The following is a 144,179-nucleotide window of genomic DNA, read 5'->3' as shown; positions in this document are numbered from 1 at the left end:
TCCCAGTCTCAGGTCTTTTGCAGACTTCATCAGGTTTTCTTACAGAATGGTCCTGTATTTGGCTCCATCCATCTTCCCATCAATTTTAACCATCTTCCCTGTCCCTGCTGAAGAAAAGCAGGCCCAAACCATGATGCTGCCACCACCATGTTTGACAGTGGGGATGGTGTGTTCAGGGTGATGAGCTGTGTTGCTTTTACGCCGAACATAACGTAAAGGCCAGATTTGTGCAATATACGACTGATTGTTGTCCTATGGACAGAGTCTCCCACCTCAGCTGTAGATCTCTGCAGTTCATCCAGAGTGATCATGGGCCTCTTGGCTGCATCTCTGATCAGTCTTCTCCTTGTATGAATTGAACGTTTAGAGGGACGGCCAGGTCTTGGTAGATTTGCAGTGGTCTGATACTCCTTCCATTTCAATATTATCGCTTGCACAGTGCTCCTTGGGATGTTTAAAGCTTGGGAAATCTTTTTGTATCCAAATCCGGCTTTAAACTTCTTCACAACAGTATCTCGGACCTGCCTGGTGTGTTCCTTGTTCTTCATGATGCTCTCTGCGCTTTTAACGGACCTCTGAGACTATCACAGTGCAGGTGCATTTATACGGAGACACACAGGTGGATTGTATTTACCATCATTAGTCATTTAGGTCAACATTGGATCATTCAGAGATCCTCACTGAACATCTGGAGAGAGTTTGCAGCACTGAAAGTAAAGGGGCTGAATAATTTTTTACGCCCAATTTTTCAGTTTTTGATTTGTTAAAAAAGTTTGAAATATCCAATAAATGTCGTTCCACTTCATGATTGTGTCCCACTTGTTGTTGATTCTTCACAAAAAAATACAGTTTTATATCTTTATGTTTGAAGCCTGAAATGTGGCAAAAGGTCGCAAAGTTCAAGGGGGCCGAATACTTTCGCAAGGCACTGTAGCTACAGTAGATGTAGTAGGCTAATGTTAACTAGCTAGTCTGCCGCATTGTTGCCCATAAAAGGAAATTAGGCTAGCAAGCAAGCATTTTAGCCAGGTAGCCTAGGACAACAAAAACTAAAAGTGTGTACTGTGTGACAGAGTCAAAGACCATTTAGGCAACATGAAAGAGGCAGATGGCATTGGCGTTTCTCTAAAAGTAGGGTGTTAAAATGTTTTTTATACTTGCTCGTGCGCATACACACACACGCACACACAAAGTCTTGTGCAACTAACCTTGTGGGGACACACAATTCAGTCCTATTCAAAATCCTATTTTCCCTAACCCCTAACCCATACCCTAACCTTAACCCTTAACATGAAAACCTAACCTTAACCCCAACTCTAAACCTAACCCCTAGCACCTAAACCTAAAACTTACCCTAGCTCCTAACCCAAACCTTTAACATAACTCTAACCATAACACTAATTCTAACCTTAACCCTAAATCCCCTAGAAATAGCATCTGACCTTGTGTGGACAAACAAAATGTCCGTAGTTGGTCAAATGTTGGTTTGTTTACTATTCGCAACAATAGTTATACATGTCCACGCACACACACACAGAAATCCGTACCATGGACAGCCACATTATATTTAACTTACATTGACTGGACTAAATCGTTTTTTGTACCTTTTAATTTCACTGGTTTTGGCTAAACATAGGTGATTAGATGTTGAAGTTGAAATGGTGCTGGAATAGTGGAGGCAGTGCCTGTTTTCTTTGCGACTTGCGGAATCTCCGTGGTTCTAAATCAGTAGTTGTTTAGTTGTCTGAAAATATCAGAAACATTAACTTGCTTGACCATGCTGTAGGTCATGTCACTGTTTGTTACATGCAATATGTTTTGTGGACTCCACCAGACAGATGTTGCGCTCCGGTTTTGTGATGAATTTATTCAGCCACTGTGTCTTCTTATTGTCTCGGCCTCAGACCTATATATCACAGTCGCAAGACATGTGAACTAACAGGTTATAAAGGAAACAACGCAATTATCACAACACATACTGTAATGAACACGATGGGAGACAGAGAGCTGATTTCAAGCACAGGGCGCAGCAGGTGTTCATTGTAAAGGACCACAGGAGGAGGCAGGTAGCTCGGTCCAGGGGCAGGCAGAAGGTCATACACAGGGGGTCCGAAAAGGTAACTGTACAGGCAGGGAAAAGGCTAGTAACGTCATCCGGGAGATCAGGAAATAGGTTGATAACAAGAAATCCGATAGGCTAAAGTACAGGCAGGGAATAGGCAAAAGGCGTCGTTAGTGAGGCAGGCAAAAACTATCATGCACGGGAGGAGTAAATTACAGGGAAACCAGAGCTCTGAATAGAAGTGCATCACAAAACAAACAATACCTCACAATGATGGATGCAAAGAACTGAACTAAATAGTGTGTGATAATGACATACAGGTGTGTGAACAGGTTATCAGAATTCAAGTGATTGGGATCTGGGGAGTGAGCTGCGTTCAGGGGATCTACGTGTTTGAGAGTGTGAGCTGGAAAGGGGTCTGGAAAGTGAGCTGCGTTCAGGCGATCTACGTGTTTGAGAGTGTGAGTTGGAAGCAGACGTTACATGCAGTTGAAGTTGGAAGTTTACATACACTTACAGTAGGTTGGAGTCATTAAAACTTGTTTTTCAACCACTTCACAAATTTGTTGTTAGCAAACTATAGTTTTGGTAAGTCGATTAGTACATCTACTTTGTGCATGACACAAGTAACATTTCCAGCAATTGTTTACACAATTCCAATGGGTCAGAAGTTTGCAAAGACTAAGTTGACTGTGCCTGTAAACAGTATGGAAAATTCTAAAAAATGATGTCATGACTTTAGAAGCTTCTGATAGGCTAATTGACATAATTTGAGTCAGTTGGAGGTGTACCTGTGGATGTATTTCAAGGCCTACCTTCAAACTCAGTGCCTCTTTGCTTGACATCATGGGAAAATCAAAAGAAATCAGATAATACCTCAGAAAAAAATTATAGACCTCCACAAGTCTGATTCATCCTTGGGAGCAATTTCCAAACTCCTGAAGGTATCATGTTCAGCTGTTCAAACAATAGTACACAAGTCTCTAGAGTAATGCAAGGTCTCTTTCATGATCATGTGAAATGTCAATTGCTATGGAAATGCTGGGATGTGTTTTTCAATTATGTTAAAGGTCATTATGATGCAACTATGATGGTGATACGATATGGATTACAATTATGAATATTAAGGCTATACGCACTACATGTTACACACATAGACACTCAAACATGCAAATTGGCCGAGTTATTATTTATTTGGACATCACACATTATAGTCTTACTCTTATACAGACATCATACACACACTCATTATATCATATCCAATATCATACACATCAACCTACTCAGATTTGTTACACACACAATTGGTCTCAATCTTCTAACATCTGTGGCATTGGCTCACAGGCAAACAGGCAAGGGAATAAAAAGTTATTTCTGGAACCTATTTCTTGAATTGTAAATATCAGACATTTGAAAGCTCTAGTTTTGACCTTCATAATACCTCTGATGGCAGTAACTTTACAAGCACTAATTATGGTCAATTTAGCCTGAGAATAGTATCTAGTTATGGTAAGGGGTGAAATAAGTATAGCTAGTTATAATTGTAACGGTTTGGCAGATTATAAAAAAAGAAGATCCGTTCTTACATGGCTAAAAGAAAAGGAATATAACATATACTGTTTACAGGAAACTCACACTACATCCTTAGATGAAGTTATGTGGAAAAAGGAACGGGATGGTGAAATAATTTTCTATCATGGACAAAGGAACTCAAAGGGTGTGATGATATTAATTAACAAAAATTTCGATCTGAATGTGCAAATAATCAGGAATGATTCGCAAGGAAGGTGGATGCTATTGAATATGAAAGTGGACGAAAAAGAGATTTGGCTCATTAATCTATATCAAATCAAATCAAATTTATTTATATAGCCCTTCATACATCAGCTGATATCTCAAAGTGCTGTACAGAAACCCAGCCTAAAACCCCAAACAGCAAGCAATGCAGGTGTAGAAGCACGGTGGCTAGGAAAAACTCCCTAGAAAGGCCAAAACCTAGGAAGAAACCTAGAGAGGAACCAGGCTATGAGGGGTGGCCAGTCCTCTTCTGGCTGTGCCGGGTGGAGATAACAGAACATGGCCAAGATGTTCAAATGTTCATAAATGACCAGCATGGTTGTATAATAATAAGGCAGAACAGTTGAAACTGGAGCAGCAGCACGGTCAGATGGACTGGGGACAGCAAGGAGTCATCATGTCAGGTAGTCCTGGGGCATGGTCCTAGGGCTCAGGTCCTCCGAGAGAGAGAAAGAAAGAGAGAAGGAGAGAATTAGAGAACGCACACTTAGATTCACACAGGACACCGAATAGGACAGGAGAAGTACTCCAGATATAACAAACTGACCCTAGCCCCCGACACAAACTACTGCAGCATAATTACTGGAGGCTGAGACAGGAGGGGTCAGGAGACACTGTGGCCCCATCCGAGGACACCCCCGGACAGGGCCAAACAGGAAGGATATAACCCCACCCACTTTGCCAAAGCACAGCCCCCACACCACTAGAGGGATATCTTCAACCACCAACTTACCAACCTTATCCTGAGACAAGGCTGAGTATAGCCCACAAAGATCTCCGCCATGGCACAACCCAAGGGGGGGCGCCAACCCAGATAGGATGACCACATCAGTGAATCAACCACTCAGGTGACGCACCCCTGGTTCAAATCAGGATGACCAACACTTCTTCGAAAACATTTATACCAATTTATTGAACTTACAGGCAACAAATGTTCTAATCATTATGGTAGGAGACTATAACCGTGTTAAGTACCTCAATGGACCGTAAAGGTAATCACTCTACAAACTATCACCGTGCCCTTAAGGAAATCACAAATATTATGGACACATTAGAAATAGTGAATATTTGGAGACTAAAAAAAACCCGACCTAGTGAGATATACATGGAGGAGACTTAATCAAGCTAGTCGTCTTGACTACTTTCTTGTCTCTTTCTCTCTTGCATCAAAGGTTAAAAAATTTAATAGGAGACAGAATGCGATCGGATCATCTAATTGGCATTCACATAACTCTTATAGATTTTCCACGTGGACATTTTATCAAAAGTTAGTGGAGGACAACTTATTTTTAACTAAGACAAAATAATTCAAACTGAAATTTTCCAGGATATAGGTTCAGCAAATCCCCTTATTGTTTGGGATACCTTTAAATGTACCTTCAGCGGTCATTCAATTCAATATTCATCAATAATAAAAAAGCAGGGAAATCCATGAACTAATAGTACAGGTAGATAGCAATAAAAACAATATTACAGGGATACAAAATAAGGTAAAGGAAAAACAAAAAGAACTTGAGGAACTTATTTACGAACGATCTGATGTAATCTATTACAAAAATAAAGCAAACTGGGTGGAATATGGAGAAAAATGCACAAAATTCTTCCTGAATCTGTAACGGTTTTCTTGAGTCGAAGGAGAGGCGGACCAAAACGCAGCGTGGTTATTATTCATGGTTCTTTAATAAAGAAACTATACATTAATAGACTAACAAAAAAGAAATGTGAAAAACCAAAACAGCCCTCTGGTGCCAACAGAGACAGGAACAATCACCCACAAACCCCAACACCAAACAGGCTACCTAAATATGGTTCCCAATCAGAGACAATGACTAACACCTGCCTCTGATTGAGAACCATATCAGGCCAAACACAGAAACAGACAAACTAGACACACAACATAGAATGCCCACTCAGATCACACCCTGACCAAACAAAACATAGAAACATACAAAGCAAACTATGGTCAGGGTGTGACAGAATCTCCAATACAGGAACAGTAACAAAAATAACTTGCAGAAACTTGTTACTGAAGACGGAGTCATCTATCATTCTCCGAATGATATTTTAAAAGAGGAAGCTAATTATTTTGGCAGATTTTCTCTGTTCCGTCTCATCCTCTCCCACTGAATGAAGATTACGGTTAGGAATTCTTTCCAAATAATATAGAAAATGGAAAATTAACAAATCTACAGAAAGATCAGGGCGAAGGCCAAATTACAGAAGAATAACTTTTTGAGGCTATTAAATCCTTTCAGTCTGATAAACCCCCAGGGCTTGATGGCATAATGGTAGAGGTATATCATATTTTTTGATATACTAAAAGCTCCATTGTTAGATTGTTTTAACTACTCGTAAAGAAATGGTAGTATGTCAGGTACTCAGCAGGAAGGTCTGATTTCTCTATTATTAAAACAAGACCCAGATGGCAAATATAAAGACCCGGTCTATCTAAAAAAAACCTTACACTTCAATGTTGTGATGCACAAATACTAGCAAAATGCATAGCACTCAGAATTAAAAGGGTTTTACCAGGTATTGTTCATCCTGATCAGACAGGTTTTTTACACGGACGATACATTGGAGATAATATACGACAACTACTAGAAATAATAGAACATCATGAAACATATAAGAAGCCAGGAATGGTATTTATAGCGGATTTTGAAAAGGCATTTGATAAAGTAAGACTGGATTTTATTTATAAATGCCTGGATTTTTTTCAATTTCAGGGCGGCAGGGTAGCCTAGTGGTTAGAGCGTTGGACTAGTAACCCGGAAGGTTGCAAGTTCAAACCCCGGAGCTGACAAGGTACAAATCTGTCGCTCTGCCCCTGGACAGGCAGTTAACCCACTGTTCCTAGGCCGTCATTGAAAATAAGAAATTGGTCTTAACTGACTTGCCTAGTTAAATAAAGGTGGGTAAAAAATAATGTATAGCAACCCCAGGTGTAAAATAGTAAATAACAGCTACTTCTCAGAGAGTTTTGAATTGTCAAGAGGAGTTAAACAAGGGTGTCTGCTGTCACCATATCTATTCGTTATGGCCATCGAAATGCTAGCTACTAAAATCAGATCCAATAACAACATTAGAGGATTAGAAATCCAAGGCTTAAAAACAGAGGTGTCCATGTATGCTGATGACTCAAGTTTTATATTAAGTCCGCAAGCTAGATCCCTGCAATGTCTCATTAAAGATAACTTTTCTGAACTCTCTGAACTAAAACCTAAAAAAACCCTCTCTGGACTAAAGTGTGCAATATTACATATTGGATCCTTAAAAAATACAACTTTTACATTACCTTGTAGCTTACCTATAAAATGGGCTGATGGTGAAGTAGACATACTCGGTATTCATATCACAAAATATATAAATAAGCTCTGCACAATGAATTTCAATAGAAAACTTGTAAAAATAGACAAGATCCTGCAACCATGGAGAGGTCTATTTATGGAAAAATATCTCAGTTTACTCACTTACCTATGGCGCTGCCTACTCCTGATTCGATTTTCAAATCATATGAAAAAAAAATATATATATATATTTTGCTTTATCTGGGACGCTAAACCAGACAAAATAAAACGAGCCTATCTATATAATGAATATGAATTGGGTGGGTTGAGATTATTAAATATAAAAGCACAAACCCTCTCTCTAAAAGCTTCACTCATTCAAAAGTTTTATTTGAACCCTAAATGGTTCTCAAGTGGATTAACAAGAAATGCTAATCTGTTGTTTAAAAATGGCCTTTTTGCCTTTTTATGCAGATTTCCATGTCTCATTTTTGATTAATTGAAAATGATACTTTTTTCAAAGTATCTGTCTTTTTCAAACAAGCATTGCAGAGCTGGCTACAATTTCAATTTCATCCCCCTGAAAAGATAGAACAAATATTATGGCTGAACTCAAATGTGCTGGTTGATAAAATACCTGTATTTATGGGAAAGATGTTTGAAAAGGGTATTTTGCTCTTAAATTATATGGTAAAGTGTAATGGTAGAGTTATGTCCTTGGAGTTGTCATGGAGTTACCAAAATTGTACGGGAAGGTCTGCTTATTCCAAGAGTACAACCAATTGATTACAGCATTGCCCCAAAAATGGAGGAGGCGGGTGGCAGCGGGGGAGGTAGGGAACTGGTCTGTCTGCCCAATATACAGGTTCAAAACTGGTGGAGGAATAAAAATAGCATAAATAGGAAAGTATACCAGTTTAATTTGAGGACCAGGATGTTGACAACTGTGCCATACAGATTGCAAAATAGTTGGGAAGAGATTTTTGATGTATCGATTCCATGGTACAGGGTGTTGAAGTTGATATATAAAACAACGCAAGATTCAAGACTTCGTGCTTTTCAGCTAAAATTATTATATAGAATTCTTGCCACCAACAAAATGTTCAATATTTGGGGCATAAAATCATCGAAGCTTTGCAGATTTTGTTGTGAGGATACAGAATCAATAGACCATTTATTTTGGTATTGCCCTCAGGTAGCCTGTTTCTGGTCTCAGGTTCAGGAATGTCTACAATGCATAGCATTGATCTAAAATTGACCCTAGAAATAGTACTGTTAGGAGATCTGGAGATAAAGTGAAAATAAAGTGGTGATCCTAACTGACCTAAGACAGGGAATTTTGACCAGGATTAATTGTCAGGAATTGTGAAAAACTGACATCGTGGACATCATGGACATCGGGAAACCACTTGCTCACATGACGCCGTACATGCTGTCTGCAATCTGCCCAATACAGTTGAACTCGGGATTAATCTGTAAAGAGCACACTCATCCAGAGTGCCAGTGGCCATCAAAGGTGAGTATTTTTCCACTGAAGTCAGCTACGACGCCAAATTGCAGTCAGGTAAAGACCCTGGTGAAGACGACGAGCACGCAGATGAGCTTCCCTGAGATGTTTCTGACAGTTTGTACAGAATTTCTTCAGATGTTCAAACCCACAGTTTTGTCAGATAACCTGGTGGCTGGTCTCAGACGATCCTGCAGGTGAAGATGCCGGATGTGGAGGTTCTGCACTGGCATGGTTACATGTGATCTGCTGTTGTGAGGCCGGTTGAACGTACTGTCAAAATCTCGAAAATGACTTTATGCAAGAGGCTTATGGTAGAGAAATGAACATTATCTGGCAACAGCTCTGGTGGAGATTCCTGCAGTTAGAATGCCAATTGCACACTCCCTCAAACCTTGAGACATCTGTGGCATTGCGTTGTGTGACAAAACTGCACATTTTAGAGTGGCCTTTTATTGTACCCAGCACAAGGTGCGTCTGTGTAATGATCGTGCTCTTACATTTTTTAACGATGCAAGTCAGTTATTAAGAACACATTCTTATTTACGATGATGGCCTACACCAGCCAAACCCTAACCCGGATGACACTGGGCCAATTGTACGTCGCCCTTGGGACTCCCAATCAGAGCCGGTTGTGATACAGCCTGGAATCAAACTAGGGTCTGTAGTGACGCCTCTAGCACTGAGATGCAGTGCCTTAGTCCGCTGCGCCACTCAGGAGCCCAATCAGCTGTCAGGTGGATGGATTATGTTGTCAAAGGAGAAATGCTCACTAACATGGATGTAAGCAAATTTGTGTACAAAATGTGAGAGAAGTAAGCTTTTTGTGCATATGGAAAATGTTGGGGATCTTTGGTTTCAGCTCATGAAACATGGGACCAATGTTTTACATGTTGCGTTTATATTTTTGTTCGGTACAAGTTATGGGTCAAAAAATATTTTACATTTTTTATTGTATCTCATGAGATTCAATGGTTGAACAGAGGTTGAAAAACAAAGATCAAAGGATGTTTGGCATGTAAGTCCCCTGCTGATGTAGCATATATCTACCCTCTCTGGGATCTGATAAACTACTTACAACAGTACTCTGTACCACCCAAGTCAACCATAACGCAAGCCGGCCTGTTCACCCGCTATCATCCAGAAGGTGAGGTCAGTACAGGTGCATCAAAGCTTGGACCGAAATAATTAAAAACAGCTTCTATCTTAAGGCCATCAGACTGTTAAATAGCCATCACTAGCCAGCTTCAACCCGGTTACGCAACCTTGCACTTTAGAGGCTGCTACCATATATACATAGACTTGGAATCACTGGTCACTTTAATAATGGAACACTAATAAAGTTTACATACTGCTTTACTCATCTCATATGTATATACTGTATTCTATTCAACTTAATTTTAGTCAATGCCACTCTGACATTGATCAACCTAATATTTCTTAATTCCATTCTTTTACTTTTAGATTTGTGTGTATTGTTGATAATTGTTTTTAGATACTACTGCACTGTTAGAGCTAAGAACACAAGCATTTTGCTACACCTGCAATAACATCTGCTAAATATGTGTATGTGATCAATAACATTTGATATGATTTGATTTGGACAGGCTGTGCAGTAGTTCAGAAATGACACAGGTTGAACTGACAGTGACGTGCAATTCTAGGCTAGCTGTGACTAACTGCCATCTGCTACACCAAGATGGTTCAGTTCATTCTGTGTAATTGGAATGTAATAAGACTATTATGATAGTGTGATGAGCGTGTAAGGGTGTAACAAGGGTAGAACGATAGTTTGGTCTGATGTCCACTATATTGAGAAATAGGGAGGGAATCAGTGATAACTGTAATGGGATTCTTCTGTTGAAGGAGAGGCGGACCAAAACGCAGCGTGGTTATTGTGATACATCTTTAATAAAGATGAAAATAGAACAATATACAAAAAAACAAGAAAACGTGAAAAACTGAAAACAGCCCTATCTGGTGTAACAAACACAAAGACAGGAACAATCACCCACAAACCCCAACACCAAACAGGCTACCTAAATATGGTTCCCAATCAGAGACAATGACTAACACCTGCCTCTGATTGAGAACCATATCAGGCCAAACACAGAAACAGACAAACTAGACACACAACATAGAATGCCCACTCAGATCACACCCTGACCAAACAAAACATAGAAACATACAAAGCAAACTATGGTCAGGGTGTGACAGTACCCCCACCCAAGGTGCGGACTCCGGCCGCAAAACCTGAACCTATTGGGGAGGGTCTGGGTGGGCATCTGTCCGCGGTGGCGGCTCTGGTGCTGGACGTGGTCCCCACTTCACCATAGTCTTAGTCCGCCCCATTGTCTGCTTCTGTGGCCTCCTAACCACGGCGACCCTTCTAAATGAACCCACTGGCCTGAGGGGCAGCTCGGGACAGAGGGGCAGCTCGGGACAGAGGGGCAGCTCCGTACTGGCTGACGACTCTGGCAGATCCTGGCTGACTGGCGGCTCTGGCAGAACCTGGCTGACTGGCTGCTCTGGCAGATCCTGGCTGACTGGCTGCTCTGGCAGATCCTGGCTGAATGGCGGCTCTGGCAGATCCTGGCTGACTGGCGGCTCTGGCAGATCCTGGCAGACTGGCGGCTCCTTGCAGACTGGCGGCTCCTTGCAGACTGGCGGCACTGGCGGCTCCTTGCAGACTGGCGACACTGGCGGCTCCTTGCAGACTGGCGGCACTGGCGGCTCCTTGCAGACTGGCGGCACTGGCGGCTCCTTGCAGACTGGCGGCACTGGCGGCTCCTTGCAGACTGGCGGCACTGGGCAGACGGGTGGCTCTGATGGCGCTGGGCAGGCTGGCGACTCTGATGGCGCTGGGCAGACGGGTAGCTCAGGCGGCGCTGGGCAGACTGGCGACTCTGATGGCACTGGACAGGCGGGAGACTCCGGCAGTGCTGGCGAGGAGAAAATCTCTGGCAGCGCTGGACAGGCGGGAGCACCTGTAAGGATGAGACGGAGAGACAGCCTGGTGTGGGGGGCTGCCACTGGAGGGCTGGTGCGTGGAGGTGGTACCGGATAGACCGGACCATGCAGGCGCACTGGAGCTCTTGAGCACCGAGCCTGCCCAACCTTACCAGGATGAATGCTCCCGGTCGCCCTGCCAGTGCGGCGAGGTGAAATAGCCCTCAATGGGCTATGCAGGCGAACCGGGGACACCATGCGCAAGGCTGGTGCCATGTAAGCCGGCCCAAGGAGACGCACTGGAGACCAGATGCGTAGAGCCGGCTTCATGGCACTTGGCTCGATGCCAACTCTAGCCCGGCCGATACGCGGAGCTGGTATGTACCGCACCGGGCTATGCACCCACACTGGGGACACCGTGCGCTCCACAGCATAACACGGTGCCTGCCCGGTCTCTCTCGCCCTCCGGTAAGCACAGGAAGTTGGCTCAGGTCTCCTACCTGGCTTCGCCATACTTCCTGTGTGCCGCCCCCCAAGAAGTTCTTGGGGCTGCCTCTCGGGCTTCCTTGCCAGCCGTGTTCCCTCATATCGCCGGCTCCTCTCTCCGGCTGCCTCTGCTCTCCCAGCTGCCTCCACCTGTTCCCATGGAAGGCGATCCTTTCCCTCCAGGATCTCCTCCCATGTGTAGCAACCCTTGCCGTCCAATACATCGTCCCATGTCCATTCCTCTTTGCGCCGCTGTTGCTGTTACCCGTTACCACGCCGCTTGGTCCTGTTGTGGTGGGTGATTCTGTAACGGGATTCTTCTGTTGAAGGAGAGGCGGACCAAAACGCAGCGTGGTTATTGTGATACATCTTTAATAAAGATGAAAATAGAACAATATACAAAAAACAAGAAAACGTGAAAAACCGAAAACAGCCCTATCTGGTGTAACAAACACAAAGACAGGAACAATCACCCACAAACCCCAACACTACTACCTAAATATGGTTCCCAATCAGAGACAATGACCAACACCTGCCTCTGATTGAGAACCATATCAGGCCAAACACAGAAACAGACAAACTAGACACACAACATAGAATGCCCACTCAGATCACACCCTCACCAAACAAAACATAGAACATACAAAGCAAACTATGGTCAGGGTGTGACAATAACTCACTAAAACATTGCCTCTCTCGATTTTCCTTTCCCATCAATGGACACTCAGAGGCAGAGATGCTTTCAAACTGACATTAATAAATGCTTGGTTTTATTGATATTGTCCTGCCCATGCTCGATCTGTGTGTGTGACTACCCTTCTGGCTCTCTCTCCTCCTTCTCTCTTAATATAGCATCAGGGGAGCTATTGCATGCTGGGAACACCAACCATTTGTACAATCTACGGTGAAACTGAGACATTCCATGAACACACGCACGCAAACACACTGCAAGTTCCCTGACATATACCATCTCGAGGAAACAGATCGGATTCTTCCAGGGTGATTTTTCTCTTTCTTTGCTTTGATTACGTCTGCCAAAATGTACCAGTTTTCACGTAAACGGGTTTCTAGATAGATAAAGTAGAATGTTTTTTTCCCACTCACCACTGATTCCAATGTGTCTTAGATCCAGACAGGAAGTTATTCACGTTTCCTCTTTATGCTCTCTGACGTACAGTTTTCTTCAAGTTATGGAGGTGGAAGTCAGATATTTGTTGCTTGTTGTCAACAATCGCCTACACAATACACTTGTATACCGTTTTTATTGGATTCCACCTCCTGTCCCCTCCTTCCTTCATCTTTAAGGGCCCGATTCCGACCTCTGTTAAACACAAGTAAATGGAACGGAATTCCCTTTTTAATGCACTTTTCTCTCAATGCGTATTCTGACCTTGAACTTAAGCATGAGAATAGCATACTATTCACCTACTATTTGTTTTAGGTGAGATCGAGTAAATGAAGGTGTGGCGGATGTGTCTACAGATACCCGTATTCTGACCTTTACTTAATTCTCTAATATTGCCACTAAGGTCTAGTGAACCTACCAGTGCCAAGTGGGAAAAGTATCTACTTTATTTTCCGATAGAAATAACACCATTATCCATGCACTGTAATTTACAACTTGATAAGAGCTATTGAAAAGAGCAAGGTAAATGAGTAATCCATTTGAATAAGGGAATTGAAATGATAAATTAACCTTGTGTTAGATCTATTTTACCTTATAATCACTGGAGATAAATGTGAAACAAGTCATATGGCAGCAAACTGAAGTATATCAACATATCAACGTTCCCACAGTAAAGTTCATGAAATGCTGTGCCATTATCAAATTTGATTGGTCACATACACATGGTTAGCAGATGTTTGTGCAAATATAGTGAAATGCTTGTGCTTCTAGTTCTGACAGTGGAGTAATATCTAACAAGTAATCTAACAAATTCACAACGACTACCTTATACACACAAATGTAAAGGGATGTTTAAGAATATGTACATATAAATATATGGATCAATGATGGCTGTGCGACATAGGCAAGATGCAGTACATGGTATAGAATACAGTATATACATATGAGATGAGTAATGTAGGATATGTAGACATTATTAAATTGTGTTTTTTTAAAGTGACTAGTGATACCTTTATTAAATCCATTTATTAAATGTACTGTATTAAAGTGGCCAGAGATTTGAGTCTGTATGTTGGCAGCAGCTACTCTATGCTAGTGATGGCTGTTTAACAGTCTGATGGCCTTGAGATAGAAGCTGTTTTTCAGTCTCTCGGTCCCAGCTTTGATGCACCTGTACTGACCTCGCCTTCTAGATGATAGCGGGGTGAACAGACAGTGGCTTGGGTGGTTGTTGTCGTTAATGATCTTTTCTTTTTCCTGTGACATCGGGTGCTGTAGGGGTCCTGGAGGGCAGGTAGTTTGCCCCCGGTAATGCTTTGTGCAAACCGCACTACTGTCACGCCCTGACCATAGAGATCCTTTATTCTCTATTTTGGTCAGGTCGGGATGTGACTACGGTGGGCATTCTAGTTTCTTTATTTCAAGGTTGGCTTGGTATGGTTCCCAATCATATTTAGGCAGCCTTTTCCCACCTGTTTGTTGTGGGATCTTGTTTTTGTATTGTTGCCTTTGAGCATGACAAATCTGTACATTCGTTTCTTTGCTCTTTATTGTTTATGTGCCGGTTCTCATAATAAAAGATGATGAACCCAAACCACGCTGCATTTTGGTCCGATTCTTATAACAACGTTTGTGACAGAACATCCCACCACAACAAGACCAAGCAGCGTGCCCAGGTGGAGAAAGTATCATGGACTTGGGAGGAGATTTTGGATTTGAAGGGATCCTGGACTTGGGCCCAAATTCTTTTTTGGGGGGTGGGGCACACGGGGTGGTCGGCGGAGCCGAGGAATGAGCCAGAGACCGTCAGAGAGTCGAAGGAGGAACTCTACGAAAGATTCCGGAGAGAGGTGGTGGCGATGAGAATGCTGCAGAGCGGGCGCGCTGAGGAGCATGACACCTGTCCGGTGTCATCTGCACCAGTTTCACGCATCTGGCCCTCCAGTGTGCTTCCCCAGTCTGGTACGTCCTGTGTCTCCTCCATGCCCTCACCCTGAAGTGTGTGTCACCGTCCCAGTACGTCCTGTGCCAGCTCCCCCCGTGCGAAATGTGTCATTGTTCCGGTACAATTTGTGCCGGTTCTACGCACCAGGTCTCCAGTACGCCTCCACAGCCCAGTACGTCCTGTGCCAGCTCCCCACACTCACCGTGCGGAGTAGGTCATTGTTCCGGCACCATCGGCACCACTGTCACGCCCTGACCTTAGAGATCCTTTATTCTCTATTTTGGTTAGGTCGGGATGTGACTACGGTGGGCATTCTAGTTTCTTTATTTCTAGGTTGGCTTGGTACGGTTCCCAATCAGAGGCTGCTGTCTATTGTTGTCTCTGATTGGGAATCATCCCACCTGTTTGTTGTGGGATCTTGTTTTCTTTGAGCACGACAAAGCTGCATGTTTGTTTCTTTGCTCTTTATTGTTTTTGTTTCGATTCTCATAATAAAAGATGATGAACCCAAACCACGCTGCATTTTGGTCCGATTCTTATAACAATGTTCGTGACAACTACCCTCTGGAGAGCCTTGCAGTTGTGGGTGGAGCAGTTGCCCTACTAGTTGCTGTACCAGGCGGTGATACAGCCCGACAGGATGCTCTCGATTGTGCATCTGTAAAAGTTTGTGAGTGTTTTAAGTGACAAGACAAATTTCTTCAGCCTTCTGAGGTTGAAGAGGCGCTGTCTGTGTGGGTGGGCCATTTCAGTTTGTCTGTGATGTGTATGCCGAGGAACTTAAAACTTTCCACCTTCTCAACTACTGTCCCGTCGATGTGGATGGGGGGGATGCTCCCTCTGTTGTTTCCTGAAGTCCACAATCATCTCCTTTGTTTTGTTGACGTTGAGGAGAGGTTATTTTCCCGAAACCATATCCCGAGGGCCTTCATCTCCTCCCTGTAGGCTGTCTCGTTGTTGTTGGTAATCAAGCCTATCACTGTAGTGTCGTCTGCAAACTTGAGGATTGAGTTGGAGGTGTGCATGGCCATGCACTCATGGGTGAACAGGGAGTACAGAAGAGGGCTGAGGTCGCACCCTTGTGGGGCCCCAGTGTTGAGGATCAGCGGGGTGGAGATGTTGTTTTCCTACTCTCACCACCTGGGGGCGGCCCATCAGAATGTCCAGGACCCAGTTGCACAGGGCGGGTTTGGAGGGTACTATGGTGTTAAATGCTGAGCTGTAGTCAATGAACAGCATTCTTACATATGTATTCCTCTTGTCCAGATGGGACAGGATATTGTGAAGTGTGATGGCGATTGCGTCATCTGTGGACTTACTGGGGCGGTAAGCAAATTGGAGTGGGTCTAGGGTGACAGGTAGGGTGGAGGTGATATTATCTTTGACTAATCTCTCAAAGCACTTCATGATGACAGAAGTGAGTGCTCCGGGATGATAGTCATTTAGTTCAGTTACTTTAGCTTTCTTGGGAACAGGAACAATGGTGGCCATCTTGAAGCATGTGGAGACAGCAAACTGGGATAGGGATTGATTGAATATGTCCGTAAACACACCAGCCAGCTGGTCTGCGCATGTTTTGAGGACGTAGCTAGGGATGCCGTCTGGGCCGGCAGCCTTGCGAGGGTTAACACGCTTAAATGTTTTACTCACGTTGGCCACGGTGAAGGAGAGCCCACAAGCTTTGGTAGCGGGCTGTGTCAGTGGCACTGTATTGTAGTCAAAGCGAGCAAAGAAGTTGTTTAATTTGTCTGAGAGCAAGACGGCGATGGGACTGGTTTCTTTTTGTAATCTGTGATTGACTGTAGGCCCTGCCACATACATCACGTGTTTGAGCCGTTGAATTGTGACTCTACCTCGTCTCTATACTGACGCTTTGCTTGCTTGATTGCCTTGCGGAGGGAATAGCTACACTGTTTGCATTTGGTCATGTTTCCAGTCACCTGGCCATGATTCCACTGCCAATGTTGGTCTATAGAGATTGCATGGCTGTGTGCTTGATTTTATACACCTGTCAGCAACGGGTGTGGCTGAAATAGCCAAATCCACTCATTTGGAAGGGTGTCCACATACCTTTGGCCATGTAGTGTATTCAACTGGCAGTTTACTGTTGGTTCCATTCAGTTGGTATAGCTGACGTTGTAATTCCATTTAATTATATTGTTTCGTTTACCTTCATTTGCTTCCTCTGTAAAAGCTGTCACAGCCGTGTGGTTGTTGCTGAGGAACATTACTAACAGTTGAAAATATATAAGAAACATGTAGGCTAATTAAATTGTTATGGAGTGGCGCACAGACCAAGCCTTAACAGTTTGAAACTGACGCATGGAGCAATACTTGGCAGTGTCATCACACAGTTCCTTGGTTAGTATAGGCAATAGATGAGGGTATAGTCTACTCCCTATTATAATTCTATGCATAATCTTCATTACCACGGGTTGAAGAACTGAAGAACTGAATGTGGCAATTTTCAGAGTGAATCAAACCACCATTTGACTTATTTCGTGTGTAAAGGCTCTCCAAACCTGTTTTTTTAAAAATGATTCATACATACTATCCTAAACCTAAATAATCTATAGGAATAGTATTTTAAAATCGACCAATTGGTGCTGAAACGGAGAAGAAAATGCATATATTTAGATGGTTTTCTTTAATTGATCCCTAATATTCTGAACCTGTTCTTTAGGGTCTGTTGACAAAACAAAACCATATTAAACAAACCTCCAGAAGAAAACATTTTGGCCAGCAAATGTGAGGATTTCCAGCTGTTGAATGAATGTATTCAGAGTGCGCAAATGATCCACACCTGAAGATCGCGTTACGCAACTGAATAAGGTAACACCCATTCACATTAACCAGAAGCACTTTGTTACGTTGCGCCGAATGTCATTCATTTGAATGGGGACCGTCCACATCTGAGTGGCCTCCTGGGGTTGAAGACTTCGTTGAGAGACAGACACTGCATACTTAGAATACTTCCAACCTCAAGAAGTTACCAAACCAAAGAAGATGAAAATATCAAAGTTGGGTTTATGGTATAGCTAGTAACTTGTAAACAAGTAACATTACCCTTTCATAAGTAAGTACTATTTTAATAGTATATTAATATATAATACACATGTATACTTTGACTGTTGCTTCCCGATTTAGTTTATTGTGATGGTAATGACATTTGTTTTTGATGATACTTGTTAGGTGGAGGCCGCTAGCTACAGTATAGCCTAGCTTTTAGCTAGCTAGATAGCTGCTCCGTAAGCTAGCTTGACTTGCTAGAAAGTTATAGAAACAAGTTGAGTTTAAAGTAACTAAATGAAACATGTTTTATCCTCAACTGAAACAGTGTTTATCCTGTCTTGGAACAAAAATGTCATATTTTACTATCTCATAAATAAATGCGATCACCAGACACTAGGCGGCCCTCCTTCTTGTCTCGTGAAACCCTCCCCATGCTCTCCGTCCAGTAGTGGAACGAGATTGCATGAAGATGACATACAGCTAAAAAAAATACGTCTGAATACCAGATACTGAGATGTGGTAGGAACGTCTTAAATTCCTAAATTGGTATTGGCCTCTAGCTGCCATGCAGCAACACTATTCAGTTCCAATGAAGATTCCCTACCTTTTACAGTACATTCAGTAAGGGATAAATCCTAACTCTAAATCTGCAGTTTATTGAATGTGAAAATCTGAGTTAGGAGCACATACTTAAAGTTTCAAGAGGAGAGAGCTGAAGAGAAGAGGAGGGAGAGGATGGAGGGAAGGTAAAACAAGTCCAAAAAGCTTCTACCTCCCCCTTCTCACCCGTCTCTCTGAGCCCGTTAGGGCGACATGCCCACGCTGCTGAAAGAGAATCGGGTTTCTGATTAAGCCCCGTGAAGTTTAATCTGCGGTCAGGGTCTGTTTGTGTGTGATGAACATAGTAATCCACAAAAAGGAGCCTTTTCTTTTCCATGTTCCCTTCTCATCCCCACCTCTCCACCCTGCCCCTCCCCTTCTCATCCCCACCTCTCCATCCTGCCCCTCCCCTTCTCATCCCCACCTCTCCACCCTGCCCCTCTCCTTCTCATCCCCACCTCTCCATCCTTCCCCTCCCCTTCTCATCCCCACCTCTCCACCCTGCCCCTCCCCTTCTCATCCCCACCTCTCCATCCTGCCCCTCCCCTTCTCATCCCCACCTCTCCACCCTGCCCCTCTCCTTCTCATCCCCACCTCTCCATCCTTCCCCTCCCCTTCTCATCCCCACCTCTCCATCCTGCCCCTCCCCTTCTCATCCCCACCTCTCCACCCTGCCCCTCTCCTTCTCATCCCCACCTCTCCATCCTGCCCCTCCCCTTCTCATCCCCACCTCTCCACCCTGCCCCTCCCCTTCTCATCCCCACCTCTCCATCCTGCCCCTCCCCTTCTCATCCCAACTCTCCATCCTGCCCCTCCTAGTCACCCAATTGTCTCACCCCTCCTCCCTATTCCTCTATTCCATCACCTTTTTACAGCCAATGACCTCCTCTTCTCGCTCCTTCATTCCCACTCACCCCCTACCTCCTATCCATCCTCCCAATCTCTCCTCCCCCTCTTTCTCTGATTCAGCATTGCCCCTTGGCTGGTTTATCCTCCTTATTATCATCATGTTCACTTTAGACTCTTATCTCCTTAAAGAGTGTGTTTTGGTTTTGTGTGCTCATAACCCTGGGGTGTGATCAATGTAACACTGAGTAGAGCGACGCTAGCTTGTGTTTAGCGTTTGCTTGCGTCAGCCCTGTGCTGCACTGAACTATGCTGAGTGTAGGATAGCATAGCTTGCATCAGCCCAGTGTTGCTCCGAACTATGCTGAGTGAGGGGTGGCTTAGCATAGCTTGCATCAGCCAAGTGCTAGCTAATAAGGGCGTCGGTTGCAGGCTGCAAGGGGGAACATCAAAGCGATCGTCCCCGTCCCCCAGAATGGAAAGTGAATGGAAAGTTGGGTGCACACAGCGGACACACACACACACACACAAACTGAACACGTGCTGAGTGCATACAGCGGGCACACGGGGAGAGGTGGCTGCTCACAACCACACAGCATTTACATTTATGGAAATGATTCCTGATTAAACTAGAGAAACAGACGGTGTTGTTATTAAGTCATGAGGTATGGTTGCAGGCTCAGAGAGAAATGGGGAGATCCACACTGGAGAGGGGCAGGGAAATGGGTCACCCTCAGAGGAACACACGCAGGCAGAGTGATTGCTGAATCTTCTTTAAGTCATTGATTTACACGTCCCAACCTGCATGAATGTACATAATGTAGGCACACATGCACATACACTCACACACACACAATTGATTTTCTGCTAGTGCCCGTGTTTACACTGATATGAATGATGGCTTTGATATGTTAGGATCTTGGTCGGTTCTTTGATGTGTGTGAAAGCACATGATTACCCTGTGAACATCTTATTAATGTGATGTCTCTTCTTAAACCTTGGCAAATGCGACATGAATTATGAGATGTTCAAAGAGTCACACTCAAGTTGGATTAATAGTTTATTTGAAACAATGCCGCTTTTGACCAGATATTGATCTCCTTTAGTGTCTGTGAAGAATCATTTGTCTTGCCTATGGCGTGCTGTGACAAAAACAGCACATTTATGCTATCAAAGCAATCACATTTTGGGAGATATTTGCTCTGAACAAGGACATGGAGGAGAGAGAGAAACGGTACAGCTTATTGACATGTTAATAATTCATAATGCAGTGCTGCTTTGGTAATATGTTTGATAAGGGACTTAGAAACCATGATTCCTCTCCAGGGGGTTCATTCAGCACAAATACTTATTTAAATGGATCAATAAATAAGTAAGCAAATAAAAGGAGAAAAGTGTCTTGTGCCATACTCTTGTCTTATCTTATTTAGAGCATTATTGAAAGTCATACTAAAGGTCTTACTGATGGACCTCCTGGTCTAAAGCAGCCGTTATGGTGCCTCAAATAGAGGAAAGAAAGCGGTCAACAAGGTTAACACCATTTCAATCTCATGCGCATGAATACAGAAGGCTACGGCTAGAATAGAATGGAGTAAAATAGATGACTTTAAAGCAATTTAGCAATTTCCCTTTTAGACACAATCCCTTACTGCTAGAGACGGCAGCTGACAGAATGACGAAGCCCATTCGTTTTTAATGGAAGAAAAGGGTCTCACGCCGAACTGAGCAAATCATCAGTGGCATTTGACCAACTGAGAAAACAACGTAGAGTGTCGTAATAAACTTAAAGGTAATCTGAATGAGTTCATGCGATTTTGTTCTGCACAAATATTAGAATGATTGGACATGGCCAACTGGTTAGCGCTTCAGTCGCTTATCATAGAGTAAATATTTAGAGAGCAATTGCTATTTATTTCAGGGCAAGCATCATGTACTAGGTAGACACAGTAACCTACAGCTTACATCCTAGCCGTCAAGAGCGTGTTTACAGTATAGGCTGTTACAGAGAGGATGAGTGACAGAACGTCTTTGTGTATGGAACTTGGTGCTAAAAAGACATCTGCTTTTGAATGAAGCTTGTCTTGAGAAAGTCCTTGCAGCTCTAACAATGACAGTATAAAGTCTCCTTTCAATCTCCTTGCTATTTGATATTCTATATGGTATTGACTGATACTGTACTACAACCCTGATCACACCTCATCTCCTGTACCTAGGCCACTGTCAGGAAATACAAAGGCCTCACCACTGTGTACATACAAATGTTTATGTATTCATTTTTATATTTAAATGTAAATTTATATATGTATATTTACACTGTCAGGCTCTGTGTACCTCATGCATATACCATTAGGTCATGAATCCATCATATTTCTGTTTGTGTATAATGGTGCATATCTGTTTTCCTTCTGTCCTGTGAAGACTGTTAGTCCTGTTAGTGGGTAGAAGTTGTCTATAGGCACAGATCTAGGATCAGTTTATCTTTCCAGATCGCTAAACTTAACCATTATGCCTGGAGATTCGCAAAACTGATTTTAGTTTATTATTTTAGGGCAACTACTTCTTCTGAGAGAGAGAAATCGAGCGAGTGAGAGAAACAAGCGGAGAGAGGAGAGAGAGAGAGCAGACTTCTCCTTGATGGGCGTCCCTTCTAACAGTGAGTCATTGGGTTGTTTACTATGCAGAGAAAACAGCTTTAAAAAACTATTTTGAAGAGGAGAGGGAGATATGAGGAACTAAAACTGAACTGGTGGAGGGCTTTAACAATATGTGAGTTATTTTTACATCTCCCCTTTGCTCTGTTTGTGTATCAATCCCATTCTGAATGTGGTGACTATTCAGTTCAATCTAGCATTGCAGTTTTTTAACAGTGCCACTGATGAAGCCAGCAAAGTCTCTCTCTCGTAGTCATTTAGGTATTTAAAAGTAGAAGGTATACAGTATTCTTTCAATTTTCAAAATAAGACTGATGGAGGAGCATCCCGAGTGGCGCAGCGGTCTTAGGCACTGCATCGCTGTGCTTGAGACGTCACTGCAGACCGGGGTTCGATCCCGGGCTCTGTCGCAGCCGGCCGCGACTTGGAGACCCATCAGGCGGCGCACAATTGGCCCAGCGTTGTCCGGGTTAGGGAAGGGTTTGGCCGGGCGGGATGTCCTTATTCCATCACGTTCTAATGACTCCTTGTGGTGGGCTGGGCGCATGCACGCTGTACGTGTTTTCCCTGATACATTGGTGCGTCTGGTTAAGGTTAAGCGAGCAGTGTGTCAAGAAGCAGTGCGGCTTGGCAGGGTCGTGTGTCGGGGGACGCACAGCTCTCGACCTTCGCCTCTCCCGAGTCCGCACTGGAGTTACAGCAATGGGACAAGACTAACTACCAATTGGATACCACAAAGTTGGGGAGAAATGGAGTGAAAAAAATAAAATAAAGACTGAGATGGAGGCATCAGTAGGAGATGAGCGCAGTTATTGAAGTGGTAGGAGATTCACACCCTGACCATGTACATTTCTAAGCCTCCCAGCACTCTATCATGTACTGAACTGTCTCAATCTCCCCATTTGTCTTCAGATGTCAGACGAGGCTAGTGCAGCAGCCAATTAACACAACAGCTAACCCACAATCACACCCTGCTGCCAAAGATACATACCTTGACAATAACATCTGAAACAACCAGCTAACAATACACAGTATTGTACAGTCCCTTCTGACTCTGTGTCTTGGCAAACATAATTGTTTCTTGATGCATTGACAGCAGCGCATTAGGATACACGGTAATCTATATTTAGAGTTGCATTGTTCCAAGGTTGTTCACAAAGACTTCATTATATAGTGGATTAAATTTACATTGAATGCTTGCGCATTTTAATGAATCTGCATTGTTGATGGGCAGTTTTACATTAAATGCTTGAGGATTATAATGAATCTCTATTGTTGGCGGTTTCGTTTGCGATGAGAACCTGGGTATTAGCGATAACAAACAGCAAACACTCCCGTCATGACTCATGGCCCACTCTGTGTGTCGCCCCTCCGAGAAGTCAACCAGGGGACAGTGTAGAACACTCACAGTCATAATGAGTGGGAGGGGCACTGCGTCGCCATGGGGATGGGTCAGCGACTGATAATTGGGCGTGGGACTCCATGGTAACAAAGCACATGGCCGTATTAATAAGATTAATAGTGTTCTGTTCAGTCTCGTTTCACCAATGAGAGGATTAGCTCCATACAGCTCTCCCGAAGGTAAACGAGAGGACAATTACTCAGACACCCTGACCAAGATTCAACACTGATTTTTAAAAAACATTTTCTGTGGTTGAAATTAAGTTTAAGGGCAAAAGGAAGCACAGACACACTAAGCAACAACAAGTCAAGCAGTATTGTTTCCGACCTGCAAAAAGGCAGAGTTTTGTTCCAGCAGTCCCAGTCAGATCAAAGCATTTAGAACCACAATGTTGTGATTTTGCCACAGTGTAGAGGCTCAATTCAATCTGTATCACAGTTCCAAATTATACTGTAGTGCAATTGAAATGTAAAGGTAATTTCCAATAGAGCCGATCTAAGCAGTGTGTAAAGGGAATGCAGTCTCGGCCATCGTGGGAACATTACCTTTTATATTTATACCACGCTATAAGGCGGAACTTTGGTGATAGGTATTGAATCGAGCCCTAAGATATGCCAGACCTCTAATTAGTGTCAATGTTGACATTTACCCTAGGCCTAGGTTCAAGTGAAATGGTTTTAAATGTACCTCAATCCAAGGATGGAAGGTGTAACTTCAAGGCCACATCCTGGATCAACCCTAACCCTATTCATTACCCTAACCCTATTCATTACCCTAACCCTATTCATTACCCTAACCCTATTCATTACCCTAACCCTATTCATTACCCTAACCATATTCATTACCCTAACACTATTCATTACTCTAACCCTATTCATTACCCTAACCCTATTCATTACCCTAGCCATTACTGTAACCCTAACCCTATTCATTACCCTAACACTATTCATTACCCCAACCCTATTCATTACCCTAACCCTATTCATGACCCTAACCCTACACATTACCCTAACCCTATTCACTACCCTAACCCTATTCATGATCCTAACCCTATTCATTACCCTAACCCTATTCATTACCCTAACCCTATTCATTACCCTAACCCTATTCATTACCCTAACCCTATTCATTACCCTAACCCTATTCATGACCCTAACCCTATTCATTACCCTAACCCTATTCATTACCCTAACCCTATTCATTACCCTAACCCTATTCATTACCCTAGCCATTACTGTAACCCTAACCCTATTCATTACCCTAACCATATTCACTACCCTAACCCTATTCATGATCCTAACCCTATTCATTACCCTAACCCTATTCATTACCCTAACCCTATTCATTACCCTAACCCTATTCATTACCCTAACCCTATTCATTACCCTAACCCTATTCATGACCCTAACCCTATTCATTACCCTAACCCTATTCATTACCCTAACCCTATTCATTACCCTAACCCTATTCATTACCCTAACCCTATTCATTACCCTAGCCATTACTGTAACCCTAACCCTATTCATTACCCTAACCCTATTCATTACCCTAACCCTATTCATTACCCTAACTCTATTCATTACCCTAACCCTATTCATTACCCTAACTCTATTCATTACCCTAACCCTATTCATTACCCTAACCCTATTCATTACCCTAACCCTATTCATTACCCTAACCCTATTCATTACCCTAACCCTATTCATTACCCTAACCCTATTCATTACCCTAACCCTATTCATGACCCTAACCCTATTCATTACACTAACCCTATTCATTACCCTAACCCTATTCATTACCCTAACCCTATTCATTACCCTAACCCTATTCATTACCCTAACCCTATTCATTACCCTAGCCATTACTGTAACCCTAACCCTATTCATTACCCTAACCCTATTCATTACCCTAACCCTATTCATTACCCTAACTCTATTCACTACCCTAACCCTATTCATTACCCTAACTCTATTCATTACCCTAACTCTATTCATTACCCTAACTCTATTCATTACCCTAACTCTATTCATTACCCTAACCCTATTCATTACCCTAACCCTATTCATTACCCTAACCCTATTCATTACCCTAACCCTAATCATTACCCTAACTCTATTCATTACCCTAACTCTATTCATTACCCTAACTCTATTCATTACCCTAACCCTATTCATTACCCTATCCCTATTCATTACCCTAACTCTATTCATTACCCTAACTCTATTCATTACCCTAACTCTATTCATTACCCTAACTCTATTCATTACCCTAACTCTATTCATTACCCTAACTCTAATCATTACCCTAACTCTATTCATTACCCTAACTCTATTCATTACCCTAACCCTATTCATTACCCTATCCCTATTCATTACCCTAACTCCATTCATTACCCTAACTCCATTCATTACCCTAACTCTATTCATTACCCTAACTCTATTCATTACCCTAACCCTATTCATTACCCTAACTCTATTCATTACCCTAACCCTATTCATTACCCTAACCCTATTCATTACCCTAACTCTATTCATTACCCTAACTCTATTCATTACCCTAACTCTATTCATTACCCTATCCCTATTAATTACCCTAACTCCATTCATTACCCTAACTCCATTCATTACCCTAACCCTATTCATTACCCTAACCCTATTCATTACCCTAACTCTATTCATTACCCTAACCCTATTCATTACCCTAACCCTATTCATTACCCTAACTCTATTCATTACCCTAACCCTATTCATTACCCTAACCCTATTCATTACCCTAACTCCATTCATTACCCTAACTCTATTCATTACCCTATCCCTATTCATTACCCTAACTCCATTCATTACCCTAACTCCATTCATTACCCTAACCCTATTCATTACCCTAACCCTATTCATTACCCTAACTCTATTCATTACCCTAACCCTATTCATTACCCTAACCCTATTCATTACCCTAACTCTAATCATTACCCTAACTCTATTCATTACCCTATCCCTATTCATTACCCTAACTCCATTCATTACCCTAACTCTAATCATTACCCTAACTCTATTCATTACCCTATCCCTATTCATTACCCTAACTCTAATCATTACCCTAACTCTATTCATTACCCTATCCCTATTCATTACCCTAACTCTATTCATTACCCTATCCCTATTCATTACCCTAACTCTATTCATTACCCTAACCCTATTCATTACCCTATCTCTATTCATTACCCTATCCCTATTCATTACCCTAACTCTATTCATTATCCTAACCCTATTCATTACCCTATCTCTATTCATTACCCTAACTCTATTCATTACCCTAACTCTATTCATTACCCTATCCCTATTCATTACCCTAACTCTATTCATTACCCTAACTCTATTCATTACCCTAACCCTATTCATTACCCTAACCCTATTCATTACCCTAACTCTATTCATTACCCTAACCCCATTCATTACCCTAACCCTAATCATTACCCTAACTCTAATCATTACCCTAACTCTATTCATTACCCTATCCCTATTCATTACCCTAACTCCATTCATTACCCTAACTCTAATCATTACCCTAACTCTATTCATTACCCTATCCCTATTCATTACCCTAACTCTAATCATTACCCTAACTCTATTCATTACCCTAACTCTATTCATTACCCTATCCCTATTCATTACCCTAACTCTATTCATTACCTTAACCCTATTCATTACCCTAACTCTATTCATTACCCTAACTCTATTCATTACCCTAACCCTATTCATTACCCTATCCCTATTCATTACCCTAACTCTATTCATTACCCTATCCCTATTCATTACCCTAACTCTAATCATTACCCTAACTCTATTCATTACCTTAACTCTATTCATTACCCTATCCCTATTCATTACCCTAACTCTATTCATTACCTTAACCCTATTCATTACCCTAACTCTATTCATTACCCTAACTCTATTCATTACCCTATCCCTATTCATTACCCTAACTCTATTCATTACCCTAACCCTAAGGCCGTGATTCAATACGATCGCAGGTTATAGTCATTGCAGCTTTTAAAGGCAATGTTGGGGAGATCCCTTTCAAAGTAAACGCTGCATATGTCAGATCAATTGGAAATTGCCCTTAAAAGCTGCAATAACCCATGATCGGATTTAATCTTGGCCTAACCGCTTCATGTCTACATCGTGGATATACCCTAACCCTAACCCTATCCATTACCGTAACTCCAACCCTGTTGTGTTAAATCAATTCTATTAATTCCTAGATTAGTCATGGTGTTGTGTTCTGAATCGCAATGTGTCAAATTCTGCAACATCCCAGGCGAGACAGGTCAGTTGTTGTGTTAAACCCGTTTTATTCATTCCCAGATCAGTCATGGTAGTGGACTCTATCAGCATTGAGCTATGTATACAGAAGTGTACCGCTGTTTCAGTCACACACACACACACACACACACACACACACACACACACACACACACACACAATTGTTTTTCTTTATTGTGTTATCATGGACTATTTGCACATTTTATTATTCAACATTAGAAACAAGGATGATCCATCAATCTTTGCAAAAAGCCTGTGTCTTTTGAATTTAGTTTGACAGCAAATAGACCTAATTACAGACAGAGGTGAGTAAATCCAGTTGTATTGCTGTGACTGTAGGTATGTAATGGTATAGACAAACTGAAGGATGTTTGTCAATTAATTCATCTAATAAAACATACTTTTATAAAATATGGAATTCAATATATTTTTTAAGCATCTCGATAAAGATCTGGAAACATTATTAAAATGACACCATAGTTATGCAATGCATATTCAGGGAATATGAGGTTCTTCTCTAATAAAAAGAGACACAACCACCTATTAAGTCCTACAGAGTTGTACAAGAAAAGCATTCTCTTGATTGCACAGAGAAACTAGGACCATAAATTATATTGTTTTCAGGGTATTTAGATAAAAACAATCCACACACAGAACTTTTCCTATTCTTAGTTTCCCCCTTCTAACCACCACAGAGTCAAAACAGTGACACATCACATTAAGTCATCATCCATACATCTTCTCTACAGTAGTTGTGCGCTATGCAGCTGTAACAGGGAGAGAACACAATGCTTCTCTCCCATGGTCATTCAAAGGTTTACTGTGTGAGTTTGTCTCTCTTGTTGAAACTGGTCTCCTCCTCGATGGAGGAGACTTGGGACTTCTGAGTTTTTTGCTGTTTGTCCATTGTCAGGTGCAGGGTCTTCTTGTGCCATGTCAGTTTTGGAGTCGGGGGCCGGTTCTCAGGGGAACCATAAGAGAAGCTGTGTGTTCGGGGACACAGCTGAATGCTCCAGCCCCTGTCAGTTTCTCTCTTACTGTATGCTAGGCTATCACTCAGATCCATTATAACATATTCTTCTAATAAATTCATATTCATAAAATCTCTCTTTGTATACAACAAAATTAAAATTGTCTGTGGAGATTAAGGCAGTCCATCCATTTTTACAAACAAGACACAGAACTCACAAAACATATCTGAATAGGAAAAACAATGATGAAAATGTCCCATGGACTTGATAGGCTACTGTACTCGAGTCCCTTCATATCCGTCCTCTGGAAGTTTCAACCTCTCAAAGAAGAAGTCTTGAAAAGTTCACCAAAATGTCACCCAGACAATCTTATAGTAGTCATAGATCTATTCCCATGAAGTTCCACTAGGCCTCAGAAGCCTGGGGCTAGATTTGACATTCGGCTGGCTGGAGAAGCCTGGAGGCTGAAGTTACACATGCACTGAGGGCACACTCCTGTTGAGCACCTGAACACGCATCAGCTGTACACTGGTCATGATCTTCTTCTGGTGGCCCATCAGTGTCACCCCCAGTCTGTGTATATCCCTGTAGGACACAGAGATGGAACAGTCACACACACATCAGTGATCACATGCAGTAACACACATTAGATATGATAGAACAAGTTACTGTTAAGCACATTATGGCAACTGCATCCATGATATTTGGATAATGTGATTAGAGTGTGATGTTGTGAGAGTAGGACTGTAGTGTGGTGTCAGCGTGGAGCTGTAGCCTAGCCCCTTACCCTTGGTTCATGCTTATGACGTGGCCCAAGGTCTGGTAGCCTCCTACAGCAAAGTGGTCCTTGTATCGGCCCATCTTGATGGTATCCAGCCACTCATCCACGGAACTACAGCTGCTGAAGTCTGGGATACTTCTGTCCATCATGGGAGGTGTGCCTAACCTGGGGGATAGAGAGAGACAGAGAGAAAAGAGGGCGAGAGAGAGCGAGAGACAGCGAGAGACAGCGAGAGACAAAATGGAGGGAAAAAAAGTGTGTGAGAGAGAGAGAGGAGGAAGAAAAGGTGGTAGGAAAAAGATAGAGAAAAGGGAGAGCGGAGGCATGAGGAAAGAGAGAGATGAAAAAAAGGGTCTTGAAATGCAATAGCAGCTAAGGCAGAAAATCAATAGCAGTTAAAATGATAGAGAAGAGGTGGCTGCTCTGATTGCAGGATGGCTGGTTTGGCTAGATTAATACAGGGAGAAATCCTTAACACCCCCCCTTCCCTCCTCATTCCTCCATCTCCCCTTCTTCCACCTGACATGCACCAGGGATCCGGGACCCGGGATCTGAACGGAGCGATTTAACACGGGTCCAACTCTAGCTTCAGCCGCTATTCTCTCTGCTCTCTGATTCCCAAACGATCAATGTCAATATCACAGGCTCTTATTTAACCGAGAGCGCGTCAATCAGAGATGAGCTTATTGGAAAACGAACACGGCCGTTCCTTGCTCCCCTAAGGCAACCCGTCTCCCTCGCGTCAGCCGGGGAAGTTTGGGGGAAACTTTAGGCTGTAACTTTATCCCACAGCTTATGTATGACAGATGAGCTGAGAGTGGATTTGCAGCCCTTTGTCCAGACAATGGGTCCCAAGCAATCTATATTGCCCAGGCGATGGTGGCCTAGCAGCCTGCTCACCTGCACAGTGTGTCCATGGACTTAAGGTTCTCCGGGTTCCGGATAAGCTTGTCTAGAACCGTAACAATCTGACAGAAGCGAGGCCTCTCGTTCCGGTCCTTCTGCCAGCAGTCCAGCATGAGAGTGTGTAGAGCACCTGGACAGCTCATTGGAGCAGGCAGCCTGTAGCCCTCCTCTACTGACTTGATCACCTACACACACACACACACACACACACACACACAGATATGCAGGTATCATTACACACACATACAGTACATGTGTTTTTTTGCGTGTGTGTGTCCACTCTACTCACATCTCGGTTGGTGAGGTTCCAGTATGGCCTCTCCCCGTATGACATCACCTCCCACATGACCACGCCGTAGCTCCACACGTCACTGGATGAGGAGAACTTCCTGTAGGCGATGGCCTCCGGTGCTGTCCAGCGGATCGGAATCTTACCACCCTGAAGGGAACAGCACCAGACTAGAGCCGACACTGGCATTTCACCACGGAATAGAAAACAGAACCTGAACTAGAGAACTAGGGCTACAACAGTATTAGAACCTAGTGTATATTAGAGTTTTAGAATGTAGCTATCATGAGAGTGTGAACTCACGCTGGTGGTGTATGCTGCATCAGGATCGTCCTCCAGGACTCTAGACAGGCCGAAGTCAGACACCTTACACACCAAGTTGCTGTTGACCAGGATGTTACGAGCTGCCAGGTCGCGGTGGATGTAGCCCAGGTCTGCCAGGTAGGTCATACCCGCAGCGATGCCACGCAGCACGCCCACCAACTGGATTATAGTGAACTGACCATCATGTCTCTGAGAGGAGGAAGGGGAGAGAGGAGAAGAACGGGGTTGAGATGTAGAGAAAGATTGTAGTATTCGTTACAGGCATATGGATTGAGATCTCTGATGTCAAGTCTTTCAAAAACAATTTAAATGTGTTAACAAGAGAAAGAAAGTGAGGGAATCTGATAGAAAGAGGGAAACTGTTTGTGAAAAAGAGATGAAATCCAAACAAAGCGTAGTTTTATTTATACAGCACATTTCAGACATGGAATGCAACGCAATGTGCTTCACAGGAAAATATACTGAACAAAAATATAAACGCTACATGCAACAATTTCAAAGATTTTACTGAGTTACAGCTCATTTGAGGAAATCAGTCAATTGAAATGAATTCATTTGGCCTTAATCTATGGATTTCACATGACTGGGAATACAGATATGCATCTGTTGGTCACAGATACCTTAAAAAAATGGGCTTCAGGATTTCGTCATGGAATTTTTGTGCATTCAAATCGATAAAATGCAATTGTGCTCATTGTCTCTAGTTTATGCCTGCCCATACCATAATCCCACCGCCACCATGGGGCACTCTGTTCACAACGTTGACATCAGAAAACCTCTCGCCCACATGAGGCCATACACATGGTCTGCATTTGTGAGGCCGGTGGGACGTACTGCCAAATTCTCTAAAACAATGTTGGAGACGTCTTATGTTAGAGAAATTAACATTCAATTCTCTGGCAACAGCTCTGGTGGACATTCCTGCAGTCAGCATGCCAATTGCATGCCAACTTGAGACCTCTGTGGCATTGTATTGTGTGACAAAACTGCACATTTTAGAGTGGCCTTTTATTGTCCCCAACACAAGGTGCACCTGTGTAATGATCATGCTGTTTAATCAGCTTCTTGATATGCCACACCTGTCAGGTGAATTGATGATTATCTTAGCAAAGGAGAAATGTTCACTAATGGATGTAAATACACGTGTGCGCAACATTTTAGAGAAATAAGCTTTTTGTGCGTAAGGAACATTTTGGGGATCTTTTATTTCAGCTCATGAGACATGGGACCAACACTTTACATGTTGCATTTAGATTTTTGTTCAGTATATATAAAAACAGAAAATCAACAAACCCTCAGGAAAGAGTCCAGAGATCCATTCTCCATGTACTCAGTGATGATCATGACTGGTTTACCTGGAGGAATGGAGGGATGGGAGTAAGGGAGTGTGGGGGAGGGAGTGAGGCAGGAGCCACAGTAACTAAACAGGAGTAACTTACACCAGATAACTTACTTATTGCATTTAATTGAATTTAGCTGAAAAGAAATGTAATTGCACCAAACTGAAAATGGAGTTGAATCAAATCAAAACAAATGGAATCTTACTGCGTGTTACCACTCCCTCCAGGTGGATGATGTTAGGGTGGTCAAACTGGGCCATGATTGATGCCTCAGCCAGAAATTCTCTCCTCTGCTTGTCACTGTATCCTGCCTTCAGCGTCTTCAGAGCCACCGGGATGTCTCTCTTGCCTGGGAGACGCATCCGCCCGTAACACACCTCCCCAAACTCACCTGGAGACACACACAGACACACACACACACACACAATTCAGGATGAGATATAGTATATGCCTCCCTGACAACACTATAGACAGATGTATCCATTGATTGAAAAATGTATTCAAACAAAAAATATATATATACACTACTGTTCAAAAGTTTGGGGTCACTTAGAAATGTCCTTGTTTTTGAATGAAAGCATTTTTTTTGTCCATTAAAATAACATAACATTTATCAGAAATACAGTGTAGACGTTGTTAATGTGGTAAATGACTGTTGTAGCTGGAAACGGCTGATTTTTAATGGAATATCTACATAGGCGTACAGAGGCCCATTATCAGTAACCATCACTTCTGTGTTCCAATGGCACGTTGTGTTAGCTAATCCAAGTTTAGCATTTTAAAAGGCTAATTGATCATTAGAAAACCCTTTTGCAATTATGTTAGCACAGCTGAAAACTGTTGTTCTGATTTAAAGAAGCAACAAAACTGGACTTCTTTAGACTAGTTGAATATCTGGAGCATCAGGTTTTGTGGGTTCAATTACAGGCTCAAAATGGCCAGAAACAAAGAACTTTCTTCTGAAACTCGTCAGTCTATTCTTGTTCTGAGAAATGAAGAAACTGAAGATCTCGTTCAATGCTGTGTACTACGAAATACTGTCTACACTGTATTTCGGATCAATTTCATGTTATTTTAATGGACAAAAAATTAGCTTTTCTTTCAAAATCAAGGACATTTCTAAGTGACCCCAAACTTTTGAATGGTAGTGTATGTACGGTATATTTGTCCTTTGTGATCTGAAAAGTCCTGGAACATGTCATTACATGTTTTCCCCTTTCCTCTTCTGTGTCTTATCAACAACTGCCATTCTAAAGGTCATTGTTAACAGACGTGATTATGACGCCTGTGTGTTGCCATTTCCTGCTGTGCCAATATGATGTTAGTATTCCCTGTGTGTTTGATTGATAGCCCCATGCGACGCTCTGATTCCACTGTGCCATCCCTCTCCACTGCACACCTCAGCATTTACGTCAGTCAATGATTTTCAGTTTACCTGAGCCAATGATTTTCTCCAGTTTGATCCTGGAAGCTTCAATTTCTCTGGCAAACTCATGGACGGCCTGGCAGGGGTCCTCGTAGGTGTGTGGGTCGATGTAGAAACGTGCGTCGGGGAATGACACTAAAATAAACAACATTAGCATCTGGTCACATACCACTGGATGGAAACAATATGCTTCACGTGAGTGAGTGAGAGAGAGAGAGAGAGAGAGGGGGAGAGGGAGAGAGAGCGAGAGAGAGAAAAGAGAGAGAGGGGGGGGAGGGAGAGAGAGAGGGGGAGAGGGAGAGAGAGAGAGAGGGGGGAGAGAGAGAGGGAGAGGGAGAGAGAGGCGGGGGGGGAGAGAGAGAGAGAATATGCCATTTAAAAGTATGAACTTGGATACCCACATAAGCTTTGCAAGCATCTCTCAGAGAGAGAGAGAGAGAGAGAGAGATAATTTCTACCTGAACAAATCTGAATCAAAAGGAAAGTGAACTGTGTACATTGAGGATGAACATTATTACCACTTGAGTGAAGACTAGGAAGGGAAATATAATAATAGACTAGTAATAATAATACAAACGCACCATGGCCATTCTGGTAGTGCATCTTCTCCTCATCAGAGTCCTGGAAGGCCTTGCTATAGCCACAGTGTCTGTATCACAAACACACAGAAACATGTAAATGTCACTATGTTGTGATGCTGTTTTCTACTTTGTATTTCCAAGTCTTCGGGTGTATGGTTTATATAGAGCATCACGTTGTATGTTAAAACTCTTCAGTCTCGTCATAGCAGTTAATTCACTCTAAAAGGCCTTTTTCACATGTAAGTCTTCAGAATAGTTCAGAGTCTAGACACTTCTCACTGTTTTCCTCTCTTTCTGTCTTCCAGCTCCAAACGAACTCGGCTTGAAAATGTTAACAAGTTGGAAATAGTTAAACACAATTAAATCAATTATTTGTGGAAGAGTTGTAGAACTCAGAAGAGGGAATTGAAGGAGAGGGATATATACGTAAAACACATTTGCATGGTTACTTAACCAAAATGAATTGCCATTATAATTAAACTCACTGTTTAGAACACTGAGGTAAAATAAGAACTGGAGACTGTGTCCAAAATGTCTGCCCGTTGTTTTCAAGGTAATCTACTCACTTTCACATATGCCGATTCACGCACCGTCTACTGTAAATCCGAGTTGCTTCCTGTTTCTACGTACCAACATCACATGTGCACTAGCGCACAGGGAGCAGCATGAGCAGCGACAACATCATTACGTCATCCACAAATATGGCAGACATTGGATGAATTAAGTATCTTCGGCTGTGAGTGATGATTTTTTTTTTCCTCAATTATTATGTTAATAATTAAATGGATATTTGGTGCACAAAGGTGATGACGAAAGTGACTTACTAGGAATTTTCTAATCTGACTTCTTTCTCTATGTGGCCGTGTATGGAAATGGTCTTTCTGGGCGGGCGTCAGTTAAACTGCAGTACTGAGGCAAAACTGTAGGTGCAGTCGAAACCTTGCTTCTCGACAGGAACCCTGGCCCCTTGGTTTAGAATTACAAAACTCAACTGGGTCTGATCATTTCCTGCGCAGAAACTCTGTGAGATGACTTGACTTTCCACTGTAAACGCAGGCTGTAATCTAGAGTGAGAACTACTCTGTACTAATTAAAACCATTAGTGGAACAACGTTAGAGAGATTATCTCCTTACGTTTCCTGTTTGATGGACATATCACAGTGCTGTTGGGGTTTGAGGTTGCAGACAGACACACCATGGAAACAGTTACCGTAGCATAAGAGCCTATGGGGTTTAGAGTTGATCATATGGATTTCAATGCATAAGGTTAGTGGACATCACAGGCAGATAAAGAACAACAAAGTAATGCTAATATAAACATTTACCCTACTATAAATAAATCCTATGGAGATGATGGTAACATTTACTTGAACCCTCCTTGAGGTAGTGTAAAAAGATATCCCACATACATATGTGAATGACGTAGAGTCAGAGAGGACTCGTCCACATCACGGGGAGTGGTGTAGTGTAAGAAAGGGTTGCCTTGCCGTTTCCTGCAGATGACGATGGCCAGGAAGGTGACGAGGCCAGAGACCAGGACCATACAGATCCAGATGATGGTCATAGTGTCGTAGCGCAGAGGAACTGGACACACAACAACACAACCAGTTAGTGTCAGAGTGAGAGACAAAGACAGTGTGTGTGAGTGTGTGTTAAAATGTGTAATGTGTGTGTGTGAGACTGCATGCGTGTGTGTGTGTGTGTTCTATGCTCTTTGAGGCTTGGATCAGCAGCAGGTTTCCTGACAGGGGTGACCCTCACACAAATCACAGATCAATAACATTAAGGGATTGTCTGAAGACTTCCTGGTCCCACTGACACTGACAGCTCTTTAACCAGTAGCATGCTGTGCTGTCTGGGTTAACATACACTAACTCCCCTGTGGCTGACAGGTTTACACAGTAGTCCACATATCTACCAACAGACACTTCTATCAAGCCTCTCTATAGTTACTAGGAATGTGTACAAATACTTGTGCATCGCTGGGTGGGCCCAGGTGGGTCGTGCATCGCTGGGTGGGTCTAGGTGGGTCGTGCACCGCTGGGTGGATCCAGGTGTGTCGTGCATTACTCAAATAGGTGGTGTTGGGTGAGGTGCGTTTTCACCCATAGAAAACAATGTACTTTGAAACCTCAGTGTTTTGTTGTTTTATTGATGGTCACTGCTCTATGGCTCCTTCTCTGATTATCTTACTTGCTTTCCCGGTCTGGATCTCCACGTTCTGGCTGAAGCGTCCGCAGCCTGCCGAGGTTCTGGCCCGGACCTGGAAGATGTACCTGGTACCGGGCTTCAGACCAGACACCCGGGCCGTAGTCCCCTTGGCCTTCAGGGTGGAGTAACTCTGCTGCTCCTTATCCTGGTGGAGGAGAGAGGTTAGAGAGGAGGAGAGGAGGGTCGGAAGGGTTGGAGCACAGGAGAGATGATAAAGGCTGTCTATACAAAGCTGTGTTTACATTTCTGACTAACATCCACCTTAGCAGTAAACCCGGGAGTTTGGCCAAATTAAGACATTAACACAGCAGCCACACTAATCTGTCTGTACTATCAAGATGTGTGTTCATGACATTATTACTTCACTCTATACACACTCCCCTGTCTCCAGGGACCACTCCACTGTGGGGTGTGATGTGGTATTTACATATGCCCTGGTCTGGTGTGTGTGCCTCCTGTGCTGGTCAGATCACTCATACCCCATTAGCTGTGTGTCAGAGCTTGCAGAACAACACAGCAATTAGCTTGTCTCCCTCCGCTTTCAGGCTTACCCACACGCTCACTGTCACTTTCACCTATCAGCCCAGATCAGCCCCACCCACACACAGTATTTATCTACTGTACCTTCTCGTAGTATTTGACGTCATACTCCAGTATGACTCCGTTGGGCTGGTCTGGTTCGTGCCACAGCAGAGTGACACTATTCTGACTTGCGTTCTCTTGACGAATCGCAATTACCTGGGATGGGGCTGAACAGGAAGCAAGAAAAATGAAGTACACAACACATAAATTAATAGAGAACCAGAACAGACAGGGCAGCCCTACATGCAAACAGCAATACAATCCAAAAGAGATCATACAGGAAAATGTAACCTACTGTAGCTGTTGAGATGTTGTTTTTAATTCTAGGTAAACTGTATTTCTTTTCTATGTAAATTGACCTTCATGAGTAAAATGTTATGTAATAAATCCATACAGGTATCCCCTACCTGCCTGGTTCGTAGTGATGTTGACAGAGGCGAAGGGCGGCGGCTCATTGCTCAGATGAGTCACTGCATTCATTGCTAGGATGCGGAAGGTGTAGTTGGCGTGGGCAACCAGGTTTAGAACAGTCACCCAGGGTTCGGTCAGAGAGCTCTGTCGGGGAACGAACCGCACCGGTACCACACCGGCACGGTCCACTGTCCCTCCACCCCCTCCTCCCATCCCCCCTCCACCACTGGTTGTCCCTGCTGTACAGTCCTCACACTGCCCGCCCTCCCCAGAACACTTCTGACAGAGCACACTGTACAGCAGGTCACTGCGACCCCCAGAGTCCAGCGGTCGGCCCCACTCCAGATTCACTGACGTCCCATTAACTGATGATATCACGTTTACTGGAGCTGTTGGGGGGCCTGGGGAGAGGAGAGATAGAAAAAGAGAGGGAAGAGAAGAATTAGAAGGGAGGAGAGAAAGTTACGTTTCCATATGTTTTTTTCTTGCCTATCACCTGAAAAAGTTGGAGGTGCTTCTATTATCTCGTTCAGAAATCAAAATAGTTATTACAGATAATTATGTCTAAATCACCCAGAGCATTCAGAGAGATAGGTGCAGGATGCAGCATGTAGGGGTGTTGTGTGTGTGTGTGTGTGTGACGTACGTGTGCAGGGTGCAGCAAGGGTGTCGGTGGGGGCTCTGTAATGACTGGAGTCACAGGGGCAGGAGAGGGCAGCTCTGGTCTCTGAGTGGCTTTGTAGAGGACACTTCCCACACAACCCATCACCTGCTACTGGCTTATAGAAACCCACCTCACACGCTGCATGGGGAGAGAGGAGGAGGGGAGAGGGGTGGAAAGAGAGAGAGAGGATATGCCATTTTAAAATATGCTTTGAAAATATCAGCTTTGGTCTACCACACTATTTCTAGAGCAACCCCAACAGTCAATATGTAATTGGAACCCTGCATAAAAGCACTGACTTGAGAGGAGGGGGAGAAGAAAGTTACGACTTTTTCACACACGCATTTGGGCCAAAGAGGCTGTGCACTGTTGATACTCCCGTAGGGAACATTAGAATCTAGACCACGTTTCAACCTTATTCAGCACACGTACTACATATTCACTTTCAACTCTGCACTGATGAATAATACAGGCTCCTCTGATAAATATATTCTCTTTAGAATGCAGAAACAGGGTGTATGGAGCTGTGGAAACAGAAACTTTCTAATATATCTGGCAACATCATGGGTTCATCTTAACTGCCTCAGTAAAAATTTAAAAAGGTTTGGCAAAATGTCTCTTATAGGTTAAGGACGACCTTCGTATAACCTTATTTTGACCATTGGCTCCAATAAATAAATAGATCAAAACATGTGTATTACACATCAAAAACAAAACTTTGCTAGTGTAGTTGTATTGTTCAGCACTCAATGTTATTGATGATATTTCTTTATGCCTTTCCATAATTTATGAGTCTCTAAATACGTCTTCAATTTCCAATGAACCCTGACATGTAAGAGTGTCAGTAGCATATTGATAGTGTATACCATCTGGATTACACACACACATACACACACGGACGCACACACACACACACACACACACACACATGGACGCACGCACATACACATTCAGACACACATACAGAGACACACACACTGTCTGGATCACAACCAGATTAAAAGGCAGGGGCTGATATCGCACCTCTCTTTCACCGTCAGTGTCCCCCAAGGAACCAGAAACTACTTCTATTTGCAATATTTATCCCAGACTGCTTTCTCTCCTCCCTTTTATCCCGTTAATCCCACCATCCCTTGATGTTTTTTGTGAAGCTCCTGAGTTGAAAAGCAGGTCAGGATAAACATCGGAACAGCTCGCTCATCAAGGAGGGAGGCTGCTGACACTTTGAAGTCTCTGACAGATTTACCAGCTAGCACACTCAGCAACACACACACACACACACTCACTCTCACACACACACACACACACACACACACACACACACACACACACACACACACACACACACACACACACACACACACACACACTCACACACATGCATACACAGTTAGCAAAAACGATAATGCTATACGCATGACACACATCACATGCACCCAATAACACAAATAATTCATCAAGTACAATTATAAACTTGGTAACACACACACAGAAAAAGTAGAATTGAAAGGAGGGCTGGTGTGGATGACCCCTGATGACCTTTCAAACCTGACTCACATTGGTCTGGCACTCTGAATAAAGTGAGGAAATGAGAGAGAGAAGAGAAAGAGAACGAGAATGGAGAGACTAGAGACAGCGCACTGTGTGTGTGTGTGTGTGTGTGTGTGTGTGTGTGTGTGTGTGTGTGTGTGTGCGTGCGCACGCGCGTGTGTGTGTGTATTGTGTGTGTGTATTGTTTGGCACATCAGAGCCTGTCAGCCCAGTGCTGCCGATGCAGGAGTATTTGCATTACAATGAATCTTAATGGCTGTGTGCTGGCTTTGTGTGCTGACCTTGATTTATTCTCAGTATAAGTGGGTAAATAAACAACACGGTATAGAAAGAGGAGTTGGGAAAGAAAATCACAGACTTGAGGAGACTGAGGGGGAACGGGACTTGAGGAGAGTCTTCAGTGCCACCTGGTCTTCTGGCAAATGGTCATAAAGTGCTTACTGACATACTGTACATAGCTTTAAACAACATTGAGTTAGTCAAAAGCTGGTGTGGCCAAACTCAAACAATTTAGCCAGGCACATGTACATGCACGCTTTCTAGTTCTCTTCTGGGAACAAACAGCGGTAACTAATAAGCAGGTAATACTGCCATGCTGGTAGGAGTGATGGATGATTGTGTCAGTAAAGTCATGTGGAAATGGGCCACTGGTGTCTGGTGTGAATCTCTCCACACTCCAAACTCCTAGATGAGGCCTGTGTCCCACTCTCTGAGTTACTAATCTGACCCCATACTGGAGGCTTTAGAATGATACACTACACCCTCTACGGCTCTGGCCACAAGTACTGTATTGCACTATATAGAATGGAGAGTCATTTTAAATACAGACATAGTCTCAAATGAGATGTCCCACTTTCAATTTAGATAAGCCTTATTGATTCAATGACTGAATCTGTCTAGGTACTGCTCAGAGCCAAATGACTGTGGACAGCGGAATGGATGGAGGGATGGATGGATTGTTGGGGAGTGATAGAGAATGGATGGAGGGATGGATGGATTGTTGGGGAGTGATAGAGAATGGATGGATGGGATTGTTTTCCCTCAATGGGGGTCAGTAAAGGACAAAGAAGCTGTGATCATATCATTAAAACACAACCATTTCACTCATACATTAATATAACAGGCGGCAGCACAAAAACATTCTGAAGATATTATATTTGAAGGTAGACTGGACCATAAAAAATAAATTGGGAGTCTTATTGAACTGGGGTGGCAGGTAGCCTAGTGGTTAGAGTGTTGGGCCAGTAACCGAAAGGTTGCTAGATCAAATCCCTGAGCTGACAATGTAAAAATCTGCCATTTTGCCCCTGAACAAGGCAGTTAACAGACTGTGCCTAGACCGTCATTGTAAATAAGAATTTGTTCTTATCTGACTTTCCTAGTTGAATAAAGGTCAAAAATAAGATAATCTCTGTCAATTTGATCAGTATTTAAATGCTTTATCATTTTGGAATAAACATTAGATCAGGTAGAATTACAGTATATACTGAACATGCAGGTGTTAAAATTGCATTCTGGGTGGAAAACAAAACCAACACTATTCAAACAGTCCATTAATAACGTATACTATACGCTGGTGTTAGAAGCAATCGTGGCAGCAGTACTCTGACATCAGAGCATGACTTCATTTCACCAAGAGCTTTGCATTCCCTTGAAGAGAAATGACACATCTGAAATTGTCCAAGTGGAAAATATTTGTTTATCCCAGAGGCTGAAATATGACCAGAATATATCTGTAGAATCATTTTCCCAGCTAATTAAATGTCCTAAGTATAATAAACAGAAACACAATAAAACCAACAACTTGGAAAAAGGAGGAAAGAGAGAAACCTTTTTCTTTAAATGGCAACACAATTTTCAAAGAGTGAGAAAATGTACAGACATAATCTGATGCACAAGCCAGGAGAGAAGGCTACAGTAATTGCTGATAATAACTCATCCGATAACTCCTGCTTTCCCAGTAGGTTTAAATCAATGGCATTGATGAAGTCATCACAAAAAGAGTGCTACACAGATCTAAACGTGTTTTCCTTTGAAAACGCCTCGTAATTACAAATCAAACTAGACCGATGCATGGTGGGTAATGAGCATTAAACTGGTGTTAATTATCCGATTGAATGGCTGTCACCATTCAACCGTGCCTGATGGAACAGAGTGGAGAGAGAGATGGGAGAGGGGTAACAGGAGAGGAAGAGAGAGAGAAAGGGGTAGAAGACCGAGAGAGTGATACAAAGAGAGAGGTGAGGACAGTCAGAAAGAAAGGAGCGAGAGAGGTGCACAAGGAAGAGGAGGTTGAGGCGGAGAAAGAGAGAGACAAACTGGCTAGTTTCAATACCTCACAAACAAAAGGAGACTTTCAAAGAAATGTAGGGAGAGAGAGTAGACTAATGCCTGAGGCACACAGCAGGCAAATAAGTGAGGGAGAAAGAGAGAAGAAGTGAGAGAGAAGCCTTTGTCTCCTCTTTTGAGTCTGTTTCATGACTCGCTGTGAAGCATCAGAGAGGAAATTAATCAAGTGTTTTTGATTATGAATTTAATTCAAAAGGACAAAGTGGGCTGTGAGAGATGGAACAAAGACAAGAAGCATTTACGTGTCACAGCTGCCTCTACTGAGCATAAAAACGTATATTCTATATATTAAGTCATATTCATTCAACATGACAGTCTTTGATAAACAGTCTGAGTCCAGAGCAGTCCAGTCTAAATAGAAATTCAGGGTGAAATGGATGCTGTGTCGCATTGTCTAGCTATTATCTATCTATTGCACACAGCTACTCCCCGTATAGTAGTTTGACAGCCTCAAAAGTGAGCGTAGTACAGGAGTGGATGCAGTACAGCACAACCATGTACAGTTGAAGTCGGAAGTTTACATACACTTAGGTTGGAGTCATTAAAACTCATTTTCAGCCACTCCACTCATTTCTTGTTAACAAACTATAGTTTTGGCAAGTCGGTTAGGACATCTACTTTGTGCATGACACAAGTAATTTTTACAGCAATTGTTTACAGACAGATTATTTAACTTATAATTCACTGTATCACAATTCCAGTGGGTCAGAAGTTTACATACAGTGAGTTGACGGTGCCATTAAACAGCTTGGAACATTCCAGAAAATTATGTCATGGCTTTAGAAGCTTCTGATAGGCTAATTGACATCATTTGAGACAATTGGAGGTCTACCTGTGGATGTATTTCAAGGCCTACCTTCAAAATCAGTGCCTCTTTGCATGACATCATGGTAAAATCAAAAGCAATCAGACAAGACCCCAGAAAAAAAATTGTAGACCTCTACAAGTCTGGTTCATCCTTGGGAGCAATTTCCAAACACCTGAAGGTACCACTATCAACACCATGGGACCACGCAGCCGTCATACTGCTCAGGAAGGAGACGCGTTCTGTCTCCTAGAGATGAACGTACTTTGGTGCGAAAAGTGCAAATCAATCCCAGAACAACAGCAAAGGACCTTGTGAAGATGCTGGAGAAAACAGGTACAAAGCATCTATATCCACAGTAAAACAAGTCCTCTATCGACATACCCTGATAGGCCGCTCAGCAAGGTAGAAGCCACTGCTCCAAAATCGCCATAAAAAAGCCTGACTACAGTTTGCAACTGCATATGGGGACAAAGATCGTACTTTTTGGAGAAATGTCCTCTGGTCTGATCAAACAAAAATAGAACTGTTTGGCCATAATGACCATCGTTATGTTTGGAGGAAAAAGGGGGACGCTTGCAAGCTGAAAAACACCATCCCAACCGTGAAGCACGAGGGTGGCAGCATCAGGTTGTGGGGGTGCTTTGCTGCAGGAGGGGCTGGTGCACTTCACAAAATAGATGGCTTCATGAGGTAGGAAAATGATGTGGATATATTGAAGCAACATCTCAAGACATCAGTCAGGAAGTGAAAGCTTGGTCGCAAATGGGTCTTCCAAATGGACAATGACCCCAAGCATACTTCCAAAGTTGTGGCAAAATGGCTTAAGGACAACAAAGTCAAGGTATTGGAGTGGCCATCAGAAAGCCAAGTGTGTGCGATCAAGGAGGCCTACAAACCTGACTCAGTTACACCAGTTCTGTCAGGAGGAATGGGCCAGAATTCACCCAACTTACTGTGGGAAGCTTTTGGAAGGCTACCTGAAACGTTTGACCCAAGTTAAACAATTTAAAGGCAATGCTACCAAATACTAATTGAGTGTATGTAAACTTCTGACCCTCCGGGAATGTGATGAAAGAAATAAAAGCTGAAATAAATCTTTCTGTCTACTATTATTCTGACATTTCACATTCTTAAAATAAAGTGGTGATCCTAACTGACCTAAGACAGGGTATTGTTACTAGGCTTAAATGTCAGGAATTGTGAAAAACTGAGTTTGAATGTATTTGGCTAAGGTGTATAATCTTCCGACTTCAACTGTATCTCAAAACCTCTCAGTACACGGCATCCTTGGTGAACTGTAATTATTCATGCAGGTTTGAAATCATTAATTCCACTCAACACATATTTCAATGTCCATAAAGGGCAATGTGTACCTGTTGCAACCCAACTTTGTTTTGAAATAGAGATACAGAGAATATTCAAGGTGATATAGTGACAGTGACTGTCAAAATGTCACCCTCTATTTCTGTGATGATAGTGGGTGACTCACTTGTCCCCTGCCCTCCAAGTGTGATACAAATACAGCTCCATCGATCACATTTCAGCACACGCTCACACAGGCCATTTCAGCAGGCAGGGGTCTGAAAGAGGAGACAGCTCCTGTGCTCCCATCAGTTTAACTCAACACAGTAAAGTCAGGGCAGGAAATCATTTCATAAAGTTCTCTAACTCCCCCTAGACCCAGGCTGGCTGGCAGTGCCTCAGTGATGTCTTGTATCATGTTTTTGTACTGTCATCTTTAATAGCTGTTAGATTCAGGGCTGGACTTGGGTGGGCAGTATTGTTTAGGCCAGAGGTAGCACACACTCCATTAATAATTGACCCACTACCAACCACTCTTTATGACCAGTGTGTGCATGTCCATCCTTTAATACGAGATATATTGAATCCAGACAGACAGAGACCTAGACCGACAGAGTATTAAACATTAATAACATGGACTTCACTGTCAGAGAACAACGGGGCTTTGTGTGTGTGTGTGTGTCTGCGCTCTGAGTAAGCCCTGTTGCTTTGTGCCATGATCTGAAAGCCTATAGCTGTCCGTACCTGCTGTGGAGATACGTGCCTGACCAATCAGAATGGAAATTGGGGGGAAGTTTAAGTGACACGACGTTGGCTCCTCTGGTCCAGTTATGATTAATTGTGTTATTGCTGCTCTCTCTCTCTCTCTCTCTCTCTCTCTCTCTCTCTCTCTCTCTCTCTCTCTCTCTCTCTCACCCACTCTCCCTCTCTCCTCTCTCTCTCTCACCCACTCTCCCTCTCTCTCTCTCTCTCTCTCACCCACTCTCCCTCTCTCTCTCTCTCTCTCTCACCCACTCTCCCTCTCTCTCTCTCTCTCTCTCACCCTCTCTCTCTCTCTCTCTCTCTCTCTCACCCACTCTCTCTCTCTCTCTCTCACCCACTCTCTCTCTCTCCATCTCCCTCTCTCCCTCTCTTCCCCCTCTCCCCCTCTCTCTCTCTCTTTCTATCTCTCTCTCTCTCTCCCCCTATCTCTCTCTCTCTCTCCCTCCCTATCTCTCTCTCTCTCTCTCTCTCTCTCTCCCTCCCTCTTCCTCCCTCTCTCTCTCTCTCTCTCTCTCCCTCTCTCCCTCTCTCCCTCTCCATCTCTCTCCCTCTCTCCCTCTCCCTCTCTTCTCCTCCTCACTCACTGCTTATGTCACAGTGGCCCAGCAGTGAGAATCTTTTAATCTCCTCATCCCAGTTTAAAATGTTGGCCATAAAATAAGCGTCACACTTCTAACAATGAGGACCAGACTAACAAACAAAGACGGCTAATTAGTCCTGGCAAAATAACAACATTCCCAACCATGACACACACAAGCACACACACAAACACACAGACACACACCCTCCCAATGCCCCCTTCTCTCCTCTCGCTGCTAGCAGCTGCTGTGGTTATCAGTGAGAATGGTGATTGTTGTTGCTGTTTTTGTTTTCTTGTTGTTTTGTTTTGCACAACCCAATCTGTCTAATGGGGGACTGCACAAATTGCTATTGGCATGTCTGTGATATGTGTTCCTGTGTGTGTGTGTATTTGAGAGTGTATTTGAGAGAGGGTGAGAGGGTGTGTTTGTTTGGGTGTTTGTTTGCATGAGTGAGTTTAGAGTTGAGGGTTGAATAATTCCAACCGAACTAATGGTATTTGATAGGTTTATGATTAAATAATGACAATTAATTGATGAAATAATAATTTCCTTCCTGGGAGTTCACATGGAGGCGGAACACAGTTTGTATCGTGATGAAAGACTCTCTCCAAGGAGATGTTGACAGCTACTTGAGATAATGAGATCATACTGTATGTGTGTGTGTTTGTGTGTACTCCCCTCCATGTGCATTAGAGAGTGATTTCCTGCCCCAAGGGTATCACTGTGTGTGTGGGAGTTTACGTGGCCATGTGTCAGCTAACTCAAAACAGAAGCACTGTTGATGATCACCAGTTGTTTACACGCTCACAGAAGGACACATCTAATTTGACAAGTTCATATTCCATTTCTCAGGAGATTTTTTTCAATTTGGGCTCGTATCATCGCAACTCTGCATTCCCCCTCCAGTTAATTTCGACAGTGATTATAACTATATGATACACTCAAGTGGACCTGAGCCAGAGAGTAATGAAGTTCTCACCTAATTATCTTTCGCTCTATCTATTACCTCATTTTAATGATCAGGTTTTAGGCCCTGGAAATACGACAACCATGATTATATCAGCCATTTATCTAATGTCCTCGTTTAGATTTTAGGGTAAAGTGAAGATCATAACAGATCGAACTAGCTTCCCAGTCTGGTCTCACAGCAAGACATGATATTCAACAGAAATCTGTGCCACTCCATTTAGTATATGTTACTTTACGATACGCTACATTACATTGAACAGACGTTACATATTACACGTAAATCCGGGACACTCAAATTAGTATGATACGTTACGTTTGGTATGGACAGTAGTTCACTTAAGGTAAAAAGAAAAGAAGGCGGGTTGGTTGTGGATGGGTGGGCGTATAATGTGAATGTCTAGCAACCCAAAGGCTGAGTGTTTGAATCTCATCATGGACAACTTTAGCATTTTAGCTAATTAACAACATAGCATATCATACTTAAGCAATTGAATGTGGCATATCATACTAAAGCAGTCAAACGTAGGTTATCATACTAAAAGGGTAAATTGCAATCAAGATGTTGTAGGACTTATAGGATACCGCTATTACATTGGTAGGCCAATGTAATGTATCCTAACTTAAAGTAAGATATCATACCAAATGGAGTGGCATGAAGTTTTGTAAAATATAATACACTTTCAACTGAGACCAAGTACAATTTAAAGTCCAATTTATCAAAAAAATCAGATCTCAAATCAGATCATCAGATCTGAAGATATTGCCACAATTGTCCGCTCTATCCTTTCTGTCAAGTATCAAGCGACTACTTATACAACAATAGTGCCCCTCTGATGTCCCACTCCCAGCTGACTGTCAGGTGTTCCCCTCTGGAAGGACCCCAGGGACCCAGAGGTGCTTCAGGTGCTCCACCTTGACTCCCTGTCAGAGCAGGGCACACACAGCTCTTTGCCTGCTGTCTGACAGACTTGAATGTGTGAGCATGTGTGTGTGTGTGCTTTTGTGCATGCGTGAGTGTGCGTGAGAGAGAGAGAGAGAAAGAGACACAGAGGGAGGAAGGGAAATGTTGACAGGCCAGTGAAAGGACAGGCAATATGAAAGGCCCCCTCCAGGGGGATTCGATCGTCTTTATTTGATGAATTTAATAAATAATAAATGCATATTAAATTCTCGTTGTTGACTCGCAGGGCCTTTCTGTGATATTTTCTACAGAGGCACATTGACAGATAACGATCACAATATGTGGCCAAGTGTCATACTGTCTCCCTCTTTCTCTCCTTTCTCTTTCCCTTTTCTTTCCACCACACCCTCGCTCTCTCCCTCTTTCTCCCTCTCTACCCTACAAGATCTCACGGTTTTATCAATTTGACTTCAGATTCCAACGTTTGTCTACGTTTCTCCAAAATGTAAAATGTTGAAGTTTCAACAGTTTAGTTTGAGATAGGGTTACGTTTACAACAGAAACAACTTGACTGTTAAGTTTAGGCATTAATTCCAAAATGGTTAAGGTTTGGGATAGCGTAAAAAAAACAAAAAACAAGAGCCGGAGCTCGTGGTTTAGTGCTCACCAGTGCCCCTAGTGGCTGGTTTTAATGTCATCTCCCAACGTCCTGGGTACCTGGACAGACGTCGCATTTCATTTTGGATCTTGAGCGTTCTCTCTCCCTCTCCCTCTCCCTCTCCCTCCCTCTCTCTCTCTCTGTGACAGGGATGAAATTGTGCTGACAGGAGAGTCAAACAATCCCTCAGTGTCTGAAGGAGACAATAATTGTTGTCTGCTTAAGAGGGAAAAGTGACAAATTACAAGAGCTGCCAGCCGCTGTGGCAAGCACACACACACACACACACACACACACACACACACACACACACACACACACACACACACACACACACACACACACACACACACACACACACACACACACACACACACACACACACACACACACACACACACACAGAGAGAGAGAGAGGACTGAAAATGCAGTTCAGTCTGAGAGGAGCTGTCGGAATTGCCTGACAATTTATGTAAATATGAAAAATGAAATCTTTCACTATTATATTTGTAGGTCCCTTGGAAAGGGTAACCACATAAAGCATTACCAAAAAAAGGCATACAGTGCCTTCGGAACGTATACAGACCCCTTGACTTTTCCCACATTTTGTTACGTTACAGTCTTTTTCTAAAATGGATTCAATCTACACTCAATATCACATAATGACAAATTGAAAACAAGTTTTTAGAATTTTTAGCAAATATATTAAACCTAAAAAACTGAAATACCTTATAATCATAAGAATTCAGACCCTTTGCTATGAGACTCGAAATTGAGATCAGGTGCATCCTGTTAACGTTGATCATCCTTGAGATGCTTCTACAACTTGTTGGAGTCCAGCTGTGGTAAATTTAATTGATTAAACATGATTTGGAAAGGCACCTACAGGTATAAGGAAGACGGTGCATGTCAGAGCAAAAAACTAAAACACGAGGAAGTAGTAAATGTCCTTAGAGCTCCGAGAGAGGATTGTGTCAAGGAAGAGATGTGGGAACGAGTACCAAAACATTTCTGCAGTATTGAAGGTCCCCAAAAACACACTGGCCTCTATCACTCTTAAATGGAAGAAGTTTGGCACCACCAAGACTCTTCCTAGACTAAGCAATCAGGGGAGAAGGCCCTTAGTCAAGGAGATGACCAAGAACCCGATGGTAACTCTGACAGAACTCCAGAGTTCCTCTGTGGAGATGGGAGAACCAGACAGAAGCCACTCCTCAGTTAAAGGCACATGATAGCCTGCTTGGAATATGCCAAAGGGCAGCTAAAGGACTTTCAGACCATGAGAAACAAGATTCTCTGATCAAAGATTGAGCTCTTTGGCCTGAATACCAAGCGTCACGCCTGGAGGAAACCTAGCACCATTCGTGAAGCATGGTGGTGGCAGCATCATGTTGTGGGGATGTCTTTCAGCGGCAGGGACTGGGAAACTAGTCAGGATCGAGGGAAAAATGAACAAAGCAAAGTACAGAGAGATCATTGATGAAATCCTGCTCCAGAGCACTCAGGACTGGGGCAAAGGTTCACCTTTTAACAGGGCAACGACTCTGAATGGCTTCGGGGCAAGACTCTGAATGTCCTTGAGGGGCACAGCCAGAGCCTGGACTTGTACCCGATCAAACATCTCTGGAGGGACCTGAAAATAGCTGTGCAGCGATGCTCCCCAACCTGATAGAGCTTGAGAGGATCTGCAGAGAAAATGGGAGAAACTCCCCAAATACAGGTGTGAAGCTTGTAGTGTTATACCCAAGTAGACTCGAGGCTGTAATCTGCCAAAGGTGCTTCAACAAAGTACTGAGTAAAGGGTTTGAATACTTACGTAAATGTGATATACTGTATATATATATTTTTTTTTTAACAAAAATGTAAAGAAATCTGTTTTTGCTTTGTCATTATGGCGTATTGTGTGTCAATTTTAGAGTAAGGCTGTAATGTAACGTAACAAAAGGTGGAAAAAGTCAAGGGGTTTGAATACTTTCTGAATGAACTGTATATAGAGTCCCAGTCAAAGGTTCGGACACACCTACTCATTCTAGGGCTTTTCTTTATTTTTACTATTTTCTACATTGTAGCGTAATAGTGGCGACATCAAAACTATGAAATAACACATATGGAATCATGTAGAAACCCAAAAAGTGTTAAACAAATCAAAATATATTTTATGTTTGAGATTATTCAAAGTAGCCACCCTTTGCCTTGATGACAGCTTTGCACACTCTTGACCTTGTCTCAACCAGCTTCATGAGGTAGTCACCTGGAATGCATTTCAATTAACAGGTGTGCCTTGTTAAAAGTTCATTTGTGGAATTTATTTCCTTCTTAAGGCATTTAAGCCAATCAGTTGTGTTGTGACAGGGTAGGAGTAGTATACAGTAGAGAGCCCTATTTGGTAAAATACCAAGTCCATATTATGGCAAGAACAACTCAAACAAGCAAAGAGAAACAACAGTCCATCATTACTTCAAGGCATGAAGGTCAGTCAATCTGGAAAATTTCAAGAACTTTGAATGTTTCTTCAAGTACAGTCACAAAAACCATCAAGGGCTCTGATGAAACTGGCTCTCATGAGGACCACCACAGGAAAGGAAAATCCAGAGTTACTTCTGCTGCAGAGGACAAGTTCATTAGAGTTAACTGCACCTCAAATTTCAGACTAAATAAATGCTTCACAGAGTTCAAGTAACAGACACATCTCAACATCAACTGTTCAGAGGAGAATGCGTGAATCAGGCCTTCATGGTCGAATTGCTGAATAAAAAATCTCGACTAAAGTACACCAATAAGAAGAAGAGTATTGCTTGGGCCAAGAAACACGAGCAATGGACATTAGACCAGTGGAAATCTGTCCTTTGGTCTGATGATGTCTTTGTGAGTTGCAGAGTAAGTGAACAGATGATCTCTGCATGTGTGGTTCCCACCGTGAAGCATGGAGGAGGAGGTGTAATGGTGTGAAGGTCAGTCATGATGGGCTATTTGTAAGGGCTATTTGACCAAGAAGGAGATTGGTGGAGTGCTGCTTCAGATGACCTGGCCTCCACAATCATCCAACCTCAACCTAATTGAGATGGTTTGGGATGAGTTGGACCACAGAGTGAAGGAAAAGCAGCCAACAAGTGTTCAGCATATTTGGGTACTCCTTCAAGACTTTTGGAAAAGCATTTCTCATGAAGCTGGTTGAGAGAATGACAAGAGTGTGCAAAGACATCATCAAGGCAAAGGGTGGCTTTATGGTTGTGTATATTTTTATTTGTTTTTAACAGTTTTTTGGTTACTACATGATTCCATATGTGTTATTTCATAGTTTTGATGCCTTCACTATTATTCTACAATGTAGAAAATAGTAAAAAATAAAGATAAAACCCTTAAGTGATTAGGTGTGTCCAAACCTTTCACTGGGACTGTATATATTTATATTAAAAAGATAAAAAATGAATAAGAAAATTCAGACACTTAAACTTCAAGGGCCAGTTTTCCAGATACATATTAAGCCTAGTCATGGACTAAAAAGCACTTTCAATGGAGATTTTCTATTGAGCTTGCTTTTTAGTCCAGCACTAGGTTTAATCTGTGTCTGAGAAACTGGCCCTAAATCAATGATGTATTGCCCTTATTTGGCAGTTATTTTAAACTCACATTGAAGGGATGCAGTCTGTAATGTTTTAAGCATTTAGCTCATTATCTGAATAGGCAATTGTTCTCCATAATCAATAGTTGAATTGTTTGGCCAGGCAAGTCTAGACAGGATTGTTATTCTATATGCTAAATATTTCATTCAGCGAAGGGTCAATTGTACAGTATGTCCCTGTGTTCTGTTTCCTTATTAAATAAAGTTTTCCTAACTACAGTACTAACCCTCAGGGAAACCAGTATCCTTAGAAAAAAGGAAACTAGATGAAATTCCACAACACAGGAATTTTAAACAGATGGTGATCCACTAAAATAAGACCTCAGCAATTAGATTCACTTAAAATATGTAAAAATATGTTTGTCTGAAATAGAAGATCATATCACTGTTGCAGACATCATGTATTTTTTCACCATGTTTTCTGTCCAGCATGGAAATCAGTGATGTGTGTACTTGATCTCTTTCATAGATTCATAGATCTAATGCCATGCCTGTCTGAGACAAACAAAAACACTCTCACAATGTGTTTACTATTGCAGTGAGCTAAACCACTGAGGTGGGCCGGTGGGAGGATAAGGATCTCTTGCTTTCTCTCACTCTGCCCCTTTCTTTCCCTCTCTCTCTCATTATCTTGTTCTCTCTTCCTCAGCTTTTTTTGTTTGTCTCTCTCTCTCTCTCTCTCTCTCTCTCTGTCTGTTTCACTTTCTCTCTGTCTCTGTCTCTCTGTCGCTCTGTTTGTGTCTGTGTGTCTCCCCCCACCCTCTGTAACAAGGTCAGATAGGCTGGTTGACTTGAGTGAATGTAATCAGGCTAAGTGTGTGTGTCCCGTATCAGTGTGTCCTCAGTCGCTCTCTCTGTATCTCTCTCTATCTCTCTGTATGGGATTGAACCACTTTACTTCATTCTCCCCTAGCAGTCAAAAGCCCTGGGGCGGGCTTACACACACACACACACACACACACACACACACACACACACACACACACACACACACACACACACACTGCAGTGACATGCTCTATTTTGAATGTCACTTTTAGCGTGACAAGGGAGCTGTCGACCAGCCTTCTATATCGAAGTGAGGGATCTGTCTCTTCTCTCCTCTTCCATTCTCCTCTTTCTTCTCCCTCTATCTTTCTCTTCACCCTCTTCTATTTCCTCCCTGACACTTTTTTAGTGACATCACACAATCCTTCACGTAGAAGATCTCATGCACACACACATACATGGTGCATACAAACATACACACAGTTCATACTTTTCTCTTGTGCACGCACACATACTGCTTAACCACTTAACCCATCTCTCTCTCTGTCTCTCTGTCTCTGTCAATTCATGTAAGGCCTTTATTGGTATGGGAAACGTATGTTTACATTGGCAAAGCAAGTGAAATAGATAATAAACAAAAGTCAAATAAACAAGAATAAATGTACCGTAAACATTACACTCACAACATTTTTAAAAGAATAAAGACATTTCAAATGTCATATTATGGATTTATACAGTGGTTTAATGATGTGCAAATAGTTAAAGTACAACAGGGAAAATAAATAAACATAAATATAGGTGGTATTTACACTGGTGTATGTTCTTCACTGGTTGCCCTTTTCTTGTGGCAACAGGTCACAGATTTGCTGCCGTGATGGCACACTGTGGTATTTCACCTAATAGATATGGGATTTTTTATCAAATTTGGATTTGTTTTGGAATTCTTTGTGGGTCTGTCTAATCTGTGCGAAATATGTGTCTCTAATACGGTCATACATTTGGCAGGAGGTTAGGAAGTGCAGCTCTGTTTCCACCTCATTTTGTGGGCAGTGAGCACACAGCCTGTCTTCTCTTGAGAGCCATGTCTGCCTTCGACGGCCTTTCTCAATAGCAAGGCTATGCTCACTGAGTCTGTACATAGTCAAAGCTTTCCCAAATTCTGCCACTGTGTACTCTCTGTTTATGGCCAAATACAATTCTAATTTGCTCTGTTTTTATGTAAAATTGTTTCCAATGTGTCAAGAAAATTATATTTTGTTTTTCTCATTTGGTTGGTGTCACGCCCTGATCTGTTTCACCTGTCCTTGTGCTTGTCTCCACCTCCTCCAGGTGTCGCTTATTTCCCCAGTGTATTTATCCCTGTGTTTCCTGTCTCTCTGTGCCAGTTCGTCCTGTATGTTTCCAAGTCAACCAGCGTGTTTTCCCGTGCGCCTGCTTTTCTATTCTCTTTTACTAGTGTTCCCGGTTTTAACCTTTGCCTGTTTGTCTGGACTCTATTCCCGCCTGCCTGACCATTCTGCCTGCCCTGACCTCGAGCCTGCCTGCCATTCTGTACCTCTGGAACTCTGGTTTTGACCTTTTGCCTGTCCACGACTATTCTCTTGCCTACCCCTTTTGGATTGTTAATAAACATCTTGGACTCTAACCGTCTGCATCTGGGTCTAGCCTTGTGCCTTAATAGTTGGGTCTAATTGTTTTGCTGTCCTGGGGCTCTGTGGGGTCTGTTTGTGAACAGAGCCCCAGGACTAGCTTGCTTAGGGGACTCTTCTCCAGGTTCATCTCTCTGTAGGTGATGCCTTTGTTATGAAAGGTTTGGGAATCGCTTCATTTTAGGTGGTTGTAGAATTTAACACCTCTTTTCTGGATTTTGATAATTAGCGGGTATCTGATTAATTCTGCTCTGCATGCATTATTTTGTGTTTAACGTTGTACACTGAGGATTTTTTGCAGAATTCTGAATGCAGTCTCAATTTGGTGTTTGTCGCAATTTGTGAATTCTTGGTTGGTGAGCGGACCCCAGACTTCACAATCGTAAAGGGCAATGGGTTCTAAAACTGATGGCAACTGGACCTTTTTTGGAACACCATTATTTTTGTCTTACTGAGATTTAATGTCATGGCCCAGGTCTGACAGAATCTGTGCAGAAGATCTAGGTGCTGCTGTAGGCCTTCTTTGGTTTGGGACAGCAGCACTAGATCATCAGCCAACAGTAGACTTTTGACTTGAGATTCTAGTAGGATGAGGCCGAGTGCTGCAGACTGTTCTAGTGCCCTTGCCAATTAATTTATATGTTGAAGAGGGTGGGGCTTAAGCTGCATCCCGGTCTCACCCCATGGCCATGTGGAAAGAAATGTTTTTTTTTTGCCGTTGCAACGATGTGCCCTGAGAGTCGGGAAACAAGTTCAGGGAGTGAGTGTTTAAAAAAAATACATGGAACATAATACAAAACAAGAAACTCGAACAACGCACAGACAGGAAACAGAAACAGAAACAATGACACCTGGTGAAGGAACCAGTGGGAGTGACATATATAGGGCAGGTAATCAAAGAAGTGATGGAGTCCAGGTGAGTCTGATGACGTGCAGATGTGCGTAACGATAGTGACAAGTGTGCGCCATAACGATCAGCCTGGTGACCTAGAGGGCCGGAGAGGGAGCACACGTGACAACCGCATACTTGTTTGTGTACATGGATTTTTATAATGTTGTATATTTTTCTCCCAACACCACTTTCCATTAATTTGTATAGCTGGCCCTCATTCCAAATTGAGTCGAAAGCTTTTTTGAAATCAACAAAGCATGAGAAGACTTTGCCTTTGTTTTGGTTTGTTTGTTTGTTAATTGGGTTTGCAGGGTGAATACGTGGTCTGTCGCACGGTAATTTGGTAAAAAGCCAATTTGACATTTGCTCAGTACATTGTTCTCGCTGAGGAAATGTACGAGTCTGCTGTTAATGGTAACACAGAGTATTTTCCCAAGGTTGATGTTGACGCATATCCCATGGTTGTTACTGGGGTAAAATTTGTCTCCACTTTTGTGGATTGTGTTAATCAGTCTTTGGTTACAAATATTGAGGAATATGCCAGAGCTGAGGATGATGTTAAAAAGTTTAAGTGTAGCCAATTGGAATTTGTGGTCTGTATATTTTTCACTTACAGTGTCTTGTGAAAGTATTCGGCCCCCTTGAACTTTGCGACCTTTTGCCACATTTCAGGCTTCAAACATAAAGATATAAAACTGTATTTTTTTGTGAAGAATCAACAACAAGTGGGACACAATCATGAAGTGGAACGACATTTATTGGATATTTCAAACTTTTTTAACAAATCAAAAACTGAAAAATTGGGCGTGCAAAATTATTCAGCCCCTTTACTTTCAGTGTAGCAAACTCTCTCCAGAAGTTCAGTGAGGATCTCTGAATGATCCAATGTTGACTTAAATGACTAATGATGATAAATACAATCCACCTGTGTGTAATCAAGTCTCCGTATAAATGCACCTGCACTGTGATAGTCTCAGAGGTCCGTTAAAAGCGCAGAGAGCATCACGAAGAACAAGGAACACACCAGGCAGGTCCGAGATACTGTTGTGAAGGAGTTTAAAGCCGGATTTGGATACAAAAAGATTTCCCAAGCTTTAAACATCCCAAGGAGCACTGTGCAAGCGATAATATTGAAATGGAAGGAGTATCAGACCACTGCAAATCTACCAAGACCTGGCCGTCCCTCTAAACTTTCAGCTCATACAAGGAGAAGACTGATCAGAGATGCAGCCAAGAGGCCCATGATCACTCTGGATGAACTGCAGAGATCTACAGCTGAGGTGGGAGACTCTGTCCATAGGACAACAATCAGTCGTATATTGCACAAATCTGGCCTTTATGGAAGAGTGGCAAGAAGAAAGCCATTTCTTAAAGATATCCATAAAAAGTGTCGTTTAAAGTTTGCCACACACCAAACATGTGGAAGAAGGTGCTCTGGTCAGATGAAACCAAAATTGAACTTTTTGGCAACAATGCAAAATGTTATGTTTGGCGTAAAAGCAACACAGCTCATCACCCTGAACACCATCCCCACTGTCAAACATGGTGGTGGCAGCATCATGGTTTGGGCCTGCTTTTCTTCAGCAGGGACAGGGAAGATGGTTAAAATTGATGGGAAGATGGATGGAGCCAAATACAGGACCATTCTGGAAGAAAACCTGATGGAGTCTGCAAAAGACCTGAGACTGGGACGGAAATTTGTCTTCCAACAAGACAATGATCCAAAACATAAAGCAAAATCTACAATGGAATGGTTCAAAAATAAACATATCCAGGTGTTAGAATGGCCAAGTCAAAGTCCAGACATGAATCCAATCGAGAATCTGTGGAAAGAACTGAAAACTGCTGTTCACAAATGCTCTCCATCCAACCTCACTGAGCTCGAGCTGTTTTGCAAGGAGGAATGGGAAAAAATTTCGCTCTCTCGATGTGCAAAACTGATAGAGACATACCCCAAGCGACTTACAGCTGTAATCGCAGCAAAAGGTGGAGCTACAAAGTATTAACTTAATAATAACTTAATAATTTTGCACGCCCAATTTTTCAGTTTTTGATTTGTTAAAAAAGTTTGAAATATCCAATAAATGTCGTTCCACTTCATGATTGTGTCCCACTTGTTGTTGATTCTTCACAAAAAAATACAGTTTTATATCTTTATGTTTGAAGCCTGAAATGTGGCAAAAGGTCGCAAAGTTCAAGAGGGCCGAATACTTTCGCAAGGCACTGTAATTTAGGATACCACCAACCCCACAGGTCTTTCGGGTTGGAGTGGGTTTGTATTTTGTCCTGTAGTTCATTCAATGTAATTGGATAATCCAGTGGATTCTGGTACTCTTTAATAGTTGATTCTAAGATTTGATTTTGATCATGTACAGTACCAGTCAAATGTTTGGACACAGATAATCATTCAAGAGTTTTTCTTAATTTGTACTATTTTCTACATTATAGAATAATAGTGAAGACATCAACTCAATGAAATAACACATATGGAATCATGTAGTGACCAAAATAGTGTTAAACAAATCAAAATATATTTTATATTAGAGATTCTTCAAAGTAATCATCATTTGTCTTTGACAGCTTTGCACACTCTCTTCGACCAGCTTCACCTGGAATGCTTTTCCAACAGTTTCGAAGGAGTTCCCACATATGCTGAGCACTTGTTGGTTGCTTTTCCTTCACTCTGCGGTCCAACTCATCCGAAACCATCTCAATTGGGTTGAGGTCGGGTGATTGTGGAGGCCAGGTCATCTGAAGCAGCACTTCATCACTCTCCTTCTTAGTAAAATAGCCCGTACACAGCCTGAAGGTGTGTTGTGTCATTGTCCTGTTGAAAAACACATGATAGTCCCACTAAGCGCTAACCAGATGGGATGGCGTATCGCTGCAGAATGCTGTGGTAGCCATACTGGTTAAGTGTGCCTTGAATTATAAATAAATCACAGACAGTGTCACCAGTAAAGCACCCCCACACCATCACACCTCCTCCTCCTCCATGCTTTACAGTGGGAACCACACATGCAGAGATCATGTGTTCACCTACTCTGCATTTCACAAAGACACAGTGGTTGGAACCAAAAATCTTACATTTGGACAAAATCAGACCAAAGGACAGATATCCACTGGTCTAATTCTTCTTATTAGTGTCCTTTAGTGGTGTTTTCTTTGCAGCAATTTGACCATGAAGGCCTGATTCACGCAGGCTCCTCTGAACAGTTGATGTTGAGATGTGTCTGTTACTTGAACTCTGTGAAGCATTTATTTGGGCTGCAATTTCTGAGGCTGAACTTATCCTCTGTAGCAGAGATAACTCTGGGTCTTCCTTTCCTGTGGTGGTCCTCATGAGAGCCAGTTTCATCATAGCACTTGATGGTTATTGTGACTGTACTTGAAGAAACTTTCAAAGTTCTTGAAATGTTCCGCATTGACTGACCTTCATGTATTAAAGTAATGATGGACTGTCATTTCTCTTTGCTTATTTGAGCTGTTCTTGACATAAAATGGACTTGGTCTTTTACCAAATAGGGCTATCTTCTCTGTACCACACCTACCTTGTCACAACACAACTGATTGGCTTAAATGCCTTAAGAAGGAAATAAATTCCACAAATGAACTTTTAACAAGACCCACCTGTTATTTGAAATGCATTCCAAGAGTGTGCAAAGCTGTCATCAAGGCAAGGGTGGCTACTTTAAAGAATCTCACATATTTGCATACTACATGATTCCATGTGTTATTTCATAATTTTGATGTATTCACTACTATTCTACAATGTAGAAAATAGCAAAATAAAGAAAAACACTTGAATGAGAAGGTTTGTCTAAACATTTGACTGGTACTGTGTATGTGTTTGCTGTTTGTACTTTGTTATCGAGGTGGTTTTGGATAGATAACGTTTCGTGTTAGTGTTTGTTTTCCAATTTTCCCAGAAGTGGATAGATTCTATGGAATCTTCAATTACATTGAGCTGATTTCTGACGTGCTGTTCCTTCTTTTTCCATGGTGTATTTCTGTATTGTTTTAGTGATTCACCATAGTGAAGGCATAGGATCTGGTTTTCTGGGTCTCCACGTTTTTGGTTGGATAGGTTTCTCAATGTCTTTCTTAGGTTTTTGTGTTCTTCATCAAACCATTTGTCATTTTTGTAAATTTTCTTAGGTTGTCTGCTTGAAATGTTGTGATTTGATAGAGAAGCTAAGAGGTGAAATATACTGTTTAGGTTTTCTACTGCCAAGTTTACACCTTCACTATTACAGTGAAACATTTTGTCCAGGAAATTGTCTAGAATGGATTGAATTTGTTGTTGCCTAATTGTTCTTTGGTAGATTTCCACACTACTTTCCCTCCATCTACAGCGTTTCTTAATATTATTCTGTTCTTTTGGCTTTGATGCCTCATGATTGAGTATTGCTCTGTTCAAGTCAAGTGTGATTTTGCTGTGATCTGATAGGGGTGTCAGTAGACTGACTGTGAACTCTCTAAGAGACTCTGGGTTGAGGTCAGCGATAAAGTAGTCTACAGTACTACTGCCAAGAGATGAACTATAGGTGTATCTACCATAGGAGTCCCCTCAAAGCCTACCATTGACAATGTACATACCCAGCGACCGACAGAACTGCAGGACTTATGACGTGTTTTTGTTGGTTATGTTGTCGTAGTTGTGTCTAGGGGGGCATATGGGGGAGGGAATGCTGTCACCTCCGGGTAGGTGTTTGTTCACCTGTGGGCTGAGCGTGTCAGGTTCTTGTCTAGTTCTGGCATTTAGGTCCCCACAGAGTAGTACACGTGGGCCTGTAAATTGTTGATCTCCCCCTCTAGAATGGAGAAGCTGTCATCGTTAAAGTATGGGTATTCTATTGGTACCCTTTTCTCTGTTGAGATCATTTCCTTATTCATTTTTAGCCAGATGTAAAATGTTCCTGTTTTGACTCATTTAAAATAGTGGGTTAGGTCTGCTCTATACCAAATGAGCATATCCCCTGAGTCTCTTCACTGTTTCACACCTGGTAGTTTGGTGGATGGGAATACCAGCTCTCTGTAACCTAGAGGGCAAACTGTGGGTTTCTCTCCTTTATACCATGTTTCTTGTAGGATGACAATGTCTGTATTTCCAATTTCTTTGATGAAGTCTGGGTTCCTGCTCTTTAGGCCAAAGGCAGATGACCTCAGACCTTGTATATTCCAGGATGAGATAGTAAAAGCTTTGAGTTCCATAGTGTCTAGTGTTGTTTTTGTGTGGTTTAGGCCTGGACCATCACAGTAGCTGTGAGCAGAGCATGTTGATCATTTAATGCATACCTCTTAGGTCGCAGGATGGGGCTTGGGCGGGTGTAATAGTGGGGTTGGGCCTGTTGCTCTGCTCATGGCCTGGGCATATGTCCTGCAGTCATGTTGAGGTCCTTGAAGCAGGGGGGAGTGCATGGGGTGGGCAGAACGGGCATAGGTCTGATATGGGGGGGCCTATACAGGGTGTGGCCAGGGTTTGCTTGAGGTGGTCTTTTTTAAATATTTGTTTTAATTTTACCCCTTTTCCTCCACAATTTCGAGGTATCCAATTGCTTTTTAGTAGCTACTATCTTGTCTCATCGCTACAACTCCCGTACGGGCTCGGGAGAGATGAAGGTTGAAAGTCATGCGATACACAACCCAACCAAGCCGCACTGCTTCTTAACACAGCGCACATCCAACCCGGAAGCCAGCCGCACCAATGTGTCAGAGGAAACACCGTGCACCTGGCAACCTTGGTTAGCGCGCACTGCGCCCGGCCCGCCACAGGAGTCACTGGTGCGCGATGAGACAAGGATATCCCTACCGGCCAAACCCTCCCTAACCCGGACGATGCTAGGCCAATTGTGCGTCGCCCCACGGACCTCCCGGTCACGGCCTGTTACAACAGAGCCAGTACAGTACAGCGCCCTTAACCACTGTGCCACCCGGGAGGCCTTGCTTGAGGTGGTTGCTGGTTGGGGTGTGGCTGGTGATGCTGTGGTCTGGGTGTAGGTCCTCTTGGCGTGGGTTCTCTCAGTGCAGGTCCTTCAGGAGGGGGCCTTTCAGGTCTGGGAGGGTGACTCACTGGCCTGGGCGGGGTATCCGTTGCTCTGTTGCTCCTGTGTAAGGTGCTGGGACTACGGTTGAGGGTGACGTGCTTCAGGGTCCTGGCAAAAGTTGGGATTGCTGCCTTGGCGAGGTGGACCTGGTCGTAAAGGCTGTTCAAGTCCAGGTAGCCATTAGTTTAGCCACTTTATGTTTGGGAAAAAGTTTATCCCCTTGAATGTATTTGCCGTTTGAGTCAATGAGGAGCACAATCTCTGGATGTTGTGTGTCCTCAGTGGATGAGTGGGGGTTGTCAGACTGCCATCTATCTCCACCTTCTGTCCTCCGGGGTCTTGTTGGGGGGGGGTTTGCGGGTTTGTTCTGTCTGGATTGTTTGGAATAGCTCTCTGTGCTCCACCATGTCTCTCTCCAGCACTGCGAATGTATCCCTCTCAATGATGGAGTAGCAGGGAAGTTGTGGACCTGGGTGTGTTCAGTGCTGGTGGGTGACTATCCTCGTCTGCAGGATAGTTTGAGGAGGTGTGAGCAGACTCACTCAGGTTGGGGAGTCGTCACAGAGAGAGAGCTTTTCCTGCTGTACTCTCTCTTTGATCCCGTAAATGTCTTGCTGGAGCTGCATGAAGAAGCCCTGCACCATTACTGTCCCAGACCTGTACATGTTGACAGAGATAGTTTCAATTTCCTCAATGTATAGTTTTCTGAGTTTCCACCCTGGGCCAATACCCTCTCTCTTGATATACTTGATATACTCTTGATACTGTGCCATGCCAGGGGATGGTCTGTGTGGAAAATAAAGTTGCTTACACTCCCCTATTTGTAGCAGTCAGCAAATAGGTTCTCTAGATTGTCCGTGAGAAGCTTTGTTTTGTGCTCTCTCTCTCTCTCTCTCTCTCTCTCTCTCTCTCTCTCTCTCTCACAGAGCTGTCAGCTTGCTCCGCATCTGACTACAATATCCGATAAACGTCACATTTTGACAGTTAAGTTGATGCGTTAATTCAGAATGGTTAAGGTAAGGGTTAAGGTTTGGGACAGGGTTAAAATGAAGGGCTGCAAAAATGAGTACCTAGAACTGGGATTGAACACGCAGCCCTCGGGGCCGGAGCTCGCAGTGTACACCCATCTGCCATTTCCGTCCACAACACCCTAGCAAACCGCAACCCTACTTGATGGTAATAGCGCTCAATGTTTCCCCTTGCGGGAGGTTTTGAAGGTATCTCCTGACGTCCTGGGACCTGAAAGGACGTTGAATATTGTCTTGGATCTCGAGCGACCTGGCTGGTCTCGTGTCCTGGGATGTGCGTGACTGGAGAATTAGCACAATGACCCAGTTAGGTCACAGAGAGAAGAGTCCTCTGCACACACAAATGCAGCCCACATGCACAGCAGCACACACACATACACGTCAGCCCACTACTACAGCTACTGCAGCTACCACAAGGACTAGGCACTACTGTAATGCTATATGTTTATGTCTTGACTATACACAAATGGAGAGATTCACGAGACAAGCAACTAAAACATAAACTAAAACATTTTCTAGCTGACTGCTTTTCTGCATACATATTGATCTGAGTGCTAATGGGAGCCGCCAACTAATTATGGAAAGCGTGAGTGTCTACCCGCCGCAACTACACACAAACACATAGGTTCCCTTCATCTCTCTGTGTGTGTTTGTGTGTGTGACAAGAGCTGTCAATGCCTTGCTCCCCAGGAGAGTGTGTTTCCTTCAGGGTGTAAACAGGTATGTAGATGAGAGAAGATGTGTGTGTGTGTGTGTGTGTGTGTGTGTGTGTGTGTGTGTGTGTGTGTGTGCCTCAAATCGTGTTCTAACTGGACAGCACACAGAACCAAAACCAATCAGAATTAAGTAGAAACAAGACAGGTGAACCAGTGTTCCGTACCTCATTCGCCTCATTTGGCACATTTAGCCGACAGAATATTTAATGTTTAATTATCCACGGGAAGTGATTAATAGTTTTTAATTACCGTAACCCTGGTCACCTAAAATATACACTGGTCCCTAAATGAGGTCAGTCCATCAGAGAAAATAAACAACACAAAAATAAAAAAAGACAAGGTATTTTCCATGACTCACCATAGCTTATCATCTTAAAAGTAGTCAGGACTACAAGCTATTCAACCAAACCATCCATCAACTCAACCACACAAAACACACAGAAAACATCCAAGGCTGAAAATTGACCACAAATGCACAGATTGAGCACAGGTAGGGCAAAGTATAGATAAAGTACTGCAGTACAGTAACATAATGTAAAACAAGTTAGTCTAACACAACATCAGTGACCCAGAGTGTGACTCACCGATGCAGGACTCCCTGTGCTCCTCGAACCCTGCACTACAGACACACCTCCCGATGGGCACCAGCCACTCCCCCTCGGCGCTGCAGTACATCTTGGGCGTGTCTCTCTCCTCGGCGTGATCCACACACTGACCCCTGACCTCCACCAAGGAGGAGGAGTCAGCGCCCGTCACCACGTCAGTGAACACGGCCAGGTTGCGGCCCACGCCCGAGCAGCGCTTGTAGTACACCCTCACAGAGGTCAGTGCGATGCACGCCCCAATGTCCTGGAAGGCCAGGTAGAAGCCTCGTCTAGTGAGGGGGCCCACACCTCGAACCTGGAGGAGAAGGAGATGACATTACCTCTCAATGTTTCATGAAAAGGTAAATGTGGGAGCAAAGTAAAATGTGGCACTGTGAAAGGCACGAGATCAGGTGAAGAGAACTACTTTCAGCACCATGGAGAGCTCCACTCACTTTAGCACCATGCTGGCTAAGATGTAGAAATCAACACTGCTCACTCAAAACAAGTCATTTTCCAAGTATATATAAACCAACATAATTTTGCACTTTGGTTTCTTTTTTTAAGATCTTTTTTGTTTGTTGGTATTTTACCCCTTTATTTGTGATATTCAATAACGATCTTGTCTCATTGCTGCAACTTCCCAATGGGCTCAGGAGACGCGAAGGACGAGTCATGCATCCGCCGAAACATAACCTGCCAAACCAGGCTTCTTAACACCTCCCACTTAACCCAGAAGCCAGCTGCACCAATGTGTCGGAGGAAACACCATCCAACTGACGACCAAAGTCAGCGTGCAGGCACCCGGCCCACCACAAGGAGTCGCTAGAGCGCAATGAGCCAAGTAAAGCCCCCTTGGCCAAACCCTCCCCTAACCCGGATGACGCTTGGCCAATTGTGCGCCACCCTATGGGACTCCCGGTCACGGCCGGTTGTGACACAGACCGGGATCAAACCCAGGTCTGTAGTGACACCTCAAGCACTGCGATGTAGTGACTTATACCGCTGCGCCACTCGGGAGGCCTGCACTTTAATTTCTAATAAGTGAGCGAACCTCAGTGTTGAGTTTGAGTCTCCTGACTCCCAGGTCCACTCCAGTGAAGCTCTCATCAGCAGCGATGGTGTCGATCTTGGTGAACTGGGTCTCTTTTATGGCCGTGCCCACCGCTCGGTCTGACTCATAGTAGTACAGGTTAAATGTCTCCTGTTCATCAGATAACAGAACACATGCACACAATTGTTTACAGGTATACTGGGAGAAGAGATATCAAATTGTCAATGATGAGGAAATAAAGGACTGCACTCCTGGAAGTAAGGTTATTTCAAATAAATCTGTTTCTCTTTGATGAGACATATAGAAATGACCAAGTCAACAAGTTGCATTTTAGGTGTCAAGGTCTAAATCAGGGATCATCACTTAGATTCAGCCTCGGGCCAACATTTTTTATTGAGTGGATGGTCAGAGATCCAGAACATACAGTGGGGAGAACAAGTATTTGATACACTGCCGATTTTGCAGGTTTTCCTACTTACAAAGCATGTAGGGGTCTAATTTTTATCATAGGTACACTTCAACTGTGAGAGACGGAATCTAAAACAAAAATCTAGAAAATCACATTGTATGATTTTTAAGTAATTCATTTGCATTTTATTGCATGACATAAGTATTTGATACATCAGAAAAGCAGAACTTAATATTTGGTACAGAAACCTTTGTTTGAAATTACACAGATCATATGTTTCCTGTAATTCTTGACCAGGTTTGCACATGCTGCAGCAGGGATTTTGGCCCACTCCTCCATACAAACCTTCTCCAGATCCTTCAGGTTTGGGGCTGTTGTTGGGCAATACGGACTTTCAGCTCCCTCCAAAGATTTTCTATTGGGTTCATGTCTGGAGACTGGCTAGGCCACTCCAGGACCTTGAGATGCTTCTTATGGAGCCACTCCTTAGTTGCCCTGGCTGTGTGTTTCGGGTTGTTGTCATGCTGGAAGACCCAGGCACGACCCATCTTCAATGCTCTTACTGAGGGAAGGAGGTTGTTGGCCAAGATCTCTCGATACATGGCCCCATCCATCCTCCCCTCAATACGGTGCAGTCGTCCTGTCCCCTTTGCAGAAAAGCATCCCCAAAGAATTATGTTTCCACCTCCATGCTTCACGGTTAGGATGGTGTTCATGGGGTTTTACTCATCCTTCTTCTTCCTCCAAACTCGGCGAGTGGAGTTTAGACCAAAAAGCTCTATTTTTGTCTCATCAGACCAAATGACCTTCTCCCATTCCTCGTCTGGATCATCTAGATGGTCATTGGCAAACTTCAGACGGGCCTGGACATGCACTGGCTTGAGCAGGGGGACCTTGCGTGCGCTGCAGGATTTTAATCCATGACGGCGTAGTGTGTTACTAATGGTTTTCTTTGAGAATGTGGACCCAGCTCTCTTCAGGTCATTGACCAGGTCCTGCCGTGTAGTTCTGGGCTGATCCCTCACCTTCCTCATGATCATTGATGCCCCACAAGGTGAGATCTTGCATGGAGCCCCAGACCGAGGGTGATTGACCGTCATCTTGAACTTCTTCCATTTTCTAATAATTGCGCAAACAGTTGTTTCCTTCTCACCAAGCTGCTTGCCTATTGTCCCGTAGCCCATCCCAGCCTTTACACAGCTCTCTGGTCTTGACCATTGTGGAGATGTTGGAGTCTGTTTGATTGAGTGTGTGGACAGGTGTCTTTTATACAGGTAACGAGTTCAAACTAGTGCAGTTAATACAGGTAATGAGTGGAGAACAGGAGGGCTTCTTAAAGAAAAACTAACAGGTCTGTGAGAGCCGGAATTCTTACTGGTTGGTAGGTGATCAAATATTTATGTCATGCAATAAAATGCAAATTAATTACTTAAAAATCATACAATGTGATTTTCTGGAATTTTGTTTTAGATTCCGTCTTTCACAGTTGAAGTGTACCTATGATAAAAAATGACAGACCTCTACATGCTTTGTAAGTAGGAAACACTGCTGATTTTGCAGGTTATCAAATACTTGTTCTCCCCACTGTAATTAAGCAACAAGGCCTGAGGGAGTGTGGTATATGGCCAATATACCACAGCTAAGGGCTGTTCATATGAACAATGCAACATGGAGTGCCTGGATTCAGCCCTTAGCTGTGGTATATTGGCCATACACCACAAACCCCCAAGGTGCCTTATTGCTATTATAAACTGGTTACCAACTTAATTAGAACATTTGTTTTTTCATACCTGTGGAATACGGTCTGATATACCACAGCTTTCAGACAATCAGCATTCAGGGTTCGAACCACCCAGTTTATAACTGCAAATAATTTGTTGACTGCACAGGAATTTGTAGAGACACGGGAAACTGTTGCCCATAAAACCCCAGCAACGTTGCAGTTCTTGACACACTCAAACCGGTGAGCCTGGCACCTACTACCATACCCTGTTCAAAAGCAATGAAATATTTTCTCTTGCCCATTTACCCTCTTAACAGCACACATACACAATCCATGGCTCAGTTGTCTCAAGTGTTAAAAATCCTTCTTTGACCTCCTCCTTTTCATCTACACCAGGTATTCCCAAACCAGGGGTACGCGCAATTCCGTCGGGGGTACGCGCAATGCCGTCGGGGGTACGCGCAATGCCGTCGGGGGTACGCACAATGCCGTCGGGGGTACGCGCAATGCCGTCGGGGGTACGCCAAATATATTTTTTTACATTATTCTTCACGTTTTCAAACAGTACATTTATATTTTCCAACAGAGCTATACATTTTTTTTTTTCTCGCCTGAGTCGCCTCGTTTCACTGCCAAAAAACAATATAATTAAAACCATGTCGTATTCAGCGAAATAACAACACAATGTCAAATACAGGTAGCCTAGTCAAAAAATGTAACATCCAATTACATTACAGTTACTCTCTTTAGAAACGAAACATGACCATTTGAAAAATAAGCCACGGGAGTATTTTGAGCAAGAATAAAGATGACTTTCGAGTGGTAAGACATGTAGAAAAGCAACAGATACCATTAATATCAAGGGGCTAGAAGCAACTTATATGGTGAGCTACCGAGTGGCTAGGACAGGTAAGCCCCATACTATTGTGGAGGACTTAATTATTCATGCTGCCCTGGATATGGCTGGGACAATGCTGGGGGAAAAGGCCCCAAAAACTATACAGACAATTTCTTCATCAAACAACACTGTTTTTACGACGCATCAGTGACATGGCAGGAGATGTTTTGAAACAATTACTGCTTCGCATACAAGCCAGTGAATTCTTTACTTTACAGCTGGATGAGTCAACAGATGTGGCGGGCCTGGCACAGCTCCTGGTATATGTCTGTTATGTTTATGGGGGGTCAATTAAGGAAGACAACCACTGGAAACCAAGGTACTGGACAGCTTTGTGACATCAAATGGACTTTAGTGGTCAAGATGTGTTGGTATCTGTACTGATGGCACAAAAGTCATGACATGGAGACATAATAGAGTGGTAGCAAGCGTGCAAGCAGTTGCTCCCGACGCCTCTTGGGTACACTGCAGCATCCACCGAGAGGCTCTTGCTGCCAAGGGAATGCCTGACAGCTTGAAATACATTTTGGACACTACAGTGAAACTGGTTAACTTTGTCAAAGCAAGGCCCCTGAACTCTTGTGTATTTTCTGCACTATGCAATGATATGGGCAGCAACGTTTTTTTAAATTGATAGAGCTTAAAGTTTTCTTAACTGACCATCATTTTCACTTGTCTGACTGCTTGCATGATGATGAGTTTCTCACACGACTGGTTTATCTGGGTGATGTTTTTTCTCGCCTGAATGATCTGAATCTATGATTACAGGGACTCTCCGCAACTATATTCAATGTGTGGGACAAAATTGAGGCTATGATTAAGAATTTGGAGCTCTTTTCTGTCTGCATTAACAAGGACAACACACAGGTCTTTCCATCATTGTATGATTTTTTGTGTGCAAATGATTAACTCAAGCTTACGGACAATGTCATTAGGGATATAGATATATTGAAACACCTGAGTGATCCTGGGTGCGCAATTACGCAGGTACTTTCCCAAAGCGGACGACACAAACAACTGGATTCGTTATCCCTTTCCTGCCCTGCCTCCAGTCGACTAACCGATATCTGAACAAGAGGACCTCATCGAAATTTCAACAAGCGGTTCTGTGAAAATTGAATTTAATCAGAAGCCACTGCTAGATTTCTGGATAGCGCTGCACTCATAGTTTCTTGCCTTGGCAAATTGCGCTGTTAAGACACTGATGCCCTTTGCAACCACATACCTATGTGAGAGTGGATTCTCGGCCCTCACTAGCATAACAACTACATACAGGCACAGACTGTGTGTGGAAAATTATTTAAGACAGACTCTCTCCAATACAACCCAACATTGTAGAGTTATGTGCATCCTTTCAAGCACACCCTTCTCATTAACCTGTGGTGAGTTATTCACAATTTTTGATGAACAAATAAGGTTTTATATGTAAGATGGCTAAATAAAGAGCAAAATGATTGATTATTATTATATTGTTATTTGTGCCCTAGTCCTATAAGAGCTCTTTGTCACTTCCCACGAGCCTTGTTGTGACAAAAACTCACACTCATTCTCAAGTTTAATAAATGTATCATATAGCTTGTGTGTGTGGCAGGCTTACAATGATGGTAAAAAACAACATTTGAGATTGAGCTGACCCTGGTGCTAGAGGGGTACCTGGGGGTTGAATGTTTGAAGGAGTACGGGACTATAAAAAGTTTGGGAACTACTGATCTGCACTGATGGAAGTGGATTTAATAGGTTACATAAATAAGGGATTCATCTGGACAGTCTATGTCATGGAAAGAGCAGGTGTTCTTAATGTTTTGTATACTCAGTGTATATCTCTCTATTATGTGAGGGAATACTTTGGAAAATACAGTATTTCCAACATTAAAATCACTTGGAGCTGATTTTCTGGTGTTTTTTACAATCTTCATGTCCAACAATAAAAAATATAAAAAATTGGGGAAGTTGGTGAACCCTTGTCTAAATCTTCTCCCCCTCTGTCACCTGTCTTACTCTTTCCCCCCTCCATCTTGTACCTTGCAGGTTCCCAGCACTCCAGGCATGCTGTTACAGTCCCGGAGGGTGAACTTGACCTCAATGTAGATCCTCCTGGCTCCGTCACGAGCGATCCAGCCTGTCCTCAGCCAGTTGTTCTGACTGGGACTCATCACGTTACACACCTGGTAGGTGTGGATGGGGCTGAAATACTCATCCATCTCATTGATGGAGTCCCACTGCAGGAAGAGGAGAGGAAGATGCAGGAGGGAGAGAGAGGGGTGAGGGGTTAAGAGAAAAAGTTAGACAAGAAGGGAGAGGGAAACAGTCCTGTTCAATCTAATGTAGAGAATACCCACACTCCATTTTCTGTGTAAGTAGTGAGTAAAATATATTTCGATTGAAACTTGTTTTTCTCTGAAAAAAATATATATTCTTGACTTATTCCAGAAAACGTGTATAAAACAGTGCAGGCTGAGTAGCATCATAGGATGAACAGCCATGTCAGTCAGGCAGATCTGCTACAGTAACAGCATGGTTATGCTTACATCCACATCTCCCAGTAATAGCATCAGTCAGAATGCATTGTGTCTGTGACAGTGTTGTTTGTGTTGTAACATGGAGACAGACATCTATACAACGGGCATATCAATTGCATATCAGGTCTAAGTGACTATTTCCGTAACGAGCGGTATGTCACTCTGTGTTTGATACACAACAACATTCACTCTCTAAAAGCAGGATGTTCCACTGTATATCTGCAGCAATGCATCAATGCTTTCTCTCAGTATAATGTATGTGTTATACAGTGGGGAGAACAAGTATTTGATACACTGCCGATTTTGCAGGTTTTCCTACTTACAAAGCATGTAGAGGTCTATCATTTTTTATCATAGGTACACTTCAACTGTGAGAGACGGAATCTAAAACAAAAATCCAGAAAATCAGCTGTCTAGAGGGAATACAAGCAGTAGCTACAAGTCATAACAGAGAGGTCTTCTTCCACACACCTGTAGATTACTGTAATGACACCTAGATAGGGGTGTATAGGCTTTCTGCTGCCAATTAACTCATAACCCCTGGCATTCGTGCACACCTGCCTGCCTTTATCCAGCTGTGACCAGGAATAGTAGACTGGTAACAATTAAGTACCTTACTGTGATTGTTTTCAATTAAAATTTAAAAAAATAAACAAAAATAGGTTCTTAGCAAAGAGCCATTTCTCAAGCAAGAATTTTGCTAGGGCTGTCTGGGAGTGGTCTAAGTGAGGAGAGGAAAACTGAAAATTAGCTGTCATTGGCAGAGCAATTTGGAACTCATTCTTATTGGTTTATTATCTCATTTATTACATGGTTATGTCACCAGGCAGGCCAAAACTCCATCCCACCAAAACATGCTGAAATGTCAGGCAGTCTTTTCACACAGTTCCTATACTAAAAAGGTATTATCATAATTTTTGCAATTTCACAGCATTATTCTAACCTCATAATGTGGAAATATATATAAAACACAGGCAAATCATGTTTTTGACTGCAGTGGGCCTTTAAGGTTGCCTCCAGATAACATATATACCACTGCAGCATTGGTCCAAATCCAGCCCACTGCTATTTCAGCACATGAAGACCGGGACTGCCCCACACTGCTGCTACTAAACACATACACAACCACGGACACACAGTGCTACAGACAAAATACTATTCCAAGTCCGCATTCAAATGTAGGCCTGTTCCTACTTCAAAACGTTCAAGAGATGTAGATGTAGAACCCAGGTCAAACAGAGTAATTGACAATGAGGTTGGGAGGTAGTTTTTGTCCTATTTGGTAGAATTCTTCAACGGTTAGCAAAAATGATTATTTTCATGTAACAGTTTGAGAATCTAGAGAGTATAGAGAATAAAAGAGAGAGAGAGGGAGAGAAAGAGAGAAAGTGTGCATGCATGTGTGTCCATCCCTGGGGCTTAGCGGGTTCCTCCTGAGCTGAATGCATTATGTGAGTGTCTGAGTAATTGAAAGGGAAAGAGTTGACCTGGGCAGAGCTTTTGGCCGGAGTCAAATGAACTTGGCTCCAGCTAAGAAGACTGGGCTTCCCAAAGAGATCCACCACCTCCCTCCTCACCCCTCCTCCCCCTAGGCAGCACCACAGAGAAATCAATGCAGTAATTAAGATCTTGGAAGTCTCACCCGTCTCACCCCTTTCACCCCCTCCTCCCCCCATCTTATCTGCTAAATTAAAATCGTCCTTGAACTCATGAAGCCCTGCTCTAATTAGCCGATCTAGGACCTCTCTATCTCTCTCATTATCCCTCCTTCCCATTAACATCTTCTTTCACACTCTTCTTTACTTGGGGAATGTATATTTCTGCAGGAGAGAACTTCGAGCAGAAGGGTGTTTTCACATAATGAATCAGACACACCTGGGGTGGTTCCTTGGCACGTTTGTGGCACTTTGAGAACCAGTGATGTGAATAGATTATGAGCCGTATGGGATAAATGAGAAGGCAATATGTTGTGACAGTAGGATAAAGGGTTAAAGAGACTGGCTGCTGTCAGCTCTACTGAGTTTTCCATGGACTGTTTGTTTGCCTTAGTAACAGGGAGATGAGATTACTATCGCCACGACAAAACATGTATAAACGGCCACAGAGACGAGTGGTGCTGGGGTTTTGAGCGAGAGAGAGAGAGAACATTTCCTGCCTGCCAACCCAGACAATTTCCCATCAGGATACATCAGCTGTGGCAGCCACAGACAACACACATGTCCCATTCTCTCCCTCTCTCTCTCTCTCTCTCTCACACACACACACACACACACACACACACACACACACACACACACACACACACACACACACACACACACACACACACACACACACACACACACACACACACACTGTCAGCTCACTAAATTACTTTTGTTGACACTAACATTGTATCTATATTACACAACAACATCAACATGTGCTTGTGTTTAATAAAGATTAAGCCGGGTGCACCAGAGACACAGACATACAGTAGATGTAAAACCACATAGAACCACAGGCGATATTTTGAAGGAATTATTACACTTCTGATCTATAATCATAATATCTCTGATTCATCCTTCTTCTTTTTCTGCCTTGGATTGTATTCTTTCATGCCTTTGTTTTATTCCAAGTCATTTAGCATTTCCATTTAAGCGAAATAATCCCTTTAAGCACAAAGAGCTAGGCTTGTGCTGTCTAAGTGACTGAGAGGAGGAGATGAGCAGTAACAAACGCAACACAAAGGCACTGTGATGAGATCTAATACTGAGAAACACTATCTGTCCATCTGCCTGGCAGAACAGCAGTACTGGTATAGATACAAAGTACAGTATGCACCAAGGAGAGCGAGAGAGAAAGAAAGAGAAAGAGAGAGAGAGAGAGAGAGAGAGTGAGAGAGAGAGAGAGAGAGAGAGAGAAAATACCTACACAGATTGTCAGAAAGAGTGAGGACCCAGTCTAAAGAGACTGATCACCTACACAGTGAGAGCGAGTGAGTACCTACACAGTGAGAGTGAGTGAGTACCTACACAGTGAGAGCGAGTGAGTACCTACACAGTGAGAGCGAGTGAGTACCTACACAGTGAGAGTGAGTGAGTACCTACACAGTGAGAGTGAGTGAGTACCTACACAGTGAGAGCGAGTGAGTACCTACACAGTGAGAGTGAGTGAGTACCTACACAGTGAGTACCTACACAGTGAGTGAGTACCTACACAGTGAGAGTGAGTACCTACACAGTGAGTGAGTACCTACACAGTGTGAGTGAGTACCTACACAGTGAGAATGAGTGAGTACCTACACAGTGAGAATGAGTGAGTACCTACACAGTGAGAGTGAGTACCTACACAGTGAGAGCGAGTGAGTACCTACACAGTGAGAGTGAGTGAGTACCTACACATAGTGAGAGAAAAGGATTACAGGAAGTGAATAGTGTGAGAGTGAATAACTACAGATTGTCAGAAGGACAATGAGCACCTACCAGTGCCTTCAGAAAGGATTCATACCTCTTGACCTACAGCCTCAAAACATGTTTTTAGAAATGTTTGCTAATTTATTGAAATAGAAATACAGAAATATCTAATTTATGTAAGTATTCACACCCACTCCTGAATTGTGCAACATTTGCCCATTATATTAAAAAAAGCTCTGTCAAATTGGTTATTGATTATTGCTAGACAACCATTTTCAGGTCTTGCCATAGATTTTCAAGTAGATTTAAGTCAAAACTGTAACTCGGCCACTCAGGAACATTCACTGTCTTCTTGGTAAGCAACTCCAGTGTACATTTGGCCTTGTGTTTTAGGTTATTGTCCTGCTGAAAGGTGAATTGATCTCCCAATGTTTGGTGGAAAGCAGAATGAACCAGGTCTTCCTCTGGGATTTTGCCTGTGCTTAGAGAATGATACTCAGTGATGTGTTGTATTGGATTTGCTCCAAACATAACACTTTGTATTCAGGACAAAAAGCATTACTTTAGTTGTTTGTTGCAAGGATGCATGTTTTGGAATACTTGTATTCTCTACAGGCTTCCTTCTTTTCACTCTGTTCATTAAGTTAGTATTGTGGAGTAATGACAGTGATGTTGATCCTTCCTCAGTTTTCTCCTATCACAGACCTTAAACTCTGTAAGTGTTTTAAAGTCACTATTGGCCTCATGGTGAAATCCCTGAGTGGTTTCCATCCTCTCTGGCAACTGAGTTATGAAGGACGCCAGTATATTTGTAGTTTCTGGGTGTATTGATACACCATCCAAAGTGTAATTAATAACTTCACCATGCTTAATAAAGGTCATTCAAAATCACGTTAAACACTATCATTGCACACAGAGACTCCATACAACTTATACTTATGTGACTTGTTAACAATTGTTTTACTCCTGAACTTATTTAGGCATGCCATAACAAAGGGGTTGAATACTTATTGACTCCAGACATTTCAGCTTTTCATTTCAAATTAATTTGTAAAAAATTTGAACAACAGATTTCCACTTTGACATTATGGGTTATTGTATGTAGGCCAGTGACAAACACATCTAAATGTAATTGATTTTAAATTCAGGCTGTAACACAACAACATGTGGAAAGAGTCAAGGGGTGTGAGTACATCCTAAAGACTGTACACACACCGTCAGAAAGAGAGTGAATATGGCACACTTTCAGGATGTCTATATAACATCCATTCCCAATCCCATCGTAGCGGATAAGTCAGAAGTAGAGTCACGTTTAGTACACTTGTCACCCAAAGACCAGCCCTAACAGTCAGAATCCTGCTCAGTGTCATCAAAGCTTCCACAGCCTTTTTTGAGTCGTCACATACGCTGCTGCTACTATTTGTTATTCCTAGTTATATGTACTGTACATATCTACTTCAATTACCTCGTACCACTGCACATCCACTCAGTACTGGTACCCCGTGTATGTTGCCAAGTTATCGTTACTCATTGTGTATTTATTATTACGTGTTTTACTTTTATATTATTTCTCCATGTTCTTTCTCTCTGCATTGTTGGGAAGGGCCTGTAAGTAAACATTTCACAGTTCGTCTGCACCTGTTGTTTATGAAGTATGTGGCAAATAAAAGGTATTTTATTTGAGTCTGCAGAAACACATAGGCTCCATCACAGAAGATAGAAACCACAGAGAAAAATACTCTCTGCTCTTAGAGAGATTTCATTTCAGATTAGTGTGTAGCATGGAATAACCCTTTAAGCCAGTTAAAGAGAGAGGGATAGAAAGACACAGAGAGACAGACTGACAGCGAGAGAAATGGTGAGGGAAAGAATGAAAGAGAATGAGCGGGAGAGGGAGAGAGAGAACAGGAAAATGAGGGAGGGAGGGGGAGAGAAAGTGAGAAAGGGAGAGAAAGATAGAGAGATGATGAAAGAGAGAGAAGGAAAGTATTCTTTCAGAAAGTATTCCTTGACTTATTCCACAAGTTTTTGTTACATCCTGAATTCAAAATGGATTCAATCGGGGTTTTTTCACCCATCTAAACACAATACCCCATAATGACTAAGTGAAATGTATTGAAAATTAAATATCCAATTTACATAAGTATTCACACCCCCTTTGCTACGACACTTCAAACTGAGTTCAGGTGGATCCACTTTCCTTTGATCATCCTTGAGATGTCACTACAACTTCATTGGAGTCCACCTGTGACCAATTCAATTGCTCGAACTGATTTAGGAAGAAACATACCTGTCTATATCAGTCCCACAGTTGACAGTGCATGTCAGATCAGAAACTATAACATGAAGTCCAAGGAACTGTCCGTAGATTTCCGAGACAGAATTGTGATGAGGCATACAGTACCAGTCCAAAACATTGGACGCACCTACAGTACTCGTTCAAGGGTTTTTCTTAATTTGACTATTTTCTACATTGTAGAATAATAGTGAATAAATAAAACTATGAAATAACATGTACGGAATCATGTAGTAACCAAAAAAGTGTTGAACAAATTAAAATATATTTGAGATTTGAGATTCTTCAAATGGCCACCCTTTGCCTTGATGACAGCTTTGCACACTCTTGGCATTCTCTATTCTATAGATATGGATAAACTAATCTCTGTGTGGGCATGGTGACAGCGATAACATTAATTGCACAGGTCTAATATCAATGTGGTAGAACGTGTAATGGTGTGACTCTGATATCCAGTTTCTATGTGTGTGTGTGTGTGTATTCTTTAGATATAGATAAACTAATCTCAGCCTTAAAGCTCTCACCATCCAAGCCCATTTCAGAGAAACTTTCATGCTCTATACGGTCTATATAACAGGCCTGATGATTGATTGAAAACACTGTTTGTACTGTACACTGGTATTGACAATATTCAGGAAGCTATACGTTATCAACAATGGAAGGTCACGCCATGTTCCCTCTCTCTCAGGTCTCTATCCCCTTCGTTCTCTCTCTCTCTCTCTCTGCTAGTCTGTGTGTGTGTGTGTGTGTGTGTGTGTGTGTGTGTGTGTGTGCACGTGTGTGTTAGACCTGTGTTTTGGCAGGATTCATCTCTACTGTCCCATCAATCACACACTGTTTCAGGTAACAACTGCACCTGCTTCAGACCGATGGGGGGGGGGTTCTCTCTCTCTCTCTCTCTGTGTGTGTGTGTGTGCACAGTTTTTTTTTAGAAAAGAGAAAGAAAGATGTATGAGAAAGATACAAATAGCATGTGTGATGATAATGACTGTGGGGGGTTCGTGGGTTTTTGACACTTGGGCAAATCATCGTTTGTGCTTTGCGAGTTCATCACCTCCGCTCTTCACAATCACCCCCCCCACACACACACACCCAGTCCTGTCAGTGGTATCGATCGCATCATGGGGCGGCCGGTGGATGAACCTGTCATGGCCGATAAGGAGTGGACAGCAAGATAATAAAGTCTTCCTGCTCTGCCTGATGGCTCCTGACATCTCTGTGTGTATGTGTGTGTGTGGTGTGTGTGTGTGTGAGAGAGAGTTTTGCAGCTCTCTGCGGCTCCTGGGGCTGCCCACGGGCGTCCTCAGTGCAGCCTGACTAAATTGGATAGTAGGAGGCCCCCTGACGGGGAGGCGTGATGCCTCATGATGTCATATAAATGAGCCGCAGACAGGGGGGAGAGCTAGGGGCGCTAATAAAGACCTCTCAATCTGTCACGCACACTCACACACACACACAGGGCTAATCAGCAGTCTATTACAGTGTGTCATACATCCCATCGGTCAGTCCTGATAAAATCTATTTTAAGACCTTTCTCCTGTCAATCTAGATATTAGACCCAGTCTTTTCCATGTACCTAATATCTCCATTCTGAGTTTATCTATTTCTGTCCTCTTTCTACGGGTATGTAGCCTACCATACTGAACATCAACCATTTCCTTCCCCTCTCTGCAGAAGTGTAAGATAGCGTTCACACTTTGGCTGTTCTACACGCATTCTACGCTTCATGTTTCCTGGACACACAGTCAGCCACAAGCTTTGGAATGTTCCCCTCTTCCTCTATCTCTCCAGTGCTTACCTCTCCATCGCTCCCTCTCTCCTTCCCTTCATATCTGACTGGCGCTCACACATACATCGGTATGCTCTCTCTCCCCTCCCCTCTCTTTCTCTCTGACTCTTTCCAGGCCTGTCCAGGATTTCACAATCGATGAGCAGCAGGGAGACAATTTTAATCCATACCACAAACGCAGTAACACAAACACACACAAACCACACACACACACGTGCACACACACAAGCATGTGCGCAGACACAGACACACGCACATCCACTCACACACAGACTAATCTACCAGGAGCCCAGCCATTGCTGCTGTTATTCATTTTCCTATAGGCAGTGGGCTACCTCTCTATCTCTGCACACCTCACTCTCTGTCCATAGTCTCTTTCTCTCTCAATCTCTCTCTCTCTCTCTCAATCTCTCTCTCTCTCTCAATCTTAAGAAATTACCAGAGTTTTGTTTGTGTGTGTGTGTGTGTGTGTGTGTGTGTGTGTGTGTGTGTGTGTGTGTGTGTGTGTGTGTGTGTGTGTGTGTGTGTAGTGGCCTATCAGTCTGCTTCGTTACAGAAGCTGTCATGACTCCGTTTATCACAGATCCCATGGGGTGAGCCTTCCCTCCACAAGGGCATTGCTGCCACAGCTAAGCGATTCACCACTACTGCCAACATACACCACGTACACACACACACACACACACACACACACACACACTAAAACACAGAAATGTCCACATATATATGCATTCCCATACTATCACAAAGTTACATTTTCTGCCAGTCATCTCTTTCTGTCCCTCTATTCCTCCAGTTTATTTATTCCTCACACATGTGTGCGAGAGGCATCACAATAAACATGCCACTGCAGGGATGTGAACACATACACAGGAATTCAAGGAATACCAAGTGATGAATATCAAGATAAATCCTCACATCTGTCAAATCAAATCAAATTATCCAGTACATTTTGATTATACAGGTATCTCAAATGTTTTTAATTACCCAGGCTTACCCAAGTCTTGAGTGCAGTTATGTGTGGTAGAGAGGTCTTTGCTAAGCACTGCTATGGTTCTGACTAAGAGCTTTCTAAGAGCCTTCTTAAACTGAGCTTTTAAGGGTATTTTCACCACTGAGAATGGATTAGACTTACATAACATATGTGATGCGGAGTAGAACTCCCTATCTGAAAAACAGCTTCTATCTCAAGGCCATGTGACTGTTAAATAGCCATCACTAGCCGGGTACCACCCGGTTACTCATCCTTGCACTTTAGAGGCTGCTACCATGTATACTGTACATAGACATGGAATCACTGGTCACTTTAATAATGGAACACTAGTCACTTTAATAATGTTTACATACTGATTTACTCATATCTATATACTGTATGCTATTCTACTGCATTTTAGTCAATGCCACTCGGACATTGCTCGTCCTAATATTTATATATTTCTAAATTCCATTATTTTACTTTTAGATTTGTGTGTATTGTTGTGAATTGTTAGATATTGCTGCACTGTTGGAGCTAGAATAACAAGCATTTCATGACACCTGCAATAACATCTGCTAAATATGTGTATGGGACCAATAACATTTTATTCGATTTCATCGCTTTTGATAGTTGTCTTGGAACGTTTATGCCAACTTCAAACTGACATCTCACAGAGTTTGCCCAACTCAGGTATTCCATCGGGGGTACGCCAAATAAAAATGTGATTCACATAGAAAATAAAAAAATTCAAACAGTACATTTATATTTTCAAACGGGGCTATACATTTGGGTGAATTTTCTTTCTCACCTGAGTAGCCTCGTTTCACTCCCAAAAATCGAAATTAAACCATCTAGTGTTCAGCGAAATAGCAACACAATGTCAAATACAGGTAGCCTAGTCAAATAATTAACATACAATCACATTAACCGTTACTCTCTTGTGGGTGTAACCTTCACTCTTGCGTAGACATTTAGAAACGAAACATGCCAATTTGAAAAATAAGTCACAGGAGTTTTTTGAGCAAGAATAAAGACGACTTTCGAGTAGTAAGACATGTGGAAAAGCAACAGATACCATTAATATGAAGGGGCTACCGAGTGGCTAGGACAGGCAAGCCCCAAACTATTGTAGAGGACTTAATTATTCATGCTGCCGTGGATATGGCTGGGACAATGCTGGGGGAAAAGGCCCAAAAAACTATTAGACTAACAGACAATTCCTTCATCAAACAACACTGTTTCACGCCGCATCAGTGACATGGCAGGAGATGTTTTGAAACAATTACTGCTTCGCATACAAGCCAGTGAATTCTTTGCATTACAGCTTAATGGAGTCAACAGATGTGGCGGGCCTGGCACAGCTCCTGGTATATGTCTGTTATGTTTATAGGGGGCCAATTAAGGAAGACATCCTCTTTGCAAACCACTGGAAACCAAGGTACTGGACAGCTTTGTGACATCAAATGGACTTTAGTGGTCAAGATGTGTTGGTATCTGTACTGATGGCACAAAAGTCATGACATGGAGACATAGTGGAGTGGTAGCGAGCGTGCAAGCAGTTGCTCCCGACTCCACTTGGGTACACTGCAGCATCCACCAAGAGGCTCTTGCTGCCAAGGGAATGCCTAACCGCTTGAAATACGTTTTGGACACTACAGTGAAATTGATTAACTTTGTTAAAGCAAGGCCCCTGAACTCTTGTGTATTTTCTGCATTATGCAATGATATGGGCAGCAACCATGTAACGCTTTTACAACATACAGAAGTGCACTGGTTATCAAGGGGCAAAGTATTGACACGTTTTTTTGAATTGAGAGACGAGCTTAAAGTTTTCTTTACTGACCATCATTTTCACTTGTCTGACCACTTGCACGATGATGAGTTTCTCAAATGACTGGTCTATCTGGGTGATGTTTTTTCTGGCCTGAATGATCTGTATCTGGGATTACAGACTGCGTGATCTGTATCTAGGTGTTGGAGCTCTTCTGTATCTAGGATTACAGACTGCGCAGAACAACATTGAGGCTATAATTAAGAAGTTGGAGCTCTTCTCTCTCTGACAAGGACAACACACAGGTCTTTCCATCATTGTATGATTTTTGTGTGCAAAGGAACTCAAGCTTACGGACAATGTCAAATGTGATATATTGAAGCACCTGAGTGATCTGGGTGCGCAGTTATGCAGGTACTTTCCCGAAATGGACGACACAAGCAACTGGATTCGTTAACCCTTTCATGCCCTGCCTCCAGTCCTGTTACCAATATCTGAACAAGAGAGCCTCATCGAAATTGCAACAAGCAGTTCTGCGAAAATTGAATTTAATCAGAAGCCACTGCCAGATTTCTAGATAGGGCTGCGCTCAGAGTATCCTGTCTTGGCAAATTGCGCGATTAAGACACTGATGCCCTTTGCAACCACATACCTATGTGAGAGTGGATTCTCGGCCCTCACTAGCATAACAACTACATACAGGCACAGACTATGTGTGGAAAATGATTTAAGACAGACTCTCTCCAATACAACCCAACATTGCAGAGTTATGTGCATCCTTTCAAGCACACCCTTCTCATTAACCTGTGGTGAGTTATTCACAATTTCGGATGAACATGTGTAAGATGGCTAAATAAAGAACAAAATGATTGATTATTATTGTATTATTATTTGTGCCCTAGTCCTATAAGAGCTCTTTGTCACTTCCCACGAGTCGGGTTGTGACAAAAAACTCACACTCATTCTTAAGTTTAATAAATGCATCGAATAGTTTGTGTGTGTGGCAGGCTTACAATGATGGCAAAAAACAACATTTGAGATTGAGCTGACCCTGGTGCTAGAGGGGTACCTGGGGGTTGAATGTTTGAAGGAGTACGGGACTATAAAGGTTTGGGAACCACTGACCCAACTCTGCAGCCGGAGGAGTCTATTTTCTCAAGTCTGTTTCTTAACAATCACATCATCAGACAATGAGCTGATTGGTTGATTGGGTAATTGTGTCCCAGTGGGGATTGAGGCATGCTGGGTAAATCACCATGGTGACATCTCTGACAGGAGCATGGAGAGGAAAGTGACAGCTCTAACGCACATTCACGTGTGTGTGTTTGTGTGTGTGTGTATGTTTGTGTGAGCGTGTGTGGCAGGACAGGGACAACTCACTGCCCTGATCACTCTGAGAGTGGCTAATTCAATACCCCACGCATCATCCCCCACTGTTACAATATGCTAATTTACTGAGGAGGAAACAGGGGACAGCTCTCTCCTCTCCTCCTTTTTCTTTCACTTCTCTTTCTCCTCCCTCTTCTCCTTAGCTTCTCCTTCTCCTCCCTCCACCAGTTATATTGGTCTCTTCTTTCTGCTACCTCTACAACATTTACTACTTATCTTATTCATCCCCTTTCATCCTTTCCTGCTCAACCCCCCTCCCCCCATCGTCGTTCTTCCTCTGTCTTTTATCTTCCCCCTCTGCCTCTTAACAATAACTATATAAATGGATCGCATTTCTTCCCACTTGTCACTGTGTCTCAAAGTGATTTACACTTGTCTCCTCTTCCTTCCCCTTGTTCCCCTCCTCCTTCTCTCTGCCTCTGTCTTCCCGCTCCTCTTTGCTGTATTGTGAGATCAAACAATGTGTCAGACTGACGAGATAGGCGGAAAGGACGCTGATGGCAGAATAATGAGGACATCAGTGTACCAGTTCCATGCATTGACAGCATTTCACCACTGGGCACACACTGGTTGAATCATCGTTGTTTCCACATCATTTCATTTCAAATAGGCGTTGAATTGACGTCTGTGTCCAGTGGGTCATTATTACACTTTACTGGCACTTTCAAGAACAAGTTCTAGTTAATACACTTTACTACTCCACTGTATCTCTGCTTCAGTCCTGAAATGGACACGCACACACACAGGATAAATACTTACCCCATGTGATGGGTATGTTAGCCAGCCCCAGTCCCCTGATATTGAGGATGTGTCTAGTAGATTCACTGCAAAACAGAAAGAACATCTGTGAGGATAAATATATATGAAATGTGTGTAGTACTCACAGTCACACACACTATAATGAACAGAGTGCATGTACAGCTGCAAAGACATCTGTGATACGTATTTGTGCATTTGGAGACACCATTACATGGCTTTGTGTCTCCCACAGGTAGCTATCGTTCCCATTCCTGAGCTGAAGAATATTACACATTGGTAACAGTGAGTGTGTCTGTGCGCCAAGGTTATTATAGTTGTGTTTTATTCTTATTCGTTTTTCAATTTTTATTCGGAAATCTGTTTAGTTTCAGTTCTTTTTCTGACCTGATTTGCAAGTTTTATTTAGTTTATTTTCAGTTTTATTATCAGTGTTAGGGACAGAAAGTACAGTCAGGTCCAAAACGATTGGAAACCTTGATAAAGATAAGGAAAAAAGACTGTATAAAAGAAATAATACAAATAGTCCCATAAAGAAAAAAAGAGCCATAACATCTAAGATCCACCACCATGTTTGACAGTAGGTGTGGGGTTCTTTTCAGCTTATGCATCCTTATTTAGACCTCAAACCCACCACTGGTCTGCGTGGCCAAAGAGATCTATTTTCATGTCATCTGACCATAGAACCGGTTCCAATCCAAGTGGCAATGCTGTTTAGCAAACTTCAGGTGTTTACATTTGTTGGATGGCATGACAATAATAATACGCAAGTTGATGGGTTAGGTCATAGGTTAGGTTAGGTACTCTCTCTTGTCCATGCTACCACCAATCCAATGCTTTTTAACTTTAGTACTACATGTAAGAAGGGTCTAGTACTGTTACCTCTATCTGACAGAAAGTACTCAAAGTAATCCCATAAGGGGTTTTGCTGTTTTCGACCGACCACTGGAAGTTTACAGTTTAATGTTTGTATTGCTATTTCTCACACTCTGAAATTGCCCTTTGGCTACGCTAGATACGTAGCGAAAATACAACGTTAACCAGTGGAAGAGGGGATGTTTTGTATGGAGATCAATGGGAGAGTGTCAAATTTAGTGAACATGAAATAGAATTTCTGATTTGCTATGTGAGGCTTATTTGATTGAATAGAAGTTTTGTAATGTTCAGGTTGTTACAAATGTATAAGTCGACGCATGTGGCATCCCGGCAACTTTGAGAAAAACAATGTTATATCGGAGTTGTGCCTGTTGTTCACATGTGAATCTGCCCTCTCATTGGCTAGAATGTTATCGCCTGCACTTGCCTGCCTTCCACATTTGTGGAAAAGTATTCCCATGAGTCCAGTCTCTTGTTAGTATATACAATTTGGAAAAATGATTTTAGTTTGTTTTAGAGTCAAATATAATCTTTTCAGTATAGCTTTAGTTTAGTTTTCATTTTTCAAATGGTTTAATTATTTTATTTCAGTTAACATAACTAGTTTTAGCCTTACTTAGTTGAGTTTACTATAATAACCTTGCTGTGCACACACGTGTGTGGCTGCTGGGTCAGACTTTAATGGGCTAACTAATCACCTTCCCACTGTTGACGTTTCTCACTGGGTGATCAATAAAGTCGATCAGCACACACTCCCATTTACAACTCATACTTCTCCATTCCAACCCCAGCCTCAGCCATCTATCCAGCATGGAGACACATCCCAGCCTCAGCCATCCATCCAGCATGGAGACACATCCCAGCCCAGACAGCCATCCATCCAGCATGGAGACACATCCCAGCCCAGACAGCCAGCTATCCCCCGGGCTCATGTTAATGCAGGCTCCAAGGTGACCCGGAGAAATGTGGAGGCGTAGGTGAGTTTGTTTGGGAAGGTTTTGTATCTCTGTGTCACGCTGCTTTGTGTTGCACAGCTCAGCTCACACTGAATTGGGCTGTGACACCAGACAGAGACACACGCACCTTTGTGACAGGTGTGATAGATGAGGTAGGATGCCTGAGGCCGGGGCCGTTGTCACAGCAACCTGGAGCGGAGCATCACAGCAGGTGATGTCACCTTGACCCAGTTTACCCTCCGAGCCCTGGGAGCCTAAACCTCAGTATGGTCTGTATAATATAATACATGCAATTCAGCAGGGGAGTGAGGTGTGTGTGTGTGTGTGTGTGTGTGTATGTGTGTGTGTGTGTGTGTGTGTGCCTCAAATCGTGTTCTAACTGGACAGCACACAGAACCAAAACCAATCAGAATTAAGTACTAGTGGGTGAGGACATTCACAGCTGACAGCTCAGACCGATGGGATAAGCCCCATCCTGTCTTCGAAGTTCAGCCTGTGGCCACAAGGACTCAGACCGTTCCTGCTGGCCCAGCCCTGTTTGCCTATGCCTGGTGGGACCTGCCGGTCTCAGGCCTGGGGTCCCTGCTGGCCCCAACTGCTAGCACCCTGTTATTTCCAAGCTGGAGGACCCCAATACCTACAGATCTTACAGACCTCAACTCAGGGAACCCTCCAGTCCGCTCCATGGTGGACCCATCCAAAATCACCCCGGGTGAACCACCAGTAGTCACCCCCAATGTACCCCCTGACCTAGACATCCAGTTCCCCGCCACCACGGTAGGGTTAGGGTACCCCGCGACCACGGTAGGGTCAGAGTTCCCCGCCACCACGGTAAGGTCGGAGTGCCCTTCCTTCCCGGCAGGGTCAGAGTTCACTTCCTTCCCGGCAAGGTCAGATTTCCCTTCCTTCCCAGCAAGGTTAGTGTTCCCGTCCTTCCTGGTAGGGTCAGGTTTAGAGTTCTGTGGCTCTCTGCTAGACCTTCAGTGCCCTGCCCCTCAGGTAGGCTTTGAGTATCCTGCCCTTCAGTAGGTCAGACGTACCCCTACACCCCCCCTCCCCCCTAAGTGTGCTGCTCTGCCAGGCCTTTAGGCACCTTACCCAGTTAGGGTAAGGTGCCTCCCTATCCTGCCAGGCTTAGAGCCCCCTATAGAGCTAAGACCTAAGTTAGTTGCCCCGTCTGCAGGTCTGCAGTCTCTGGCCCTGTACGGATCGCTGCCCCCTGCCTTAGTTGGTAGACAGTTGCCAAGCCCACCAGGTTTAGAGCCTCCTGTCCTACTTGGCCCAACATTTGCTGCATTAGGCTTGCTGTCTCCAGACCTACTTAGCCTGCAGCTCCCTAGCCTTTCAGGCTTAGAGCTTCCTGTCTTGATAGGCCACATTTTTCCTGTGCTAGGCACTCAGTCTATATAACTAGGCCCTTAGTCTATATAACTAGGTTATCAGTCTATATAACTAGGCCCTCAGTCTATATAACTAGGTCATCAGTCCTCAATTCTAATAGGTCTGCTGTCCCCAGCCCTAGTCAGCCCTCAGTCCCGAGCCCAGGTGAGTCATCAGGCTCTTACCCCACTAGGCTCAGAGTTCCCTATTCCTCCAGTAGGCCTAGAGATCTACAGTTGTTCTAGCTCTCAGTTGTTCTCCATATCAGGTCAATAGTCAGTTTCCCCTCCTGCACGGGAAGACTCTCCTGCCCTTGCACCTGGGGAACCACCTGACCTCATCTCTGGGGCCCAGCCAGCCCCTGCCTCCAGATCCCTGATGAGCCTCGCCCAGGGGTCTCAATTTGCTCCTCCATGGTAGCCATCGCCTTCAGCAGTGGTGAGAGAGTCACCAACCCCAGCAGCAGCCAGCCAGCAGCCAACAACAGTTGTGGCCGGTGTACCACATTCCTCTGCCATAGTTGGCGAGCCACCTCCTCCAGCCAAGGCCAGCCTCTGGCACCATACTCAGTGCCAACGGATGGATCCCAGGGGCCCTGTACCAGCTGAGTTACAGGGTCCCCAAGATCTAGCCCTAGCCAGGCCCAGAGAGGGCTATAAATCTTACTCCGTGCCAGCTAGCTTCTCACTCTCTCTGGCAGTGTATTTCCTGTTTCAGTATGTGTAGATGTGCCAGTATTCAGTGTAATATTATTGTACCCTCTCTCTCTCTCTCTCTCTCTCTCTCTCTCTCCCTCTGTCTCTCTCCTCTCTCTCTCTCTCTCTCTCTCTCTCTCTCTCTCTCTCTCTCTCTGTCTGTCTGTTTCTCTGTCTCTCTCCCTCTGTCTCTCTCTCTCTCTCTCTCTCTCTCTCTGTCTCTCTCTCCCTTTCAAATTCTTCAGCAAATAACACAAGCATTAATTGAGAGTCAGGTGAACTGCTGTTCGGTGGTCTGGGGAAATCAAGTGAAGTTAGGAGGCTGCAGAATGCACAGAATAAAGCAGCAAGGATTGTTTTAAGGTGGAGATATGGTTCTTCTGTTGCAGTCATACTCAGTGTTCTTGGTTGGTCATCAATTGACAAGATAATTGAAAAAAACATTCTTATTTTATTTTATAATATACATCATTTAAAACGGACAAGTTCTATTCACAACGGTATTTAGTTGGTAAGAGACAGACATTCCGTAAATACTAGGAATAGATTGTCCACCATCTATGTGTTATCCAGACAGAAAAGAGAAATAGGCAAAAGAACATTTAGATTTAGAGCCATAAAGAAATGGAATAAATTAACTGAGCAAACTAGAAACCTTTCAATATATACATTTAAACATTATGTTAAAACTATTTAAATATAGTATATAGAAATGTTGTGGGACTATAGTAGATGAAGAATCAATATTCTTTAGATTGAGTATTTATTGGGTCATTATGCTAGTATATTATGTATGTTTGTAATAGTGTGTTATATGTGAAAGTATGTTTGTATTATAAATTGTATTTTAATGTTTAAGGACTCTTGGAAGATTAGTCTAAATGGGGACTAAAAAAATAAAATAAAATCTCCCTCTGTCTCTCTCCCTCCGTCTCTCTCCCTCCGTCTCTCTCCGTCTCTCTCCGTCTCTCTCTCCCTTTCAAATTCAAGACGCTTTTTTGGCATCAAAAACATTGCCATATTACCAAAGCAACAATTTATACAATATACAATGTAATAACAATAATGAAGAATAATAAGATAACATGGTAGTAAATAATAATACAAATAAATAAATAATGGAAATAACAACAATAAAATGGTAACATTGAATAGTAAAAATTGAATAATGGAATAAATAGTAGGGACAAGAAAAGGCTAAACATGGAAAATGAACATGCTACTATTATTACTACTAAAATGAATGCTACCACCACTATTATTAACATTAATACTACAACTAACCCTACTACAACCACAACCACTATTATTAACATTAATACTACAACTAACCCTACTACCACCACAACCACTATTATTAACATTAATACTACAACTAACCCTACTACAACCACAACCACTATTATTAACATTAATACTACAACTAACCCTACTACAACCACAACCACTATTATTAACATTAATACTACAACGAACCCTACTACAACCACAACCACTATTATTAACATTAATACTACAACGAACCCTACTACAACCACAACCACTATTATTAACACTAATACTACAACGAACCCTACTAGCACCACTATTATTAACACTAATACTACAACTAACCCTGCTACCACCACAACCACTAGTAGAATGTCTACCTCTAATATCTCTACCCCAATACTACAACCATCATTACTACTACTACTACTACTACCACAACTATCACTACCATCATTAAACTACTACTCTTACCATCACCCATGCTACCTGTACCACTACTATTTGGAATAATAATCACAATAATACTAATAATAATAATACAAATAATAAGTACGTTACTGCTTACTATGCAGATGTTATTATTCAGTGTCCCTCAGGCTATGGCAGGAAAATATATATTTTGCTGCAAGAGGAGCCGTTGCTCCTTCGCCCATTAGTATTTTTTGTTTTTCCTCTGGGTTTAATAAGATACCATTTGGAATAAATGTAGTAATTTCTGTGAATAATGAATCTCTTTGTGTGGAATATTTCTCACAGTGAAGGGGAAAATGCATCTCTGTCTCTACCTCCCCTGTTGTGCAGTGACCACATGCACACTCCTCTTTGGGTAGCCGTGTCTTTTTATGTCTGCCGGTTTCTATTGCCAATCGGTGGTCACTCAGCCTGTACTTGGTAAGGATCTGTCTCTGCTTCGTATCTCTGACAGAGTAGAGATAATCAGCCAATTCATATTCTCTGTATAGGGTCAGATAGCAATTTAATCAGCTTTGAGATTTTGTTTCGTTCTCTCTCTCTCGCTCTCTGTCCCTCTCCCTTACCCTCCCTCTTTCTTTCTTGTGTGTGTGTGTGTGTGTGTGTGTGTGTGTGTGTGTGTGTGCATTGTTTGTGTTCCAGCCTCCTTATCCAGAGGAATTTATGTCTGCCCCAGGGTTCACTGTCACAACAGCTGATGTTCCAGACATTAAAATTAGACTGTTTACACCCTCCTATCTCTGTATCTCTGTATCTCGTTTTCTACTCTCTCTCTCTTTCTCCATCTCTACTTTCTCTCTCTCCCTCTATCTCTCGTATTGTAATTAGTTTGTGTGGCGATGGTCCTAATTTGGGCTTGCTGGTGCTGAGGAGGGCAGTGGGTCAGAACACTGTCACTGAGACAGATGGCACTGCCACCTTCCCCTCCCCCCTCATGCCCCTCTTCCTCCCTCCATCTTCTCTCTCCCTCTCTTCCTCAGGGGGTCTCTTTCCCATCGTCTTGCGCTGATGATGCATTGGGCCCCTCTCTCAATCCAAGGTCACAAATGGATGTCACAATTGACCCTTTGCTAAGCCCCGCCCCCTTTGGTTACTGTTGCAACCTTGGACAACATGTTCGCAGAAAGTTGAATTACCCATTCAACCACTGGTGAAATCCCAACAATAATCTCAAACTGTATTTCTAATACACAATTAAATTAAACACAGACTACTCCTTGCTAATCAGGAAACTCTTGGGTATGTTGTGATGGACTGTCATAACCTGGCAAAATTCTGTTTGTAGTGTGGCTAGCCACTGAATGGCTCTGAATTCACTGTCAGCATGCAGTCACAGCTATAACCACCTTTGGAGCTAATTAGTGCTTTCAATTTGTATCCTGATGTAGCCAGCCCAATGGGAGTTGCATTTATAACATTGGTAACTTAGCTAGCTAACATACATTTTCAAAAAATAAGTTATATTAAGTGGCCAGCTAGCTAACATACATTTTGAGAAAATACGTTATGTTAAGTGGCCAGCTAGCTAACATACATTTTGAGAAAATACGTTATATTAAGTGGCTAGCTTGTTAGAAAGATTTGGTGCACTGTTATAGCTGTTTTTGTCATTTTATCAGTAACTTACTGTATTAATCAACAGAATGATATTGTTGAAACTGAATACAGTAGATTACCATTTGTTTTACAATACAATTGAAGACCTTTCTGTAATTCTAACAGTAAAAAAACTGTAGAACATGCAGTAAAACCTCCCCCCTCCCTTTTGTACTCTGCTGCTACTCATTGTTTAGTATCTATGCATAGTCACTTCACCCCTACCTACATGTACAAATGACCTCAACTAACTTGTACCCCCGCACACTGACTCGGTACCGGTACTACCTGTATATAGCCTCGTTATTGTTATTCTTATTGTGTTACTTATTATTATTATTTTTTACTTTAGTCTATTTGGTAAAAATTGTCTTAACTGTTCTTGAACTGCACTGTTGGTGAAGGACTTGCAAGTAAGCATTTCACGGCAAGGTTTACACTTGTTGTATTCGGCGCATGTGACAAATAAAGTTTGATTTAATTTAAAAATACCTTAAATGTGTTCTACAGTATTAATTATGGTGCATTGAGAGAAAATGTTATGGACAGGGAAAGAGCCTCTCGCTCATTAACATATTTTATTAAGGTGTGTCTTGTCTTGTAAGAGGCTATATTTGTTGCACCCGTGAGTGAGAATGCTGCACGCCCACAGAATACAATAATATACTGTATTTTAGGAAATCTATAAACCTTGTCCTGAAATTCTACACTAACTTATTGGCTAATTGCTGCCAGTAATTTACTGCAATTGAGAATAAAGTACCATACCTAATTTTTGGATCACCAAAAGCCTTTTGAAAACTAGTGGGTGCATGGTATTGTTGTTCTCACTCATTTAACTTGCCTAGTTAAATAAAGATTAAATAATAATAAACAATACATTTTAAATTAACATACGTTACATGACCAAATGTGTGTGGACACCTGCTCGTCGAACATTTCATTCCAAAATCATGGGTATTAATATGGAGTTGGTGCCCCCTTTTCTGCTATAACAGCCTCCACTCTTATGGGAAGGCTTCCATTCAGGCACAAGAACATTAGTGAGGTCGGGCACTGATGTTGGGCGATTAGGCTTGGCTCGCAGTCGGCATTCCAATTTATCCGAAAGGTGTTCGATGGGGTTGAGGTCAAGGCTCTGTGCAGGCCTCAAGTTCTTCCACACTGATCTCGACAAACCATTTCTGTATGGGCCTCACTTCGTGCACGGGGGAATTGTCATGCTGAAACAGGAAAGGGCCTTCCCCAGTCTGTTGCCACAAAGTTGGAAGCACAGAATCGTCTAGAATGTTATTGTAAGCTGTAGCATTAAGATTTCCCTTCACTGGAACTAAAGGGCCTAGCCCGAACCATGAAGCATTATTCCACCTCTGCCAAACTTTACAGTTGGCACTATGCATTGGGGCAGGTAGCGTTCTCCTGGCATCCCCCAAACTCAGATTTGTCCGTTGGACTGCCAGATGGTGAAGTGTGATTCATCACTCCAGAGAACACGTTTCCACTGCTCCAAAGTCCAATGGAGGCGAGCTTTACGCCACTCCGGCCGACTTTTGGCATTGCACATGGTGATCTTATACTTGTGTGCAGCTGCTCAGCCATGGAAACCCATTTATGAAGCTCCCGACAAACAGTTATTTTGCTGGCGTTGCTTCCAGAGGCAGTTTGGAACTCGGTAGTGAGTGTTGCAGCCGAAGACAGACAATTTTTATGCGCCACGCACTTCAGCACATGGCTGTGTGCTCGATTTACATAAGTACATACTTGGGTAAAAAACGGTTTTTGCTTTGTCATTATGGGGTATTGTGTGTAGATTTATGAGGGGGAAAAAGCCATTTAAACCATTTTAGAATAAGGCTGTAATGTAACAAAATGTGAAAAATGTCAAGGGATCTGAATACTTTCCGAATTAACTGTATGTTAAGATATCCTGTGGCATTAAAACGTTGCTCCAATTTTATCAATGTGGAGCCATGAAAACATACACCACACCATCACACTACCAACACCAGCCTGCAATGTTGACACGTGGCATGATGGATGCATGTTTTCATGTGACTTTCTCCATACCCTAGTCTTCCCATCAGCGTGAAACTGAAGGAACTGGGATTCATCAGACCAGGCAATGTTTTTCCAATTCTCCAGTGTTCAGTGTTTTTATTCCTTAGCCCACTGCAACCACAGTTTCTTGTTTTTTGTTGAAAGAAGTGGAACTTCATAAGGTCGTTGGCTGCCATACTCCATTCGTGTCAAGGTATGACGAGTTGTCCATTATTTTATGGGTCTTTGTGAACCAATGTTGTACTGGACTATCAGTTGACTAACTGTAGCCCATCTGTTGCTCTGCACGATGAGTCAGCCTCCTTTGTCCTCTTTCATAAATGTCACATTTTTGACCACTGGCCGGCCGTTGGCTGGATATCCTTAAGGTGGTGGACCATTCTTGAAACACACAGGAAATTGTTGAGTGTGAAAAACGCAGCAGCGAAGCAGGTACTTGACAGACTCAAACTGGTGCGCCAAGCATCTACCACCATACCAAGCATCTACCACCATACCAAGCATCTACCACCATACCAAGCATCTACCACCATACCAAGCATCTACCACCATACCAAGCATCTACCACCATACCAAGCATCTATCACCATACCAAGCATCTACCACCATACCAAGCATCTACCACCATACCAAGCATCTACCACCATACCAAGCATCTACCACCATACCAAGCATCTACAACCATACCAAGCATCTACCACCATACCAAGCATCCACCACCATACCAAGCATCTACCACCATACCAAGCATCCACCACCATACCAAGCATCCACCACCATACCAAGCATCTACCACCATACCAAGCATCTACCACCATACCAAGCATCCACCACCATACCAAGCATCCACCACCATACCAAGCATCTACCACCATACCAAGCATCCACCACCATACCAAGCATCTACCACCATACCAAGCATCTACCACCATACCAAGCATCTACCACCATACCAAGCATCTACCACCATACCAAGCATCTACCACCATACCAAGCATCCACCACCATACCAAGCATCTACCACCATACCACGCATCTACCACCATACCAAGCATCTACCACCATACCAAGCATCTACCACCATACCAAGCATCCACCACCATACCAAGCATCTACCACCATACCAAGCATCTACCACCATACCAAGCATCTACCACCATACCAAGCATCTACCACCATACCAAGCATCTACCACCATACCAAGCATCTACCACCATACCAAGCATCTACCACCATACCACGCATCTACCACCATACCAAGCATCTACCACCATACCAAGCATCTACCACCATACCAAGCATCTACCACTATACCGCGTTCAAAGGCACTTCAATCCTTTGTCTTGCCCATTCACCCTCTGAATGGCACACAGACACAATCCATGTCTCAATTGTCTCAAGGTTTATAAATCCTTCTTAAACCTGTACTCTCCTTCATCTACACTGATTGAAGTGGATTTAACAGGTTATATTAATAAGAGATCACAGCTTTCACCTGGAATCCCCTGGTCAGTCTGTCATAGAAAGAGCAGGTGATCCTAATGTTTGTACACTTAGTGTATATACTGTATGCGACAGATCAGAGTGGCAGCAAGTCTCAAACCTTCAATGGTTGAGTGGCCATGTCACTTTTGATCTGTTTTGCCCTGTCACTAAGTTAAGTTGAAGTGTTATACAACACTATATAGCAGTTTGTATAGTGAAATATATAATAAAATATTCACTATTACCAATTGCTGATTTTATTTTCAATGCAATTTAACCCTCCTGCTGTGTTCCGGTCGAATTGGACCGATTTACAAGTTTTCTCTCTGAAAAATGTAGTTAATTTAATCTGATTGTCATAAGGTTGCATGACTTAGTCCACACAGGCATCTGAACAGACAAATACATGTTGATGATTTTCATTACATTTTGGGTGTTTTATTTACCTTTTGTACACCTGTGGTGTTCTCGGTCAAAAATGACCGGTCGTTAGAAATGAATGGGTAAGACAACAATTATTGTATAAAATTGAGTTCATGGGAACCTTTCCCCAATATAATCTTTCCCCCACGGGAACCACACCTGTTGGCATTCTCACAAACAATCGCAACATTGGTTCAATAATATATAGAACTTTTCTCGCAGCTCTGGAATATAAAGCTTTTTGAGGCCTTGCTCACAATTTATTCTGTGGCAACACAAGACCAAACGATATACTGTATGTGAGGCTCTTGATAAAATCTTTGATCATGACACTGGTGAGGAGGAGAGAGTCCTTGTTAAACTTTGACACAAAGTAGTCTGTGATAAATACCACAATATGTTTCATCTGAGTATTTGTTATAGTCAAAATAATAATCCTTACATTATGCTTTTTTTTAAACTCAAAAACAAGTTGTATGAGCTCAGGTCAATGAGTCCTACAGGCCATAAATAGCAAATAGAAGTTGAAAACGTTAATGTTCACAAGAACTTAATAAAAAGATCTAACACAACATTAGGTGATAATATATGTATTATTATGGATTTATAATCAGCTGTAATGGGGCGCTCATTTTAGACCGGGAACACAGAATTAATTTACATGAAGCGAACACAACAGGAGGGTCTTAAACATAAAGTACTGTATTGCTGTTTTGCTATATATGTATTGCAGCATACTGTAAATTATGATGCATTGTGGAGAAATATTGTGGGAGTAGAATGAATCACTGGCTCATTAACATATTTTAAGGCGTGACTTGTAAGTGGCTATATTTGTTGCACCAGTTTATGAGAGTCCTGTGTCAATTTAAGGGATATGCGGTAGTATTTCCAAACAATAAAATTGGACAGCACTCTGGCGAATAAACTTAAATGTACATATTTTTATTGCCGCACAAACGTTTCAGGTATGACCCCTTCTTCAGCGTGCAAGGCAATGGCAATCAATTTCACAACAACACCAACACAGGTGTGCATAATTATACCTTCACAGTTAGTATTGGCCCAATTAAGAGAACCCAGCAGGGGGAGCTGTGGGGAACATGAACATCAAATAAAAACATATACAAACTCAATAAAGATACATTATGATGTCATAGCCTAAATGTTAGGAGGGTATTTTTGGCCAATATATGTATAGCCTTCTACAAAAAAACAAGAAAAGGAACATTTCTCATTGAGGCCTGCTGCGGCAAGATTTCCCAAGCAGTCTATCCAATATGCCTCTCTTTGGAGAAGTCATTTATCCCCGTCTCCTCCCGTGTGGCGCCTTCACCAATTCATTACCCATATACAGTAACGTAAGACACTTAGTTCATTATTATTGCTTTTGAAAAGCATGGCAACAGGAGATCTTATACTCACATATCATTGTCTTAAGTTCACGTTTGGTCTCACCCACATAATCAAAGTGACAGAAACACTTAAGGAGATACAGTATACAACATATGTTGTATTACATGTTATTCTACCTCAAACCTTTATCCTCTCACTGGAATGGGGATGAATAAACCTGTTCGGGTATTTTAGACCCTTTTTCTCCCCAATTCCGATCTTGTCTCATCGCTGCAACTCCCCAAAAGGCTTGAGAGGTGAAACATGACCCGTCAAACTGTGCTTCTTAACACACCCCCACTTAACCAGCCGCACCAGTGTCAGAGGAAACACAGTTCAACTGATGACCAAGGTCAGCCTGCAGGTGCCTGGCCTGCCACAAGGAGTGATGAGCCAAGTTACGCCCCCCCAGCCATACCTTCCCCTAACCCAGACGACGCTGGGCAGTTGGACGACGCTGGGCAAGTGTGCCACCCTAAGGGACTCCCGATCATGGCCAGTTGTGACACAGCCTGGGAATGAACCGGGTTCTGTAGTGACACCTCTTACACTGTGATGCATTGCCTTAGACCACTCCGCCACTCGGGAGTCCCGCAAAAGGAGTTTTCAATGAAGTGTATGATAACTACTGAAATTGTTTTTATATTCACAACTAAACGTGTATAGGGAACAGATCAGTGTAGCATCGAGTCTTAAACCTTTTAATGGTTGAATATTTACCCATATCCATATGATCTGTTTTGCCCTGTAATCGCGGCCAGTTTGGAAGCCTTTGTTTAGGCCTCTAGAAGTGCAAGTGATATGAAACACCTAGTATTCATTAATATGCTGTAATATGCATATGCATAAAGCCAATCTGCTAGCTCTTATCCTTTGTAATTACAGTAAAATACTGTAGAAATAATTTTCCTACAGTTTAATAGTCACTTTTATTGTATTGTACTGTGTTGCATTGCTCTGGCATCAAGTTACCGTGAATACCTCAGTATTGTATTGGCACTATCCAGAGACAGTCAGAGATATATGACAACATTTTCACTTACAGTTACAGAAATGGTTTACTTGCTATGACTGTGACATGGTTTTTATCAACCTTGGTTGAATGCACTGACTGTCAGTTTGTAAAGATAAGAGCACCAGCTAAATGACCAAAATGTAAATGAAAAAATGTGACTTGCAAAGAACACTGGGTATGTCGTTGGATATGTCGTTGCATGGGTAATTACAGTAATATAGTGTAAATTAGATTACAGTAGCTGTACTGTAAAATAAAGTATAGTTACTTAATGGCCAATTGCTGCCAGTAAGTTACTGTCCATTTTACAGCTGAGCTAACAGCTGAGCCAGTTGAGCTAGCAAACAATGAAACAAAAGTATAATTTGGGATTTGAAAAATACTTAATCATTTCAGGAATCACAGTAGCAAGTATCCCTGGTGCACTGTTCAATTATTTAGCCATTTAAACATGTATTTCTTAAAGAAAACTCTCAGTTTTTGCCATAGCACTCATTGGCTTCCGTGTGATTTAAACGTGAGCTTGTCCATGGTGTCGGACTCAATGACAATTGGTTGATTGGTTGCCCAAAATTCTGGGGTGGGGCTTAGCAAAGGGTCATTTACCCGCCTTTAAGTATTAGTCAGCTCAAGTACATAGTGAACATATCAGCCCAACATGACTGGATCTAATCATTCTGTCAGGCACTGAGGGAATACTGCTGTTCCGTTGTTAATAAAGAACAAAAAACAAGACAAGTTTCTCTGCCAGACTTTCAGACATCATATCACGCCAAAGCCTTTGAAGACATAAGGCGTCTCAATGGTATTCATTTAATTTCCTCTAAAATGAAATATCCCTCTGTCTTTGAGGATGGTACAAGCAATTAAGTTAATTTGGTCTACCTGTCTGGAATAGGACTTATACACAACAACCAACACTGTATGTTTCTCTTTAAAGTGACATAGATAGTGTGGAAGGAGCAGGCAGTGAGACAGTAATTAGAATGATTTGTTCCTGTCTACTCCTCTGGTTCTACTCCTGACTCAAAGAGAAGACATAGAGACAGAAGATGTTAACTCTGATATATGAGAGAGAGAGAGAGGTCCAGAAAGACAATATAGAGACCAGATAGTAATGGGAAATAGCTAGCTCTTGACTGGTGCAGACACCCAAACTCAATGCCAGGTCTGCAGACTGTTTCCCGAACACTGCCCTGGAGAGTACCCTAACTCAATGCCAGGTCTGCAGACTGTTTCCCGAACACTGCACTGGAGAGTACCCTAACTCAATGCCACGTCTGCAGACTGTTTCCCAAACATGCCCTGGAGAGTACCCTAACTCAATGCCAGGTCTGCAGACTGTTTCCCGAACACTGCCCTGGAGAGTACCCTAACTCAATGCCAGGTCTGCAGACTGTTTCCCAAACACTGCCCTGGAGAGTACCCTAACTCAATGCCAGGTCTGCAGACTGTTTCCCGAAAACTGCCCTGTAGAGTACCCTAACTCAATGCCAGTTCTGCAGACGGTTTCCCGAACATGCCCTGGAGAGTACCCTAACTCAATGCCAGGTCTGCAGACTGTTTCCCGAACATGCCCTGGAGAGTACCCTAACTCAATGCCAGGTCTGCAGACTGTTTCCCGAACACTGCCATGGAGAGTACCCTAACTCAATGCCAGGTCTGCAGACTGTTTCCCGAACACTGCCATGGAGAGAGTGAATAAGCTTGGATACTACTTGCAGTAGTTGTGACAGTAGTAGTGGCTCTGGTGCAGGTTCAATATTGTTATAGTAGTAGTATTACAGTATATTATGCAATTGTTATTTTCCAAGTACAACCACTCCAGTAGTGCCGACAGCGAGAGAATACAAATTTAGCTTGAGGGACCAGGGTGCTTCTCCTAAAGGGCTCTCCGCTTGAAATTGAGTGCGTTCATCTTTCACGGCTCTCTGTTTATAACAGAAACACACAAAAATATACCCTTCTCTCGTTCTCGCGTTCTCTCTCTCAATTCAATTCAATTTAAGGGCTTTATTGGCATGGAAAACATATGTTAACATTACCATAGCAAGTGAAGTAGATAATAAACAAAAGTGAAATAAACAATAAAAATGAACGGTAAACATTACACTCACGAAAGTTCCAAAATAATAAAGACATTTCAAATGTCATATGATGTGCAAATAGATCAAGTACAAAAGGGAAAATAAATCAACATAAATATGGGTTGTGTTTACAATGGTGTTCTTCACTGGTTGCCATTTTCTTGTGGCAACAGGTCACAAATCTTGCTGCTGTGATGGCACACTGTGATATTTCACCCAATAGATATGGGAATTCTTCAAAATATGTGTCTCTAATATGGTCACACATTTGGAAGGAGGTTAGGAAGTGCAGCTCAGTTTCCACCTCATTTTGTGGGCAGTGTGCACATAGCCTGTCTAAGGCGGCCTTTCTTATTAATAGCAAGGCTATGCTCACTGAGTCTGTACATAGTCAAAGCTTTCTTTAAGTTTGGGTCAGTCACAGTGGTCAGGTATTCTGCCACTGTTTACTCTCTGTTTAGGGCCAAATAGCAATCTAGTTTGCTTTGTTTTTTTTGTTAATTCTTTTCAATGTGTCAAGTAATTATCTTTTTGTTTTCTAATGACTTGGTTGGGTTTAATTGTGTTGCTGTCCTGGGGCTCTGTGGGGTCTGTTTGTGTTTGTGAACAGAGCCCCAGGACCAGCTTGCTTAGGGGACTCTTCTCCAGGTTCATCTAACTGTTGGTGATGGCTTTGTTATGGAAGGTTTGGGAATCGCTTACTTTTAGGTGGTTGTAGAATTTAACATCTCTTTTCTGGATTTTGATAATTAGCGGGTATCGGCCTAATTCTGCTCTGCATGTATTATTTCACGTTGTACATGGAGGATATTTTTTACAGAAATCTGCATGCAGAGTCTCAATTTGTTGTTTGTCCCATGTTGTAAATTCTTAGTTGGTGAGCAGACCCCAGACCTCACAACCATAAAGGGCAATGGGTTCTATAACTGATTCCAGTATTTTTAGCCAGATCCTAATTGGTAAGCTGAATTTTATGTTCCTTTTCATGGCATAGAAGGCCCTTCTTGCCTTGTTTCTCAGATCGTTCACAGCTTTGTGGAAGTTACCTGTGGCGTGGAAGTTTAGGCCAAGGTATGTATCATTTTTTTGTGTGCTCTGTATTTGTAGTCCTGGCAACTGGACCTTTTTTGGACCACCATTATCTTTGTCTTACTGAGATTTACTGTCAGGGCCCAGGTCTCGCAGAATCTGTGAAGAAGATCTAGGTGCTGCTGCAGGCCCTTCTTGGTTGAGGACAGATGCACCAGATCATCAGCAAACAGTAGACATTTGACTTCAGATTCTAGTAGGGTGAGGCCGGGTGCTGCAGACTGTTCTAGTGCCCTCACCAATTCTTTGATGTATATGTTGAAGAGGGTGGGGCTTAAGCTACATTCCTGTATCACCCCACTGCCCTGTGGAAAGAAATCTGTGTTTTTTGCCAATTTTAACCACACACTTGTTGTTTGTGTACATGGATTTTATTATGTTGTATGTTTTTCCCCCAACACCACTTTCTATCAATTTGTATAGCAGACCATCATGCTGAAATGAGACAAAAGCTCTTTTGAAATCAACAAAATATGAGAAGACTTTGCCTTTGTTTTGGTTTGTTTGTTCGTCTGTCAATTAGGGTGTGCAGAGTGAATACGTGGTGTCGTATGGTATAGACATTTGCTCAGTACATTGTTATCACTGATTTTCCCAAGGTTGCTGTTGACACATATCCCACGGTAGTTATTGGGGTCAAATTTGTCTCCACTTTTGTGGATTGGGGTGATCAGTCCTTGCTTCCAAATATTGGGAAATATACCAGAGCTAAGGATGATGTTAAAGAGTTTAAGTGTAGCCAATTGGAATTTGTGGTCTGTATATTTTATTATTTCATTGAGGATACATCAACACCACAGGCCTTTTTTGGGTTGGAGGGTTTGTATTTTGTCCTGTAGCTCATTCAATGTAATTGAAGAGTCCAGTGGGTTCTGGTAGTCTTTAATAGTTGATTCTATGATTTGTATTTGATCATGTATATGTTTTTGCCGTTTGTTCTTTGTTATACGGCCAAAAAGATTGGAGAAGTAGTTTACCCATACATCTGTTCATGTTTTTGTTTGTTTAGTGTTTTCCAATTTTCCCAGAAGTGGTTAGAGTCTATGGATTCTTCAGTTACATTGAGCTGATTTCTGACATGCTGTTCCTTCTTTTTCCATAGTTTATTTCTGTATTGTTTTAGTGATTCACCATAGTGAAGGCATAGGATCTGGTTTTCCGGGTCTCTATGTTTTTGGTTGGACAGGTTTCTCAATTTCTTTCTTAGATTTTTGCATTCTTCATCAAACCATTTGTCATTGTTGATCATTTTCTTTGGTTTTCTGTTTGAAATGTTGTGATTTGATAGAGAAGCTAAGAGGTGAAATATACTGTTTAGGTTTTTTACTGCCAAGTTTACACCTTCACTATTACAGTGAAACATTTTGTCCAGGAAATTGTTTAAAAGGGATTTAATTTGTTGTTGTCTAGTTGTTGTTTGGTAGGTTTCCACATTACTCTCCTTCCATCTATAGCATTCCGTTCCTTTGGCTTTGATGCCTGATGATTGAGTATTGCTCTGTTCAAGTAGAGTGTAATTTTGCTGTGATCTGATAGGGGTGTCAGTGGGCTGACTGTGAACTCTCAGAGACTCTGGGTTGAGGTCAGTGATAAAGTACTACTACCAAGAGATGAGCTATACTGTAGGTGTACCTACCATAGGAGTCCCCTCGAAGCCTAGCATTGACTATGTACATACCCAGCGTGTGACAGAGCTGCAGGAGTTGTGACCCATTTTTGTTGATTGGTCTCCTTTCTTTGTCTCTGTCTCTCTCGGTCTCTGTCTCTCTCTGTCTCTCTCTCTCTCTCTGTGCTAGATGAAACCGCTGCCTATGAAGCTAGCGTTTGTTTTGGCTCGTTGAGGGATATGAAACATATTTCCCAGGGCAGTGGTCAACTTTTACCTGCCATTACTTTCCCTCGCTGCGCAACACAATGAGTGTGGTGTGTGTGTACTCCTCTGGATACACACTGCGGGACAGGAGAATGTATCAAATCAGCAGGCGAATGCCGACCGGTCACGGCCTGAAACAGCCCCTGTTTCTCCTGAGACGTACGCCTCTATTCTCTCTCTCTCTCTCTCTCTCTCTCTCTCTCTCTCTCTCTCTCTCTCTCTATTCTCTCTTCTCTCTTTCTCTCTTTAACAGCCCTGGTCACGGCAGGCCGAGCAGAGACGTGCGTCTCAGGAGAAACAGGTGAATTATAGGCTGGGCAGAGGGAGATGAAGTTAGGTTAACGCCTGCAGCGCAGAGTCCCCAGCACAACAACACGGTTAAAACCAAACAGGGAAAAAACATAAAGGAAAAATTACCTCAAAGAGTGAGCGTTATAAAGCAAATTTCCTCCAAAGGTTCAGGTTTCCTACAGAACATTGTTTTTCTTAAAACCTCCAACTTTTGAAAGTCTTCTGAAAGCCTCTCAGAAATACACAATTTTTCATGCTTTCTGTGCTATTTTATTGTTTGTATATTTTTAACTAAATGTCGACAACAAATCATCAACATAACGATTTTTGACAACTCAATTGGAATAGTTATCCAGAAAAATGTATTTAATGTTATGTCAGGTACAAAATGATTGGCTAGAGGAATGTTAATGCAGATTTAATTTTGCTTGATTTTATTGATATGAATCTTTATGGGTGGCAATCATTTTGATCATCTTAATATATATATATATATATATATATATATATATATATATATATATATATATATATATATATATATATATATATTTATATCTTTCTCTGACCAATTGTATTAGTCTAAAATAATATAATTTCCTCATATCTTTGAGCAGACAATATAGCTCAGTATTTGTTTTATTTATTTGATACATTCTTTTCTGCTCAATCTTTATCGAGGGTACAAATAATTATGGACCTGACTGTTTATAGCTGGGATAAGAACAGCTGTGCACACGTGTGTTTTAATACCTGCTATGTCATCTCTGTAATGATTTAATCAACAACCCCCTCCCTTCTAACTAGCCTCTCTCCTCTCATCATCAGCAGAGCAAGGAGGATAAAAGCTTCCTCACAAGATGAGAGAAAGAGGAATCCTACCATCCACTTCAAACAGGTTAGCGATGTGTTGTGTTTTTTCTTCTCTTGTTTTGTAAAGTGTTATGATTGTACTGTAGTCCAAATCTAATTCCCCACTCCCCAATTATGAGAATAACTCCACATTGCACACTGCATTTCAGGTGACTCATACTTTACTTCAACTTCACATCACCACCCTTTCTCCACAATGTATCCATCTACACCATCTCTCACTCTTCTCCTCTCCCTTTCCATCCCCATCCTCTCTCACTCCTCTCCCTTTCCATCCCCCATCCTCTCTCACTCCTCTCCCTTTCCATCTCCATCCTCTCTCACTCCTCTCCCTTTCCATCCCCCATCCTCTCTCACTCCTCTCCCTTTCCATCCCCATCCTCTCTCACTCCTCTCCCTTTCCATCCCCATCCTCTCTCACTCCTCTCCCTTTCCATCCCCATCCTCTCTCACTCCTCTCCCTTTCCATCCCCATCCTCTCTCACTCCTCTCCCTTTCCATCCCCCATCCTCTCTCACTCCTCTCCCTTTCCATCTCCATCCTCTCTCACTCCTCTCCCTTTCCATCCCCCATCCTCTCTCACTCCTCTCCCTTTCCATCCCCATCCTCTCTCACTCCTCTCCCTATCCATCCCCCATCCTCTCTCACTCCTCTCCCTTTCCATCCCCATCCTCTCTCACTCCTCTCCCTTTCCATCCCCATCCTCTCTCACTCCTCTCCCTTTCCATCACCATCCTCTCTCACTCCTCTCCCTTTCCATCCCCATCCTCTCTCACTCCTCTCCCTTTCCATCCCCCATCCTCTCTCACTCCTCTCCCTTTCCATCCCCATCCTCTCTCACTCCTTTCCCTTTCCATCCCCATCCTCTCTCTCCTCTCCCTTTCCATCCCCATCCTCTCTCACTCCTCTCCCTTTCCATCCCCATCCTCTCTCACTCCTCTCCCTTTCCATCCCCATCCTCTCTGCCCTCTCCCTTTCCATCCCCATCCCCATCCTCTCTCCCCTCTCCCTTTCCATCCCCATCCCCATCCTCTCTCTCCTCTCCCTTTCCATCTCCATCCTCTCTCTCCTCTCCCTTTCCATCCCAATCCTCTCTCACTCCTCTCCCTTTCCATCCCCATCCTCTCTCTCCTCTCCCTTTCCATCCCCATCCTCTCTCACTCCTCTCCTTTTCCATCCCCATCCTCTCTCACTCCTCTCCCTTTCCATCCCCATCCTCTCTCCCCTCTCCCTTTCCATCCCCATCCCCATCCTCTCTCTCCTCTCCCTTTCCATCTCCATCCTCTCACTCCTCTCCCTTTCCATCCCCATCCTCTCTCTCCTCTCCCTTTCCATCCCAATCCTCTCTCACTCCTCTCCCTTTCCATCCCCATCCTCTCTCTCCTCTCCCTTTCCATCCCCATCCTCTCTCTGCTCTCCCTTTCCATCCCCATCCTCTCTCTCCTCTCCCTTTCCATCCCCATCCTCTCTCACTCCTCTCCCTTTCCATCCCCATCCTCTCTCTCCACTCCCTTTCCATCCCCATCCTCTCTCACTCCTCTCCCTTTCCACCCCCCCCCATCCTCTCTCACTCCTCTCCCTTTCCATCCCCATCCTCTCTCTGCTCTCCCTTTCCATCCTCATCCTCTCTCTCCTCTCCCTTTCCATCCCCATCCTCTCTCACTCCTCTCCCATCCCCATCCTCTCTCACTCCTCTCCCTTTCCATCCCCATCCTCTCTCACCCCTCTCCCTTTCCACCCCCCATCATCTCTCACTCCTCTCCCTTTCCATCCCCATCCTCTCTCACCCCTCTCCCTTTCCATCCCCATCCTCTCTCACTCCTCTCCCTTTCCATCTCCATCCTCTCTCTCCTCTCCCTTTCCATCCCTCCATCGTCTCTCACTCCTCTCCCTTTCCATCCCACATAATTTCTCACTCCTCTACTATCAGCCAGGCCGTTCAAGATTGACATCGCCATTGGACATCTATCCATGTCTTGAGGACGTTGGGAAATGCCTTAAAAACGGCCACTAGGGGCAACAGTGAGCGCTATTACTATCAAGATGGCTTGGGTTTTGCTAGGGTGTTGTGGATGGGGATGTATGATAATTGTATGATAATCCCATGACTCTGGATTCAAAGGTTACGTGCTCAATCCCAGTCGTGGACATTTTTTATTTTATTTGGGGTTTTAACCCTATCCCAAACCTTAACCCTAACCTTAACCATTTGGAATGATTGTCTAAACGTAATGTTTTAACCCTATCCCAAACCTTAACCCTAACCTTAACCATTTGGAATGATTGTCTAAACGTAATGTTTTAACCCTATCCCAAACCTTAACCCTAATCTTAACCATTTGGAATGATTGTCTAAACGTAATGTTTTAACCCTATCCCAAACCTTAACCCTAACCTTAACCATTTGGAATGATTGTCTAAACTTAATGTTTTAACCCTATCCCAAACCTTAACCCTAATCTTAACCATTTGGAATGATTGACTAAACTTAATGTTTTAACCCTATCCCAAACATTTGGAGCAACTTCGAAATTTGACGTTTGGAGAACACGGATGAATGTCTAATTTTGTAGTGAGACTGTGAGAGCATGTTGCTACTTTTCCCTCCCCCATTATTTCATAATCCTCTCCTCATCTCTCCTTCCCTATCTCTTCATCTCCTACCTCTTCCTCCTTCTCCCCCTCATCTACACCCCCCCTCTCTCTCCTAGTGTAAATGTGTTGTCCTTGGATCGCTGTCTCCTCAGGAATAAGAACACTATCCCAGGAGAGCTGGAGAAACAGAGGGATAATATGTGGGTCTGTTTACCTCTCTGACTTAAACGTCCCCCAAACTGTCATTTTCATCTTTAACATTTAAGTCTCCTCCTACTCTCTGTCATAAGTGAGAGAACCAGTCCCTGGAGGGGGTGAAGCTGTAAACAGAATGAGCAACTCCAGCCCTAAAGCCTTGCTCACAAGCCTGCATTAAAAATAAAAATAAATGATATCTGTGAATTTAAACAGGTCCTGTAAACTGTGAATATCATTCATGTTGTTACATTTTGTAGCGTCTCATCAAACTAGTGTCCGGGTTCCTTGTATGATTTCCCCTGCTATTGACCTGCTATTGACCTGACATGCATCAGCTGATGCAAGATCTTTAAATGATCTGCTCATGAAAACACTTCTGTACTGTACGTGAAGTGAATTGGGACAGGCACCTGGATACCATAACCAAACAAACACTCAGATACAACTCTCTATGGCCCTTCTATCTTCTACTGCTTTAACAGTGGTAAGCAGATAGAGACGAAGCTTCTGTTCTGGGTGTGTCTCACTCTCCCTGGCTGCATAGCATTAGCTTTGCTGCAGGATGGAGGACTGGGGATGCTACAGGAGAGCCAGGCTCCCTCTGTCCCCAGAGAGAACAGCGAATAGCTGGGCATAGTACCGCCGAGGCCCTTAGGGAACACCTCCGTAAAGGTGTGGAGGAGAGGAGGAGAGGTATGCAACCCTATTTATAGACCAGGTAGAGATGGAGAAGATGGGAGAATGAGAAAGATATGGAAATCCAGAGAGGACATATGAATAAAAAAATAATTCCGGTGTTATGTCAGGATCACAACTTATTTACCTCATTATCACGTCATATCAAAAGGTGTTTTATTGAGATCCCGAGATAAACTTTATAAATCGGAGTGTACGTATTGATGATAGATTGATGGCTGAGGTGGCAGAGCCCACGGTGGATCAGTGCATACATCTGTTTTGATTGCAACACTAAGGCATGGTACATTTCATGCTAACATCATGCTTCATTTGTGTTTGGAGCTCATGATCAGGTTTGAGTTCAAATGTTAGCAAGCTAAATGTCAATCAACTTTGGTTATGTAGTGGTGATCTCAACATAACGGGTAATCATTTGTTTTGTCGTAGGTCCACTTACTGTAGAAAGATGAGAGAGGAAGAAGAGAGAGAGGGGAGAAGAGGGGGAATAATATGCACCAAATAGGGATGGAACATATTGACAAACGTATTGACATAATACAGGTACTTACAGACATAGGAGGCTGCTGGTTGGTGAAAGTTTGAAGAGGTGTTCCTTAAGAGTTTTTTCATCACGATATTGTGTCTGTCTTAATAATAAATAGATTAGCGATTAAAACAGTCACCTCAGACAGTTTGGATTTGATCCAACACAGGCCCTCGGAAGAAACTGAGGTACCATGTCCAATCAACAGCAGGTGAAAATAATACATGACTCTTGAGACAGCTAGTTAAATAAGCTTTAAAAAAAATATATTTTAACCTTTATTTAACTAGGCAAGTCAGTTACGAACAAATTCCTATTTACAATGACTGCCTACACATCTCCATAAGCTAACCAAGTGCAGCCCAGTGTATTGATTTAACAGGGGAGTTCAGCGAAAGGTTACACGGTCTCAGAGAGAGGTGAGGAGAGTGGGAAAGAGAGAGAGAGAGAACAGATGAAAGATGACAGCAATCTTTCATCAATACAACCCTGACTCTCCTCCAAACTCTTTGTACTGTAACTCAGCTCCCCTCCTCAGTCTATACTCCTCATCAATAAGTCAAAGTAAATATCTCTCATTTCTTTTCTCGATCTCGTTCACTTTCAGCCCATGGCTCTGCTGTTATGTTTGTTCAGACTGGGGAAGGTTTACTGTATGTCTCTGTTTCACATAGAAACCTTTCATCAGTTCAATGAATCATTGTATCACACAAGGACCTTTCAAAGTGTAGACCTGCCCAGACATGATCTAACACATTATGCTCCTGTCTACTGATGAGCCTTGATAATTGCTTTCAGCCATGTGTCTATGGTGTCACCTATATAAGCCTATCCCTGTCCCCCTTCGAGACCTGTATCTGTGTGTGTGTGTGTGTGTGTGTGTGTGTGCGTGTGCGCGTGTGCGCGTGTGCGTGTGCGTATGCGTATGTGTGTGTGTGTGTGTGTGTGTGTGTGTGTGTGTGTGTGTGTGTGTGTGTGTGTGTGTGTGTGTGTGTGTGTGTGTGCGTGCATCCGTGCAGTATTAAGTCCTGCTGCATAACGCCCGACTGAGCCCACGCATGCGACACACCGCCACCAGCTGTCCATGTGCTGACACCATGACACAGAGGGACGCCATCCATTATTAGGAGGACTGATAAAACAGGGGTGGAATGAACAAGACAACAAATAGAGGAGAGAAAAACAGTGAAGCATGGCAGTGGATCAGAGGATAAACTCTTATCCAGTCTGTTATGACATGATGTCGGATTAATGCATTCCTTTTCCATCAGAGACAAAAGAGTTTCAAACTTAAAGTTGAATTCTGAACGTAGTTCTCAATTTTGTTGTCATACTGTGCTGGTCAATCAATATTATCTGCCCAACCATGAAGAGCTTATGTGCTGTCTGTTTCTAAAATTGTTTCAGGAGTAACCACTATGTTGAATGCTGAAAAAATAAACATTTGTTTGTGCTTCTTAAGAATTTGAGAATTTCTTTATTTGACCTGATACAAGACAGGGTTTTGATTGTGTGTCTATAATACTATGTAAAATGTCAAAACTAACTTATTGTGATACAATCAAATATTAAATGAATAAATGTATAGGGGCTGGTTCTCCACATCGCCTCATTTCAACTAATAGTAAAGACAGTACGAGGGTTAAAGGAATTAAGGGAATGTTACGTCTCTGCTGAGTTTCTGTCTGTTTCTCCATCTCAGTGTGTCGTTTATAGGCTACCCTAGTTGGGTTTATCCTCCTTTCAAAAAAGAACAACTAACTAACACACTTGCCTGTCGTGAACTAACACTCTCACTTTACTTTTTCCTACTAGCACTGACTTTTCTGATACCTACTTGATTGAGGAAAAATGTACTGACTATGACTGAGACACACTACATGACCAAAAGTATGTGGACACCTGCTCGTCGAACATCTCATTCCAAAGTCATGGGCATTAATATGGACTTGGTCCCCCTTTGATGCTATAACATCCTCCACTTTTCTGGGGAGGCTTTCCATGAGATGTTGGAACTTTACTGCGGGGACTTGCTTCCATTCAGCCACAAGAGCATTAGTGAGGTTGAACACAGATGTTAGGTGATTAGGTCTGGCTCGCAGTAGGCGTTCCAATTCATCCCAAAGGTGTTCGATGGGGTTGAGGTCAGGGCTCTGTGCAGGCCAGTCAAGTTCTTCCACACCAATCTTGACAAACGGTTTCTGTATGAACATCGCTTTGTGCACATGCGCATTGTCATGTTGAAACAGGAAAAGACCTTCCCCAAACTGTTGCCACAAAGTTGGAAGCACAGAATCATCTAGAATGTCATTGTGTGCTGTATCATTAAGATTTCCCTTCACTGGAACTAAGGGGCCCTAACCATGAAAAACAGCTCCAGACCATTATTCCTCCTCCACCAAACTGTACAGTTGGCACTATGCATTGGGGCAGGTAGCGTTCTCCTGGTATCCGCCAAACCCAGATTCATCCGTCGGACTGCCAGATGGTGAAGCATGATTTATCACTCCAGAGAATGTGTTTCCACTGCTCCAGAGTCCAATGGTGGAGAGCTTTACCCCACTCCAGCCGACGCTTGGCATTGCGCATGGGGATCTTATGCTTGTGTTCAGCTGCTCGGCCATGGAAACCCATTACATGAAGCCTACCGACGAACAGTTATTGTGCTTTCAGGGGCAGTTTGGAACTCGGTAGTGAGTGTTGCAACTTTTTATGCGTTATGCGCTTTCAGCACTCGGTGGTCCTATTCTGGTCCCATTCTGTGAGCTTGTGTGGCCTACCACTTAGCGGAGGAGACGTTGTTGCCCCTAGACATTTCCACTTCACAATAACAGCTCTTAGAGTTGCCCCTGGCAGCTCTAACAGGGCAGAAATTTGACGGACGGACTTGTTAGAAAGGTAGCATCCTATGACGTTGCCACGTTGAAAGTCACTGAGATTTTCAGTAAGGCCATTCTACTGCCAATGTTTGTCTATGGAGAATACATGGTAGTGTGCTCAATTTTATACACCTGTTAGCAAAGGGTGTGGCTGAAATAGCCGAAACCACTCATTTGAAGGGGTGTCCACACACTTTTGTAGTGTTAGGGCAAAAACCAAAACATGCTCCAAGGGGGGGGGGATCAAGGACCAAGTTTGGGAAACCCTGCACTAAATGACAAACATATAAATGTTTTTAAAAGTCCACAGACGAGTGTAATTCCCCTGGGAACGGGTGTAATTACAGACAAGTGTAATTCCCCTGGGGACGAGTTTAATTACAGACGAGTGTAATTCCCCTCGGGAACTGGGCTACTAGGTAACTTAGGGGCTGAGCTTTGATGCAAGAGCGTGAAATAGACTTTATGAACCCTTTTCCCCAAATTCCCTGAATCCATTTCATTTATTCATATCTCTCTCTCTCTCTCTCTCTCTCTCTCTCTCTCTGTGTGTGCGTGTGTATAGGTTATGCATTATGAATGCTTTGGGTGCGTAAAGAGTAATGGTTGCGTGTGCCAGGCATTAATATCATTGTGCAGATATAGTCATGTGTTTGCTCCCCTCCCTCCCTATCTCTGTGTCTTAATTACATTAGCCTGGTGATTTATGGACAGATTACTGGCTATAAAATGCATTACTTCCTCATGGAAACAGTCCCAGTGAGGAATCCATCACACTGGATCACACTGAGTTTGTGGATCACTACATCATATCTGAGTAGTCAGCTTAAAAGCCAGAAAGATAAAGCATCTCCATACCTATTCTACTTTACATATTGCTTGTTGTAACAAGCACACATATTGCTTGTTGGAGTATTCAAGGACACATTAAGTGGACAAAGCAGCTCTTAACAAACAAACTAAAAGTTTGAGATGGGTTACGGTTGTCCTGTTTGACCTTATTAGTGCCAATGCGTCTCTGTCGTCGCAGCAAATGGAGCAGGTTGCCAGGTTTACAGACATTTATCAGAGGGTATTAGACCTCCGCTAGGCTTCTATTAAACTTAATGAACATTTAAATCCCCTAATAGATTGGGCGGAATTGAGAGAGTCACAACTTATCAGGCAAACGTTGTTGATAAAGACACTGACAGAATGGAACTTGTGTCTCCCTCTCATTCATTCTCTCTCACCCTTTCTCTCTCTCATTCCTTCTCTCCTACTCCTTTCTTACTATTTATTTCTCTCTCACCCTCTCTCTCCCTCTCTCTCTCTCTCTCTCTCTCTCTCTCTCTCTCTCATACTGTCTCTTTCATTCTCTCACTGGATGTTTTCCTCTCCTTCTCTGTGGTGTTGTGAGACACCATACAGCCCAGTCTCAGTCATCCATCAGTCCCCATGAAGGGAGCATCAAAGGCTCCTCACCAGGAGGGATGAGTTAACACAAACACAACAGCAGCCCATTATGGAAGTGTCATAAACCGCCTCCAACTGTTTCTCTGCCTCGCTTTAAAATGTTCAGAGTAAGGCATATCACACCCCACAAGCTAGCGATGATGAGAAATAAATCACAAACTACAATGAAACAGCATGGAGGAGCAGCATAGCCCAGGCCCATGGATGCTGAACTTAGCATCAGCCCAGGCGCAGAGACCTCTCAAGGGAGTCTCTGTCTCCTCCGGCCTACACGTGTCAGAGCCAGGCTGAGGCCACATCTCTCGGGGTCTAAGGCCTGCCTGTATTGATCTGTTAGCTCCTATAATCCATCTGACATGCTGCTAACAAGGCTGATCTCTTAATAAGGGGACCCGGAGAGATGCGACCTGTGTTAAAAAACAATAGAAAATACTGTTGGATGGAAATGTTCATGCCCTCTCTGTCACTGTAAATTTGCCTGATGTTACCATGTTTGTGAGAAGGCAGTAATGATTCTCACAAAAGTTTAAGAAAACTGCACAGAAATGTGTTGCATGCAATGCAATTGCTTGCTGTCGTACTTAAACCTGCCGGAACCCTCTGACTTTGCAATACATTTCAGTATTGTTGGAAGGTCACTTGTGAAGGCCAATGCCTTTTTTCATATCTAGCTATATATAACTATTTATTTTCACAAAGAGAAACATTTTCTCAAGCTATTATTAATAATTTACTAGGTCCACAATTGTTTGTCAATTACCTCTTACATAATAAGTATCCTGTAATTGTTCCAAAGTAAGTGATTCAAAATAGAAAACATTTAACAAACCATACATTAATTGATAGGTATTGCACCATAGTTGTGTTTTGTTACCATAGCTCCCAATGCAACTTCAGACCAAACTCTTTCTAGACTCATTCTTTATTGGCTGTACCCAAGTGCTCGCCAATATACAGTGAACCCTTTGGAATGACCTGGATTTCTGCATAAGTTGGTCATACAATTTGATATTCATCTAAGTCACAACAATAGACAAACACAGTCTGCTTAAACTAATAACACATCAAGCAATTATATGTTTTCATGTCTTTATTGAACTCACCGTGTAAACATTCACAGTGCAGGGTGGGGAAAGTATGTGAACCCTTGGATTTAATAACTGGTTGACCCTCTTTTGGCAGCAATAACCTCAACCAAATGTTTTCTGTAGTTGCGAATCAGACCTGCACAACGGTCAGGAGGAATTTTAGACCAGTCCTCTTTACAAAACTGTTTCAGTTCAGTCTTGTGTGAACCGCTCTCTTGAGGTCATGCCACAGCATCACAATCGGGTTGTGGTCAGGACTCTGACTGGGCCACTCCAGAAGGCATATTTTTTTCTGTTGAAGCTATTCTGTTGTTGATCTACTTCTGGTCGTTTGGGTTGTTGTCCTGTTGCATCACTTATCTTCTGTTGAGCTTCAATTGGTGGACAGATAGCCTTACATTCTCCTGCAAAATGTCTTGACAAACTTGGGATCTCATTTTTCCGTCGATGATAACAAGCTGTCCAGGCCCTGAGGCAGCAAAGCAGCCCCAAACCATGATGCTCCCTCCACCATACTTTACAGTTAGGATGAGGTTTTGATGTTGGTGTGCTGTGCCGTTTTTCATCCACACATAGTGTTGTGTGTTCCTTCCAAACAACACATCTTTAGTTTCATCGGTCCACAGAATATTTAGCCAGTAACGCTGTGGAACATCCAGGTGCTCTTTTTGAACATTTCAGACGTGCAGCAATGTTTTTTTTGGGACAGCAGTGGCTTCTTCCGTGGTGTCCTCCCGTGAACACCATTCTTGTTTAGTGTTTTACGTATCGTAGACTCGTCAACAGAGATGTTAGCATGTTCCAGAGATTTCTGTAAGTTTTTAGCTGACACTCTAGGATTCTTCTTAACCTCATTGAGCATTCTAACACTGTGCTCTTGCAGTCATCTCTGCAGGACTGCCACTCCTAGGGAGAGTAGCAACAGTGCTGAACTTCCTCCATCTATAGACAATTTGTCTTTTTGTGGACTGATGAACATAAAGGCTTTTAGAGATACTTTTGTAACCCTTTCCAGCTTTATGCAAGTCAACTATTCTTAATCTTAGGTCTTCTTAGATCTCATTTGTTGGAGGCGTGGTTCACATCAGGCAATGCTTCTTGTGAATAGCAAACTCAAATGCTGTGAGTGTTTTTTATAGGGCAGGGCAGCTCTAACCAACATCTCCAATCTCATTGATTGACTCCTGACTCCAATTCGTTTTTGGAGAAGTCATTAGCCGAGAGGTTCACATACTTTTTGCAACCTACACTGTGAATGTTTAAATTATGTGTTCAATATAGACAAGAGAAATACAATAATTTGTTTGTTATTAGTTTAAGCAGTCTGTGTTTGTCTATTGTGGTGACTTAGATGAAGTTCAGATCAAATGTTATGACCAATTGATGCAGAAATTCAGGTAATTCCAAAGGGTTCACATACTTTTTCTTGCCACTGTAGTCTCCAGATCATTGTTGTTCTCCTTCACTCATATACATTACTCAATAGTTTCTCACAGTAACTGACAGTTTGCAGAAAGAGATACTTTATCGACAAACTGGTGGATTATGAATGACATCTGAAAGGTGGGATTTCAGTCAACATCGATACTTCCTGCTTGGCCAGGTCGGATTCACACGGACAACTTTACAACTCAATCAAAGTTATAGTGGTGGATTTTCATTTTTCTGTATTCTGCCTCCTAAACAACATAATGAATATAGAAACAGCCATTATACAGTGTATGTTTCTCCCACATGCTCTAATTAACAGTTATCTCAATACAGACTTCTTTCTTTACTTCTAAAACCACTATTTGTTATTATTGGTGGAAATGTGGAATGTTCACATCGGTATTCTGTCACACACATATCAGAATTTCATGACATATTTAGTGTGCATCCCTCTCAGAATACACACTTCTCCCAGATTTTCAGCTAGTTAATAGGCTTTCAACAATATAAGCTGACATGAATAAGCCAATGTGTAAAGCTCAGTTCACCGTCCACAGCGACATAGTCATGGTAGTCTGGCAGCTCATTTTGACATATTTACAAATCTCATTCTAATAATAATAATGTTCATTTTATATGGCGCTATTCATTACAAAGAGAATCTCAAAGACGATGTAAAAACAAACAAAACAAATGTAGAGATCAGGAGTTGTTCATCAGGCACATCGTTCGTGGCCTCCTCCTCTGTCGGTAGGCTGATTAGTCCACTACTGAAGGGTAGCACCCACCTGGGTGATGCTTCAGCAGCTAATAGTGGAAAAAAGAGCAACACACCTTGGCAGTAGTCAGGAAACAGTCCCCCACGAGGTGAGCCTCTCTCAACCCCTCACACCTCAGACCACGTTGTTCATGGAACCAGGGCAGGTGGAAAAAAGTTGGGGGAAGCCAGTGCTGTATTGATACTTCATTGAAATGATCTCCAATAACTACCTGGTCAAGCCAAACAAACTTGGCATTAGTACAGCAACTCCATGGGTCAAAACCATAAAGCAGGTCTCAATAGTGTGCAGCTATGTGGCTTTGCGGCTCTGAACTTTGTAGAATATCCGTAACAATAAATTGCGTCCCTATGTCGTTAACATTATGTATCGTTTCCCCTGTCCTTCTGTAGAGTAGTGGACTGTAATAAACTCACTCATTGCCTAACTAGGTATATGGCCCATTCTCTGTGGGGGTTTTCATGTCCTGCAGTTTACCAGGCTGGAGGGGAAACTGTGTGTTTGCTTGCTGACAGACAGACAGACGTTGTAGGTGTTAAGGCAGACACACCTCAAACACAGACATGACGCGGATATTTTCATCTGATGTCAATGTTAAGTTTCATACATCCCATTACGTCCCATCCTGTCCTGACCACATTTAAATTCCAACCGTGGTACACCTACAGTAGGATTTACTAAATCATGCAATTATGTCAATGGGAGATTTGCAAGAAAATTGGGATCTCAAGTCAGGAATTTGCCAGGGCGTATACTGCTATTCAAAGGAAGAGAGAGATAAAGAGATGCATACAGATTCTACACTCATGTCGTAGTGGAATCCATTTCCCATTTCCTCTTCGCTTTCTCCTCCCCTCCCAACTGTTTCCTTGCCCCATGTCCTTATCTCTCTCTCTCTCTCTCTTTTTCTGTCATTCCTCTCTCTCTCACTAACACAGAAATAAACAACGACGTTCTACAAACATGTAGTGATATTACTGCCTCTCAGGGTGAAGAAGGAATTTGATTTCAGATTTCACCATCCGCCTGCTTTTATAGAAATACACAAGTTAGTTGTCAGTAAAAGTCCAAATATGAACACACACATGCAAGTATGAACACACACACACGTATGCGTGCACGCAAGCACACAAACACACAGCCGCTACAGACTTTGATGGACACACTTATTATGGTGCCTGACTTCTCAGTCATTTACTTCAGTGTGCACTGAAACACAGTAGGCCTGACGTGCACCTTTAGGCCATGTGTGGATGATTGCTTCACTAGCATTCCCACAAGGAAACATTTGACAATATGCTGCCAGGCAAATACCATGTCAAACAATATTGCTGAATACAAACATTCATGCCTGTCAAAATAGCTGTACAAATTTAAATGAGCTGTCAAATAACAGTGTCAAATAACACTGTAACATGTTTGATGGTGCCTATGTGGGCTATTGCAGGAGTCTGGAGACCATGGAACCAATTTAATCACAAACACAGGTAAAACACTGCCAAGTCTCAGTCTGCATCATGGTCGTGTCTGAATTTTGATAACAAATTTACACCAGATGCTTTTAGAATGAAGGGTTCAGTATGTTCTGCAAATTAACTTGCGTCGATCACTCTCTTACCTGCAGAATGTCTGTTTTGTTTAAAAAATGGCTGCTAACATTGTTGATGTGTGTGTGTGTGTGTGTGTGTGTGTGTGTGTGTGTGTGTGTGTGTGTGTGTCTCAATGTGCACTGACAGTACAAACCATTAGGAACACCTTCCTAATATTGCCCTCAGAACAGCCTCAGTTTATCGGGGCATGGACTCTACAAGGTGTCGAAAGTTTTCCACAGGGATGCTGGCCCATGTTGACTCCAATGCTTCCCATATTTGTGTCAAGTTGGCTGGATGTCCTTTGGGTGGTGGACCCTTCTTGATACAGACAGGAAATTGTTGAGTGATAAAAACCCAGCAGCGTTGCAGTCCTTGACACACTCAAACCAGTGTGCCTGGCATTTACTACCATACCCCGTTCAAAGGCACTTAAATCATTTGTCTTGCCCATTTACCCTCTGAATAGCACACATACACAATTCATGTCTCAATTGTCTAAAGGCTTATAAATCCTTATTTAACCTGTCTCCTCCCCTTCATCTACACTGAAGTGGATTTAACAGGTGAGCTCAATAAGGGATCATAGCTTTCGCCTGGATTCACCTGGTCAGTCTGTCATGGAAAGAGCAGGAGTTCTTAATATTTTGTACACTCAATGTATATTCAGTCTTTGGGAGTATGTGTGTGTGTGTGTGTGTGTGTGTGTGTGTGTGTGTGTGTGTGTGTGTGTGTGTGTGTGTGTGTGTGTGTGTGTGTGTGTGTGTGTGTGTGTGTGTGTGTGTGTGTGTGTGTGTGTGTGTGTGTGTGTGTGTGGAGGATTAGCAAATTGGAGTTGTGCTCCTCATCAGAAGCAGGTATACGCTTGATTGAGTGCTAACCGTCGTCTCTGAGAGCTTTAAACTTCCTCACTACATTTAATTTTCTCCGTCTTACTTTCATTTCTTAGGTTATCTGCTTTCCCGTATACTTGTAATATTTGTCATTGCCCTTAAGCTAAACCCCAGCAAAAAGTTAAATTAATTTTTCCAAGCAATTGTCGTCTGAAACTCTCAGAACATCCAACATAAGTGTTTTAAAGGGAATCTGCTGTCTGGGGAACATCTCTTTAGATGAAATACTGTTTTTTAATTATCAAATTATAATTATCCCCTAAAAAATATTTGGTGCCATTGTAAGATGTTTATCAGAAAATATTTGACAGAATTAATGTTAAACAATATTAATAAGTTGGATAATTGCAAAACCACGTTCTATATTTGATCTCCTCTCTTTGTATATACATACATAACCGTGTGCATTGATGATATGTGGTTTATGATATACATACATAACCGTGTGCATTGATGATATGTGGTTTATGATATACATACATAACCGTGTGCATTGATGATATGTGGTTTATGATATACATACATAACCGTGTGCATTGATGATATGTGGTTTATGATATACATACATAACCGTGTGCATTGATGATATGTGGTTTATGATATACATACATAACCGTGTGCATTGATGATATGTGGTTTATGATATACATACATAACCGTGTGCATTGATGATATGTGGTTTATGATATACATACATAACCGTGTGCATTGATGATATGTGGTTTATGATATACATACATAACCGTGTGCATTGATGATATGTGGTTTATGATATACATACATTTGGGTCAAACATTATTGACACCCTTAATAAAAATGAGCAAAAGTAGCTATATAAAATAACTAATTCAAATACTGAGCTATATTGTATGTTAATAATATAATTTCCCAATAATGTTTTTGTACTAATACAATTTCTCAGAGAAAAAATGTAAAAGGCAGGGGTCAAAATGATTGACACCACTGAAGATTCTTATAAATAAAGTAGTCAAAAGTGTAGTATTTGGTCCCATACTCCCAACACGCAATGCCTACATCAAGCGTGTGACTCTACAAACGTGTTGGATGCATTTGCAGTTTGTTTTGTTGTGCTTCAGATTATTTTGTGCCCAATAGAAATTAATGGAAAATATTGTATTGTGTCAATTTGGAGTCACTTTCATTGTAAATAAGAATATAATGTGTTTCTAAACACTTCTACATTAATGTGGATGCTACCATGGTTACGGATAATCCTGAATGAATTGTAAATAATGATGAGTGAGAAAATTACAGAGGGTCAAATATCATATCCCAATGCTAACCTCTCACCATTTCAATATCATGGGAGGTTAGCATGTCTTGGGGGTATGATAGATGACCCTCTGTAGCATTCTCACTCATTAATTCATTTCACACCCCACTGTATATAAATCAATGCATTGTCAACCGTAGGCCAAATTAACATTGGCATAACTATCTATGTAACATTTCACAAAATTACATAGATATTTATTTTTAACCCTTATTTAACTAGGCAAGTGTTTTAACTATTTGGCAGTATGGTTTGTAGTTAAACAGAATTACATTGAGATGCATAAAAGTATTATAAAAAAACATGATCATGACCATATGATTATTCACATTATATTCATAATCTAGCAATTAGTTAATACAATGTAATCAGAATTACATGAACCCACTGCATCGCAGCGCTAGCTGTGCCACCAGAGACCCTGGGTTCCCGCCCAGGCTCTGTCGCAACCGGCCGCGACCGGGAGGTCCGTGGGGCGACGCACAATTGGCCTAGCATCGTCCGGGTTAGGGAGGGTTTGGCCGGTAGGGATATCCTTGTCTCATCGCGCACCAGCGACTCCTGTGGCGGGCCGGGCGCAGTGCACGCTAACCAAGGTTGCCAGGTGCACGGTGTTTCCTCCGACACATTGGTGCGGCTGGCTTCCGGGTTGGATGCGCGCTGTGTTAAGAAGCAGTGCGGCTTGGTTGGGTTGTGTTTCGGAGGACACATGGCTTTCGACCTTCGTCTCTCCCGAGCCCGTACGGGAGTTGTAGCGATGAGACAAGATAGTAATTACTAACAACAATTGGATACCACTAAATTGGGGAGAAAAAGGGGGTACAATTTTTACAAAAAAAAATTATATTTTTATTTTTAAGAATGAAAAAGCCATGTATTACATAACAGGACATTTTCTGATGAATAAATGAAATGTTCATATGTATAATACATTCTATATCATTTAATATTCCATCTCAAAGAACAAATTGAATATTTCAAATTCACAGTTACATTTATTTTTAGGATATCTGTTGAAATTAACCATAATTAAGAACAGTAAAGTAATTGAACAAGTTATGACTTGAATAATAATATGAATGTAGATGAGAAACACTAATTATGGATCTGACTCAGTGGTACTTATATAGACTGGAACTGATTCAGACTGGAACTATTTTTCCAGGCAATTAGGGGTTCCATGATCCATGTTTATCTACCTTAGATATATAAATAAACACTTTTTCCTAAAACCACATTTACAATGAAAACTTGTTTAAATTAAATTAAATATGCTAATTCTGTAACCCCCTATTCTCTTTTTGTATATCCTATTGCAATGTACAGTACTATAGTATTATAAGGAGGTGGCGTGCTGTGTGTGATTGAGCAGGCCAATGCCCTGCAGCCAGCCTCCACTAGTGTGATTGGGGTCACGGGGGTTGCGTGATCAGCAGGTGAGTATTCAGACTAGATCACAAACACTGCATCTCCAACTGAAAGCAGGAACTTGAAACTAGTAGTGGAACAATGAGTGGTTATAGTCTATGTACTGTATATGGTATCATTTAAGTGGAGGAACAGATAACTATACACATATGTCTGTTGTGTTTTTGTAATCATTGCTAGCTTCTAGACGGGGATATGCATGGAAAGAGAAGGGGGGGGGCTCCTACTTTGTTGTCTCAACATCTTCTCTCTATCTATCCTCACAGCCTATCACTGACCTTAAGAGCCCTCCTCTCTCTTTCTATCCTCACAGCCTATCACTGACCTTAGAGCCTTCATCTCTCTTTCTATCCACACAGCCTATCACTGACCTTAGAACCCTCCTCTCTCTTTCTATCCACACAGCCTATCACTGACCTTAGAACCCTCCTCTCTCTTTCTATCCTCACAGCCTATCACTGACCTTGGAGCCCTCCTCTCTCTTTCTGTCCTCACAGCCTATCACTGACCTTGGAGCCCTCCTCTCTCTTTCTGTCCTCACAGCCTATCACTGACCTTAGAGCCCTCCTCTGTCTTTCTATCCACACAGCCTATCACTGACCTTAGAACCCTCCTCTCTCTTTCTATCCTCACAGCCTATCACTGACCTTAGAGCCCTCCTCTCTCTTTCTATCCACACAGCCTATCACTGACCTTAGAGCCCTCCTCTCTCTTTCTATCCACACAGCCTATCACTGACCTTAAGAGCCCTCCTCTCTCTTTCTATCCACACAGCCTATCACTGACCTTAGAGCCCTCCTCTCTCTTTCTATCCTCACAGCCTATCACTGACCTTGGAGCCCTCCTCTCTCTTTCTATCCACACAGCCTATCACTGACCTTGGAGTTCTCCTCTCTCTTTCTATCCACACAGCCTATCACTGACCTTAAGAGCCCTCCTCTCTCTTTCTATCCACACAGCCTATCACTGACCTTAAAAGCCCTCCTCTCTCTTTCTATCCACACAGCCTATCACTGACCTTAGAGCCCTCCTCTCTCTTTCTATCCTCACAGCCTATCACTGACCTTAAAAGCCCTCCTCTCTCTTTCTATCCACACAGCCTATCACTGACCTTGGAGTTCTCTCTCTTTCTATCCACACAGCCTATCACTGACCTTAAGAGCCCTCCTCTCTCTTTCTATCCACACAGCCTATCACTGACCTTAAAAGCCCTCCTCTCTCTTTCTATCCACACAGCCTATCACTGACCTTGGAGCCCTCCTCTCTCTTTCTATCCTCACAGCCTATCACTGACCTTAGAGCCCTCCTCTCTCTTTCTATCCTCACAGCCTATCACTGACCTTAAAAGCCCTCCTCTCTCTTTCTATCCACACAGCCTATCACTGACCTTGGAGCTCTCCTCTCTCTTTCTATCCTCACAGCCTATCACTGACCTTAGAGCCCTCCTCTCTCTTTCTATCCTCACAGCCTATCACTGACCTTAAAAGCCCTCCTCTCTCCTTCTCTCTCTGTACTTTCTTTACTGCGCTAAACTGAGGATAAACTCCCATCCTTCCTTTCCCCTGTCATCCCTCTCTCTTCTGTGCTTTCTCTCTGTTCTGAGATAAATACTGAAATCTCTCCACCATCCTCTCTCCCTCTCTCTCTCCATCACTCTTTCCTGGGCAGTGTTAAGCTGAGGCTGCCAGCGGGGCAAGAGCTCTGACAGTCACGCCAAGACCTGCTCTGAGTCTCAGGAGACAAGACGCATGACAAGAACAGACACATCCTGTCACACACACACGCACGCACACACAGACACACACACATACAAGCATGCATGCACGGACGTGTGCACACACACACACACACACACACACACACACACACACACACACACACACACACACACACATACTAGGTCAAACACGCACGCTCACACCCATGCACACAGGGGACACAGAGGATGAGCGACACAAGTTTAACAAGTGAAAACAAACAGATGCTGCCACAAGAAGAAGGACAAAAACAAACCCTGATATTTCTCACACGGTTATGGATGGAATTGTTTTTCCTAGCATCTGTTGTTGTCTTGGGACGCCGTCAGAAACACAGTGATTCAGCTCATAGTTTTATCATGAATAGATTTCCAACTAAAGGAAAACTGTCCTTCAGTCCTGCAGACTGTCAAACAAAAGGAATTCCTGATTCCTCTCAGGTGATTTGGTCATCATCATGGTCTATTCTACTGAGGACTCTAGACTACGGATTTGAGGCATGATTATTGTAATCTACTGCATGTTGTCCCTGTGTCATTTAGAGCACAACAATCAATGTCTTGGTAATCTTCTATCCCTGGCCTACTGCCCATTGCTGATTGGTTTGCATGCTTTTTCCAAGAAAACGTTTTGTTGAGGAAATATTGTACTTAGACGCACATATCCAATCTCTCTCATGCAGATACTCACTCATACACCAGCTCATGCATAACCAAGCAATATGAGCAATCTCTGCATGTGCGCAAACACGCACATAGACTCAACAGCACACACACACTGAGCATGCCCATAAGGTATTGCCTTCAGGGGAAACTTTCATCAGTTTGCCAGGATGAACTTTCTAACAGATAGGAAGTTCAGATAGGGCTTGACGGCATGTTTGTGTGTTTGGGTGTGTGTGTGTGCTCCAGGTAGTCTTGCTTTCATACTTCAGCTCAGCTCCACATGTGATAAGTTAATCCTGGCTGAAGGCATGAGACACAAATAATTCACGCCTGTCCACACGAATGAACGTGTGTGTGAGTGCCAGTGTGTATACACGTGATTCCCCTGCTGCCCCCCTCTCACTTTCGTACAAAAGCATAGGCACGCACGCAGGCACAGACACACATACAGACACACACACAGACACACACACCTGCTTTACCTTCATTGTTATTGTTGTTTCCGGCGTTGCCCAGTACTTGTAGTGGTATAGTCCATAGAAGCAGTGCTACGAGCCCTGGGTCTAAAGCCATGGTGCTCTCTCTCTCACACACACATACACACTACCGATCTCCCGCTCTTCCTCTTCCTCACTCCCTCTCTCTTACTCTCCTTCTCCGCCTCTTGCTGCCTCTCTCTGTGTCCCAGTGTTGAAGCGGAGCCTGAGCCAGCGCTGAGAGAGAGTGTGTGTGTGAGGGGCTGAGAGCTCATTGGGCTAGAGTTAGAGACTGCCTCTGTGCTTCTCAGCCTCTCTGTCTGCTCTCACACATACATACACACTCACCAGGCAGTGGGAGGGAGGGAACAGGCTGTCACTAAAACGTCATTAACCAATTAGACCACAGGATTCGGCAGGTCCACTAAACAAACACTCACACGATACCTCACCTTTACCCATCTCACTTCAGAGCCTCTCTCTCTCTGACACTCCCACTCTCCCGCACGCACTTTTGACCATCTTTTACTCTCTGCCTCTGAATCTCGATCTCTCCTCTTTCCCTCCCAGCTATGTCACCTGCCCATCTCTGCCTTGCTTGCTCTCCCTCAACTACACCTCTCTCTGACATCTCTCTTTCTTTTTTTCCATTTTCTCCTACAAATTATTATTTTTTAAATGCACGGAAGTAATTATCATTATATTTGTACATACAAATGTGCTGCTCTATTGTATATCAAGAAAACTCCACAACATAGAACATATTCCTTCAGCTTTTCTTATTTTGGAAAAAGGTTGCCAATTGATATTAAAGGCCCAGTTCAGTCAAAAATGTGATTTTTCTGTGTTTTATATATATTTCCACACTATGAGGTTGGAATAGTACTGTGAATTGGGAAAATTATGCTAATGCCTTTTTAGTGTAAGAGCTGTTTGAAAAGACTGCCTGAAATTTCTGTCTGTTTTGGTGGATGGAGTTCTAGCCATCCATTGTGATCACAATGCTGTAAATGAGTTAAGAAAGACAGGTCCAAATCTCTCTGCCAATAACAGCTAGTTTTCAGTTTTCCCCTCACTACTCAGATCACTCCCAGACAGTGCTAGCAAAATTCGTTTTTAAAAAGCTTTTTTTTTAAATATCTTTTTACAATTTTAATTGAAAACAATACCAGTAAGGTATTTAATTGTTACCAATAAATTATTTGATTATTGAGGTAAAAACAGCTGCATTGGACCTTTAACGGAAATCACAATTCACCACGCATTATTTCTTTGAACTCTTTGTTTAAGTTGAGACAGTGGAATATAGTAAAATGCTCAACTGAAGGTCATCGATAATCAGTGGTGTGCCTACCAGCTCTCACAGTCTCACGGCAGAATTTGACTTTCATCCATGTTTCTCAAATGTGAAATTTCAAGGTGTTTAAGATAAGGGTTAAGGTTAGGTATTAACTGTGAATGGTTAAGGTAAGGGTTAAGGTTAGGTATTAACTGTGAATGGTTAAGATAAGGGTTAAGGTTAGGTATTAACTCTGAATGGTTAAGATAAGGGTTAAGGTTAGGTATTAACTCTGAATGGTGTAGGTAAGGGTTAAGGTTAGGTATTACCTGTGCATGGTTAAGGTAAGGGTTAAGGTTAGGTATTAACTGTGAATGGTTAAGGTTAAGGGTTAATGGGTTAGGTTAGGTATTAACTGTGAATGGTTAAGGTAAGGGTTAAGGTTAGGTATTAACTGTGAATGGTTAAGGTAAGGGTTAAGGTTAGGTATTAACTGTGAATGGTGTAGGTAAGGGTTAAGGTTAGGTATTAACTCTGAATGGTGTAGGTAATGGTTAAGGTTAGGTATTAACTGTGAATGGTTAAGTTAAGGGTTAAGGTTAGGTATTAACTGTGAATGGTTAAGGTAAGGGTTAAGGTTAGGTATTAACTGTGAATGGTGTAGGTAAGGGGTAAGGTTAGGTATTAACTGTGAATGGTGTAGGTAAGGGTTAAGGTTAGGTATTAACTGTGAATGGTGTAGGTAAGGGTTAAGGTTAGGTATTAACTGTGAATTGTTACGGTAATGGTTAAGGTTTGGGATAGGCCTAAAACAAAAATATCAAAACCAACTTTCAATCGATGGATTCAAACTTGCAACCTGAGGCAGGTGTTTACGGCCAACCACCATCCCAGTCCACAACACTGACACCTACATTGTGGTAACAGCGCTCAATATTGCCCCTAGTAGCCGGTTTCCACATCATCTCCCGGTGTCCTCAGACATGGATGGACGTGGAATACTGACGTGTATCCCGGGTGACCTGTCTGAGTGTGTAGGCTTGTTGTTGCTTCCTACAGCTTAATCCTAAATGTTCCCTATGGCATATATCTGATTCAGATAGTCAGACGTTCTGGTGGGAGTGTGTGGGAGTGTTAGATTCAAGGACAATGATCAGATATTGATCCCTCTGACAAAGGGAAACTTGGCAATGACATTATCACTGAAGGTTCACAAAGGAGTTAAACAGAGAGATAGGTGTGTGTGTGTGTGTGTGTGTGTGTGTGTGTGTGTGTGTGTGTGTGTGTGTGTGTGTGTGTGTGTGTGTGTGTGTGTGTGTGTGTGTGTGTGTGTGTGTGTGTGTGTGTGTGTGTGTGTGTGGGTGTGGGTGTGTGTGTGTGTATGCATCTGATTGCAGACTGAGTATTGTGTTTGCCCTGTAGCTAAAGGGTGACTGGATCAAGGGTTTTGGCTCCCCATCAATCACAGCATAACTTTTTGAGGACACTGCTCTGGGTGAAAGCGATGTAGCCTTTGTTTTAACCCCCGCAATGAAGTGTCACCAACTTGTGTGTGTGTGCGTGCGTGTGTGCGTGCGTGCAGCTGGCCTTGTGAACGGGGAGACTGAGCAGGAGTAAGGGGGAGGGAAGGATGGAGGAGATGAGTGTCACAGCCAAATGCGGGCAGTGGTTGTGCCTGCCAAACGCTTCCCCTGGCAAAGGGACACAGGGGGGGGTTGTGTGAGGCTACAAAGGTTCCCGCTCATCGTGTGCAGTGTGCCTACGTGCAGCATCCTGTTCTCTTGTACAAATATAAACACACACACACACACAACCGTAGCTGTGCTGTGTGTGTTTGTTCTTTGTTCCTCTGCCACTAGGCTGCACTGTTATCAGTCTGCTTCTCTCCAAACTGTTACTGTACATATTCATCTAACTGCTACAACAGGAAGACAGTAGACTACTTCTCACGGAAGACAGCTCCCCTGGAGGATGGTTAGTCAATCTCACCTCAATCTGATCTTCAAACCTCTTCTTCATCTCTTCTCCAACCTTTCTTCATTTCACCTCAATCCCAGTCAAATACAATGCTCACTGTATTCACTGTGTCAACTAAGCTTATACCGTTCCCGCTTTCAGACCACAGTCAGTGTATTTTGACTGTTTCTACTTGTCTTGTGTGAGACATACACAGATATTTGACACGTGATACACAATGGCTATTCTTAATAATCCATCCCATAGCACCAATGTCTCATTTGTCTGCCATAGAGAGTTTAGTATACTTCCATATGTACCAGGATGAAGGCATTAAAACCGGGAATGTCTAGGAGTGTGAGCGCTGTCAGATGTAATCTGTGTGAGTGCATCTGCAGACACAGTGAGGCGAAGACTTTTGGAGGATGGCCTGGTGTCAAGAAGGGCAGCAAAGAAGCCACATCTCTCCAGGATAAACATCAGGGACAGACTGATATTTGGCAAAAGGTACAGGGATTGGACTGCTGAGGACTGGGGTAAAGTCAGTTTCTCTGATGAATCCCCTTTCCGATTGTTTGGGGCATCTGGAAAAAAGCTTGTCCGGAGAAGACAAGGTGAGCGCTACCATCAGTCCTGTGTCATGCCAACAGTAAAGCATCCTGAGACCATTCATGTGTGGATTTGCTTCTCAGCCAAGAGAGTGGGCTCACTCACAATTTTGCCTAAGAACACAGCCATGAATAAAGAATGGTACCAACACATCCTCCGAGAGTAACTTCTCCCAACCATCCAGGAACAGTTTGGTGACGAACAATGCCTTTTTCAGCATGATGGAGCACCTTGCCATAAGGCAAAAGTGATAACTAAGTGGCTCGGGGAACAAAACATCGATATTTTGGGTCTATGGCCAGGAAACTCCCCAGACCTTAATCCCATTGAGAACTTGTGGTCAATCCTCAAGAGGCGGGTGGACAAACAAAAACCTACAAATTCTGACAAACTCCAAGCATTAATTATGCAAGAATGGGCTGCCATCAGTCAGGATGTGGCCCAGAAGTTAATTGACAGCATGCCAGGGCAGATTGCAGAGGTCTTGAAAAAGAAGGGTCAACACTGCAAATATTGACTCTTTGCATCAACTTCATGTAATTGTCAATAAAAGCCTTTGACACTTATGAAATGCTTGTAATTATACTTCAGTATTCCATAGTAACATCTGACAAAAATATCTAAAGACAGTGGGGCAGCAGACTTTGTGAAAATTTATATTTGTGTCATTCTCAAAACCACGACTGTACACAGGGAAATACACTGTACAGTAATTTCATGAGGGAGACTACACAGGGAAGTGAGAAAGAGGACGGTGGAAGAATTTATGTGTGAAGGGGGTGGGGAATACATAAGAGTGTGTGTGTATGTTTGTGTGGACTCAAGCCACACTGTGTGACGGGCATCTATATAAGTGCACCTGCGCTCACCTGGGGTGGTCGGTGGACAGCAGCTAGCATGATAACCTTGAAAGTGTGTGTGTGTGTGTGTGGTGTGTTTGTGTGTGTGTGAGTGTGTGTGTGTGTGTGTGTGTGTGTGTGTGTGTGTGTGTGTGTGTGTGTGTGTGTGTGTGTGTGTGTGTGTGTGTGTGTGTGTGTGTGTGTGGGGGGCAGATGGTAGGGGGTAGTTTGTAGTGGTGTGTCGCTGTGCTTGCTGATGTGTGTTGGCTCCATATAACCAGTGACAGATTTGTTTAGAGCACTCTATGCCGATGGTTCAAATCAATTCATTCAATACAATTGCCATGGTGTAACAGCCTACCCAGGGGTTAAGGTTAGTTGTTTCCCCTTTGACTGCACTACTGACACTTCCTTGACCTTTTCTGATAAATATGCCATTCATAGGGATAGAAATGGTTTTGGAGCTATCAAACACTTTCCACTCCTCTCCTTTCCTTCTCCCCCTACTCCTGTCCCATTCATCTCCCCACCCTCCCACCTCTCCTCCCCCTCTTACACCCCCCCGTAATCTCAGCAGGAGTCATTTTAAGCTGCTTACCCCTCCGCCGCTCTCATGTCAGGTTCTGCCATCCCTCTCACCTCTCATCCGTCCCTCCTCTGATCCTTAAATACGGGGTCAGTGACACACTTATCAGGTAGCTCCAGCTTCGACATAGAGCTAGACCAAAGGTGGGGTGTACTACACAGCCAGTGACACACTCTTAGAGACACTCACACTCTACGAGGAACTCTCAGTGACACAGACACCATGATATACACAGTCTCAGTGACACAGATACCATGATGTACACAGTCTCAGTGACACAGACACCATGATGTACACAGTCTCAGTGACACAGACACCATGATGTACACAGTCTCAGTGACACAGACACCATGATGTACACAGTCTCAGTGACACAGACACCATGATGTACACAGTCTCAGTGACACAGACACCATGATATACACAGTCTCAGTGACACAGATACCATGATGTACACAGTCTCAGTGACACAGACACCATGAGATGCACAGTCTCAGTGACACAGATACCATGATGTACACAGTCTCAGTGACACAGATACCATGATGTACACAGTCTCAGTGACACAGACACCATGAGATACAAAGAGATGCAGGTGTGCCACTGCAAAGATAAACAGAGACAATAGATTGTTTCTGATCATGTCAATGTGATCAGTGTGTCGAACTGCGTCATGTCTGTTCACTGGGTAACTGTAATCCAAATGGCGACATTTGCACACAACATTTGTGTGTGCAGTCAGTCCCATGTAGGGCTCTAAATCAGCATTTTACATAGCACTGGTGCTCACAACTTATACAAGTTAGGAGCATAACATAGAATTTAGGAGCATCAGAAAATATATATTTTTAATATATATATTTGGAACCACCAAGACTCTTCCTTCAGCTGGCCGCCCAGCCAAACTGAGCAATTGGTGGAGAAGGGCCTAGGTCAGGGAGATGACCAAGATCCCGATGGTCACTTTGACAGAGCTCAAGAGTTCCTCTGTGGAGATAGGAGAACCTTCCAGAAGGACAACCATCTCTGCAGCACTACACCAATCAGGCCTTTATGGTAGAGTGGCCAGACGGAAGCCACTCCTCAGTAAAAAGGCACATGACAGCCCACTTGGAGTTTGCCAAAAGGCACCTAAAGACTCTCAGATCATGAGAAACAAGATTCTCTGGTCTGTTAAAACCAAGATTAAACTCTTTGGCCTGAATGCCAAATGTCACGTCTGGAGGAAACCTGGCACCATCCCTACGGTGAAGCATGGTGGTGGCAGCATCATGCTGTGGGGATGTGTTTCAGTGGCAGGGACTGGGAGACTAGTCCGAATTGAGGCAAAGATGAATAGAGCAAAGTACAGAGAGATCCTTGATGAAAACCTGCTCCAGAGAGCTCAAGACCTCAAACTCGGGCGAAGGTTCACCTTCCAACAAGACAATGACCCCTCCCCATCCAACCTGACAGAGCTTGAGAGGATCTGCAGAGAAGAATGGGAGAAACTCCCCAAATAAATGTGTGCCAAGCTTGTTTCATCATACCCAAGAAGACTCGAGGCTGTAAGCGCTGCCAAATATTTTTCAACAAAGTACTGAGTAAAGGGTCAGAATAATTAAGTAAATGTGATATTTAAGGGTTTTTATTTTTAATAAATTCCCTAAAATTTCTTTTTTGATGAGGGGGGGGGGGATTCATCAATTTTAGAATAAGGCTGTAACGTAACAAAATGTGGAAAAAGTCAAGGGGTGTGAATTCTTTCTGAATGCACTGTATGTAACCCTGTAAATACATTTGTTTATTATAAAAGCTAAAATGTTGATAAAAAATACCTGTCATTGAAATTACAAAGTAATTTGTGGAATATTAGGTTTCTACACTGAGTGAATGGGAGATGGCTGAGCTTGCTCTGTTGGAAGATTTGGCGGATGCTGCATTTTGCAGAGAGTGTGTTTTTAGAGATATCAAAGTCCTGCATTTATCAGTCCCATCAGTAGCCTGATTTAAGATGTGTCCATGTAAACAGGATTATTTGGAAAATCATTATTCTTGCGAAGCACGTAAACGTTTTAAACAAACTATCCACAATAATCTCATTACTATGTCCATGTAACCGTGCTCATTGTGTAAAAGCACTACTTTCCTATTGAGATGCATTACATAGAAATGTGTACACTGTCTCTTTAAGAACATCATTTTTGAGTGACAACATGCTAGAGATCAGTCATTCTTTCTTTCTGTGCCCCCAAATGCTGGGATATAGTCTACTAGTTAAGTTACCAGGTTGTTAGCTAGCCCTTGACCATGACTCTCAGTTCCATTACATTACACACAACAGTCATTGGACGAAGGCGTCTTCTGAAAAGGGGAGTTTTGTTAAGAGCCCCGACGCTCTATCTGAACATTAACACACGTCGCTTGTGGTACGGTTCTAAAGCATAAGGACCTTAAATTTGATATATTAAAAAATAATAATTGATACAGACCTTGATAGGGTTAGTGTTCCCATAGTATGCTCCATTAGTATGCTCCATTTTACAGCCTATCAAGTGTATGTGCCATTTTACAGCCTATCAAGGGTATGTGCCATTTTACAGCCTATCAAGGGTATGTGCCATTTTACAGCCTATCAAGGGTATGTGCCATTTTACAGCCTATCAAGGGTATGTGCCATTTTACAGCCTATCAACTGTATGAGCCATTTTACAGCCTATCAAGGGTATGTGCCATTTTACAGCCTATCAAGGGTATGCGCCATGCGCCATATGCGCCATATGCGCCATGTTACAGCACTTATTGACGGATAACAGACGGAAGACAAGAGGCGACCACCTGTGCTAATTAGCTAACTAGCATGCTCCGAACAACTCTGTGTAAACTCGGGAAGTCTAGCGAAAGTGTAGTTTCTTCAGATGGGCACTCGGAAATAACGATAGAGCGAAGCCTAATCATTACAACAATTATTATCAGGGTGATTGTGTTTCTAGGTACACTGATGCTCGCAAATTAAAATTCCAGGTAGCACAGCAAAATATTTATGAGCATATGCAACCAAAATGTTTGTACTTTAGAGCCCTGTGGCCTCATTAATCAATCATGTGTAGTAATTTATCTGTGAGGAAACCATGTGTGGGATCATTTCCACGTAAAGTGGGACATGTATCAATTTGAACATTTGCTTGAGAGTGCGCATAAATGTACGCACAGCCATGACCATGCGACAGTGCCAAGTAGTGGAATAAGGGAACTGCTTCTCAAGCATAGAATGGGAAGTAGAAGTATAGAAGTAATCATTTTCGATTTCTTTGTATTTCCATTGTGAATTCATGCAACATATCTTGCTTGACATGCAATATAATTTTAGCACACCAGTGCATTTGTTAAGATAATAAAGTACAGTGATTTGTTAAATTAGAGACGAGCGTGAAAGTGAAATGGAATGAGAGATGGCTGACCTTGCTCTGTTGGAAGATTTGGCTCAAGCTGCATTTCACAGTGTGTTTTTGGTGATAGGTGGGACTTTTTCTGCAGCAAATACAGATTGGCTCATCATACTGTATATAGTTTCCCAAAACAAATCTTTTTTTGTGAGGATTTAAGACCTACTTTAATGCTGATCAGCATGTCACAGCGCTGGATGAGCCAATGTTCTGGATGCAATCATCAGCTAAATTAACAGTAACATACCATTTCCATACACCATCTCACAATGGGTTGAAGTCAAGAGCGGTATCTTTGCCATGATACCATCAATGGGCTCCCAAATACAAACAGCAATAGACGGCACCCACCCCATGTGAGCAGAAAAGGCTTCCACTCTTAATGTGCAGGTTATGTGATGCGCAAAAGATGCTGCTGAATGTGGTGGCAAGGTGGCCAGGTGGTACGCACTACTCGTTCATTCTGCAGAACAGGAATGTTGGCCTGTATACCTCCAAGTGGGAGCTGTTGAGAACGGATGTCTTATTGGTGGTGGTGTAACGGACCATAGTTGATCCGTGATCCGTACAGACCCCCCCACACACACACATACACACACAGTTCGGCACGCATGTGAACCGCAAAGTTGCAAAATTGCAAAGTTTAACCATCATAGTGTGAAATACAGTTTTACTGCTGCTGTTACTTTTTAAAGTAATAATTCCCTAAATATCGATGCAGAGTTGCAGTGAGAAGATAAAGACAAGACAGATGTATGCTGTGTTTTACTCTGAAGCCTGAAGGTTTGATTCTTTTTTTTAAAGCAGTTGTGTGTACTGTTCACGTGAACGAGGCATGTTGAATCCCAACGAATCACTCACGGATGCTCACGTTGCAGAAAGCAAAGAAGAAATAAGAGCAGTGACAGACATGGCTAGTGGGAGGAGCTGAAGAACTGGAAAAGCCTCCCGCTTCATTTAAGTCTCATGTATAGGAGCATGTTGGCTTCCCTGTCAAATATGATGATGGAAGAAGGGTGGTGGACAACACCATTACGGTGTGTAGGCAATGTGCCACAAGAAAGCCGTATGATCATGGAAATACATGGAGCGTGGCCACACATTTACAGCGTCATCACCCTGGTGTGTCAGTGAAGGGAGCCAACACAGCCAAGAGACAACTTCTCACCGCGCTATTTAAGCCCTTTTCTGCAGAATCAGACCGGACTAAAGCCATCACCAAATCTATTGGGATGTTTATCACTGCAGATATGAGGCCATACTCTGTTGTGGAAAACAAAGGGTTTAAAATTATGGTGAAAGTACTTGAGCCACGCTACGAAATCCCCTCACACACCCACTTCAGTATGGAGATCATGCCAGATCTTTATGAACAGGAAAATATCAAAATTGTCGACAAATTATCCAAGGCATCCTCTGTTTCCCTCACCACATACGGGTGGACCTCCAGGGCAACGGAAAGCTACGTGACTGTGTCTGCTCACTACACCACAGAGGAGTGGACCTCCAGGGTAACTGAAAGCTATGTGACTGTGACTGCTCACTACACCACAGAGGAGTGGGAGATACGAAGTCCGATGCTACAGACACGCCCCCTCGATGAGAGGCACACAGGCACAAATCTGGTGCAGGTACTGCTCAGAGAAGTAGCAGAGTAGAAGATAGAGAGGCCCAATAGCAATATCCCAATCACCACAGATAATGCCAGGTAAATGCAGTGATAGAAGCTGGACTGGGGCCACAGATAGCTTGCTTTGCACATATGATCAATTTAGCATCCAAAGGGGAACCGCTTCCTTGGGAGGATCAGGAAGTTCAAGTCCTTGTCTGTTCAAGTCCCTGTCTGTTCAAGTCCCTGTCTGTTCAAGTCCCTGTCTCACCTAGACCCTGCCCTACACCGGAGGACATACAGTGATCTCACCACTGACTTTGAGGCCACTGAAGAGGTCAAATCAAAGGGAATTAGTTCAATAATAAATATATTGCAGTCTAATCTAAGTCTATGCTATTGCTATTTTAATCATCATTTTTTATTGGAATAATAATGGCTTTTATGAAATGTTATTGCCACAATTATAGTTCTATGAAATATTAAAATAAATAATTAGTTAGTTAGTTTAATAGATCAAATATTATTTTCTGCAGGGTCAAGCCACAGAGTCGACAGGAGCAGACTCAGAGGCATCTCCTCCACAAAATAATTTGGCCATGAAGGAGCTTTTTGGGGAGCCCTTTTGAGCAAGGACACAGGCAAGACGTTTGCCAACACCATCAAAGAGGAGGTGGCATCCTACAAGGCAGCAAGCGACATTCCAGTGGATGGTGATCCACGAACATGGTGGAACGCAATGAGTGTAAATACCCTCACATTGCCAAGATGGAAAGATGCTACCTGGCTGTGCCTGGCACTTCAGTTCCTAGTGAGAGGGTGTCCCCCACGGCAGGGGACATAGTGACTGTAAAGAGGTCTTCCCTCTCCCCAGACAATGTAGACATCATCTTTTTGAAAAAGCAATGTGAAGTTATAAGCTCAGGTCTGCTTTGCTTTCTTTCTTTTTTTAACTTTGTATTGACAATGAAGACACAGGCTATTTTTACATTCACTTTTGTTCAAAGGAAGAAGGTATCATGCACTTTAATTTAACAATTGGGTATTGAATATTTTATTTTAAGATTTTATTTAATAAATGGAAAGCGAAGTTGTATTTGTCTCCCTTTTTTTTCTGATGCGAAAAATGATCCGATCCGTGACTCAAAACCGTGATCCGATCCGTGACTCAAAACTGTGATCCGATCCGCGACTCAAAACCGTGATCCGATCCGTGACTCAAAACCGTGATCCGAACTGTGAATTTTGTGATCCGTTGCACCACTACTTATTGGTGAGTGTTGCCTGCTCATTTGAAGTATATTTACTTTGTTAAAGCAACTTGAATTGTTCTAACGGTCCTCTCTCTGTAGCTATGTTTTTATTTTTACTGGTCCGGCCACAACTGAGGGAGCCAAATAAAACATCTTGGTTTTACTCAATCTCTGACACCAGCACCTCTATTTCAGTCTCGGAAAAGTATTTGATTTTGGCCAATTGGGGGCTTTTTGAAATGCACTAACACTGAGGCTGATAACAATTGATATTTATCAATCTCTTACCGGTGTGTGTATGACGCTCATAGGAATGTTTGCTAAATCACACGGTTTCTATGTGTACAAACATTCTAAATTCCGTTCATAAGTAGTATTTTTGAGTAGTTTCTATGCAATATTGATAAATAAGGTCCCAGGTCCCATGCTTTGATTGGATCAAAAAACAAGTATAAATAAACTTTCTCTCCTCTGACTCTTTCTTCTCTCTCTCTCTCTCCTTTCACAAACTCCCACTCTCTTAATAGCTCTTTATCTCTGTCTTTTCTCTTTAGGCAAAGTGAAGTATTGCTCTTCCTCCATCTAAGGGGATGATGCTGTGTTGCATGAAAATGAGAGGCAGGATTCACTACTGTGATAAATACCGCCTGTCTCTCTCACACACGTGTGCCCGCGCGCACACATTGCCTGCCCTCCAGGACACCTACAACACCAGGTGTCGCTGGAAGGCCAAGAAGATCATCAAGGACCTCAGCCACCCGAGCCACTGCCTTTTCTCCCCGCTTCCATCACTCAGAAACAGGCAATAGAGGAGTCTCATGGCAAAACCATTACACTAAATAGCCACCAAAAGCAGCTCCCCCTGTCCACCTCACATAAGGTTAGCAGTGTGGTTAAGGTTATGTTGTAAATCATCTAGTGAAATCTCTAAAACTAGATTAATAATAAACACAATAAACACAAACCCAATAAACACAAACCTTCGCAAAATTTACGAAGCCACACATCACATTGAATCGCATCGACAGAAGCCCCATTGAATGATGGGGGATGATAAACACAGGAGCCTCAGCAGCTCTAATTGAGCCAAGATGGATGCCAGGTGCTAGTGTCCAGAATGCTGAAGTGTGATGACGTGCTGTCAAGCTGTGAGAGCTCGTTAGACAGACAGGCCACAGCGTTGTTCTGTATGGTTATGTGCTAATAATGAGCAGCAATAATCATCATCTCTAATTAAATTTGGCACTAAGAATCTGTTAGTCACACCAATCACCAATGCCTCTCCAAAAGCATCTGTTCCAAGGTACAGTGCCTTCAAAAGGTACTTTGTTCATACCCCTTGATGCATTCCACATTTTGTTGAGTTACAACCTGAATTCAAAATAGATTGAATATATGATTTTCTCACACATTTACACACAATTCTTCGTTATGACAAAGTGAAAGAATGTTGGGTTTTTTGGGCATATTTATTGAAAATGAAATACTGAAATATCTAATTTACATACGTTTCCACACCCCTGTTAGAATCACCTTTGGCAACGATTACAGCTGTGGGGTTTTCTGGGTAAGTCTCTAAGCGCTTTGCACACCTGGATTGTAAAATATTTGCACATTATTATACTGAAAATATAAAACAAATATAAATGCAACATGCAACAATTTCCAAGATTTTACTGAGTTTACAGCTCATAGAAGGACATCAGTCATAATTGAGATAAATTCATTAGGCCCTAATCTATTTCACATGACTGGGCAGGGGCGCAGCCATGGATGGGCCTGGGAAGGGATAGGCCCACCCACTTGGTAGCCACGCCCACCCACTGGGGAGTCTGGCCCAGCCAATCAGAAGGAGTTATTTCACATTAAAGGGCTTTATTATAGATAGAAATACTCCTCAGCACCCTCCCTCCCCCTCCTCAGCTGATCCCGCAGGTGAAAAAGACAGATATGGAGGCCTTGGCTGGCATGGTTACACATGGTCTGTGGTTGTGAGGCTGGTTGGATGTACTGACAAATTTTCTAAAATTATGTTGGAGGCAGTTTATGGTAGAGAAATAAACATTAAATTATCTGGCAAAAACTCTGTTGGACATTCCTGCAGTCAGCATGCCATTGCATGCTCCCTCAAAACTTGAGACATCTGTGGCATTGTGTTGTGTGATAAAACGGCACATTTTTGAGTGGCCTTTTATTGTCCCCAGTACAAGGTGCACCTGTGTAATGATCTTCCTGTTTAATCAGCTTTGTGATATGCCACACCTGTCAGGTGGGTGGATAATCTTGGCAATGAAGAAATGTTCACTAACAGTGATGTAAACAAATGTGTGCAACACTTTTTTATAGAAATAAGCTTTTTGTGCATATATAACATTTCTGTGATCTTTTATTTCAGCTCATGAGAAATGGAACCAACAATTTACATGTTGCATTTATATTTTTGTTCAGTATATTTAAACAGTTTTTCAAGCTCTGTCAAGTTAGTTGTTGGTCATTGCTAGACAGCCTTGCCATAGTATTTTAAGCAGATTTAAGTCAAAACTGTAACTAGGCCACTCAGGCGAGTTATTGTCCCGCTGAAAGGTACAGTTGTCTCCCAGTGTCTTTTAGAAAACAGACTGAACCAGGTTTTCCTCTAGGATTTCTCCATGGTCCTTGCCGATGACAAGCATACCCATAACATGATGCAGCCACCACCATGCTTGAAAATATGAAGAGTCGTACTCAATGATGTGTTGTGTTGGATATGCCACAAACATAACGCTTTGCATCCAGGATATAAAGTGAATTTCTTTGCCATATTTTTTGCAGTTTTACTTTAGTGGATTATTGCTGACAGGATGCATCATTTTTAATATTTTTGTCTGTACAGGCTTCCTTCTATTCTATTCTATTGTGGAGTAATGACAATTTTGTTGATTCATCCTCAGTTTTCTCCTGTCACAGCCATTAAACACTGTAACTGTTTTAAAGTCACCATTAGTCTCATGGGGAAATCTCTGAGCAGTTTTCTTCCTCTCTGGCAGCTGAGTTAGGAAAGACGCCTGTGTCTTTGTAGTGACTGGGTGTATTGATTCACCATCCAAGTGTAATTAACGATGCTCAAAGGGATATCCAATGTCTGCTTTTTATTTATTTTTACCTATCTACAAATTGGTTGCCCTTATTCGCAAGGTATTGGTATACTTCTCTCGTCTTTGTGGTTGAATCTGTGTTTGAAATTCACTGCTCGACTGAGGGACCTTTCAGATACACTGAACAAACAAACACTGTATACAAAAGTAGGTGGACAGCCCTTCAAATGAATGGATTTGGCTACTTCAGCAACACACGTTGCTGACAGGTGTGTAAAATCGAGCACACAGCTATGCAATCTCCATAGACAAACATTGGCAGTAGAATGGCCTTACTGAAGAGCTCAGTGACTTTCAACGTAGCGCCTTAATAGGATGCCAGCTTTCCAACAAGTCAGTTAGTCAAATTTCTGCCCTGTTAGAGCTGCCTCGTTCAACTGTAAGTGCTGTTGTTGTGAAGTGGAAACGTCTAGGAGCAACAACGGATCAGCCACAAAGTGTTAGGCCACACAAGCCCACAGAACGGGACCGCCTAGTGCTGAAGTGCGTAGCGCCTATAAAACATCTGTCCTTGGTTGCAACACTTACCACTGAGTTCCAAACTGCCTCTGGAAGCAACGTCTGCCCAAGAACTGTTCGTCGGGAGCTTCATGAAATGGGTTTCCACGGCCGATCAGCCGAACACAAGCCTAAGTTCACCATGTGCAATGCCAAGTGTTGGCTGGAGTGGTGTAAAGCTCGCCGCCATTGGACTCTGGAGCAGTGGAAAGGCATTCTCTGGAATGACGAATCACGCTTCAACGTCTGGCAGTCCGACAGATGAATCTGGGTCTGCCGGATGCCAGGAGAACGCTACCTGCCTGAATGCAGAGTGCCAACAGTAAAGTTTGGTGGAGGAGGTCTGGGGCTTTTTTTATGGTTCAGTCTAGGCCCCTTAGTTCCAGCGAAGGGAAATCTCAACGCTACAGCATACAAATACATTCTAGACAACTCTGTGCTTCCAACTTTGTGGCAACAGTTTGGGGAAGGCCCTTTCCTATTTCAGCATGACAATGCCCCTTTGAACAAAGTGAGGTCCACGTAGAAATGGTTTGCTGAGATCAGTGTGGAAGAACTTTACTTTATTTTAAAGTACTTTAAATACTTTATTACTTTAAAGTACTACTGAAGTAATTTTGGGGGTATCTGTACTTTACTTTACTATTTATATTTTTGACTACTTTTACTTTTGATTCAATACAATACTAAATATTGTACTTTTTACTACATACATTTTTCCTGACAAGCCAAAGTATTCGTTACATTTTGTATGGTTAGCAGGAGAGGAAAATGGTCCAATTAACACACTTATCAAGACAACATGGCTTCTCATCTCTACTGCCTATGGTCTGGCGGACTCTCATATTTTAGCAATTATATTTACTCAAGTATATTTAAAACCAAATACTTTTAGACTTTTAGTGAAGTACTATTTTACAGGGTGACTTTCACTTTTACTTGATTAACTTTCTATTAATTAAGGTTTCTATACTTTTACTCAAGTATGACAATTGGGTACTTTTTACCACTGCAGAGCCCTGTTCTCAACCCCATCGAACACCTTTGGGATGAATTGGAACGCCGACTGCGAGCCAGGCCTCATCGCCAAAATTAGTGCCCGACCTCACTAATGCTCTTGTGGCTGAATGGAAGCAAGTCCCCGTAGCAAATTTCCAACGTCTAGTGGAAAGCCTTCCAAGAAGATTGGAGGCTGTATAGCAGCAAAGGTGAACAAACTCCATATTAATGCTCATGATTTTAGAATGAGATTTTTTGACGAGCAGGTGTCCACATTATTTTTGTAATTTAGTGTATAAACGCAACATGTAAAGTGTTGGTCCCATGTTTCATGAGCTGAAATAAAAGATCCCAGATATGTTCCATACTCACAAAAAACATATTTCTCTCATTTTGTGCACAAATGTATTTACATCCCTGTTAGTGAGCATTTCTCCTTTGCAAAGATAATCCATCCACCTGACAGTTGTGGCATATCAAGAAGCTGATTTAACAGCATGATCATTACACAAGAGCACCTTGGGCTGGAGACGATAACAGGCCACTCTAAAATTTGCAGTTTTAGGTAGCCATTGTTGTGTCTTTGGCTATACCGGATTAAGTGATATGACATGCTATTCTATAAAATAATTGATCCGTAATTAATATTACCTGATTGAGCTAATCATGTAAATGTAATTAACTAGAGAGTCGGGGCACCACAAAATAATATTTATAGAGCTGTTATCTTCCGAATAAACTCTTAAAGACCTAGTAATATGTTACATCAATAGCAGTCAATATTAATCGTCACCTTAATTCAGTCTCATCTGAAAGTTGTAAATTATTGGTTATCTTCACGAACCCTGGCTAACAAGTTGAATCAGCAATACAAAATTGGGTTTAATTATTTATTTACTAAATACCTAACTAATCACACAGAATTACACATACACATAATTAATCATAACTTGATTACAAATTACTTTATAAAGGAAAACATCCCTTGCGGGCGGAACAGATATGACAGCTGGTTACACAAAAGAAAAGGGCTGGGTTTGAGTGAAAGAGCTTGAAGACTGAGGGACAAAGGAAGAATCTGTGCTATCGTAAATACAGTATCTCATGCATTCTAAATCACCGCCCATTTGGAAAAGGAAAATGCTATAAATATTTACTCTGAGCTGCGCTTCGGTAGGTTGGTGGTAGATGGAAGGCCGTGTTGCCAAACCGAGTCCTTTGTCCTTTGAAGAATGACTCTGGTGGTCAATTGGATACGTTGTAGTAACGTCGTTGTGTGATAGACAGAATACTCTGTCTGTTCCTTCCTAACCATCGTTTGCAGCTGCTGTTGCTAACTCAATGGCTAGGAGGTATCACTTCTGTAGTGAATAAGAGTTCAAAGTTCATACCATTCGCAACTAAAGCTCAAGCTGATGTTGGCTTCGTTCTGTAGTTATTATCTGAAACGTTCTGACATCGGACCGTCGTCCTCACATCCTCGGAACAGGAGGTTATATTGTCGTCAAGGCTTTATATTGGAAGGGAGAGGAGGGCGTGTTTTTCATAGTTTACAACCTATGTCTCTTCACGTGGGCGGGCCACTGAGTCGGGCCTAATTCACTCATGAAAACCCAACATTCTCACATTTTAGAAGCTAAAATCCCATTTCATCCCATCACGAATAATTTCATATTCAAACATTTAAATTGAACAACAATTCCATGTGAATCTGATAACTCTGATGTATAGACTTTCCACTGTAGAGTTTATGTCATCTTATCATTGATGAGAATGTCTCAGATGACAACCGAACTGACATCATATTCATTAAGTACCACCGCATATGTTCAATTGGTCAGATTACCAGAATATAGTTAATTTCCCCCCACCTTCTGATCTTCCCAGAATCTCTATGTTAACCAAGTTGTTTGCAAATGTAACATCAGTAGGGTAGAGAGGAAAAAGGGATGGAAGAGGTATTTATGACTGTCATAAACCTACCCCCCAGGCCAACGTCATGACACCATCCACCTGACGGCTCCATCTGATAATACAAAAAAAGAACCAGTTATAATGTAGCAATACAAGTAATAATGTATACATACCCATATAATCTGTAAATGTGTCTGTTGTCTGGGTATTTTGTTAGTGGTGTGTTTACTAACCACGTTGATGATCCAATAAGATCCCAGAGCAGCAGAGACCGTGAGAGGGTCTTAACCAGCCAGTTCATCAATAATGAGGTCACACTGATTAAACAGAGAGCTAGGTGTGTGTGTGTGTGTGTGTGTGTGTGTGTGTGTGTGTGTGTGTGTGTGTGTGTGTGTGTGTGTGTGTGTGTGTGTGTGTGTGTGTGTGTGTGTGTGTGTGTGTGGGCACACGTGCATGCATGTGAGTTTGTGTGAGGGGTTGAAAGGGTCAATTTTGTTTATTTCCTAAAGAGTGTTTCTCAGCTTCCGGCATTCTCTCACTGTGAGGGAACACTCTGTACTGTACATCTAACAGCAAAACATATAGAGACTGATGTAGGGCTCATTTGGTTGTGCTTCCTAACAAGCTCAGACAATATAGAAGCAAAGCCATATATTATTGGTCATCATCATAATGTGTTTTCATTCACTTTGATCATACTCGTTTGGTTTAAATCAATTCTTTAGATGTCCTGTGGTCTTGACATTTCAATTAAAAAGAGACAGAAAGACATCAGAAAACATTGCCACACAGATCACACTGTACCACATGATGGTAGGAGAGCGAACTGTTATGCTGTTGTGTAGAAAACACTGGTGACTTGTCTTGACTTGTTTTGAGACCCTGAATGTTGACAGACTGACAGAGTTCTCCATAGAGACCCAAACAGACTCTCTCTCTCTCTCTCTCTCTCTCTCTCTCTCTCTCTCTCTCTCCCGCTCTCTCTCTCTCTCTCTCTCTCTCTCTCTCTCTCTCTCTCTCTGTTGTTTCTGTCTCTGTTTATATGTGTGTGTGAGTGTGTGTGCATGTGTGTGTGTGTGTGTGTGTGTGTGTGTGTGTGTGTGTGTGTGTGTGTGTGTGTGTGTGTGTGTGTGTGTGTGTGTGTGTGTGTGTGTGTGTGTGTGTGTGTGTGTGTGTGTGTGTGTGTGTGTGTGTGCGTGTGTTATAGGGAGATATGGGTCATGGCATGTTGACCACACGTCCCCTAAATACTCCTGGGAACATTGCAGCCTACGTGACCAGACTCAGGGTAGGGGAGAGATGGAAAGTGAGAGAGAGAGACGAACAGATGGCTGGATGGACAGACAGAGAAAGAGACAGGGAAAGACGCCCAGTGTGAAGTCAAGTCCTACCCCTAACCCCTGGACTCTTTGCAAAGCTCTGAAAGGCTGAGGAACAGGCCGGGTTCTGGGTTGGGAGATGTGGAACTGAGGAGAGGATAATTAGAGGAACCTATGTGTCACTGTTACCTTAAGTTCCACACTCTTGAGAACGGCATTGTTATTCAGTTTCTTTAGGTTTTTATAAATCTTCCAGTGCCCATTTTCAGTTAAATACAGAATCAATATGGGACAAACTTTATAGGAGAATAAAGGGAGACGGAAATAGATTGCTGGATTCCCTGACAGGCAATCTGTCATTAGGGAGGAATACATCTCTCTCTCAATTCAATTCAAAGGGTCTCTCTCTCTCTCTTTCTCTCACTCTCTCTCCACAAAGGGAACAGGAGCAGATGCAAAGGAGAGGCAGAGAAGAGAGAAACAGAGGAGAGGGCAGAGAAGAGAGAAACAGAGGAGGGACAGGGGGTGTTGGATAAAAAGAACTGTCACCATACTGCTGAGCTCTTTGTCACTTCGAGAGAGAGAGACAGAAAGAGAGAGACAGAGAAAGAGAGGGAGTGAGAGAGAGAGAGAGAGAGAGAGAGAGAGAGAGAGAGAGAGAGTGAAAAACGATCCTGGAGAGCGAGGGGCGGAGGGGGTGCGGTGAAAGCAAGTGGGGAGTGAGGGATTATGGGTAACCGTGAGAGGCTGGAGGCTGGGAGTGTGGCATCATGGGAGGTGAGGTGAGGGAGAGTTCAGCCTGGTAGATCAGTATGTTCCTGGGATCAGGGATGAGTCCACAGTTTGGCATTCCAGCACAGGGATGGCCACAGTCCGATAATACACAGACTGAACGCACACACACAGCTTAATCTACCCCAACCACAGCCAGTGGGTTTATCTATCTATGTATTCATTTATTTGTTTACTTGTTTATCTGTGAATGCCAAGTCTGGAGATAAAGCGTCTTTCCCAAAGTGGAGGGACAATAACACAGACACTACAAAACTGTGTGTGGTTGGCTTCAGTCCATTTGCTTGATCAACTCGCTATAGTGATTTAGCAGAAGCCAGGAAACCCTCAAACACACACACGTATACACCCGCACGCATCCACACACACAATCAAACACAAGCAGCTTAAAAGCATGTTTCTAAACATATCAGGTTCTAGTTTAATGCTACTACAGGTGTAGGATCTTAATTTGAGCCAGGTTGCTATAGCAGGAAAATAATCCTGCAGCAACATGAAATGCTAATTATTATGTGGATTATAATTCCTGGACATTTTTGTTGGGGTTGATACAATTTTTGTAAGGGAAAATCAAGTCTGAAACTGCTCCTGCAACAGATTGGTCAAATTAAGATCCTACATGTGTAGGGTCAACATTGTTTAAATTACGTCATTACCCAGAGGCATATTCCCATATCTTCCTTTGACAATGTCTTTGACAGCCAAGGTTGACTTAAAGATGACAGAGTGACAGGCCGTGATCATTTTAAAAGCTAGATAACTATTAGCATGCTTTACCTGCTCTGAGTTCAAATAAGGACCATGTCGCATCTTAACACACACAAATACATTCGCACACCCACTTGTACGTGTGTGTGTGTGTGTGTGTGTGTGTGTGTGTGTGTGTGTGTGTGTGTGTGTGTGTGTGTGTGTGTGTGTGTGTGTGTGTGTGTGTGTGTGTGTGTGTGTGTGTGTGTGTGTGTGTGTGTGTGTGTGTGTGTGTGTGTGTGTGTGTGTGTGTGTGTGTGTGTGTGTGTGTGTGTGTGTGTGTGTGTGTGTGTGTGTGTGTGTGTGTGTGTGTGTGTGTGTGAGCATAGCAGGAACAGTGGAGTAATGTTCCTCAGCACACAGCTGCTAACTGACAACAAAAGGCCTGTCAGTGTGATTAATGGCAGGGGAAGTATGTGTGTTTCCTGTTTAATACTGTATTGGAGGAGAGGAGAGGTTTAGGAACCACACTAATACATGTGATTTACAGTTTTTCTCAATTTCTAAAACACTAAAACCCATTGGCTGAACAAAGTTCTCAGTTGTCTGGACTCATTTAGCTAATTATGCAGTCTGTTGTCAATACCTTAAACCATTTCACATGGTTAAACGCAATTTGCAGATCTCACTTAGACTTTTCAGCAAAACTCTAAACACATTCTCATTCTCAAAACACATTCTGCACTATAATGCACATACCATCCATACTGGAAAACACAAGTAGCAACAATCAAATACAAATAGAGAAGACATGTCATTGATTGAACACAACCACTCAAAATGGATTTAACCTGTTTCAAATGCTGCGACACAACCAATATAAGCCAGTTCAGAGAGCATAGGTGCATATCTGCAGAGATCTACAGCTGAGGTGGGAGACTCTGTCCATAGGACAACAATCAGTCGTATATTGCACAAATCTGGCCTTTATGGAAGAGTAGCAAGAAGAAAGCCATTTCTTAAAGATATCCATAAAAAGTGTTGTTTAAAGTA

At 42.7% G+C, this 144,179-nt stretch overlaps 1 protein-coding gene across 1 annotated transcript; it reads right to left on the bottom strand.

Annotated features, from left to right (window-relative positions):
- Positions 1–28,016: 28,016 nt before the first annotated feature.
- epha8 (eph receptor A8) lies at positions 28,017–122,519 on the bottom strand. Its single transcript, XM_024378740.2, has 19 exons — positions 122,234–122,519; positions 82,647–82,711; positions 69,774–69,971; positions 64,723–64,872; positions 63,669–63,984; positions 38,464–38,619; positions 37,814–38,218; positions 37,449–37,573; positions 36,807–36,969; positions 36,023–36,197; positions 34,614–34,681; positions 34,042–34,167; positions 32,812–32,997; positions 32,560–32,621; positions 31,246–31,455; positions 30,943–31,092; positions 30,648–30,838; positions 29,754–29,912; positions 28,017–29,551 (listed from the first exon to the last, which is right to left on the bottom strand). The coding sequence occupies exons 1-19, from the start codon at positions 122,322–122,324 to the stop codon at positions 29,437–29,439; spliced, it is 3,111 nt and encodes a 1,036-aa protein (XP_024234508.2). The 5' UTR covers positions 122,325–122,519; the 3' UTR covers positions 28,017–29,436.
- Between the last annotated feature and the right edge of the window lie 21,660 nt (positions 122,520–144,179).

Source organism: Oncorhynchus tshawytscha, linkage group LG02 (genome assembly GCF_018296145.1).
Source record: "Oncorhynchus tshawytscha isolate Ot180627B linkage group LG02, Otsh_v2.0, whole genome shotgun sequence".
In the NCBI taxonomy this organism is placed as follows: Eukaryota; Metazoa; Chordata; class Actinopteri; order Salmoniformes; family Salmonidae; genus Oncorhynchus; species Oncorhynchus tshawytscha.
This window is presented reverse-complemented; position numbering and strand designations above follow the sequence as displayed.

Coding starts and splice junctions, on each gene's coding strand:
- epha8 (XM_024378740.2), bottom strand. CDS start 122,324: ATGGCTTTAGACCCAGGGCTCGTAGCACTGCTTCTATGGACTATACCA. Junction 63,985..64,722: donor GACTCAAACTCAACACTGAG/GTTCGCTCACTT, acceptor CTTCTCCTCCAG/GTTCGAGGTGTGGGCCCCCT. Junction 30,839..30,942: donor GGAACCTCACCAACCGAGAT/GTGAGTAGAGTG, acceptor GTGTGTGTGTAG/GTGATCAAGTCAGTAGAGGA.